This window comes from Leiobunum rupestre, chromosome 5, assembly GCF_980474605.1.
Source record: "Leiobunum rupestre chromosome 5, qqLeiRupe1.1.hap1, whole genome shotgun sequence".
Lineage (NCBI taxonomy): Eukaryota > Metazoa > Arthropoda > Arachnida > Opiliones > Sclerosomatidae > Leiobunum > Leiobunum rupestre.
This window is the reverse complement of record NC_143388.1, coordinates 5,867,596-6,011,774: the sequence shown is the minus strand read 5'-3', so window position 1 is coordinate 6,011,774 and position 144,179 is coordinate 5,867,596.

Below are 144,179 nucleotides of genomic sequence, written 5' to 3'. Positions count from 1 at the left end.
GTTGATATTTTTCGTCGCCACTCTCCGGTACGCCCCTGATCGGTTACGGGCAACCCAAAAAGAAGGGTGAATTAATAAGGGTTATATCTTCCGAGACGATACGAAGGCAAACGGGAGAAGCGAATGAATGAAAAAAAAACGAAGATTAATTGAGGCACGGGAGGCGGATGTCTCAAGACCGCGGCGCCTCGCGAACGTCTAACGTCTAAATCGCCTCATCCGGCTCGTTCCAATCGCGTTTGGAGAGCGGACAACGGTGGAAGGCTTTAGCGCGCGTTACGGATTTGGCCAGGGCGCCAATATCCTCGTTGAATGCGTGGGGGAACCGACAGAAGGTGATTAGCTCTCTCGCTAGGGAGACGCGATTCCAATTCAATAATTAGGCCTCGAATAGATTCGCTTACGCGTAGCAATATGCATACGTATGACGATCGAGAAACGAATTGGTAATGACGCCCTCGTCGGGTGGCTCCTATTTATTTAAGGCTGGCTCTCGCTCTTTGGAATTCAAAGTCTCTACTGTTACTAATACACACTGGAAAACGGAATTATACGTTTCAAGTTAGACAAACTGGGTCTCGCTATTGCATTGTTTTATCGCGGAATGAGATTCTATCAAAAAGTAAGGACAAGACTTTTGAGTGTGACTGAGTTCATGAATTAAACATATATGTTGCTAATGTAAATTGACATCACTTCGTTAATGGTACTTTTTACTTGGTATTCTTGATTTCTAGAGTTCATTCCCCCTTATTCATTTGCAACGAACACTCGAAAATTAACTTTAGATATTGAGTGCTTAGAATAATTTTTATAATTTAAAATGCATTATTAAATTTAAATTTAAGGAAACAGATCTTTAGATGGATTGCGGCTAAACTATCTTGGATTAACTTGTGATTTTACCTCATTTATTACTCAACTTATTGAAACTGGTTCAAGCATTAATGGAAAATTTGGATCTCTGCACTGGGGTTGGGGGAAACCATTATTTTAAACTGGTAAAATCAAACTTATAATAACCGAAAACCAGCAAAAAATTTAAATTTATTTAAATATTTTTAACAATTGATATACATTTTACAATTTTTATAATAGGTTTAAGACTGCAAAAACTCGTTTAAAATCTTTTAAACAAATTGCAGTTTTTTAAAATGCTTGTTAAAAAGCAGTTTTGAGCATTTTAAAACTTACCAACTTTATTATATACGAAGTAACGGGTTTTTCACGTGTATTTGAAACTAGCTGAGGTCGGGATCTCAGCTAGTTGCTTCAGATATTATGAGACGCAAAAATTACTTCTTTATAAGACTACAAATGTAACAATAACAATTAGTTTTATCTTTGAACACCTGAAAATTAAAGCATGGGCAGGTTAACATCAGAAAACCTCGAACGAACCTTTAGCTCCAGGGAATTGAAAGAGCGTGAGCGAAGTGGTGTATGACCCGCGTACCACAAATGTGCCCAATTTGGGCTTTCTAGGGCAAAGGGTACGAACGCCTATAGCGAGACAAACAAACAGACGAACACACACACAGACCTACATTCAGAAATATATTTTAGTTATTTATTTTGGAAGGCAGTGTAAAAAACTAAGAAATCTGCTTTATAATTAAAGTGGGTTAAAGTTTCATTCCCTATCTCGTGAAGACCCAATTCCCCTACGTCATAAGATCGTCTGTTCGGTCGTCTACCCTTTGGTCTGTATTTCACTAGTGCAGAAACGCCACGATACATTGCGTCGACGCAATAAATTCCAGTTAGGCCTAATACTTGGTTTCCACTAGCGGGCGTCATAATGAATTTCTCCTTAGTGGAAAGACGCGCATTTACGCGCGCTAGTGGAAACCAAGGCTAACACTTTCTTTTGCGTCAACGATCGACATTGCGGTGTTTTGTGCTAGTGAAAACCACACTTTTTAACCCAAACAGGGAAGGTTAATACCCTGTCTGGAGCGTAGTAGAATTTCTTAGTAGCACCATGGGAAATTGTAACATTCTACTACCTTCTAGACTGTCACATCACCAGTGAGTAATAGCGAAAGCTTGACCTTCGTCGCTAGGGTTACACTCCCTTTGAGCTTGGGAGAGTGGATGATAAGACGTTATGACGCGGCAGAACTGACCCTTCGCAAGTTATTAAAGGGAACAAAATTTTCACTCATCGACTTATTATAACAATATTTAAAACATTTAAATGGAGTAGTTTACAACAAACATTTTAACAGAATAAAATTAAGAGTTAGTCAAACATTATTTTAACATAATAAAATTAAGGACACATTTTTGATTAACGCTGTAAGTATCTGGGTTGGGAAAAAAACGGCTTATTTTTAAATACAAAAATCCAGTATGGTTAAACGGTTGTAATCGTAGTTTTAAACCAGTTAAACCTACTAATACAAAAATGCTCGAATTGCTTATATCTAGCCCATATTACTTCGAAAATAAAAAACATTTTCCTATTTCAAAATTACCTTTTCCCGCGTGACAGTACCTTTACATACCTGCTTATATACCTGCTTTTATACCTTAACATGGCGGCGTATTTTCACGTGCAAAATGAATAAATAGTATTTAAAATTTTCAATATTTCTAATTCATTTCTCAATATTAAAAAAAAAGGTGGATTTACTCATGGTTTTTTTTTCGCTGGTTCTTGCCAACCTTGGCAATTATCGATATATTCATCACTAATTTCAGTTTCAATGTACGAAAGATCTCGAATAGAGAGAAGGAGAATCTAGGAATAGAACTGATTTATTGCCAAACACCCGCGGAAGGAATTCCCGAAGAAGACTTGATTGATTTCCTCGCGGGTCATATCGAATACTTCCATATTGCCAAGACTATAGTCAACCCGAGGCTCGCTCGACATTGCTCTAACGAAGGTAAGGCGAAAGGGTCAGTTCATTTCGAGCGAGCACTTGACTATATCAACCGCTGGCGATTCCGGTGCACGCGAGCCCCGGTTCAGCCTCGCGCGCGGATTAGCGTCAAAGTTATCTGACAGCGGAAGAATATAGCGTCAGTCCCAAATATATAAAGGATGTTCTTGGAGGAATCTTCTACTTCTTCCTTATCCCACCAGGGGGCTTTGACCCTCTACCTACGCAACGCGCCTCATCAATGACGTCACCACATCGATCATAGAAGGCTTTCGAGAGTTCGTATTTCTCTCGGTTTAAGCGAAGGTGAGCTCGCGCTCAGCCGAAACAAATGTTAAATACACTGGCCGTTCCTTTTTATATTAACGCTCAGTTCTGCAAGTTCAATAGGCGTGGTTGTAAGACCACCATCACCTATATTCAACTTTTACTCCCATGTACTAATGATTTAAATTTAATTGAACTGGAAATAATGAAAGCTAGTAAATCTAAGGAAATCATGTTACATTTTTTCCTGGTAAATCAAATTGAAACTGATAAATATTAACGTAAATCAGTCAACGTTTTGTCCCAAGTTTAAATCAAAATGAAACTGGTAGGTGGCAAATAAGGTTGCATTTGGTCCCAAGAGCAAATCAAATAACAACTGGTAGGTGGTAAATCAGGTTGCATTTGTTCCCAAGAATAAATCAAATAACAACTGGTAGGTGGTAAATCAGGTTGCATTTGTTCCCAAGAGTAAATCCAAAAAAACAGGGTAGGTGGTAAATCAGGATGCATTTGGTCCCAAGAGTAAATAAAATGAAAACTGGTAGTTGGTAAATCAGGATGCATTTGTTCCCAAGAGTAAATAAAATAACAACTGGTAGGTGGTAAATCATGTCGCATTTGGTCCTAAGAGTAAATAAAATGAAAACTGGTAGGTGGTAAATCTGGTTGCATTTGTTCCCAAGAGTAAATCAAATAACAACTGGTAGGTGGTAAATCAGGTTGCATTTGTTCCCAAGAGTAAATCCAATAACAACTGGTAGGTGGTAAATCAGGATGCATTTGTTACCAAGAGTAAATCAAATAACAACTGGTAGGTGGTAAATCAGGTTGCATTTGTTCCCAAGAGTAAATCAAATAACAACTGGTAGGTGGTAAATCAGGTTGCATTTGTTCCCAAGAGTAAATCCAATAACCACTGGTAGGTGATAAATCAGGGCGCATTTGGTCCTAAGAGTAAATAAAATGAAAACTGGTAGGTGGTAAATAAGGAAGCATTTGGTTCCAAGAGCAAATAAAATAACAACTGGTAGGTGGTAAATCAGGTCGCATTTGGTCCTAAGAGTAAATAAAATGAAAACTGGTAGGTGGTAAATCAGGATGCATTTGGTCCTAAGAGTAAATAAAATAACAACTGGTAGGTGGTAAATCAGGTCGCATTTGGTCCTAAGAGTAAATAAAATGAAAACTGATAGGTGGTAAATCAGGTTGCATTTGTTCCTAAGACTAAATAAAATAACAACTGGTAGGTGGTAAATCAGGTCGCATTTGGTCCTAAGAGTAAATAAAATGAAAACTGGTAGGTGGTAAATCAGGATGCATTTGGTCGCAAGAGTAAATCAAATATCAACTGGTAGGTGGTAAATCAGGTCGCATTTGGTCCTAAGAGTTAATAAAATGAAAACTGGTAGGTGGTAAATCAGGATGCATTTGGTCAAGAGTAAATCAAATAACAACTGGTAGGTGGTAAATCAGGTTGCATTTGTTCCCAAGAATAAATGAAATAACAACTGATAGGTGGTAAATCAGGTTGCATTTGTTCCCAAGAGTAAATCAAATAACAACTGGTAGGTGGTAAATCAGGTCGCATTTGGTCCTAAGAGTAAATAAAATGAAAACTAATAGGTGGTAAATCAGGTTGCATTTGTTCCCAAGAGTAAATAAAATAACAACTGGTAGGTGGTAAATCAGGTCGCATTTGGTCCTAAGAGTAAATAAAATGAAAACTGGTAGGTGGTAAATCAGGTTGCATTTGTTCACAAGAGTAAATGAAATAACAACTGATAGGTGGTAAATCAGGTTGCATTTGTTCCCAAGAGTAAATCAAATAACAACTGGTAGGTGGTAAATCAGGTCGCATTTGGTCCTTAGAGTAAATAAAATGAAAACTAATAGGTGGTAAATCAGGTTGCAATTGTTCCCAAGAGTAAATAAAATAACAACTGGTAGGTGGTAAATCAGGTCGCATTTGGTCCTAAGAGTAAAGAAAATGAAAACTGGTAGGTGGTAAATCAGGATGCATTTGGTCCTAAGAGTATATAAAATGAAAACTAATAGGTGGTAAATCAGGTTGCATTAGTTCCCAAGACTAAATAAAATAACAACTGGTAGGTGGTATATCAGGTCGCATTTGGTCCTAAGAGTAAATAAAATAAAAACTAGTAGGTGGTAAATTAGGATGCATTTGTGCCCAAGAGTAAAAAAATAACAACTGGTAGGTGGTAAATCAGGTCGCATTTGGTCCTAAGAGTAAATAAAATGAAAACTAATAGGTGGTAAATAGGTTGCATTTGTTCCCAAGAGTAAATAAAATAACAACTGGTAGGTGGTAAATCAGGTCGCATTGGTCCTAAGAGTATATAAAATGAAAACTAGTAGGTGGTAAATCAGGATGCATTTGGTCGCAAGAGTAAATCAAATAACAACTGGTAGGTGGTAAATCAGGTCGCATTTGGTCCTAAGAGTAAATAAAATGAAAACTTATAGGTGGTAAATAGGTTGCATTTGTTCCCAAGAGTAAATAAAATAACAACTGGTAGGTGGTAAATCAGGTCGCATTTGGTCCTAAGAGTAAATAAAATGAAAACTAATAGGTGGTAAATCAGGTTGCATTTGTTCCTAAGACTAAATAAAATAACAACTGGTAGGTGGTAAATCAGGTCGCATTTGGTCCTAAGAGTAAATAAAATGAAAACTGGTAGGTGGTAAATCAGGATGCATTTGGTCGCAAGAGTAAATCAAATATCAACTGGTAGGTGGTAAATCAGGTCGCATTTGGTCCTAAGAGTTAATAAAATGAAAACTGGTAGGTGGTAAATCAGGATGCATTTGGTCAAGAGTAAATCAAATAACAACTGGTAGGTGGTAAATCAGGTTGCATTTGTTCCCAAGAATAAATGAAATAACAACTGATAGGTGGTAAATCAGGTTGCATTTGTTCCCAAGAGTAAATCAAATAACAACTGGTAGGTGGTAAATCAGGTCGCATTTGGTCCTAAGAGTAAATAAAATGAAAACTAATAGGTGGTAAATCAGGTTGCATTTGTTCCCAAGAGTAAATAAAATAACAACTGGTAGGTGGTAAATCAGGTCGCATTTGGTCCTAAGAGTAAATAAAATGAAAACTGGTAGGTGGTAAATCAGGTTGCATTTGTTCACAAGAGTAAATGAAATAACAACTGATAGGTGGTAAATCAGGTTGCATTTGTTCCCAAGAGTAAATCAAATAACAACTGGTAGGTGGTAAATCAGGTCGCATTTGGTCCTTAGAGTAAATAAAATGAAAACTAATAGGTGGTAAATCAGGTTGCAATTGTTCCCAAGAGTAAATAAAATAACAACTGGTAGGTGGTAAATCAGGTCGCATTTGGTCCTAAGAGTAAAGAAAATGAAAACTGGTAGGTGGTAAATCAGGATGCATTTGGTCCTAAGAGTATATAAAATGAAAACTAATAGGTGGTAAATCAGGTTGCATTAGTTCCCAAGACTAAATAAAATAACAACTGGTAGGTGGTATATCAGGTCGCATTTGGTCCTAAGAGTAAATAAAATAAAAACTAGTAGGTGGTAAATTAGGATGCATTTGTGCCCAAGAGTAAAAAAATAACAACTGGTAGGTGGTAAATCAGGTCGCATTTGGTCCTAAGAGTAAATAAAATGAAAACTAATAGGTGGTAAATAGGTTGCATTTGTTCCCAAGAGTAAATAAAATAACAACTGGTAGGTGGTAAATCAGGTCGCATTGGTCCTAAGAGTATATAAAATGAAAACTAGTAGGTGGTAAATCAGGATGCATTTGGTCGCAAGAGTAAATCAAATAACAACTGGTAGGTGGTAAATCAGGTCGCATTTGGTCCTAAGAGTAAATAAAATGAAAACTTATAGGTGGTAAATAGGTTGCATTTGTTCCCAAGAGTAAATAAAATAACAACTGGTAGGTGGTAAATCAGGTCGCATTTGGTCCTAAGAGTAAATAAAATGAAAACTAATAGGTGGTAAATCAGGTTGCATTTGTTCCTAAGACTAAATAAAATAACAACTGGTAGGTGGTAAATCAGGTCGCATTTGGTCCTAAGAGTAAATAAAATGAAAACTGGTAGGTGGTAAATCAGGATGCATTTGGTCGCAAGAGTAAATCAAATATCAACTGGTAGGTGGTAAATCAGGTCGCATTTGGTCCTAAGAGTAAATAAAATGAAAACTGGTAGGTGGTAAATCAGGATGCATTTGGTCAAGAGTAAATCAAATAACAACTGGTAGGTGGTAAATCAGGTTGCATTTGTTCCCAAGAATAAATGAAATAACAACTGATAGGTGGTAAATCAGGTTGCATTTGTTCCCAAGAGTAAATCAAATAACAACTGGTAGGTGGTAAATCAGGTCGCATTTGGTCCTAAGAGTAAATAAAATGAAAACTAATAGGTGGTAAATCAGGTTGCATTTGGTCGCAAGAGTAAATCAAATATCAACTGGTAGGTGGTAAATCAGGTCGCATTTGGTCCTAAGAGTAAATAAAATGAAAACTGGTAGGTGGTAAATCAGGTTGCATTTGTTCCCAAGAATAAATGAAATAACAACTGATAGGTGGTAAATCAGGTTGCATTTGTTCCCAAGAGTAAATCAAATAACAACTGGTAGGTGGTAAATCAGGTCGCATTTGGTCCTAAGAGTAAATAAAATGAAAACTAATAGGTGGCAAATCAGGTTGCATTTGTTCCAAAGAGTAAATAAAATAACAACTGGTAGGTGGTAAATCAGGTCGCATTTGGTCCTAAGAGTAAATAAAATGAAAACTGGTAGGTGGTAAATCAGGTTGCATTTGTTCCCAAGAGTAAATCAAATAACAACTGGTAGGTGGTAAATCAGGTCGCATTTGGTCCTTAGAGTAAATAAAATGAAAACTAATAGGTGGTAAATCAGGTTGCAATTGTTCCCAAGAGTAAATAAATTAACAACTGGTAGGTGGTAAATCAGGTCGCATTTGGTCCTAAGAGTAAATAAAATGAAAACTAATAGGTGGTAAATCAGGTTGCATTTGGTCGCAAGAGTAAATCAAATATCAACTGGTAGGTGGTAAATCAGGTCGCATTTGGTCCTAAGAGTAAATAAAATGAAAACTGGTAGGTGGTAAATCAGGATGCATTTGTGCCCAAGAGTAAATAAAATAACAACTGGTAGGTGGTAAATCAGGTCGCATTTGGTCCTAAGAGTAAATAAAATGAAAACTAATAGGTGGTAAATAGGTTGCATTTGTTCCCAAGAGTAAATAAAATAACAACTGGTAGGTGGTAAATCAGGTCGCATTTGTTCCTAAGAGTATATAAAATGAAAACTAGTAGGTGGTAAATCAGGATGCATTTGGTCGCAAGAGTAAATCAAATAACAACTGGTAGGTGGTAAATCAGGTCGCATTTGGTCCTAAGAGTAAATAAAATGAAAACTTATAGGTGGTAAATCAGGATGCATTTGGTCGCAAGAGTAAATCAAATATCAACTGGTAGGTGGTAAATCAGGTCGCATTTGGTCCTAAGAGTAAATAAAATGAAAACTGGAAGTTGGTAAACAGGATGCATTTGGTCCTAAGAGTATATAAAATGAAAACTAATAGGTGGTAAATCAGGTTGCATTTGTTCCCAAGACTAAATAAAATAACAACTGGTAGGTGGTATATCAGGTCGCATTTGGTCCTAAGAGTAAATAAAATGAAAAATGGTAGGTGGTAAATCAGTATGCATTTGTGCCCAAGAGTAAATAAAATAACAACTGGTAGGTGGTAAATCAGGTCGCATTTGGTCCTAAGAGTAAATAAAATGAAAACTAATAGGTGGTAAATAGGTTGCATTTGTTCCCAAGAGTAAATAAAATAACAACTGGTAGGTGGTAAATCAGGTCGCATTTGTTCCTAAGAGTATATAAAATGAAAACTAGTAGGTGGTAAATCAGGATGCATTTGGTCGCAAGAGTAAATCAAATAACAACTGGTAGGTGGTAAATCAGGTCGCATTTGGTCCTAAGAGTAAATAAAATGAAAACTTATAGGTGGTAAATCAGGATGCATTTGGTCGCAAGAGTAAATCAAATATCAACTGGTAGGTGGTAAATCAGGTCGCATTTGGTCCTAAGAGTAAATAAAATGAAAACTAATAGGTGGTAAATCAGGTTGCATTTGGTCGCAAGAGTAAATCAAATATCAACTGGTAGGTGGTAAATCAGGTCGCATTTGGTCCTAAGAGTAAATAAAATGAAAACTGGTAGGTGGTAAATCAGGATGCATTTGTGCTCAAGAGTAAATAAAATAACAACTGGTAGGTGGTAAATCAGGTCGCATTTGGTCCTAAGAGTAAATAAAATGAAAACTAATAGGTGGTAAATAGGTTGCATTTGTTCCCAAGAGTAAATAAAATAACAACTGGTAGGTGGTAAATCAGGTCGCATTTGTTCCTAAGAGTATATAAAATGAAAACTAGTAGGTGGTAAATCAGGATGCATTTGGTCGCAAGAGTAAATCAAATAACAACTGGTAGGTGGTAAATCAGGTCGCATTTGGTCCTAAGAGTAAATAAAATGAAAACTTATAGGTGGTAAATCAGGATGCATTTGGTCGCAAGAGTAAATCAAATATCAACTGGTAGGTGGTAAATCAGGTCGCATTTGGTCCTAAGAGTAAATAAAATGAAAACTGGAAGTTGGTAAATCAGGATGCATTTGGTCCTAAGAGTATATAAAATGAAAACTAATAGGTGGTAAATCAGGTTGCATTTGTTCCCAAGACTAAATAAAATAACAACTGGTAGGTGGTATATCAGGTCGCATTTGGTCCTAAGAGTTAATAAAATGAAAACTGGTAGGTGGTAAATCAGGATGCATTTGTGCCCAAGAGTAAATAAAATAACAACTGGTAGGTGGTAAATCAGGTCGCATTTGGTCCTAAGAGTAAATAAAATGAAAACTAATAGGTGGTAAATAGGTTGCATTTGTTCCCAAGAGTAAATAAAATAACAACTGGTAGGTGGTAAATCAGGTCGCATTTGTTCCTAAGAGTATATAAAATGAAAACTAGTAGGTGGTAAATCAGGATGCATTTGGTCGCAAGAGTAAATCAAATAACAACTGGTAGGTGGTAAATCAGGTCGCATTTGGTCCTAAGAGTAAATAAAATGAAAACTTATAGGTGGTAAATCAGGATACATTTGGTCGCAAGAGTAAATCAAATATCAACTGGTAGGTGGTAAATCAGGTCGCATTTGGTCCTAAGAGTAAATAAAATGAAAACTGGAAGTTGGTAAATCAGGATGCATTTGGTCAAGAGTAAATCAAATAACATTTGGTAGGTGGTAAATCAGGTTGCATTTGTTCCCAAGAATAAATGAAATAACAATTGATAGGTGGTAAATCAGGTTGCATTTGTTCCCAAGAGTAAATCAAATAAAAACTGGTAGGTGGTAAATCAGGTCGCATTTGGTCCTAAGAGTAAATAAAATGAAAACTAATAGGTGGTAAATCAGGTTGCATTTGTTCCCAAGAGTAAATAAAATAACAACTGGTAGGTGGTAAATCAGTTTGCATTTGTTCCCAAGAGTAAATAAAATAACAACTGGTAGGTGGTAAATCAGGTCGTATTTGGTCCTAAGAGTAAATAAAATGAAAACTAATAGGTGGTAAATAGGTTGCATTTGTTCCCAAGAGTAAATAAAATAACAACTGGTAGGTGGTAAATCAGGTCGCATTTGTTCCTAAGAGTATATAAAATGAAAACTAGTAGGTGGTAAATCAGGATGCATTTGGTCGCAAGAGTAAATCAAATAACAACTGGTAGGTGGTAAATCAGGTCGCATTTGGTCCTAAGAGTAAATAAAATGAAAACTTATAGGTGGTAAATCAGGATGCATTTGGTCGCAAGAGTAAATCAAATATCAACTGGTAGGTGGTAAATCAGGTCGCATTTGGTCCTAAGAGTAAATAAAATGAAAACTAATAGGTGGTAAATCAGGTTGCATTTGGTCGCAAGAGTAAATCAAATATCAACTGGTAGGTGGTAAATCAGGTCGCATTTGGTCCTAAGAGTAAATAAAATGAAAACTGCTAGGTGGTAAATCAGGATGCATTTGTGCCCAAGAGTAAATAAAATAACAACTGGTAGGTGGTAAATCAGGTCGCATTTGGTCCTAAGAGTAAATAAAATGAAAACTAATAGGTGGTAAATAGGTTGCATTTGTTCCCAAGAGTAAATAAAATAACAACTGGTAGGTGGTAAATCAGGTCGCATTTGTTCCTAAGAGTATATAAAATGAAAACTAGTAGGTGGTAAATCAGGATGCATTTGGTCGCAAGAGTAAATCAAATAACAACTGGTAGGTGGTAAATCAGGTCGCATTTGGTCCTAAGAGTAAATAAAATGAAAACTTATAGGTGGTAAATCAGGATGCATTTGGTCGCAAGAGTAAATCAAATATCAACTGGTAGGTGGTAAATCAGGTCGCATTTGGTCCTAAGAGTAAATAAAATGAAAACTGGAAGTTGGTAAATCAGGATGCATTTGGTCCTAAGAGTATATAAAATGAAAACTAATAGGTGGTAAATCAGGTTGCATTTGTTCCCAAGACTAAATAAAATAACAACAGGTAGGTGGTATATCAGGTCGCATTTGGTCCTAAGAGTAAATAAAATGAAAACTTATAGGTGGTAAATCAGGATGCATTTGGTCGCAAGAGTAAATCAAATATCAACTGGTAGGTGGTAAATCAGGTCGCATTTGGTCCTAAGAGTAAATAAAATGAAAACTTATAGGTGGTAAATCAGGATGCATTTGGTCGCAAGAGTAAATCAAATATCAACTGGTAGGTGGTAAATCAGGTCGCATTTGGTCCTAAGAGTAAATAAAATGAAAACTTATAGGTGGTAAATCAGGATGCATTTGTGCCCAAGAGTAAATAAAATAACAACTGGAAGTTGGTAAATCAGGATGCATTTGGTCAAGAGTAAATCAAATAGCATTTGGTAGGTGGTAAATCAGGTTGCATTTGTTCCCAAGAATAAATAAAATAACAACTGGTAGGTGGTAAATCAGTTTGCATTTGTTCCCAAGAGTAAATAAAATAACAACTGGTAGGTGGTAAATCAGGTCGCATTTGGTCCTAAGAGTAAATAAAATGAAAACTAATAGGTGGTAAATAGGTTGCATTTGTTCCCAAGAGTAAATAAAATAACAACTGGTAGGTGGTAAATCAGGTCGCATTTGTTCCTAAGAGTATATAAAATGAAAACTAGTAGGTGGTAAATCAGGATGCATTTGGTCGCAAGAGTAAATCAAATAACAACTGGTAGGTGGTAAATCAGGTCGCATTTGGTCCTAAGAGTAAATAAAATGAAAACTTATAGGTGGTAAATCAGGATGCATTTGGTCGCAAGAGTAAATCAAATATCAACTGGTAGGTGGTAAATCAGGTCGCATTTGGTCCTAAGAGTAAATAAAATGAAAACTAATAGGTGGTAAATCAGGTTGCATTTGGTCGCAAGAGTAAATCAAATATCAACTGGTAGGTGGTAAATCAGGTCGCATTTGGTCCTAAGAGTAAATAAAATGAAAACTGCTAGGTGGTAAATCAGGATGCATTTGTGCCCAAGAGTAAATAAAATAACAACTGGTAGGTGGTAAATCAGGTCGCATTTGGTCCTAAGAGTAAATAAAATGAAAACTTATAGGTGGTAAATAGGTTGCATTTGTTCCCAAGAGTAAATCAAATATCAACTGGTAGGTGGTAAATCAGGTCGCATTTGGTCCTAAGAGTAAATAAAATGAAAACTGGAAGTTGGTAAATCAGGATGCATTTGGTCCTAAGAGTATATAAAATGAAAACTAATAGGTGGTAAATCAGGTTGCATTTGTTCCCAAGACTAAATAAAATAACAACAGGTAGGTGGTATATCAGGTCGCATTTGGTCCTAAGAGTAAATAAAATGAAAACTGGTAGGTGGTAAATCAGGATGCATTTGTGCCCAAGAGTAAATAAAATAACAACTGGTAGGTGGTAAATCAGGTCGCATTTGGTCCTAAGAGTAAATAAAATGAAAACTAATAGGTGGTAAATAGGTTGCATTTGTTCCCAAGAGTAAATAAAATAACAACTGGTAGGTGGTAAATCAGGTCGCATTTGTTCCTAAGAGTATATAAAATGAAAACTAGTAGGTGGTAAATCAGGATGCATTGGGTCGCAAGAGTAAATCAAATAACAACTGGTAGGTGGTAAATCAGGTCGCATTTGGTCCTAAGAGTAAATAAAATGAAAACTTATAGGTGGTAAATCAGGATGCATTTGGTCGCAAGAGTAAATCAAATATCAACTGGTAGGTGGTAAATCAGGTCGCATTTGGTCCTAAGAGTAAATAAAATGAAAACTGGAAGTTGGTAAATCAGGATGCATTTGGTCAAGAGTAAATCAAATAACATTTGGTAGGTGGTAAATCAGGTTGCATTTGTTCCCAAGAATAAATGAAATAACAATTGATAGGTGGTAAATCAGGTTGCATTTGTTCCCAAGAGTAAATCAAATAAAAACTGGTAGGTGGTAAATCAGGTCGCATTTGGTCCTAAGAGTAAATAAAATGAAAACTAATAGGTGGTAAATCAGGTTGCATTTGTTCCCAAGAGTAAATAAAATAACAACTGGTAGGTGGTAAATCAGGCTGCATTTGTTCCCAAGAGTAAATCAAATAACAACTGGTAGGTGGTAAATCAGGTCGCATTTGTTCCCAAGACTAAATAAAATAACAACTGGTAGGTGGTAAATCAGGTCGCATTTGGTCCTAAGAGTAAAGAAAATGAAAACTGGTAGGTGGTAAATCAGGATGCATTTGGTCGCAAGAGTAAATCAAATATCAACTGGTAGGTGGTAAATCAGGATGCATTTGGTCAAGAGTAAATCAAATAACAACTGGTAGGTGGTAAATCAGGTTGCATTTGTTCCCAAGACTAAATAAAATAACAACTGGTAGGTGGTAAATCAGGTCGCATTTGGTCCTAAGAGTAAAGAAAATGAAAACTGGTAGGTGGTAAATCAGGATGCATTTGGTCGCAAGAGTAAATCAAATATCAACTGGTAGGTGGTAAATCAGGATGCATTTGGTCAAGAGTAAATCAAATAACAACTGGTAGGTGGTAAATCAGGTTGCATTTGTTCCCAAGAGTAAATCAAATAACAACTAGTAGGTGGTAAATCATGGTGCATTTGTTCCCAAGAGTAAATCCAATAACAACTAGTAGGTGATAAATCAGGATGCATTTGTTCCCAAGAGTAAATCAAATAACAACTGGTAGGTGGTAAATCAGGTTGCATTTGTTCCCAAGAGTAAATCAAATAACAACTGGTAGGTGGTATATCAGGTCGCATTTGGTCCTAAGAGTAAATAAAATTAAAACTGGTAGGTGGTAAATAAGGTTGCATTTGGTCCCAAGAGTAATAAAATAACAACTGGTAGGTGGTAAATCAGGTCGCATTTGGTCCTAAGAGTAAATAAAATGAAAACTGGTAGGTGGTAAATCAGGATGCATTTGGTCCTAAGAGTATATAAAATGAAAACTAATAGGTGGTAAATCAGGTTGCATTTGTTCCCAAGACTAAATAAAATAACAACTGGTAGGTGGTATATCAGGTCGCATTTGGTCCTAAGAGTAAATAAAATGAAAACTGGTAGGTGGTAAATCAGGATGCATTTGTGCCCAAGAGTAAATAAAATAACAACTGGTAGGTGGTAAATCAGGTCGCATTTGGTCCTAAGAGTAAATAAAATGAAAACCAATAGGTGGTAAATAGGTTGCATTTGTTCCCAAGAGTAAATAAAATAACAACTGGTAGTTGGTAAATCAGGTCGCATTTGGTCCTAAGAGTATATAAAATGAAAACTAGTAGGTAGTAAATCAGGATGCATTTGGTCGCAAGGGTAAATCAAATAACAACTGGTAGGTGGTAAATCAGGTCGCATTTGGTCCTTAGAGTAAATAAAATGAAAACTAATAGGTGGTAAATAGGTTGCAATTGTTCCCAAGAGTAAATAAAATAACAACTGGTAGGTGGTAAATCAGGTCGCATTTGGTCCTAAGAGTAAATACAATAACAACTGGTAGGTGGTAAATCAGGATGCATTTGGTCCTAAGAGTAAATAAAATAACAACTGGTAGGTGGTAAATCAGGATGCATTTGGTCGCAAGAGTAAATCAAATAACAACTGATAGGTGGTAAATCAGTGTGCATTTGTGCCCAAGAGTAAATAAAATAACAACTGGTAGGTGGTAAATCAGGTCGCATTTGGTCCTAAGAGTAAATAAAATAACAACTGTTAGGTGGTAAATCAGGTCGCATTTGGTCCTAAGAGTAAATAAAATGAAAACTAATAGGTGGTAAATAGGTTGCAATTGTTCCCAAGAGTAAATAAAATAACAACTGGTAGGTGGTAAATCAGGTCGCATTTGGTCCTAAGAGTAAATAAAATAACAACTGGTAGGTGGTAAATCAGGATGCATTTGGTCCTAAGAGTAAATAAAATAACAACTGGTAGGTGGTAAATCAGGATGCATTTGGTCGCAAGAGTAAATCAAATAACAACTGATAGGTGGTAAATCAGGATGCATTTGGTCCTAAGAGTATATAAAATGAAAACTAATAGGTGGTAAATCAGGTTGCATTTGTTCCCAAGACTAAATAAAATAACAACTGGTAGGTGGTATATCAGGTCGCATTTGGTCCTTAGAGTAAATAAAATGAAAACTGGTAGGTGGTAAATCAGGATGCATTTGTGCCCAAGAGTAAATAAAATAACAACTGGTAGGTGGTAAATCAGGTCGCATTTGGTCCTAAGAGTAAATAAAATAACAACTGTTAGGTGGTAAATCAGGTCGCATTTGGTCCTAAGAGTAAATAAAATGAAAACTAATAGGTGGTAAATAGGTTGCAATTGTTCCCAAGAGTAAATAAAATAACAACTGGTAGGTGGTAAATAAGGTCGCATTTGGTCCTAAGAGTAAATAAAATAACAACTGGTAGGTGGTAAATCAGGTTACATTTGTTCCAAAGAGTAAATAAAATAACCACTGGTAGGTGGTAAATCAGGTCGCATTTGGTCCTAAGAGTAAATAAAATGAAAACTGGTAGGTGGTAAATCAGGATGCATTTGGTCCTAAGAGTATATAAAATGAAAACTAATAGGTGGTAAATCAGGTTGCATTTGTTCCCAAGACTAAATAAAATAACAACTGGTAGGTGGTATATCAGGTCGCATTTGGTCCTTAGAGTAAATAAAATGAAAACTGGTAGGTGGTAAATCAGGATGCATTTGTGCCCAAGAGTAAATAAAATAACAACTGGTAGGTGGTTAATCAGGTCGCATTTGGTCCTAAGAGTAAATAAAATGAAAACTAATAGGTGGTAAATAGGTTGCAATTGTTCCCAAGAGTAAATAAAATAACAACTGGTAGGTGGTAAATCAGGATGCATTTGGTCCTAAGAGTAAATAAAATAACAACTGGTAGGTGGTAAATCAGGATGCATTTGGTCGCAAGAGTAAATCAAATAACAACTGATAGGTGGTAAATCACGTTGCATTTGTTCCCAAGAGTAAATAAAATAACAACTGGTAGGTGGTAAATCAGGTCGCATTTGGTCCTAAGAGTAAATAAAATAACAACTAGTAGGTGGTAAATCAGGATGCATTTGGTCCTAAGAGTAAATAAAATAACAACTAGTAGGTGGTAAATCAGGATGCATTTGGTCCTAAGAGTAAATAAAATAACAACTGGTAGGTGGTAAATCAGGATGCATTTGGTCGCAAGAGTAAATCAAATAACAACTGATAGGTGGTAAATCAGGTTGCATTTGTTCCCAAGAGTAAATAAAATAACAACTGGTAGGTGGTAAATCAGGTCGCATTTGGTCCTAAGAGTAAATAAAATAACAACTGTTAGGTGGTAAATCAGGATGCATTTGGTCGCAAGAGTAAATCAAATAACAACTGATAGGTGGTAAATCAGGTTGCATTTGTTCCCAAGAGTAAATAAAATAACAACTGGTAGGTGGTAAATCAGGTTGCATTTGTTCCCAAGAGTAAATAAAATAACAACTGGTAGGTGGTAAATCAGGTCGCATTTGGTCCTAAGAGTAAATAAAATGAAAACTGGTAGGTGGTAAATCAGGATGCATTTGGTCCTAAGAGTATATAAAATGAAAACTAATAGGTGGTAAATCAGGTTGCATTTGTTCCCAAGACTAAATAAAATAACAACTGGTAGGTGGTATATCAGGTCGCATTTGGTCCTAAGAGTAAATAAAATGAAAACTGGTAGGTGGTAAATCAGGATGCATTTGTGCCCAAGAGTAAAAAAAATAACAACTGGTAGGTGGTAAATCATTTCGCATTTGGTCCTAAGAGTAAATAAAATGAAAACTTATAGGTGGTAAATAGGTTGCATTTGTTCCCAAGAGTAAATAAAATAACAACTGGTAGGTGGTAAATCAGGTCGCATTTGGTCCTAAGAGTATATAAAATGAAAACTAGTAAGTGGTAAATAGGTTGCATTTGTTCCCAAGAGTAAATAAAATAACAACTGGTAGGTGGTAAGTCAGGTCGCATTTTGTCCTAAGAGTAAATAAAATGAAAACTAATAGGTGGTAAATAGGTTGCATTTGTTCCCAAGAGTAAATAAAATAACAACTGGTAGGTGGTAAGTCAGGTCGCATTTGGTCCTAAGAGTAAATAAAATAACAACTGGTAGGTGGTAAATCAGGATGCATTTGGTCCTAAGAGTAAATAAAATGACAACTGGTAGGTGGTAAATCAGGATGCATTTGGTCGCAAGAGTAAATCAAATAACAACTGATAGGTGGTAAATCAGGTTGCAATTGTTCCCAAGAGTAAATAAAATAACAACTGGTAGGTGGTAAATCAGGTCGCATTTGGTCCTAAGAGTAAATAAAATAACAAATGGTAGGTGGTAAATCAGGATGCATTTGGTCGCAAGAGTAAATCAAATAACAACTGATAGGTGGTAAATCAGGTTGCATTCGTTCCCAAGAGTAAATAAAATAACAACTGGAAGGTGGTAAATCAGGTCGCATTTGGTCCTAAGAGTAAATAAAATAACAACTAGTAGGTGGTAAATCAGGATGCATTTGGTCCTAAGAGTAAATAAAATAACAACTGGTAGGTGGTAAATCAGGATGCATTTGGTCGCAAGAGTAAATCAAATAACAACTGATAGGTGGTAAATCAGGTTGCATTTGTTCCCAAGAGTAAATAAAATAACAACTGGTAGGTGGTAAATCAGGTCGCATTTGGTCCTAAGAGTAAATAAAATAACAACTAGTAGGTGGTAAATCAGGATGCATTTGGTCCTAAGAGTAAATAAAATAACAACTGGTAGGTGGTAAATCAGGATGCATTTGGTCGCAAGAGTAAATCAAATAACAACTGATAGGTGGTAAATCAGGTTGCATTTGTTCCCAAGAGTAAATAAAATAACAACTGGTAGGTGGTAAATCAGGTCGCATTTGGTCCTAAGAGTAAATAAAATAACAACTGTTAGGTGGTAAATCAGGATGCATTTGGTCGCAAGAGTAAATCAAATAACTACTGATAGGTGGTAAATCAGGTTGCATTTGTTCCCAAGAGTAAATAAAATAACAACTGGTAGGTGGTAAATCAGGTTGCATTTGTTCCCAAGAGTTAATAAAATAACAACTGGTAGGTGGTAAATCATGTCGCATTTGGTCCTAAGAGTAAATAAAATGAAAACTGGTAGGTGGTAAATCAGGATGCATTTGGTCCTAAGAGTATATAAAATGAAAACTAATAGGTGGTAAATCAGGTTGCATTTGTTCCCAAGACTAAATAAAATAACAACTGGTAGGTGGTATATCATGTCGCATTTGGTCCTAAGAGTAAATAAAATGAAAACTGGTAGGTGGTAAATCAGGATGCATTTGTGCCCAAGAGTAAATAAAATAACAACTGGTAGGTGGTAAATCAGGTCACATTTGGTCCTAAGAGTAAATAAAATGAAAACTTATAGGTGGTAAATAGGTTGCATTTGTTCCCAAGGGTAAATAAAATAACAACTGGTAGGTGGTAAATCAGGTCGCATTTGGTCCTAAGAGTATATAAAATGAAAACTAGTAAGTGGTAAATCAGGATGCATTTGGTCGCAAGAGTAAATCAAATAACAACTGGTAGGTGGTAAATCAGGTCGCATTTGGTCCTAAGAGTAAATAAAATGAAAACTAATAGGTGGTAAATAGGTTGCATTTGTTCCCAAGAGTAAATAAAATAACAACTGGTAGGTGGTAAGTCAGGTTGCATTTGTTCCCAAGAGTTAATAAAATAACAACTGGTAGGTGGTAAGTCAGGTCGCATTTGGTCCTAAGAGTAAATAAAATGGAAACTGGTAGGTGGTAAATCAGGATGCATTTGGTCCTAAGAGTATATAAAATGAAAACTAATAGGTGGTAAATCAGGTTGCATTTGTTCCCAAGACTAAATAAAATAACAACTGGTAGGTGGTATATCAGGTCGCATTTGGTCCTAAGAGTAAATAAAATGAAAACTGGTAGGTGGTAAATCAGGATGCATTTGTGCCCAAGAGTAAATAAAATAACAACTGGTAGGTGGTAAATCAGGTCACATTTGGTCCTAAGAGTAAATAAAATGAAAACTTATAGGTGGTAAATAGGTTGCATTTGTTCCCAAGAGTAAATAAAATAACAACTGGTAGGTGGTAAATCAGGTCGCATTTGGTCGCAAGAGTAAATCAAATAACAACTGGTAGGTGGTAAATCAGGTCGCATTTGGTCCTAAGAGTAAATAAAATGAAAACTAATAGGTGGTAAATAGGTTGCATTTGTTCCCAAGAGTAAATAAAATAACAACTGGTAGGTGGTAAGTCAGGTCGCATTTGGTCCTAAGAGTAAATAAAATAACAACTGGTAGGTGGTAAATCAGGATGCATTTGGTCCTAAGAGTAAATAAAATGACAACTGGTAGGTGGTAAATCAGGATGCATTTGGTCGCAAGAGTAAATCAAATAACAACTGATAGGTGGTAAATCAGGTTGCAATTGTTCCCAAGAGTAAATAAAATAACAACTGGTAGGTGGTAAATCAGGTCGCATTTGGTCCTAAGAGTAAATAAAATAACAACTGGTAGGTGGTAAATCAGGATGCATTTGGTCGCAAGAGTAAATCAAATAACAACTGATAGGTGGTAAATCAGGTTGCATTTGTTCCCAAGAGTAAATAAAATAACAACTGGTAGGTGGTAAATCAGGTCGCATTTGGTCCTAAGAGTAAATAAAATAACAACTAGTAGGTGGTAAATCAGGATGCATTTGGTCCTAAGAGTAAATAAAATAACAACTGGTAGGTGGTAAATCAGGATGCATTTGGTCGCAAGAGTAAATCAAATAACAACTGATAGGTGGTAAATCAGGTTGCATTTGTTCCCAAGAGTAAATAAAATAACAACTGGTAGGTGGTAAATCAGGTCGCATTTGGTCCTAAGAGTAAATAAAATAACAACTGGTAGGTGGTAAATCAGGATGCATTTGGTCCTAAGAGTAAATCAAATAACAACTGATAGGTGGTAAATCAGGTTGCAATTGTTCCCAAGAGTAAATAAAATAACAACTGGTAGGTGGTAAATCAGGTCGCATTTGGTCCTAAGAGTAAATAAAATAACAACTGGTAGGTGGTAAATCAGGATGCATTTGGTCGCAAGAGTAAATCAAATAACAACTGATAGGTGGTAAATCAGGTTGCATTTGTTCCCAAGAGTAAATAAAATAACAACTGGTAGGTGGTAAATCAGGTTGCATTTGTTCCCAAGAGTAAATAAAATAACAACTGGTAGGTGGTAAATCAGGTCGCATTTGGTCCTAAGAGTAAATAAAATGAAAACTGGTAGGTGGTAAATCAGGATGCATTTGGTCCTAAGAGTATATAAAATGAAAACTAATAGGTGGTAAATCAGGTTGCATTTGTTCCCAAGACTAAATAAAATAACAACTGGTAGGTGGTATATCAGGTCGCATTTGGTCCTAAGAGTAAATAAAATGAAAACTGGTAGGTGGTAAATCAGGATGCATTTGTGCCCAAGAGTAAATAAAATAACAACTGGTAGGTGGTAAATCATTTCGCATTTGGTCCTAAGAGTAAATAAAATGAAAACTTATAGGTGGTAAATAGGTTGCATTTGTTCCCAAGAGTAAATAAAATAACAACTGGTAGGTGGTAAATCAGGTCGCATTTGGTCCTAAGAGTATATAAAATGAAAACTAGTAAGTGGTAAATAGGTTGCATTTGTTCCCAAGAGTAAATAAAATAACAACTGGTAGGTGGTAAGTCAGGTCGCATTTGGTCCTAAGAGTAAATAAAATGAAAACTAATAGGTGGTAAATAGGTTGCATTTGTTCCCAAGAGTAAATAAAATAACAACTGGTAGGTGGTAAGTCAGGTCGCATTTGGTCCTAAGAGTAAATAAAATAACAACTGGTAGGTGGTAAATCAGGATGCATTTGGTCCTAAGAGTAAATAAAATGACAACTGGTAGGTGGTAAATCAGGATGCATTTGGTCGCAAGAGTAAATCAAATAACAACTGATAGGTGGTAAATCAGGTTGCAATTGTTCCCAAGAGTAAATAAAATAACAACTGGTAGGTGGTAAATCAGGTCGCATTTGGTCCTAAGAGTAAATAAAATAACAAATGGTAGGTGGTAAATCAGGATGCATTTGGTCGCAAGAGTAAATCAAATAACAACTGATAGGTGGTAAATCAGGTTGCATTCGTTCCCAAGAGTAAATAAAATAACAACTGGAAGGTGGTAAGTCAGGTCGCATTTGGTCCTAAGAGTAAATAAAATAACAACTAGTAGGTGGTTAATCAGGATGCATTTGGTCCTAAGAGTAAATAAAATAACAACTGGTAGGTGGTAAATCAGGATGCATTTGGTCGCAAGAGTAAATCAAATAACAACTGATAGGTGGTAAATCAGGTTGCATTTGTTCCCAAGAGTAAATAAAATAACAACTGGTAGGTGGTAAATCAGGTCGCATTTGGTCCTAAGAGTAAATAAAATAACAACTAGTAGGTGGTAAATCAGGATGCATTTGGTCCTAAGAGTAAATAAAATAACAACTGGTAGGTGGTAAATCAGGATGCATTTGGTCGCAAGAGTAAATCAAATAACAACTGATAGGTGGTAAATCAGGTTGCATTTGTTCCCAAGAGTAAATAAAATAACAACTGGTAGGTGGTAAATCAGGTCGCATTTGGTCCTAAGAGTAAATAAAATAACAACTGTTAGGTGGTAAATCAGGATGCATTTGGTCGCAAGAGTAAATCAAATAACTACTGATAGGTGGTAAATCAGGTTGCATTTGTTCCCAAGAGTAAATAAAATAACAACTGGTAGGTGGTAAATCAGGTTGCATTTGTTCCCAAGAGTTAATAAAATAACAACTGGTAGGTGGTAAATCAGGTCGCATTTGGTCCTAAGAGTAAATAAAATGAAAACTGGTAGGTGGTAAATCAGGATGCATTTGGTCCTAAGAGTATATAAAATGAAAACTAATAGGTGGTAAATCAGGTTGCATTTGTTCCCAAGACTAAATAAAATAACAACTGGTAGGTGGTATATCAGGTCGCATTTGGTCCTAAGAGTAAATAAAATGAAAACTGGTAGGTGGTAAATCAGGATGCATTTGTGCCCAAGAGTAAATAAAATAACAACTGGTAGGTGGTAAATCAGGTCACATTTGGTCCTAAGAGTAAATAAAATGAAAACTTATAGGTGGTAAATAGGTTGCATTTGTTCCCAAGGGTAAATAAAATAACAACTGGTAGGTGGTAAATCAGGTCGCATTTGGTCCTAAGAGTATATAAAATGAAAACTAGTAAGTGGTAAATCAGGATGCATTTGGTCGCAAGAGTAAATCAAATAACAACTGGTAGGTGGTAAATCAGGTCGCATTTGGTCCTAAGAGTAAATAAAATGAAAACTAATAGGTGGTAAATAGGTTGCATTTGTTCCCAAGAGTAAATAAAATAACAACTGGTAGGTGGTAAGTCAGGTTGCATTTGTTCCCAAGAGTTAATAAAATAACAACTGGTAGGTGGTAAGTCAGGTCGCATTTGTTCCTAAGAGTAAATAAAATGAAAACTGGTAGGTGGTAAATCAGGATGCATTTGGTCCTAAGAGTATATAAAATGAAAACTAATAGGTGGTAAATCAGGTTGCATTTGTTCCCAAGACTAAATAAAATAACAACTGGTAGGTGGTATATCAGGTCGCATTTGGTCCTAAGAGTAAATAAAATGAAAACTGGTAGGTGGTAAATCAGGATGCATTTGTGCCCAAGAGTAAATAAAATAACAACTGGTAGGTGGTAAATCAGGTCACATTTGGTCCTAAGAGTAAATAAAATGAAAACTTATAGGTGGTAAATAGGTTGCATTTGTTCCCAAGAGTAAATAAAATAACAACTGGTAGGTGGTAAATCAGGTCGCATTTGGTCCTAAGAGTATATAAAATGAAAACTAGTAAGTGGTAAATCAGGATGCATTTGGTCGCAAGAGTAAATCAAATAACAACTGGTAGGTGGTAAATCAGGTCGCATTTGGTCCTAAGAGTAAATAAAATGAAAACTAATAGGTGGTAAATAGGTTGCATTTGTTCCCAAGAGTAAATAAAATAACAACTGGTAGGTGGTAAGTCAGGTCGCATTTGGTCCTAAGAGTAAATAAAATAACAACTGGTAGGTGGTAAATCAGGATGCATTTGGTCCTAAGAGTAAATAAAATGACAACTGGTAGGTGGTAAATCAGGATGCATTTGGTCGCAAGAGTAAATCAAATAACAACTGACAGGTGGTAAATCAGGTTGCAATTGTTCCCAAGAGTAAATAAAATAACAACTGGTAGGTGGTAAATCAGGTCGCATTTGGTCCTAAGAGTAAATAAAATAACAACTGGTAGGTGGTAAATCAGGATGCATTTGGTCGCAAGAGTAAATCAAATAACAACTGATAGGTGGTAAATCAGGTTGCATTTGTTCCCAAGAGTAAATAAAATAACAACTGGTAGGTGGTAAATCAGGTCGCATTTGGTCCTAAGAGTAAATAAAATAACAACTAGTAGGTGGTAAATCAGGATGCATTTGGTCCTAAGAGTAAATAAAATAACAACTGGTAGGTGGTAAATCAGGATGCATTTGGTCGCAAGAGTAAATAAAATGAAAACTGGTAGGTGGTAAATCAGGATGCATTTGTGCCCAAGGGTAAATAAAATAACAACTGGTAGGTGGTAAATCAGGTCGCATTTGGTCCTAAGAGTATATAAAATGAAAACTAGTAAGTGGTAAATCAGGATGCATTTGGTCGCAAGAGTAAATCAAATAACAACTGGTAGGTGGTAAATCAGGTCGCATTTGGTCCTAAGAGTAAATAAAATGAAAACTAATAGGTGGTAAATAGGTTGCATTTGTTCCCAAGAGTAAATAAAATAACAACTGGTAGGTGGTAAGTCAGGTTGCATTTGTTCCCAAGAGTTAATAAAATAACAACTGGTAGGTGGTAAGTCAGGTCGCATTTGTTCCTAAGAGTAAATAAAATGAAAACTGGTAGGTGGTAAATCAGGATGCATTTGGTCCTAAGAGTATATAAAATGAAAACTAATAGGTGGTAAATCAGGTTGCATTTGTTCCCAAGACTAAATAAAATAACAACTGGTAGGTGGTATATCAGGTCGCATTTGGTCCTAAGAGTAAATAAAATGAAAACTGGTAGGTGGTAAATCAGGATGCATTTGTGCCCAAGAGTAAATAAAATAACAACTGGTAGGTGGTAAATCAGGTCACATTTGGTCCTAAGAGTAAATTAAATGAAAACTTATAGGTGGTAAATAGGTTGCATTTGTTCCCAAGAGTAAATAAAATAACAACTGGTAGGTGGTAAATCAGGTCGCATTTGGTCCTAAGAGTATATAAAATGAAAACTAGTAAGTGGTAAATCAGGATGCATTTGGTCGCAAGAGTAAATCAAATAACAACTGGTAGGTGGTAAATCAGGTCGCATTTGGTCCTAAGAGTAAATAAAATGAAAACTAATAGGTGGTAAATAGGTTGCATTTGTTCCCAAGAGTAAATAAAATAACAACTGGTAGGTGGTAAGTCAGGTCGCATTTGGTCCTAAGAGTAAATAAAATAACAACTGGTAGGTGGTAAATCAGGATGCATTTGGTCCTAAGAGTAAATAAAATGACAACTGGTAGGTGGTAAATCAGGATGCATTTGGTCGCAAGAGTAAATCAAATAACAACTGACAGGTGGTAAATCAGGTTGCAATTGTTCCCAAGAGTAAATAAAATAACAACTGGTAGGTGGTAAATCAGGTCGCATTTGGTCCTAAGAGTAAATAAAATAACAACTGGTAGGTGGTAAATCAGGATGCATTTGGTCGCAAGAGTAAATCAAATAACAACTGATAGGTGGTAAATCAGGTTGCATTTGTTCCCAAGAGTAAATAAAATAACAACTGGTAGGTGGTAAATCAGGTCGCATTTGGTCCTAAGAGTAAATAAAATAACAACTAGTAGGTGGTAAATCAGGATGCATTTGGTCCTAAGAGTAAATAAAATAACAACTGGTAGGTGGTAAATCAGGATGCATTTGGTCGCAAGAGTAAATCAAATAACAACTGATAGGTGGTAAATCAGGTTGCATTTGTTCCCAAGAGTAAATAAAATAACAACTGGTAGGTGGTAAATCAGGTCGCATTTGGTCCTAAGAGTAAATAAAATAACAACTGGTAGGTGGTAAATCAGGATGCATTTGGTCGCAAGAGTAAATCAAATAACAACTGATAGGTGGTAAATCAGGTTGCATTTGGTTGCAAGAGTAAATCAAATAACAACTGGTAGGTGGTAAATCAGGTCGCATTTGGTCCTAAGAGTAAATAAAATAACAACTGTTAGGTGGTAAATCAGGATGCATTTGGTCGCAAGAGTAAATCAAATAACTACTGATAGGTGGTAAATCAGGTTGCATTTGTTCCCAAGAGTAAATAAAATAACAACTGGTAGGTGGTAAATCAGGTTGCATTTGTTCCCAAGAGTTAATAAAATAACAACTGGTAGGTGGTAAATCAGGTCGCATTTGGTCCTAAGAGTAAATAAAATGAAAACTGGTAGGTGGTAAATCAGGATGCATTTGGTCCTAAGAGTATATAAAATGAAAACTAATAGGTGGTAAATCAGGTTGCATTTGTTCCCAAGACTAAATAAAATAACAACTGGTAGGTGGTATATCAGGTCGCATTTGGTCCTAAAAGTAAATAAAATGAAAACTGGTAGGTGGTAAATCAGGATGCATTTGTGCCCAAGAGTAAATAAAATAACAACTGGTAGGTGGTAAATCAGGTCACATTTGGTCCTAAGAGTAAATAAAATGAAAACTTATAGGTGGTAAATAGGTTGCATTTGTTCCCAAGGGTAAATAAAATAACAACTGGTAGGTGGTAAATCAGGTCGCATTTGGTCCTAAGAGTATATAAAATGAAAACTAGTAAGTGGTAAATCAGGATGCATTTGGTCGCAAGAGTAAATCAAATAACAACTGGTAGGTGGTAAATCAGGTCGCATTTGGTCCTAAGAGTAAATAAAATGAAAACTAATAGGTGGTAAATAGGTTGCATTTGTTCCCAAGAGTAAATAAAATAACAACTGGTAGGTGGTAAGTCAGGTTGCATTTGTTCCCAAGAGTTAATAAAATAACAACTGGTAGGTGGTAAGTCAGGTCGCATTTGGTCCTAAGAGTAAATAAAATGAAAACTGGTAGGTGGTAAATCAGGATGCATTTGGTCCTAAGAGTATATAAAATGAAAACTAATAGGTGGTAAATCAGGTTGCATTTGTTCCCAAGACTAAATAAAATAACAACTGGTAGGTGGTATATCAGGTCGCATTTGGTCCTAAGAGTAAATAAAATGAAAACTGGTAGGTGGTAAATCAGGATGCATTTGTGCCCAAGAGTAAATAAAATAACAACTGGTAGGTGGTAAATCAGGTCACATTTTGTCCTAAGAGTAAATAAAATGAAAACTTATAGGTGGTAAATAGGTTGCATTTGTTCCCCAGAGTAAATAAAATAACAACTGGTAGGTGGTAAATCAGGTCGCATTTGGTCCTAAGAGTATATAAAATGAAAACTAGTAAGTGGTAAATCAGGATGCATTTGGTCGCAAGAGTAAATCAAATAACAACTGGTAGGTGGTAAATCAGGTCGCATTTGGTCCTAAGAGTAAATAAAATGAAAACTAATAGGTGGTAAATAGGTTGCATTTGTTCCCAAGAGTAAATAAAATAACAACTGGTAGGTGGTAAGTCAGGTCGCATTTGGTCCTAAGAGTAAATAAAATAACAACTGGTAGGTGGTAAATCAGGATGCATTTGGTCCTAAGAGTAAATAAAATGACAACTGGTAGGTGGTAAATCAGGATGCATTTGGTCGCAAGAGTAAATCAAATAACAACTGACAGGTGGTAAATCAGGTTGCAATTGTTCCCAAGAGTAAATAAAATAACAACTGGTAGGTGGTAAATCAGGTCGCATTTGGTCCTAAGAGTAAATAAAATAACAACTGGTAGGTGGTAAATCAGGATGCATTTGGTCGCAAGAGTAAATCAAATAACAACTGATAGGTGGTAAATCAGGTTGCATTTGTTCCCAAGAGTAAATAAAATAACAACTGGTAGGTGGTAAATCAGGTCGCATTTGGTCCTAAGAGTAAATAAAATAACAACTAGTAGGTGGTAAATCAGGATGCATTTGGTCCTAAGAGTAAATAAAATAACAACTGGTAGGTGGTAAATCAGGATGCATTTGGTCGCAAGAGTAAATCAAATAACAACTGATAGGTGGTAAATCAGGTTGCATTTGTTCCCAAGAGTAAATAAAATAACAACTGGTAGGTGGTAAATCAGGTCGCATTTGGTCCTAAGAGTAAATAAAATAACAACTGGTAGGTGGTAAATCAGGATGCATTTGGTCGCAAGAGTAAATCAAATAACAACTGATAGGTGGTAAATCAGGTTGCATTTGGTCGCAAGAGTAAATCAAATAACAACTGATAGGTGGTAAATCAGGTTGCAATTGTTCCCAAGAGTAAATAAAATAACAACTGGTAGGTGGTAAATCAGGTCGCATTTGGTCCTAAGAGTAAATAAAATAACAACTGGTAGGTGGTAAATCAGGATGCATTTGGTCGCAAGAGTAAATCAAATAACAACTGATAGGTGGTAAATCAGGTTGCATTTGTTCCCAAGAGTAAATAAAATAACAACTGGTAGGTGGTAAATCAGGTCGCATTTGGTCCTAAGAGTAAATAAAATAACAACTAGTAGGTGGTAAATCAGGATGCATTTGGTCCTAAGAGAAAATAAAATAACAACTGGTAGGTGGTAAATCAGGATGCATTTGGTCGCAAGAGTAAATCAAATAACAACTGATAGGTGGTAAATCAGGTTGCATTTGTTCCCAAGAGTAAATAAAATAACAACTGGTAGGTGGTAAATCAGGTCGCATTTGGTCCTAAGAGTAAATAAAATAACAACTGTTAGGTGGTAAATCAGGATGCATTTGGTCGCAAGAGTAAATCAAATAACTACTGATAGGTGGTAAATCAGGTTGCATTTGTTCCCAAGAGTAAATAAAATAACAACTGGTAGGTGGTAAATCAGGTTGCATTTGTTCCCAAGAGTTAATAAAATAACAACTGGTAGGTGGTAAATCAGGTCGCATTTGGTCCTAAGAGTAAATAAAATGAAAACTGGTAGGTGGTAAATCAGGATGCATTTGGTCCTAAGAGTATATAAAATGAAAACTAATAGGTGGTAAATCAGGTTGCATTTGTTCCCAAGACTAAATAAAATAACAACTGGTAGGTGGTATATCAGGTCGCATTTGTTCCTAAGAGTAAATAAAATGAAAACTGGTAGGTGGTAAATCAGGATGCATTTGTGCCCAAGAGTAAATAAAATAACAACTGTTAGGTGGTAAATCAGGTCACATTTGGTCCTAAGAGTAAATAAAATGAAAACTTATAGGTGGTAAATAGGTTGCATTTGTTCCCAAGAGTAAATAAAATAACAACTGGTAGGTGGTAAATCAGGTCGCATTTGGTCCTAAGAGTATATAAAATGAAAACTAGTAAGTGGTAAATCAGGATGCATTTGGTCGCAAGAGTAAATCAAATAACAACTGGTAGGTGGTAAATCAGGTCGCATTTGGTCCTAAGAGTAAATAAAATGAAAACTAATAGGTGGTAAATAGGTTGCATTTGTGCCCAAGAGTAAATAAAATAACAACTGGTAGGTGGTAAGTCAGGTCGCATTTGGTCCTAAGAGTAAATAAAATAACAACTGGTAGGTGGTAAATCAGGATGCATTTGGTCCTAAGAGTAAATAAAATGACAACTGGTAGGTGGTAAATCAGGATGCATTTGGTCGCAAGAGTAAATCAAATAACAACTGATAGGTGGTAAATCAGGTTGCAATTGTTCCCAAGAGTAAATAAAATAACAACTGATAGGTGGTAAATCAGGTTGCATTTGTTCCCAAGAGTAAATAAAATAACAACTGGTAGGTGGTAAATCAGGTCGCATTTGGTCCTAAGAGTAAATAAAATAACAACTGGTAGGTGGTAAATCAGGATGCATTTGGTCCTAAGAGTAAATAAAATAACAACTGGTAGGTGGTAAATCATGTCGCATTTGGTCCTAAGAGTAAATAAAATAACAACTGGTAGGTGGTAAATCAGGATGCATTTGGTCCTAAGAGTAAATAAAATAACAACTGGTAGGTGGTAAATCAGGATGCATTTGGTCGCAAGAGTAAATAAAATAACAACTGATAGGTGGTAAATCAGGTTGCATTTGTTCCCAAGAGTAAATAAAATAACAACTGGTAGGTGGTAAATCAGGTCGCATTTGGTCCTAAGAGTAAATAAAATAACAACTGGTAGGTGGTAAATCAGGATGCATTTGGTCCTAAGAGTAAATAAAATAACAACTGGTAGGTGGTAAATCAGGATGCATTTGGTCGCAAGAGTAAATAAAATAACAACTGATAGGTGGTAAATCAGGTTGCATTTGTTCCCAAGAGTAAATAAAATAACAACTGGTAGGTGGTAAATCAGGTCGCATTTGGTCCTAAGAGTAAATAAAATAACAACTGGTAGGTGGTAAATCAGGATGCATTTGGTCCTAAGAGTAAATAAAATAACAACTGGTAGGTGGTAAATCAGGATGCATTTGGTCGCAAGAGTAAATCAAATAACAACTGGTAGGTGGTAAATCAGGTCGCATTTGGTCCTAAGAGTAAATAAAATGAAAACTAATAGGTGGTAAATAGGTTGCATTTGTTCCCAAGAGTAAATAAAATAACAACTGGTAGGTGGTAATCAGGTCGCATTTGGTCCTAAGAGTAAATAAAATAACAACTGGTAGGTGGTAAATCAGGTCGCATTTGGTCCTAAGAGTTAATAAAATAAGAACTGGTAGGTGGTAAATCAGGATGCATTTGGTCGCAAGAGTAAATCAAATAACAACTGATAGGTGGTAAATCAGGTTGCATAAGTTCCCAAGAGTAAATAAAATAACAACTGGTAGGTGGTAAATCAGGTCGCATTTGGTCCTAAGAGTAAATAAAATAACAACTGGTAGGTGGTAAATCAGGATGCATTTGGTCCTAAGAGTAAATAAAATAACAACTGGTAGGTGGTAAATCAGGATGCATTTGGTCGCAAGAGTAAATAAAATAACAACTGATAGGTGGTAAATCAGGTTGCATTTGTTCCCAAGAGTAAATAAAATAACAACTGGTAGGTGGTAAATCAGGTCGCATTTGGTCCTAAGAGTAAATAAAATAACAACTGGTAGGTGGTAAATCAGGATGCATTTGGTCCTAAGAGTAAATAAAATAACAACTGGTAGGTGGTAAATCAGGATGCATTTGGTCCTAAGAGTAAATAAAATAACAACTGGTAGGTGGTAAATCAGGATGCATTTGGTCGCAAGAGTAAATAAAATAACAACTGATAGGTGGTAAATCAGGTTGCATTTGTTCCCAAGAGTAAATAAAATAACAACTGGTAGGTGGTAATCAGGTCGCATTTGGTCCTAAGAGTAAATAAAATAACAACTGGTAGGTGGTAAATCAGGTCGCATTTGGTCCTAAGAGTAAATAAAATAACAACTGGTAGGTGGTAAATCAGGATGCATTTGGTCGCAAGAGTAAATAAAATAACAACTGGTAGGTGGTAAATCAGGATGCATTTGGTCGCAAGAGTAAATAAAATGAAAACTAATAGGTGGTAAATAGGTTGCATTTGTTCCCAAGAGTAAATAAAATAACAACTGGTAGGTGGTAATCAGGTCGCATTTGGTCCTAAGAGTAAATAAAATAACAACTGGTAGGTGGTAAATCAGGTCGCATTTGGTCCTAAGAGTAAATAAAATAACAACTGGTAGGTGGTAAATCAGGATGCATTTGGTCGCAAGAGTAAATCAAATAACAACTGATAGGTGGTAAATCAGGTTGCATTTGTTCCCAAGAGTAAATAAAATAACAACTGGTAGGTGGTAAATCAGGTCGCATTTGGTCCTAAGAGTAAATAAAATAACAACTGGTAGGTGGTAAATCAGGATGCATTTGGTCCTAAGAGTAAATAAAATAACAACTGGTAGGTGGTAAATCAGGATGCATTTGGTCGCAAGAGTAAATAAAATAACAACTGATAGGTGGTAAATCAGGTTGCATTTGTTCCCAAGAGTAAATAAAATAACAACTGGTAGGTGGTAAATCAGGTCGCATTTGGTCCTAAGAGTAAATAAAATAACAACTGGTAGGTGGTAAATCAGGATGCATTTGGTCCTAAGAGTAAATAAAATAACAACTGGTAGGTGGTAAATCAGGATGCATTTGGTCGCAAGAGTAAATCAAATAACAACTGATAGGTGGTAAATCAGGTTGCATAAGTTCCCAAGAGTAAATAAAATAACAACTGGTAGGTGGTAAATCAGGTCGCATTTGGTCCTAAGAGTAAATAAAATAACAACTGGTAGGTGGTAAATCAGGATGCATTTGGTCCTAAGAGTAAATAAAATAACAACTGGTAGGTGGTAAATCAGGATGCATTTGGTCGCAAGAGTAAATAAAATAACAACTGATAGGTGGTAAATCAGGTTGCATTTGTTCCCAAGAGTAAATAAAATAACAACTGGTAGGTGGTAAATCAGGTCGCATTTGGTCCTAAGAGTAAATAAAATAACAACTGGTAGGTGGTAAATCAGGATGCATTTGGTCCTAAGAGTAAATAAAATAACAACTGGTAGGTGGTAAATCAGGATGCATTTGGTCGCAAGAGTAAATCAAATAACAACTGATAGGTGGTAAATCAGGTTGCATAAGTTCCCAAGAGTAAATAAAATAACAACTGGTAGGTGGTAAATCAGGTCGCATTTGGTCCTAAGAGTAAATAAAATAACAACTGGTAGGTGGTAAATCAGGATGCATTTGGTCCTAAGAGTAAATAAAATAACAACTGGTAGGTGGTAAATCAGGATGCATTTGGTCGCAAGAGTAAATAAAATAACAACTGATAGGTGGTAAATCAGGTTGCATTTGTTCCCAAGAGTAAATAAAATAACAACTGGTAGGTGGTAAATCAGGTCGCATTTGGTCCTAAGAGTAAATAAAATGAAAACTGGTAGGTGGTAAATCAGGATGCATTTGGTCCTAAGAGTAAATAAAATAACAACTGGTAGGTGGTAAATCAGGATGCATTTGGTCGCAAGAGTAAATAAAATAACAACTGGTAGGTGGTAAATCAGGATGCATTTGGTCCTAAGAGTAAAAAAAATAACAACTGGTAGGTGGTAAATCAGGATGCATTTGGTCGCAAGAGTAAATAAAATAACAACTGATAGGTGGTAAATCAGGTTGCATTTGTTCCCAAGAGTAAATAAAATAACAACTGGTAGGTGGTAAATCAGGTCGCATTTGGTCCTAAGAGTAAATAAAATAACAACTGGTAGGTGGTAAATCAGGATGCATTTGGTCCTAAGAGTAAATAAAATAACAACTGGTAGGTGGTAAATCAGGTCGCATTTGGTCCTAAGAGTAAATAAAATAACAACTGGTAGGTGGTAAATCAGGATGCATTTGGTCCTAAGAGTAAATAAAATAACAACTGGTAGGTGGTAAATCAGGATGCATTTGGTCGCAAGAGTAAATAAAATAACAACTGGTAGGTGGTAAATCAGGATGCATTTGGTCCTAAGAGTAAAAAAAATAACAACTGGTAGGTGGTAAATCAGGATGCATTTGGTCGCAAGAGTAAATAAAATAACAACTGATAGGTGGTAAATCAGGTTGCATTTGTTCCCAAGAGTAAATAAAATAGCAACTGGTAGGTGGTAAATCAGGTTGAATTTTTCCCAAGAGTAAATAAAATAGCAACTGGTAGGTGGTAAATCAGGTCGCATTTGGTCCTAAGAGTAAATAAAATGAAAACTGGTAGGTGGTAAATCAGGATGCATAAGAGTAATTAAAATAGAAACTAATAAGTTATAAATCAAGTAACATTTGGTCCCCAAAGTATAAAAAGCGTCTTTAAAAAAAAATAGAAACCGGTAAGTAAAACCCGTAATTTCTCCTCCCTTACATATAAAACCGTTTCTATTGTTAACTTGAAAAATCCTTATTTTCTGCAAACTAAAGAAGCGATAGTTTTCAACTTAAGCCAAAGATTTCCCCAAACCAAAAAGCAAACTCCGCACTGTTTCTTTTTCGGCCCTCAACAAAAACCGACTATTTGGAGAGCTCTGGCAACAATGTTTTAACCCGTTGGAGCCTGCTTTTCCATTCTCAAGTTTGTCGACGAAATTGTTTCCGATCAGACTTTTTTGGTCCTTGGCTGGTAAAGTAAACGTGAACGACTTGAACATAAAACGTGTACCGAGTTTGAAAACGGTTTGCCAGATAGGCTCAGAATTCAAATAAGTTTTTTATCTCTCCATCCTCTTTCTTTAGCTCGCTTCTTATTCCGGCCGAAATTTTAGGCTCGTTTTCTCGGCTGAATGACTTCTTAAGCGTTTTAACTTTTTTAAACTTCTGGCCAATACCCACTAGGGGAGGAAAAATTGTAATCCCATTTTTTATCAGGGTCGCGAATTACCTGATAGCTGAATACAAGGCGGCCGCGGTTAAAAATTAAACGTCTACGCGTTTACGTTATTCCCGCCTTAAGCTTCGCTATCGGGTAAGTTTTAACAGCCACCCTATTTCGCCTCCTCAATGGTTGTCATTTTACCGCGGGCTTTCCATAAACGCTGGATCTGTAATCCCACGTCAGTCAAGTGTAAAGCAATTACGAGCCATGTAGCTATAAAAATGGTAATCAGATGGATTTTTTGACAAAACATCGTCGTATAGACGTCTCGTGGAATCGACCTTGTTAGGCGACGTTAGATGTCCTGGATGTAGAGTCAATTCTGATCATTTTTGCTACACTGAACCCACTATAACAAACTGATCATTTTTGAGGTAAACCGCACATCAAACTGATGGCATAAATCTTCTCTACTTTTTCAAAATAAAAAGATTATCTCTTACATTAAGTACATTTAATGTTTCTTGGTTTAAGGAGTATAATTTACTCTACATTATAATAAAAAAAATCTAAGATTTAAAAACAACGTATTATCAAAGCCAAATTCAAATGGGTGGGGTTAACTTAAAACCTAGCCATTGATTAATATCGACTTACAAAGAGAGTACCCAAGGTGTTTATTGCCGATTTTGTTCAAAGTCGGGCGTAATGTTGTAATGAAATTTCCCAAAATGAGACGTTGCACTACCCATTTGATTTGCCATGGCAACCTGAAATGTTTTGACCACTTAAAACAAAAAAATCTCCATTTAAAAACGCATGGGATTTTCTCGGTTTCACAGAGTACTTACCTACGAAATTTTTTGTAAAATTTGAAAATCATGAAATGAGTAATTTGAACCACATGTAGGTTAATTTCATCAAGTTTGGGTAAATCGGAACATTTTTGTATAAATTAAATAATTTCATCTCATATAGGTCTACATTACGCCCAACTTTGAACAAAATCGGCAATAAACACCTCGGGTACTCTCCTTGTTAGTCAGAATTAAATAATTATATAAGGTAAGGTTACGGTCAAATTAAATTAATTTAAATTATGATATAATGCTGTGATCTTTAAAAAATAAACACAGCTATACAAAATTTGTTTTTAGGATATATTTAGTAGAAATCATATTACCAATAACACTGTAATTAGTGCCAGCCTTGCATGCTTGAGTTAAATTAATTATGAGGTAATTGTACTGTGATTTTAAACTAATATATAAAGCAATATAAATCTTGCGCGTTGTAGATTTCCACCCTGTTTTTAACAGCTTCCGCCACGTCCAAAAAACGTTTGTAAAAGGTTTGGAATTCAACTTGTTTTCGTCGGACGCGTAGCGCTTAATCTTTTTAATAAGATCTACATTAAAAAAACGTGATACTTAGATTATATCGAATATAGAACTAATATGTTTTCTTGGGTGGTTGGCCTCTTAAAGCCGGCGTCATTAATATCGAAAATTATCAGTTTCGGCAAGAATTCACTTAGCAATATTACGCTCATGAAAGGGTAGAGAATGAGTTAGTTCTCTTCTTCGGAGTATGGGTTCGTGTGGCGAGTATAATAAAAGGGACTACACCCGAGCCCCAATTTTCGCGTTCGAGTCTTCTTAGCTGGGTACTCTCTCTCTCTCTTTCAGAAGAGCAAAAATTATAGTACATAAAACTAATGGTCGGACCATTTACATTATAATGTTCCAACGTTACGTTTCAATTACGGACAATGGGCTGTAGTACTTCCTCTCGCGAAAGGTCGTCAGCGCCGACGGACGATGGAAAAAGATTATAAAGGACGGAGCTGGTGCCGGCAAGTACATATTTGCCGACTAGTCTCGTTAATTTAACCCGAATGCAACGCCCAAATGAAGCGTAATTGACTTGTTTGAATTTATAGGCTTGCCCTTACTGAGACAGTATGCACCGTACGCGTGAATAATATCACAAATCAGCCAAATATTGACGTACAAGAAACCAAACGTAAAAAAACAATAATGCCAAAATGATGCAAACCATCTTTCCGCTATACAGGGTGTTTCAAACGTTTATTCCCATTCGACCGAAATCCCATTCGACCGAAAGAATTTTAAAATGTAGCCCAATTGGCGGGGTGATTTGGTATTTTATTTATAAGGTATGTACTATCGAAGATCCATGTTTAGGTTAGGTTAGGTTAGGTTAGGTTAGGTTAGGTTAGGTTAGAGTTGGTTAAGTTTACTATTTCAGTTTTGGTTCAGTTACTTTTCTTGACTAGGTGAAGATAAAAATATAATTCATGCTCATTCCAAAAGCCAATTTATATAGCAGCGTTCGGTCGAATGGGACACATAAAAGCGTTCGGTCGAATGGGAGACACATAAAAACCGCACGTTTCGGCGGAATTCGGTCGAATGGGACACCTCAAAAACCGCCTTCGGGACTAAAGCGTTTCAAGAGGTTATGCAAACATTTGAAGGAGTAGTAGAGGGTGAGTTGAGAAGTATGCCTGTTTTTCCCCTATTTTCCTACGATGAGTTAAAAGAGCGCCAGAGAGCTTCAAAGTGTGGCCTACTAACCCCTGGAAGTAGGCTGCAACAAGCGCAAAACCAAGCAGCAGTAAAATGCGAACATTAAGGTTTGCGTTCTTGTAATAGGTGAAAAAGGACTTCGTAAACAAATCGAGGTAACCAGCGTAAAAAAGTAAACTTAAACCATGGACAGTAAATTAAGAGGACAGGTTTTCGATACCCTTCCACAGTGCATTTTATTTCTCAACGCGTATCAATCAGCTTGAGAGACTCCGAGGGAGTCTTGCAAGGTCGTTTGTACCACGTGATCTTAAAATTTCAAAATGGCAATCTAATGCGGTTGATATTGTTACGTAATTTTTTGCGCTTTATATTTTAGTATATTAAATTTTGGTTTTTTAATTCAATAAAAACTATCAACTGATATTTAGTATATCATATTTAATCTATAAAAACGTGAAAAAAAAACCTTTTGGCGTAAAAATGTACTTCGTGTTTATCTTTTTTCTTTTTTCGAACCGTATCGTCCACTCTTAGCGATACTTGTTTTTTTTTTCAAATAACGGCTTTTTACCGATCCTCTAAAATCTACTATCCATGCTTAAACAGTTTTTAAAGTCCCTGCTGCTTGGTTTTGCGCTTGTTGCATCCTACTTCCAGGGACTAGTAGGCCACACTTTGAAGCTCTCTGGCGCTCTTTTCACTCATCGTAGGAAAATGGTGGAAAAACAGGCATACTTCGAAACTCACCCCCTTCAACTCCTTAAACTTTTTGCATAATCTTTTGAAACATCCTGTATAATCCGCGTGATGTCTATAAAACAAAATTATCTTTAAAGTGCTTTATAAAAGCACCCAAAATGATAAAAGTACTTTTTTAACTCGTTTGTTTCAAAGAAAGAGTTCTTAAAGCGGAATTTTCATACGAATGCTTTAGCGTAATTTTTATAACTGTAATATAACTGAGATTTGAAGAAAAATAAAGAGTTAATTTGCTCCAAGTATCAGGGGAAAAGCAAGCTCTCAGCAACCAAAACCTAAGCACAACAAAATTTGTCGTCAGTTTTGAGACATTGAAAACGACATATTAAAAATAGGAGGGTTAAAGTACGTGCAGAAGGAGTGAAAATGACATAGCAACAATACAAACTCCAACCATTATATCACAAACACAAAGCATAATAAATCCACGAACAATAATATCTAAAGAGGAACAATTTAAAATCGAAAGCTCAAATTTCTTCATAGAGTATACTCTTTAAAACTTTAAGTCTATAGGCCTAATTTAATTTATTATGAAATGTAAACAAGAAAACCTCGGCCAATCAGAGTGCTGCAAAGCGAAAGTGGAGTGGCGGAGTGGTTAGCACTTTCACCTCGCGTCAATTGTAGCCGTGTACGATCCCAGTTTGTGACACTGGGTTAAAACTCGCCACAACTCTTTCCGGGTTGAGTTTGTACATTATCATCCCACTGGTTAGAGGGGTTTTCACTCGAGTTCTTCGGTATCCCCTTTCGCTTACAACTTGTAGAAGTTAACGGTATTATTAAGTGTAGAGAGCTGTTGGCTCGCGTGGCAGGAAGGATTAGCTTAATAATAATATTGATAATCAGCCCAAGTCATCAAGCGACTTTTATTGCCTTTAAATTCGAGTGGCCGTTTCAAATTGCAAGCCCTTCAGGCCACGCGAGCCAACAGCGCCCTACACTAACTATCACCGTTAATCTCTACAAGCGTTTATAGAAAGAGGAAACCAAAGTGATTATAGAACTAGTAAACTCTACGCATAAGGAGATGTTCCGAGTTTTCACCCAGTGCCACAAGCTAGATGATTTGAGGCTAGGGTTATGCTTGCATACATAACATTCTAGAAATTGTTTTTTTTTCGAGACAGATGGCGTCAGTAAGATTTATTAAATATCCTTTTTATTGTGAACTGAATTTAGTAGCTAAAACATTATTTACTGGCCTAAAATAAACCGAACTCTAGTTATTTTATGATCGTTTGAAGAGGGTATAAAATGGAGCAGGAGCCAAAAAGAACGGAAGAAACAAAACCAGCCACGAACGAAACTGCCAATGGATCTTTCGGTACAAGATATTCCCATTAGCTATTTACAAAATCTTCCGTTTTCATACAAGATCGACAGAAAGAAAAGAAAAAATAATAGTAAAGAACTATTTTCTTTTTCCAACAAAAACCCATTCTCCTTTCGTTGCGAAAGCTTTAAAGAACGCCTGAAGGTTCGACAAAGCAAATAATGTTTTGTCAAAACAGAGAAAATTGTCTCAATAAAACATATAGAAATTCTTCCCGTTGCATCACGTCGAAAATTTAAGTTTCGCAATTTTTAATACCGTAAATAACTATTTATTTGGGGCAGTATGTGCGCATAAACGGCTAACTAACGAAATGGTGCGGGAATGGGGGAGTGAAATGAAAGAAGCTTTCAAGGAAAATGTGTCATTGGGGTCCGTAAAAACACGTTTTTTCAATTTTCACCTCGCCGCATCACGCACCGCGTTACTATGGCTTCTTTGAGTCTTTCTACGGGTCTAGTTTCGTTATTGATTCGTTCACGCTTTACTTTTAAATACAGGCGTCTACGAATATTTGTTTTCTTTATAAATATTTGTGTTTCTGAAAGGAATAATTCTGCTGACGAAAATGTTTCGAAGATACATTTTTCGTCTACTGGCGCCTGTAGAAGTGTTTCACACGCAGTACACTCTTGTCCAGGGTGAAGTTAATTTACAGATATTTAACTTTAGACGTGTAGGAAAAATTTTCAGAGATTTAACTTTAGACGTGTAGGAAAATTTTTGAGAGATTTAACTTTAGACGTGTAGGAAAAATTTTCAAAGATTTAACTTTAGACCAGACCACCAGACGAAAACGTATAGCGAAAATTTTCAGGAGATTAAATGTAAATTTATTGCGTACAATCTACATCCTACAAGTTTACTCTACACGCTTTCGAGAAGTAGCTTAACCTGTTTATTGATTGAATGATTATGCGTGTTGATTACGCCCTTTATCCATCAAAATTACAATATGGTTACGAAAGTCATTAAATTTAAAATTTAAATTAATTTAATTAAACTACACGTAAAGTGAAATAATTCAAGTCTTAAATATTAATAGCAATAAACTCTTAAAAGTTTCTATAACTGTAAAATAACTAACACTGAAATCCATTTAAAAATGTACAATGTATATTTTCTATTAAATACATTTCAATCCCTTTAATGCTCTTTGGACAAACTTCGAAATTGAACTTTGCTGGGAAATTCCACATTCGGGTAAATTTCCCCCAATTTAAAAACAAAACTCAAACGTCTTTGAATCTTAGTGAAGGCCTTAAAAATCACTAAATGTACTTAGCCCAAAATTAGCTCTTTCATACGATAGTCTAAAGTGTAAAATCCCTTTATCTTCAAATGTCGTCTTAGAATTTCCGGCATTACAAGACATTATTCGAACTTAATTTGAATTTATTTTGTTCTTATATTTCTATAACTTTGTAAAATAAGGCTTTATTTCTAGCAGAATAGGGCGCGTCTTGAAAATTCACTTTGTATATAAAACATAAAAGAGTAAAAATACATTTTAGTATAATATGAAAAGCTACTTCTTTAAATTTCAAATCTATGTTCGATTGTGTTCTTTTAGGGATAGATAGATATTAGGATAATATTTTATTGTTTTTAAATGTCATGACATATTCGAATAAAAAATTAGGTCAAGGCCAGATGAGAAAAATAATTTTTCTCGGGTTGAGAAATAAAGCAGGGTTGCCACACGTCAGGGAAAACAGGGAAATCAGGGAAAAGTCAGGGAATTTAAAAATGGGCCTAAAAAGTCAGGGAAATGTCCGGGAATTTTAAGAATTGGTAAAACTTCAGGGAAAAGTCAGGGAATTCAATTTTATCTGGGCCCTTTTTGATGGTAACTTAACTCTAGATGTATGACAAATTATCATTTATTTTCTTGAATGTTTGGCTAATTTTTTCAACATTGCAATAACCTTTTTACTGAAATGTAAGTCCATCTAAATTTATTATCTTCCGATAAAAGTAAAATATAAAAGAAAAATTTTGGCCATATTAAGTCAGGGAAAATCTCTTAAAATGGTCAGGGAAAACAGGGAATAGTCAGGGAATTTGAATCTGAAAATGTTGTGGCAACCCAGTAAAGTCAAGGATTTCGAAATAAACAAGTCCTATCAGATATGAAAATAAAAAACCTATGAATCGAGAGATGACAGCTGCATTAAAACAGTAGTTCCGCAAGGCGCGTATCGGAAACTCTTAAACGTCTAGTACGAGGGTCTCACTAGGCTGTTTATTGAATCTAAAAGAGACGTTAAGGCGTTTCATCGAACGCCAATAGCGGTTTCGCTGACATAAAAGAAAAGCTACAGGGACACGAAAGAAAATAATGAATGTAGCTCCGTCATATCTGTTGTCACTTAGTCTTCAGTTACCGGCCTCATTACCACTCCGAAAGTGAGCCGAAGCAATGACACTCTTATTACCAGCAGCCAATAGAGTTTCCGTCTTGCACTATTATACACGAGATCTCTCTGGCGGAGTCCATAGCCCCTTAAATTGCCTATTCCTTATTTGCCGCAAAGAAAGACTACCACAACATGCTCGTGACAAAAAAGAGTCGATAACTGGTTAATTATATACTGTGAGTCTGTGACACTAAAATCACTGCCTTTAGAAGGCCGTGGTAACACTAAACAGTTGAAGTTATATAAAACGATTAAGGTTAATGATAAAAATATTGAACGTTTTTTTTAACTATACATGCTACTTAATTAATTTAAAAGTTCAAAAGAATTTACAGGCGTGGACAATGAATTAAAAACTTTCACTGAAAAGGAGAGTACCCGAGGTGTTTATTGCCGATTTTGTTCAAAGTCGGGCGAAATGTAGACCTATATGAGAAATGAAATTTCCCAAAAGGAGACGTTGCACTACCCATATGATTTGGCATGATTTGTGATTATTATTATTATTGTTATTATTATTATTATTGTTATTATTATTATTATTATTATTATTATTATTATTATTAAAAAATCGCAGAAAAATGTCAAGTGGTTAATTTTTAATAAAATAAAGAAATTTTGGGAAATTGAAAAGCGTGCGTTCACCGCGACACCTGGTGAGAAATCGATGAGACAGAAAAACAACATAAAAGCGCGCGCTGCTGAAGACGTGAAAAATTGGTTTTGCACGCGCGGCGCGTTCCAGTTATACGAGACCTAAGTCTAAATTGCGCTATTTTAAAAGTTAGGATAGTTCGCAAATCGCTCACTAAGGTGGTGCTGGCGCTGGCGATACACCTTAAGATGGCGGCGAAAATTCAAACCCAAATACTTTGCGTTTCAACTTTTTAGGCCAAAAACTATTTTTTCAAGACAAAATAAGGTACGTGTAAGTATATTGAACGTCTTGTTGATCTTTTGCAAATAAGGCGATATTTGGAAAAGCTTGGCCGTTCCCCTTTAATACATTTAATTCAGTCTAAACTGCGTAGGAGGGGGTGGCCAGCCCTTCAAGCTACGCGATCCAACAGCTCCCTGAACTAACTATTACCGTTAACCTCAGACGAAGTACTTGTGAAAAAACCCCTTTGAACAAACTTAACGCAAAGAAAACACCACAAGGATCTACAATACAATTTAATCAATTGACCAATTTACAATTTAGGTTTAAACAAGAAAGTATTTATTTATATTGACCGCAAAACGGTTTGTAATCTCATTGTCAATTTGCATCACTAGGTGGTTTTTTTTGCGCCTGTCCCAGGACAAAAAGTGTAAACTTTTTACCCTAAAACGTTTTATTCGCCTGTTCTCGGGGTAAGATTTACCCTGTCCCGAATTTTGTTCGCTTGTTCCAGAGCTCAAACGTTACACTTTTTACTCCTAGCTTATATAGAAAATTCGTCTTCTTAAATTTCGTTTCACGAAATCATAACGGGTTTTGAACATCTTCACATGTGACAAGCTTTTAATAACGAATATCCAATTGTTAAATGCTATTTAATGACTTTAAAAGTTGCTTGATGACTTAGACCTCAGGTGGTGTTTTGGGTATTAGCCTAGCTGATTATTATTATTATTAAATAAATAAGAAAAATGAGCCCTATATTGATAATATCACCACCAGTCGCCATCTTAAAAACAAAACAAATATATAACCTTTAACCTCTAACTACTCCCTTCTTACTCCAACTCGGTTTTTTTCGTCAAGATAGAATTGGAGTAAAATGACGTCATAGGGCTACACTTTTGAACCTGCTCAAAAAACCCAGAACAGGCGAAAAAAAAACCACCTATTATCTGCTAGAATGTCCCGCTCACTAAAAAATTATCAAATGCACATTAATTCTCGCTTAACTATAAATACGTTCTCGGCTAAAATAAAGGAATTATAGGATCTCTAGCAGTCCATCATATTTCAAATTATTTCTATAATGAACCCAAAGAAAGAATTCCACATTTATAAAAACGATATTCTAATCGTCAGTCTGATTTATAGATAAATACGTAAAAGCGTAAGTTTATAATACTAGCTCCTTATAAGTTAGAATTCGCCATAAGCCTAACGTTAACAGCGATTTATCCCATAAAAAAATCAAAACCGATATACGTGACTCCCTGCGGCGACTTTTTGCCCTGTCTTTTTAGCTTCTTCAACTTCCGTTGATAGCGGAAACGGCCATCTCCATGGATACGACAAGACGAACAGAATTGCGCGAAGCTAGTACGTGGAGCTTGTTTTAAATTTTACACGGGCAGCGAGGGGTTTGTTGGCTGGCGAAATCCTTGATTTGGGGGAAAATTTAACGAAACCACTTATGTGTCAACATTTTGGAAGAATATTTTATTAATTTCAACTAGGAGCAACAAACACAGCACCCCGCACAAGGAGTACGCAACCCGTCAAAAGTAGTGTATTTTCTTGTGTACCTTTTTCATTGGTTAGACGCTTTAGCGCCTGCTGCCGTCGGAAGGGGGAAATTCGGAAATTGTCTTCCAACCCGCCCGTAAAACGTTCAGTGTAAAGGTTCGTCCAATGAAATTTGTACACAACACTGCGTTAGCGTGATTAAAGGCTAGCTACTTTCTCCTTCTGTTTGTTGCTCCTAGATTTCAAAATGAACAGGTATTGTCGTGCAATATTCGTAGTTTAAAGCTTATATCTTCGCAACAACTAGCGTTAGGCTTAACGAGCTTCAATCCCGTCGTTCAAACCAAGGACAGTAGATACAGGGACGAGAAAGCAGGGAAACAAAATTCGATTTTAAACGTCTTCATATTCACGGGGAGTTAGATAAAAACAAACCGCGGCCATTGTTAAGATGTGGTTCACCATGGACAGTATTATTATTGTTAGTTTTTACCATTTTATTAAAAATAAAACTACGAGCGTAAATAAAAAAATGCCCATTAGTTTTGAACACTTAAGCCTCGTCAAGAACCGCTAAAATTAAGTGACCACCATTTTTTTTTTGTTTACAACTAACTCTCCTTGCGTTTAGGTCGTTTTAGGTGATATATTCCAACAGAGGCCGCCAATACACTTTCTCGTCCCTGTATCTACTGTCCTTGTTCAAACGAAACCGAATTTCACAAAAATTCAATACAGGGTTACTGATTTCCAAAACTATAATATAATTTTACTGTTTATTATTGTTTTAATTATGTCATAGGTGCCCAGGGGAATCAAAATGTTGAAAGTGCTTAAAGGGATAATCAAATCGGAAAATACAGTACCTTCAAACTATTCAGCTTCCAAAACTACATATTTTTCCAATTTACAGTCATTAGAAAAAATTTAAACTTCAAAAGTCGTCTCTCATTGGGCGTCCGTACAGATTCCGGGATTTTCAAAACACACGGCGATTTCGCGTTGGCGGCGTCTGCTTTTTTCGGCGTAGTTTTTATTTTCTTAAAATTTGAGTTTAAATTTTTTCTAATGACTGTAAATTGGAAAAATATGTAGTTTTGGAAGCTGAATAGTTTGAAGGTACTGTATTTTCCGATTTCATTATCCCTTTAAGGCAGCAAAAGAGATTAATCCACCGCTGCCTATGTACGATTCTAACTTATAGGGAGCTAGTACATTATAAACTTATGGTAAAAGTATATAACCGAGTATTAAATATAAGTGTAGAATAAGCCGCCATTAGTAACGTTAGAGACCACCTAGCACGGTTTGAGAGATCGTTTACAATTAGGCGCAAATTGCTCAGTGGAGATCAATAACCAAGATAGAAAAATAAACAAAGAATGAATAGTAGGGTGGAAATGGTCGAAGGTGCGGCTCACGGAGAGATCGATTCTGGGGACCCATCTCTCTGGTCAACCGTCGGACTGTTGTTTATTTTCCAAAAGGAAATTTGTAACGCGGCCAACCTCTTTCGGCTATTATAAGGCTGCTTTTAGAACTGTTCGTGTTTGAAAGCGTATTGCGGGTCTCGTACAGGGGCCACTACTCCGTCTAGTAGACAACAGCTGTTTGGAAAGCGCACTGGCGCTGACGTAAATCGTTTCGCGGTTTCCCACCAGAGTTATTGCGCTCTAAAACGTACGGATGTTGCCAAGGAAAAATGCATTGATAGTAGGCCTGTTTGGAAAGTTGCGAGCGGGGGATTAAAGAGCGATTTACAATAAAATGGGAAATAACGCTAAGCCGCGACGATTTCGACCATCCCAGACAAATTGGTTTTACCATAAGTAACATAATAACAATAAGTATGACACTTCCTATTGCTTTAATGCTAATTTTCTATCCGAACCTTTTTTCGGCACTGATACTCTCATCAAGCTGTGACTTGGACTCGCGACTTACCGTTTTGGATGACTACTTTTTGATAAAAATATAAGCCTAGTATCGGAGAGTACGTGCTGAAATCGCGAGGGGCTTTGGCTTTGTTTTGAAGCCCGCGTGCGAATCATGCGTGATAAAAAAACGTGAGCTCGTGGCGCCGATAAAAACTTTTTTATTTTTTATCATTTTAGCCTAATATTACGCCTATCTATCGGAAACCAGCCCCTGTAGCACAAAGAGTCGATTTAGGGTCGGGCGTTAGTCGAATAGTCGCTTTTCGGTCCTGGTCCAAATGCCGACTCTAAAAGTCTTAAACCTTTTTGAGATAATTTCGCGAAAGTACGCTTTTGATCCCTTTTAAGGTCGGTATGGTGACCTAATATTATGGACTACTTGCCGACTCAAAAACGACCTTACTTAGTTTAGTATTAATTTATAAGAGTAACGAAATTCAGATAGTAAATAAGAAACAAACTTTCTTATTATGTCCTGTAGCGCATTTAATTCGGGCCGACGTCGGACAAAGCCCTCAAATGGCTAGGCTGGCCGACGGTCGGCCGACCGTTGGTCTTTCAGTCGAAATGCCCTATAGGGAGCATGAGTCTGTGCCGACTAAAAATGTACCTGTTTCTTACTCCAGAACGACGTTGGACCACAGTCGGCCCAATTTCAAACCGTGACTCTATAACGACTATTAATGTGATGGTTAACCGACTCCAAAACTTCGTCGGGCCGACTGCCTAAAATTGCGTATTTCTATTGCGTATCGATTCTGATACCGGAATCAATTTTAGTAGGATTGTCCGCCATCTTGGAAAATAGCCGCCAATGTTTAAAAGATTGTTACTCGAACCCAACCAACACGTAGAATAAAATATGAGTAGTCGCTTTTATTCCACGTGTTTTGACAATCTTTGGTAAGTCTGTTAACCCTTCAACGCCGCGCCTTAATTACAGAGAGTTGATTTAGGCTCGGGCTTTGGTCGTAAAGTCGCTTTTCGGTCCTAGTCCAGATGCCGACTCTAAAAGTCGTAAACGTTTTTGCGATAATTGCAGGTAAGTACGTTTTTTATCCCTTTTAAAGTCGGTATGGTGACCTAATAGATTGGACCACTTACCGACCCAATAAGTCTTATCAATGCAACTATTAATTAGAGTCCGAACGTGGACCTTAAATTGTAATTGATGTCCTGACTTGAAAAAGCCATTGCACATTTATAACACGACTAATGGTCGACTTATATCCAACAGTTTATTTTTAAATTAATCGCGCAAAACTGTGAAAATTAGCGATTTAATAAAACAAATTAAAACAGTTTTTTAAATAATTTCTTTTCTTTACTCTATTTTGTCGAAAAAGATCATATATTCAGCCTGAAAATGTTTGCTTTTTCAAAAATCTCTTAACTCAAGTAGGTCATATTCGTGTAATTAAATATTTTAGGGAAATATATTGTTAATTCAAATCGAGAGTATGTTCTGCGAGCACTACTAAAACATTTTCTGCCTCTTAAACTGCTTGGATTTAATCTGAAATTACGATAAATCGTTGATTCATGTTTACAAACTTATAAAAAGATGATACCAATACAAACACAGCTAAATATTTTTTAGGAAATCAATTTGGTACATTTTTTTGGTCCGAGTCGGAAATACGGTTAAATTGATCGTCGGCCCAACGTCGTTTCGGAGTCGCTAAACTGTCTACTTGAAGTCGGCTCAGAGTTATTTCAGATTCGGCCAGTAGTCATTTAAAAGTCGGTTATATATCCATAATAAGTAAAATTTTCTAGTCGATCGACGGTCGGCCGACCATTATTCTACTAGGACAATATTTGTCGGCCCCATATGCGGCTAGGACATTTCGACTAAAAAAAGGAAGATCGGCCAACTGTCGGCCGACCATGCTGATCGACCTTTTTTCTCGACGTCGGCCCGACCTCAAATTGCTACAGGGGATTACTTTTTTAAGTTGGCATACAGTCAAACGTTAAAGGTAGGCCGACCGTTGGCCGAACCTTTTTCGGGTAGGACATTTCGACTCAAAATAGTACGGTCGGCCGACAGTCGGCCGACCACAGATTTTTAGTAATTCGTCGACGTCGGCCCGACTCTGAAACAATTCTTTTGTGCTGCAGGGGAGATAATAGTCTTAGTCGATAATTCAAAATAACGGTCAAAAACGCCGCCGATCAGTTTAGTAAAATATGTTTGGCGGCGTAATCGTCGGCCATTTTCGGTATGGAGATACAGGCCGGAAGGCAGGCAAGGCTGCCAGATTTCGATAAACCGAAAACGGCCAACTCTCTCAAATGTTTTCGTTTTCAAAACGAAAATTTTGCGGCGCAGCTATCGACTAAGACTATTCAGCTTAGCGGAAGTCTCGCATATTTTAGACGCTAGAGGGCTCTGTGCTGAGAAAACATCTTGATTACGCAAGTAAAGGCTCCTTATTCAAATCTCCTTTGAGTGTGCTTTGATTGTGCTAATTTTGTTTCTGTACCATTTTAGGCCCAATCATCGAACTACTTTTATGTCCTTTAAATTAAGGTGGCCGGGTTAAATTGCGTACTAGAGCAGGCCCTTCATGCCACGCAAGCCAACTGCTCGCTAGACTCACTATTACCGTTAACCTCTACAAATCCCCGCCTTTGAACATTTGCATAGCCTGACACATCTCCTTAAAGAGAATATAACCTGCAAAGCAATCTTTATGGAAGACCCCTTCGATTTCTAGTGTCAAAGGCAAAAGTGGCCATAGCTGCAAACGTTGGTGTTCCACACCGAATACCCGAGGTTATATTAACTTTAACGAATTTCTGGGTTAGGTTATGGTTAGGTTCAAATTAAGTTAACTAACGTTATTTTTTAGCAATAAAATTGTGAACCGTTTCTGATTTGTATTATTTTAACCTTGATAATTTGTTTTTAAATTTTTGTTTTTCCAAGAGGTGCTTAAATTTTTTAGGTCTGATGTAAATTCTTCGTCATTCCACATATGACTATCAGTTATAATTTCGACTATCTGATACACTTATGGATAGTGCTTGGCATTCGATTAATTTGTATCCATGAATAAAATAAGCTCGGCGATATTTAAATAATATTTATTTAAATAACCAATAGTTGAATAAAAATTGTAAAATGTTTAAATAATCGAAAGTGAATAAGCCTATTATTTAAATAAAACAAATAATTATTTAAATAAATACCACTCTTGGTTGCGTAAAAACATAATTAAATAAGGTAAAATGATATTCTTTTTACCAACGTTTTTTAAATAAATCGGAAAATTTGTGGATAGTGAATAAACAATTCCGAGCACTACTTATGGAATGTAATTATTGACAAATGGTGCAACGTGCAATTAGGAAAAATGCAAGGGGTAGGACCTAAACGAACAGGTTCTTGGAGAAACGAGGATTTTTGTCAAAAAAATCCAGTGACCTGCCGAAACCTTTTAAGGTCGCTCACCGAACAAAGGACATCTGGACGAAGAACTTCTAAAGTGTCTTCAAACCTTTAACGGAGCACTCAATACCAGCTGTTGGAAGGTTATTAGCAAGGTGGAAGAACCGACTGCCATTGGTTGGATTTTTCAAATGGATGGTGAGCCTGTCAATATCACCAAGGAGGCAGCACTGGTTTTTAAGCTAAAGTCGTAAGTGTAGCAAGGTATGAGGCTAATCCCACACCTGTAATTGTAAGCTCGGAAATTTCAGGATTAGAAGATTTAACTCTCCTTTTAAGCGAGGACTAGGAAGAGGACACGTCGACAGAGAACATCAAAGTCTTCAGTCTTTTGAACCCTGAAGAGGTTCATGACAAGGTGGTACAACCAGATGGAGCAATAATGGAGGAGACTAGTGGAATTAATCAAACCAGTGGGAATGGTAATACTGGTCAACCTCCAAACTAGGCCCGTCGTTATGGTATGTTCCCATTTATCCCAATTTTACCATCTCCCAAAGTTATCAGTTCTCCCAAAAACATGGTGTCCCATTTGTCCCAATTCCATTTCTCCGAACCGGAGTTCATTTAACCCAAAAATATGTATTCCCATTTTTCCCAACGATCAAGTTTCCCAAAAAAATTGATTCCCATTTCTCCCAACGATCAATATTCCCAAAAATATGGATTCCCCTTTCTCCCAATCATTATTTTCCAAATATATGGTAATTGCGCGGTTTTAGATCTCATCGGTACGAGTCGATATGTCGAAAAAAATACAGCGTAACATTATATTATAGGTTAGGTAAGGTTAGGTTAGGTTAGGTTAGGTATAATTTGGGTTATTTCTTTTGTTAGTAGGCATATCCTAATTGTAGTAATATAAAGAATTACTTGGACTTATTTCATGTAATATATATTTTTATGGTAGGTTCATAATAAAGTTCGTTTAGAGATAACTATTTTGGGACAAATGGGATTGGGAGAAATGGGATTGGGAGAAATTGGAATTGGGAGAACTATTTTGGGCGAAATGGGGGTAAACCGTCGTTATGAGCATTAAGGTGGTTCAGATAAATCTTCCCCACTGTAAGGCATCCTCCACTGCACTCTGTCGTAAGCTTGCTAAGGAGCAAATTGACGTTTCTCTTATTCAAGAACCCTGGTTTTCCAATGTAAAAATCCTTGGTCTTAGTAGTACAGGTACTGTCTATTATGACTTTAAGTCTGATTATCATCATGTCATCTGGGGCATCAGTGACTGCAGTGCCCGTGGAGACAAACTTATGGAATATGTGGTTAGTACCAATCTTTTGTTACTTGTAACAGAAGTGAGGGCATTGATGTTACGTTGTATTATCCTTCGTGCTTGGTCGCCATCAGCCATGGCGGCCCACAATGTTACTTTGGAGAACCGGAACTGCAGTAAACAGGTCATGGGGACTTTGGAGAACCGGAACTGCATTAAACAGGTCATGGGGACTTAGCCCCAAAGTGACCTATTGGCTTGTACACCATGATCATCAGACCATTGCTCTCTTATGCTGCTGTGGTCTGGTGGCCAAGGGTTACTTCAAAAACCGTGCTGTCTGAACTGCGCACCTTACGAAGGCTAGCTTACGTTGGCATAAAGGAGCTATGAGAACAGCCTCCAGCGCTTCTCTAGAAACTCTCCTGAACATTCTTACTCTTCATCTTTTCATAGAGGAAGCTGCGGCTATGGGAGGCTATAGGCTCAACCAGAATGGTTAGTGGAGGGCTAATATTTGGGATAGTAGCCACACCAAGATTAACCGTGAAATCTCCAGTCAGTTAACTGTCTTTGTAATGGGTTCTGATATTATGGCTACTAAATTACATTTTAGTAAACCTTTCAATGCTTTTTTCCCAAGCCGCACGGAGTGGTCTGAGAACAGAACCTTCGGAGCCAAGTTCGGGAATGTATTTTCTTACTAGTAATATCGGCTTCAATGAAAGCTTTGGTGCTTATGCTAGCGTTTTTCAAGGCAGAAATTGCAGCCATTTGCTTCTGTGGAGACTTTGGTCTTGAAAAGAAGCTGAATGGCAAGGTTATCCAAATGTATTCGGAGAGTCAAGTGGCCCTCAAGGCTCTCAATCAGATTTATATTTCGTCTACAGCTGTTTGAATCTTCTCTCGGAGCTATAGTCACCAACAATAAAGTTCAGCTTTATTGGGTTCTATGGGAATGAGAAGGCCAAGAAGGGGGCAGAGAATGGGTTCATTGGCCTTATGACCGTCAACTCTAGATTTGGCATGAGATGGATGGCCAAAGGTAGGCTTAAGAGTTTATCTCGGGCCCTTCTAGTCCAGTGTCGGGTTGGTTGTTGGCTTACTTACAGGCCACTGTCTACTTAACAGACATCTTTACTTTATTGGAATCAATAACGAACCAATCTGTAGGGCTTGTCAGGTTGAAGAGGAAACTTCCTCTCATGAACTTTGTAGGTGCGAATATTACGCAGCCCAAAGGTTCGAGCATCTTGGAATGCATCAGTTGGAAACTTCGGATTTCTTTAGCATACCAGAGAAGCGGATTCTCAGTTTTGTGTCGGATATTGGACTTTTAAGTCTTAAGGTCTGGGGTTGCACAATGGACCTCTGTTCGAAGTGTACAAATTGGCACATCTCCGTAAAACTGTTTGTTCACACGTTCGATTTCCAGTGAATTTTTATGAAAATTGTGCATGCGTAATATAGTCATACAATTAGGAGTTCGTCAGCTCACGCATTTGAGTTACGTTTAAAAAATTCTAACTAAGAATGCATGCATTTATTGAACAAATAGACATTTAAAAGTTAGAAGACTATATTCGCGACCGAAGAGAGTGTAGGTGGCGTAATGGTGCTTGCTTGTCCGAGGTTGCGCCTATGATCTAAATGTTGCGCCTATGATCTAAAGGTTGCGCCTATGATCTAAAGGTTGCGCCTATGATCTAAAGGTTGCGCCTATGATCTAAAGGTTGCGCCTATGATCTAAAGGTTGCGCCTATGATCTAGAGTCTGCTACAGTCAAGATAAGAAGTCATAAGAACGTTTTTCTTAAATAAAGTTATCAAAATATAAGCAAACGATGTAAAAAATTTGTTTAAACACAAGTATCATTATTATTAAAGTCAAATTTACCAATAACGATGAGGAAAAACTAATAGCAACAGCTTTTGGCGCTACATATCTAGTTTTCAATGGCGAACCAAAGGGGGCGATAGTTTTCGGTCGCGAATTGCTTCTAAAAAAAAATAAAAAAATAAATTTATTAGGCCCCAAAAATTAACGATTGTCGATTTTTTTAAAAAAGCTCATGGTTTCAAAAACCGGCTCGATGACGTCACTAATCGCTGCCAAACTGGTCGACAGAGCTCTTCAGCCGAAGCGAGCTAAAACGCTGGGATGCGCAACGTTAACTGTTCACACGACCGGATCCAAACGTTGCAGAAGCGCTCGCAACGAGGAGTCCGACATTCGTACAAATCCGATACACTCTAGATAAACATTATTTTAGAAATCTAGGCGAAAATTAGTTCCAAAATCTCAAAATAAGCCAAAAAAAACAAGAAATCAACACGAAATTTCTAAATCACTTTTATCCCGTACGCAAAATTGGCAAATGTCGGACCCCTTGGCTCGTAACGTTTCAAAGAGTACGTGTGAACGCGACTTATGTAAGCGGTGTAAATGGTACAGTAAGAAAAGTGCCATTGAATTTGGTGCTTTCTAAATCACCAACCAAAAGATCGATTTTTTAATGGGCTCACGTGGAATGAAGGGCTTGCCACCACCCTCCAACCCAGGCACCTGATTTAAAAGTAATAAAGGTCGCTCAATGATTTGGGCCTAGGGTGGTGCCAAGCGTATTAGCCTAGCTGATTATAATTATTATTATTACTAAACCTGTTAGATGATTGTAGAAATATCCACCTATAGATATTTTGGATGTACAAAGATGGCGACCATACTTGAGATTGAACCTATTTCTAATGATGTACGTGGTACGATATACTTAAAAGCTGATGCCAACAATTACTAAACTTTGATCGTAGTCAAACAAAGAAAAGCTCTTTGTTCGATTTAAAATATATACCATTTTTTTCTAAAGCAAACCATGGTAGCAGATAAATAAGGGTATATCTATGTTATATTAATAATATTCCTATATTTTGAAAAATATTCACATGGTTAATCTTAGTTTTATACAAAAATAGCGAACTACTGTCTACTCCTATACAACATTGCTAGCAGTGTTGCAGGTCAGAGTTTCTACAAAATGGCCGCGTCCATACAGTGTTACGAGGTGGAAAATTCCAGGTGGACAATAGTGTGGAAAATCGTGGAAAATTCCAGCCTAGACAAAAGTGAATTTAGTGGCCAAAAGTGACTAATAAATATTTTTACCACAGAAAATGATAAAATACTAATAAAAAATATTTTTACCACAGAAAATTATAAAATAGTAATAAATGCATAGGAATGGTCAGATTAATAATAATAATAATAATCAGCTATGCTAATTCTGATTAACATTATAATAGCCAGTTAATTTTTTGGAATAATTAATTCTAACATTGTAAGTTGAGTGTAAACTAAGTCATTTTTACAAGAAACTTCTTAAAAATGTAATTCCAGTTACTTTTTTAAGTTTTGAAATTTATTTTTTCGTTTTTAGCCACTATTTGTCACTGGCCTGGACTTTTTTTTCTTCAAAAAATTGGCTTTTTAGGAACACTGCATCCACATTGCCACACGTACTAGCTCGGCCCAAAAGTTGCATCGTAGATCCAAGTCCTAGTTAAATCGCAACTCCTAAGGGGGGATGAAAAGGGAGGGGAAAAGATTGCCGTTATAAAGGAAAGAAAGAGTAGAACTCTTTACAACCCTATTTGCTCCCAGACTCCATTCGCCCACTATCCTTCGCTCTGATAATACCATCCTCATTTTCTTTTCCCGACTGCAGCGCGCTCCGGCGGAGGTATCAGCAATATTATCTGTTTTATACCGCTCCGTAAATTTAGTGCCAAATATAGTTGGGGGTAAGGCCTCCGAAAGTGGCAACAGCCGCTATTTCGATTAAGGCCACGGTAACGGTGAAGTTTTCTCGTTTCAGTGAGAGACGGAATTGGGAGATGAGGGTCATCATCTCGGCTAGTGAAATTGGGAAAAAAATCTCAGGGATATCCCGTCATGGAGGTTGGATTCTCGTCGTCGAGGTTTCAGGGGCCCGGGGCCCGCTTAATTAGGTGTAGAGCCTCGGGCTCCCGATAAGGTTCGCGGTAATTCACTCCCTAATTCTCCTTTGTGTTACGCCACCTTTATTTCCTCTCACGCAGTCTCCTCCATTGCAATAAGTTCCTACCCTACTCTCTTTGTTAAATCCAAAAAAAAAGAAGTTGAAGTACCTTTTTCAGGGTGGGTTGATATCCACATTACCACTCCTATTAAAGAAGCCATGTCTATCGGGTACAGACTCGGTTTCATCAATTTCGTTTTTTTAAGATATCGAACGAAATTCTCCTTCTGTCGTTGTTTAGGAATGCTTAGTTTTTCTTCTTTAAACCGAAGCACTTTAAAGCCAAAAACCGATTACTATCTGGGCCAGACTGGGCGGAGCTTATATTTGAAATTAAAATTGAAACAGTAACGCCATCTATTTGGAAATCTTTTTAATTATTTTTTAGACACAATAATGTTTCTTTAAAATAAAATGAAAAAAATAACATTTTGATTTTACGTCACAAGAGGAAATTAGTGCTAGAAACTTCGAAGGTTCTCCCGCGCTCGTAGACAGTGGCGTAAGAGCTACATAAAAATCAAAAAGCTACGTTTCTGTATAAAAAGCCCTATTGAGAATCTAATGCATGTTTCTATAAAATCAAATTAAAAAAATAACATTTTGCTTTGACGTCACATGACGAAATTAGTGCTAGAAACTTCGAAGGTTCTCCGGCGCTCGTGGACAGTGACGTAAGAGGCGGTGACGTAAGAGCTACGTAAAAATAAAAAGTGACGTTTCTTTATAGAAAGGCCTATTGATAATCTAATGTGTGTTTCTATATAATAAAATGGAAAGAAATAACATTTTGCTTTGACGTCACAAGAGGAAATTAGTGCTAGAAATTTCGAAGTTTTTCCGGCACTCGTGGACATTGACGTAACAGCTACATAAAAATCAAAAAGCCACGTTTCTTTATAGAAAGGTCTATTGAGAATGTAATGTATTTTGGGTTGATCATTCTAATAACATTCTCATTTCATATTTGATAAAGAGTTCAAATGTTTGTCTTATTTCAACAAAATTATTTCGTTATACGAAATTTATATAATTTAAAAAAAAAGAATAAAACTGTGTTTATATATATTTCCTTAAAGACTTTAAAAATCTAAATTACATTTTCTTGAATTCTAAATTACGGTGTCTTAAAAATTAGGTAATGGACTTAGATACTAAATCAGGAAAGTAGGCTTAACTCTCATTAAACAACGCCGAAGAGGTAAAAAAGACCAACAAAGTTTGGGGAAACTAAAATATATTTATTTATTTAACTCTCAGATAAACGATAATACGTTCTTACTAATAATTCATTTCTGGTTCATTTTGGTCCCTGATTATTTCAGTATCACCCTGTATAGTTTAGAAGACTTTATTGAAAGAACTTAATTACACGGAAAGCGGATAAATTTCCGTTTTCAATCTGCGCGTGCGCGGCCAGAAGAGTAGTGAAAGCTAAAACTGTCTATTTCGCTACATCCTGCTAGAAACAATAGGGTATAGCTGATTTAGAAAGTCAACATTGATCAAGTCAGCTCGGCAACGCTCGGTGCTACTAAATCTAACCTATATACAAACTGCCGGTCGGAATTTCAAGATAGCGAACGTTACGAAGCAATAGTCTCTAACAAGAGGGACTTTTATTGGGGCAACAACGCTATTAAATTTGAGAAGTCAACCATAATAGTGGGCAAGGAAAATCGAGCAGCTAGATGTTGCGAAGGCCTTCTCCGAAGTTCACTGATAACGAGGCGTCACCATAGTAACCGAGGAACGCCAATTTCGAAGCACGCTAGACGATATTGGCTCGACATATCCCAGGTAGAGGCTTACAGAACCGTAGACGAAATTATTACGCTTGTTAGCTTAAAGAGGTTACTGAACGGGTCTTCGACTATATTTCGCTTACAAGACGATAGCCACGATAATACGACTGTCAACTTAACTCGACATTCCAAGGAAAATCAAATCTTCATAAAGTAAAATATGCCTTCATATAAAACACGTAAATTATATTTGTAAAAAGATGTTGAGCTAAATTCTAAGACGTAATAATAATAATAATAATAATCAGCTAGGTTAATACCTAAGGCACCACCTTAGGCCTAAGTCATCATGCGACTTTTGAACGAGGGGCTAATCACTCTTAGAAAATCTGTACACCGGATTACGCTTAGATTAGCACTGCCAAAGGCAGGGACTTCAAAGATTACGTGTAATCCCATTAGTACAGTCAAAGGTACGGCTCTGCACACCGATTACGCGGAGTGATCAGCCCCTCGCTTTTGAAGCCCTTAATTCAGGTGGCCGGGTTACAATGCGTAGGAGGGTGGTGGCAAGCCCTGCATGCCACGAGATCGAGCCAAAAGCTCCCTACACTAACTATTACCATTAACCTAGACCAGTTTTTATAACAGCCAGGAGCGGATTAATCCCTTTTGCTGTCCTAAGCACTTTAAAACATTTGATTCCCCTGGGCACCTATGACATAATGAAAACAATAATAAACAGTAAAATTATATTATAGTTTTGGAAATGACTAACCCTGTATTGAATTTTTGTCAGTCACTCAAAAAAGCTGATAACTAAATCTCCACTAATCGAACTTCAACCTCGAAGACAGTATTGCTAAGTTGTTAAATTTTAAAAAACCTGCTACTTCATGACTTAGAAAAAAACTTTATTTTATTCGGAGCTTTCGGAGCACGGTATTGCAACACACGATGAAAGTCCGAGAGTAGGGTTAAAGCTCATTGCCCAATGGTATAAATATTTTTGGTTTTGTATTCGTGTTAAGGAATCACTTGTAACAGTCACTCGCTGAAGAAGGACCACGGTCCGAAAGCTCCGAATAAAATAAAGTTTTTTCTAAGTCATGAAGTAGCAGCTTTTTTAAAATTTAACAATTTATAATAAACCATGGCTAAAAGGTTTAATATTTATAGTATTGCCAATGTTTGAGAGTAGAAATTATATATTTTTTCTTAAATTTTGCATATGTAAGTTTGTTGCCTCCAATTCTCTTGTTGCCCTAAGCAATTGCTTATCTCGTTTAATGGTTAATCAAGTCATGATTATATTATATTTGGAATTATTAATAATAATAATAGTTATAATCAGCTAGGCATAACTTTAAACCCAAGTCACCTAGCGACATTTAGTACCTTTAAACAGGTGGCCGGGTTACAATCGTAGGAGGGTTGTGGAAAGCCTTTCATGCCAAGCGAACCATCAGCAATCGACTCTTACTATTACCGTTAACCTGAACTAGTTTTAATAACAAGACGTACGACGGTCAGAATACACACAATCCTTCTAATGTGTTAAGTTTGTTTGAGCTATTCACAGCAACCTGCAACGCCGGTATCACAACCAAAATATATCCACGGTCACACATATATACATATTTACACCTATTTGTTACTTCTAGTCATACTTTGAAAGCATCGAAGATTCCTTCGATCAGTGTCACTCTTATTTTTTACTTCTGATCACACCTATTTGTTACTACTAGTCAGCCGTTGAGTGTCACACTTATTTCTTCTGGTTAATAATAATAATAATAATAATAATAATAATAATAATCAGCTAGGCTAATACCCAAGGCACCACCTTAGGCAAAGATTAGTTCGATCAGTTTCATACTTATTTGTTACTTCTGATCACACTTATTACTTTTGGTCATACGCCGAAGACTAGGTCGATCAGTGTCATACTTAATTGTTACTTCTGGTCATACGTTGAAAGCGCGGCGCACTCTGAACGGCCTTGAAAAACGCCAGAAGGAAACTGGCGCGTAGACCTCTATAAACACGCGGATTTACAATGTTGGAAATTGCGGGGCTCCGTATACGCTGCCCAAAAACCTTACTTAGAATTAAAATTAAGGAACGTATTTGCAACTCTTGGTTATATGTAAACCACAGCTATTCAAAAATTAAAATCTAATACTTCAAAAATATAACTTTCATGAAACTCGGACTTAAATTAAGGAACGTTATGCCGACTTTCAGGCGGAAATATAAGTGCCACACTTATTTGTTACTTTTGGTCATATAAGAACGGCCTCCGATAAGTGGCATACTTATTTGTTACTTCAGGTCACACGTTGTAAGCATCGCGTATTACTCCGATAAGTGTCACACTTATTTGTTACTTCAGGTCACACGTTGTAAGCATCGCGTATTACTCCGATAAGTGTCACACTTATTTGTTACTTTGAGGCATATTAGAACGGCCTCCGATAAGTGTCACACTTATTTGTTACTTTGGGTCATATTAGAACGGCCTTGGAAAATGCCAGAGATAAATTCGCGTAAAGTCTCTATAACCACGCGTATTTCCAATGTTGGAGTTGATGGGGGTACTTATACGCTGTCCAAAAACATTACTAAGAATGAAAATTAAGCAACGAAATTGCAATTCTAGGATATATGGAAACCACAGCTATTCAAAAATATAACTTTCATGAAAATCGGACTTAAATTAAGGAACGTTATGTCGACTTTCAGGCGGAAATATAAAACCACGAACATTGGGGTCCCGTATATAACCCCGAAAACTATACTTAAATTTCATATTTACTGATATAACCGAAGTTGTAGTTCAGATGAATCCTAACCTATCCATTAATTTTTTTTTAACGTTACCGGACTTAATTTTTAACAAAATATCAACCACACAAAGCCAAACTACCGAAAACGGTAAATTGGGCAAATGCCCAACTTCGTGGGCTTCGATTTCAAAACTTTATGAAGGGCTATCAATGGCGATGCATGTACATTCGAACGAGATATCATTGACTCTTCTAGCCCTAACCGTTGAAGAGGTATGCACGAAACGGCGGCATCGGCATCGGCATTGGCTACACTGTACGTGAGACTAATACACACAAATCCTTAGGATTGTGTGTAAAAAGGTGAAACCGAAGAGTTCGTGGAAAACCCTTTTAACCAGTGTGGAACAGAACTTGCAAACTCAACCTGTAATTAATCTTTGATGAATCAATACACATCCAGTTTGAATCTAGTTATATTTTCATAATTGGTTTAACTAAATAGTTGACGACGCGTTTAAATACGATTTAGTAAATTTACTAATTTACTAAATTAAGTAACTTTTTTAAATATTACCAAAATATTACCAATTTAGTACGTGTGAACTTCATAATCCGTTCGAATGCTTCAAACCGATTTCGTAATTATACTAATTTACTAATTTTAGTAACTTTTAAATATTTACTAAAATATTACTAAATTAGTACTCCGGTCGAAAGAAAAAAAACGATTTCATAAATATATTTCTAATTCTAGTATGTTATTAAAATATTACTTAAATATTACTATTTTAGTAGTGTGAGCTTCAGAAACCGGTCGAATACTTAAAACCGACTTCGCTATTATTCTAATTTACTAATTCCAGTAATAAAATATTACTTAGATTTTACTAATTTACTAATTTTAGTAAAATTTAACATATTACTAAAACATAACTAATTTGGTACGTGTGAACTTGGTAATTCGGTTGAACGCTTAAAACCGATTTCGTTATTATACTAAATTACTAATTTTAGTCACTTTTATAAATATTTACCAAAATATTACTAAATTAGTATAAAACCGATTTCGTAAATAAAATTTACAAATTCTAGTATGTTATTAAAATATTACTCAAATATTATTAATTTAGTAACTTGTGTGAGCTTCAGAAATTGGTCGAATACTTAAAACTGAATTCGCTATTATTAGTAATTTACTAATTTTAGGAACTTTTAAAATATCACTTAAACATTATTTAGTACGTGTGAACTTCATAATTCGGTTGAATCCTCTAAGCCAATTTCGTAATTATAATAAATTACTAAATTTAGTAACTTTTTAAAACATTACTAATTTAGTATTTTATTAAATAATATTTTTTTTTAATTTGACTTGAAGATGTCCTTATAAACCACCAATAAAATATTTATTTAAAAACATTTTTTACGTGTCTACCTGTGAGAGCAATATTTTAATGGCCACGAAAACCAGCGGAAATGAGGATGACACTGTTACTCTTAGCGAAGGTTTGACACAACCCTAAACAGCAACTTCTCAAGAAAGAGCGTAAGTTATTTATCGCGTGCTTGGTTATATACTGTGCATATAAAAATTCTGGGAATAAAAAAGTTTATTTATAGAGTCACCTTAATAACAGCTTAGTTTTTTTCTATAATATTTGTGTTTGCTATTTCTTGCAGCTACGGCCTAGTAGGCAAGGCTGCCTCGAACATGCTAGCACGTAATCAGTGAGTCATGAACATCGTTAACAGAAAATGAAATTTGAATAGCTCTTCTTGGAAAATCCAGATTATAACTACAGCCCGAACTTCTTACATAACACAATCGTTAAGAAACGATAATATTTCAAAGAACAGTAACGAAATTATAGTTCATTTCGCAAAAAAACAAGTGAAGGATTCATTTTAACTGAATATAGTATGACGAAACCAATATAGATTTATACAGGGTGTCCATTAGAAAATCGACCAATAGAACAAATATGTCTTTACCATAAATTTTAAAATTTCAGATAATATAGCTCACGGAGGACATAATTTGGAAATAAAAATTCAAATGACCTTCAAGACATGGTACGAGGTCAATTTAATTTCTATTACCCAACAAGGTATTGCATTCTTTTGAGAACCATCATGACCTCATATGACCATAAAAAGGCGACTAACTAAAAACGAGAAGTTAAAGTTAATATGGACTAGCAGACTTAGAATAACGAGAAAAGTTAGAAAATTCCATAATAAAAAGGGGGCAAAAAACCTAAACCTTAACAAATTGAAAGTAATGATAGAACTCACGAAATACTTGGATCAATAGGTCTTCGAGAATAATGAGCTAAAAATGGGGCGAAACCGGTTTTAATTTCTTTTTGACTCGAAGATCTAGTTGGCCATATTTTCGCGTTTTAATTTTATTCTCGAAGACCTATTGGTCCGAGAATTTCGTAAGTGATATCATTACTTTAAATTTGTTAGGGTTTAGGTTTTGGCCCCCTTTTTATAATGAACTTTTCTACTTTTTCGACTAATTCAACTGCAATATAATTATATATAGATGGTTTTTATTAATTATAACTTATCGTCACTGCTTTCACTTGTAGGGAATTTCTCCCTTTGCAGGGAATTTTCAACTTTAAAAATTAGAAAAGGAATTTTTAATTGACAGAAAGGGTAAAAGGGAAAAAGAGGGAATTTCCCATTTTTCTGGAAACAATTGTTGCCACCACTTGCTAAAAAGGATGCTAGACCATCTTGGAAACTTGATGTACAGAAACTTGAAGACGAACGGAGATATCATTCTTTATCATAAGTGGATTATTGGAGATACATTTTTCTATCAGAATCATTAAATAGTTCTAAAAAATATAAAGATTCGAAGAAATTTTTAATTTTTTTTCTTTGCTTACCATTTCAAATGCAATAACGAAAAGACATTTAAGTGCTGTGAAAAATGAAGTCAGACAAACGGAATGCCTTGGAAAACTTTACTTTAAACGGCATACTTCAAACCAAATTAGATATGAAAAAAAAAAGTGCTGTTGCTATTCATGTGATGAAAAGATGTTAAAGATGTTATGTAATGTTAAATCTAATGCTTGCTCTTCTGTTGCACAATGAGACCTTGATAACTCAGGATGGTGCAATTGAATCAAATGCATATTTATAGATTTTGCTAATATGTACCACATGTAATATTACTAAAAATAAATTAGTAAATAATAAACAAATGTTCCTATTTTACTAAATTCTGGTCTATAATAATAAAATAAATTTATTTGAAAATGTTCCTTGACTTAAATATTAGGTGAAAATATTATAATTAACTTAATTATGTTAGAAATCAATAGGGAAATTTTTAGGGAATTTCTTAAATTAAAAAGGGGAAAAAATGAATTTTTTTGATTACCTTATATAGATAAAGGGAATTTAAAATTTCCCAGAGTGGAAGGAAGTTATCGTACATTTCAATATCCATCACCAATATCCCGCTAATTGGTATTCTGTTGCTACGCAACCCGTTTTGAGAATTGTATCTCTCTTTTCTGTTTAGTCACACGCCAGATTCTTTTTATTTTAATACCATTTTAATTTGTTTTTTACTCGAAGATCTAGTTGGTCCTATTTTCGCGTTTTAATTTTATTCTCGAAGACCTATTGGTCTGACAATTTCGTAAGTTTTATCATTACTTTAAATTTGTTATGGTTTAGGTTTTGGCCCGCTTTTTATTCTGGACTTTTCTACATTTTCTACTAATTCAACTCCAAGCTGACAAACCGGAGAGCAAATAAGTAAAAAACTACTAGGCATGACCATTTATGACAAAAACAGATTTGGAATTTTTCATGCTATAAAAGTTAATAAATGTATATTCAGATTGACTCATTTTCATAGTGGAAAATTTAGGTTCAAATATAGGTATTTTTGATAATATTACTTATCAAAGAAAAAAGTGCTTATTTTAATATTTAATATTAATACCAATATTAATGAAATTTAAACTAAGTTTAAATTTTATTATAATCTGAAAATGACTATCTTAAAGGGCAACGCAGGTGGTCATGCAGGGGGGGAACTATGTTTTCTTCAACAAGCCGTAAGTAGGTTTTCCAAGGATGATTTTATACAGTGCGAAAGCCTTATTCTCCTTGGTGTAGCCACGTGGCGCAATTTCGCTCTCATTCGCGAATTTTTCGATTTTCTTCGCCGAGTTAGCTCGCCATCAACGAACCCAGGAATTTAGGCCTAGCTTAATTTATTTATTATGGAGAAAAGAACTGGGTTAGTTTCCGAGAGTTGGACTTTGATATTTTCGATTTAACAATGTTTTGGAATAAAATTATTTGTGAATTGAATATTCTTAATAATGGAAGTTGAAACATTAGGCCTTGGACGCGGTAAATCTCTGCCGCTAGCCTCACATTGGATTAAGAAAATTCAACACCACACACACTCCTATATCCCGTCTCCCTTAACAATTTCCCTATCATTATACCCCGACAGAACATTTATCTTTTTTTATTACATTTATTTTGTAGAAGTTTAGGATCCAATTTGTCAGTAAGCACGGAGACTTCACTTTCCTCGGCCATTTTCGCGACTAAGGAATGCATGGATTTTGCGTAAAAACCGCGAGAGGCGCATTTATACCAAATAAATTCGGCAAATATGGTTCTGCTTTTTTACAGAGGAAAAGGCTATGGCAGATAGCGCATGCACAGTCGTTATTTTTATCTATAAGATAATTTACCCCCCTGCATGGTCACTTGCGTTGCCCTTTAAGTAAATAGATCGAGTATAGTATAAATGGGATTCACTATTCTAAAACACAAATAATTCTGGAAACGGTTATTATGTTGCATATAACGAACCCTGTTTTTACTAACATAGCAAATCTAAAAATATTTTTACACTGTTTTCATAATGTACACACAATTTACACAGTCTCATCAGTGAGCTAGTTTGGAAGAACGAGTGTCAATGATGATCCGTCAATACAACACCGTGAAAGTATTAATTATTAAGATTGATTAATAACCACGTTGTCGGAAAAGGAATCCCTACATCGAATTTCATACAGACAACACTCCAAATTTAACAATCTCCAATAAAAAAAGGTTTAATTATCGCGGTGAACTAACGTAATGTTTGTTCTAAACCTGTACTTTACAAAGCAAGCTCAAAAACGTTAATTTCAGCAGAACTCGTTTCTTAGTTTGCCTTAAATGTGGCGAAAAGCTCACGCGATTTCATTGTTTCTCGCAAAGCCGCGCGTAAGCTAGTTACAAAAGCAGGTGTTAAGTTACGAGCGAAGGAGGACTAGGCGAAATTTCCAGTCGCACCTAGCGACGAAATGAGAACAAATATTTACAGGATGACACTGTCTTTAACGTCTTCCTTTTGAGTCGGGATTTACGGTAAAACCTTGTTGAAAATGATAGAGGCTCAGACGAAGCTTTACTTACTGCTGCAGCATAATCCACGAGCGACATGACAAAACGAGGGTTCGATTTCTCAGCGGATAAGCAAAATCTAACCCGAAAAGGCTTAATAGGAACTCCTAGTCGAGGTTTAATCCTTTATTAACTTTATAACAACGTCTGCTGGATTTAATAAACACTAAATACGCATTATTAATCATTGACTTAATAATCAATTGACTCTGGCGACTTTGTAAATAGTGTAGTGGTAACCGCTTGTAATGTATTATTAATAAGGCTCGCGTAATTGTCCAACAATTTAGTATTAGTCTTCATATAAATTTTAACATTTACATCATAAGGTATAGTCCTGATCAATAGTTTCTGCCCATTTTCTCTTGAAAGAACACCCTCACGAAAATAATATAGGTCAAAATTAATGCCCTTCCACAATTAGGGCGTGAGCAAAGTCGCTAATAGCCAAACCCCTCCAAAATGAGGTCGAGAAAAAATAAGTTAAATATGTCGTGCCTACACTTGTTCGGAAACATAAGCTGGTTTCATTTTTCAAATCGGATTTGTGGTTGTCAAGTTATTGAAGAAATAGTGATGACGGAAAAAATGAAAATTAACCCTAATTTAATTTTTAAGTGAAACAAAGCAAGCGTGAAAGTAGTATTTAAAATAATATCTCCATTTGGGGTGAATCAAAAAATATCATGGTCTCTTGCGAATTTATTTTTTCATGACGTCATTTTGGAGGGGTTTGGCTATTTCCGGTTTTTCTCGCGCCCTAATTGTGGTAGGGCATTAGTTTTCACCTATATTTTTTCGCGGGGTTTTTCTTTCATAAAAGCACTCATTCGGCTCCTAAAATATAAACAAAATGGCTGCCAAGAGAAAACGGCGAAAATTTTCGGATCGGGACTGTACATCACATTATACAGGGTGTTACGTATAAGAGTACCGAAACTTTCTATATGCATTCTATGGATCTCTATGAGTAAACAATGTCTAATAAAAATGGGTCCTAAAGTGCTTCGTTTCAGAGATATGGGCTCCCAAAAAACTACCCCAAAAACCGGACACAGCCTTAAATCTGGCGAACAATATTCTTCCTTGAACCAACTTGTTTTCATTAAACTATCAATTGTTTTTTATCCGTGAGGCGAGAAACTTTAATAACAAGTGGCCAAAGTTCATTAATGTCCTTTTAGAAGTAGAATGCGTTTGAAGAGAAAATCATTTTAATTTTATTGACACGGTTCCAAATAAAATAAAAACATTTTGTCGTTACAAACGATTTTAATTATCAAAACAAAAGATACAAATGTCATAAGATTTCTAAAAGAATGCTTTGAAGTTTGTCTAATTCGTTCTGTGGTTAATATGGCCCGTCCGAGAACGATGATTTGGTTAGAAGTTCAAAGATTCAATCGACTATTTGGTAAAACCAGTCGAAATATTATTGGTATCTCTCTCCAGGTTACATGTCAATCTTAAAAAAACAATGTTTAAACTTTGTGTCGATCTGACACCAGTCTTTTAGGAATCTACTGCTGGTTGAATCTTTTGAGCTTCTAACCCATTTTTCTTGAGCCCGTCCCTGCAATAAGCGTTCCTAGACCAATGCTACAAAACGAATTAGACAATTTTAAAACCATTCCTTTAGAATTTTTATGACATTTGTATCTTTAAATTTAATAATTAAAATCGTATCACTAAATTAAAATGGCTTTGTCTTCAAACTCATTTTACTTCTAAAAGGACATTAATGAACTTTTGCCACTTGTTATTAAAGTTTCTCGCCTCACGGATAAAAAAAAATTGATAGTTTAATGAAAACAATTTGGTTCAAGGAAGAATATTGTTTGCCAGATTTAAGGCTGTGTCCGGTTTTTTGGGGTAGTATTTGTGGGAACCCATATCTCTGAAGCGAAGCACTTTAGGACCCATGCTTATTAGAAATTTTTTACTCATAGAGACCCATAGAATGCCTATAGAAAGTTTCGGTACTCTTATCCGTAACACCCTGTATTTTGAGGTTTAAATGCTTAAGGATATATAGTATTTATTTTCAATATAGATTAATCTGTTAAATAAAGTTACTGACATTATTATAAATTATGGGGCCATAGGTAAATGTTGATGGTAATGGTAATAGTAACTTTAGGGAGTTGTTGGATAGTGTGGCACGAATTGCTTGCCACCACCTCATACGCATTGTAACCTGGCCACCCGATCTAATGCCATTAAAAGTCGCTATCTGACTTTGGCTGATGGTGGGGCCTTAAGTATTATTTTTAATTAAAGGGAGTTGCATACTTTCCAATCGTTACTCTGTGAATTAAGTATCCGAAACCTGCGTTCTTTTTGTCATTAGTTTTTTTGTAACGTACCCTTAGTCATTTCATAGGATAATATTCAGTTATAATGCTATTCACTAATTTTAAAGACTTTTCATGTTGATTTGTGGTAATTTAGACTGTCAAAATGAGTATCTTTAATATTGGAAATTTGGTCACCCCCTTATAAAATTCATTAAAATTTCAAGTATAATTTGATACCAAATATCTTTTAAGAAACCATCTAAAAAACGTTATTATCAGTTTTAAAGAAGGTTTTTAGTAAAATATTTAAATTCAAATATGACTAAGAGTGTAAAACACATTTTAAAATAGTTTATTTAGTGTTTTTCATTTTCATTTAAGAACAGTTTAAAACAATGAATAGCGTTTAAAGAAAAAAACAATGTTTCTTTTGAAAAATAAATAGTTTTTACCAACCCCGCAATTTCGAAGAATTATAACTTGACGTGTGTCTATCTTTTTAGCCCCTAGACTCTGTCTGGAGCAAATACTAGTTCCAAACACAAGTCTATAGTGTATAGTGTTTGAGATCCAGACAAGTAAATGCAAAGAAATGTTCGAATTCGTACTCTTTATTCTGTGGGGATTTTGTATTTCCCATTTGTGTCTCGGAAAAGGCCATTTCTAGCCACAGCGATAAAGATATAAAACAAATATCGTCAAAACCAGAAAAAATAGGACGTACAATTTATCAAGTGTCGTTTGCTTCTCGTAAAATAGGCGTAGAGCAAAAGCTGATGGTAAATAAATGGTCTTATATCCTGGGTAAGCAATACAGTAAAGAAATTAATTAGAAGTTTCATTTTAACCAAGGAATACCTCTGCGTATGGTCCCATACCAAAGTGACTGAGGAAAATCATATCACCTCGGGCAGGAATCGAACCTACGACCTTTGGGTTACCGTCCCAACGCCCCTACCATTGGACATCCAATTTAAAAATGACTCGATCTGGTTCACATTATTGACGGGATACATTTAACCCGTTGTTAACTAAATTATAACAGGTCCTTGATAGCCTGTAGTCATAACAAATGAGAATTTTTTTGATAAATTACGCAGGAATTAATACAATTTAAACCAAGGATATGATTTTTCTCAGTTACTCTGGTATGGAACCATACGCAGAGGTATTCCTTGGTTTAAATAAAACTTCTAATTGTATTAATTCCTGCGTAATATATCAAATAAATTATCATAATTAGTTAATAAATTATTTTACAATTTCATGTCGCGTCATTGTTTTTAAATGCAATTCACGAGCTAAAGATAAATATGTTTTTATATAAGTTACGTCGTTAAGACGAATCTTCCAAGATAGAATCGAAAACAATCTCTAATTGCGTCCATCCTTACGAGATGAGATTAAAGGAACGGCAACGGGCAAAGCCACGAGAAGGGAATGAGAATGTCCGGGACACGCAAACTCTTCAGGAATCCATCTTCTTGACCCGCACCGTGTTATTTCAACGGGACCACTTCAGCACCTTCGTTTATAGGGCCAGGCCCTCCACTTCCGTAAGAGACCGATATCGCAGTGGCGATCCCAACGGTTTAGTCATACAACGAGTGGACCTATACGCGTAGACACACTATAGCTTGGGCGAAGGATGGAAAGACCCAAAGATTAAATATCTCTTCTTCCTGCTGATACGTGCTGACATGAAAAGTCAATTCTATCCAAAGTACGGTTAGCCATAAATCAATTAGGTTTACAGCCAGCGGGAAAGAGTCGTCCCTATTTCAGCGCCAAATCCCCCCGCGCCGCCAGATTATTTGGGGTTTTGTTGAGTGCCGCTAGACTAGACAGTGGGGTTCTAGCATTTGCCTATTGCTGTTTGTAACGCGTATAAAAGGCTTATCGTCGACACTATGTCGCTTTATGAAAACAAAAACGCGTAGATCGATTATTTACTTAACTCTACAAATATTCGCCCGGTTTCCAATATCGTTCTAAAAGTTTAAATTAAAAAGACACCCGTGAAATGACCTCAAATGCCGATACTTTTCGAGGGAAAAGTCGGTAATATGTGTTTTCATATGTGTATATACCGACTATAACTTTCATAAACAAATGGGTTTTGACAGTTTGAAACCAGCCCCGGGATATAGCTATTTCCTCAAAATGATCAAAAAATGTTTATGAAACAAGTTCAAAAGTGCTACATATATATATCCACAAATATTATTGTATTCTGAAATTTACTCGAGGGAATTTGAAAGAATAATTTTTCCTTGGGGCGGTAGATTTTTGGGGAACATTTAGATCAAATGCTTACAAACGTAATTTACGGCATCATTAAGTTTTCCTTAAAGGGGAACGGTCAAGCTTTAACCACTAAGATAGCCCTAAAGCCCATTAAAAACTAAAATTTATGGCGAAAACCGCATAAAAAAATATTGAGTGGTTAATTTTTAATAAAATAAAGAAATTTCGGGAAACCGAAAAGCACGCGTCCGCCGCGACACCTGGTGAGAAGTCGGTGAGACAGAAAAACAACGTAAAAGCCGAAGACGCGAAAAATATGTTTGGTACGCGTGGCGCGTTCCAGTTATAAGAGACCTAAGCCTAAATTGCGCGATTTTAAAAGTTAGGATAGTTCGCAAATCACTCATACGGGGTTAGGGGCGCTGGTGGCAGCCCCTAAGATGGCGGCGAAAATTCCAAACACCCGGCGTTATTTTTCGTTTCAGCTTTTTGGACCAAAAGCTATTTATTCAAGACAAAAAAGGTACGTGTTAGTATATTGAACGTCTTGTTAATCTTTTGATACGGAAATAAGGCCATATTTGGAAAAGCTTGGCCGTTCCCCTTTAAGAAATATTTGACTCTCTCTTATATAATAATATGAAACCAATTATCTCAATCAGGAAATGCGTAACCTCTTCAAGAAAATATTGGTCAATGATATGAGTGTTTAAGACATCATAAGATCATAGGTTATCTTAAAACATGTCCTTGCACCTGGAAAAATCAAGCAAATAAAACAAAGGCTTTAATTGCGGCCTTAAATTCTTAGTCAGCAGCACAAAAAGCACTCGGTAAATTTGTTAACTTTCTCAATAAAATTCCGTAGCTTCGTTTATAAAAACTTAAAATAAAATGAAGAAGTAGTTCTTTTTTTTAAACCTTTTCCTATTTTTAAATTTATAATTAAAATAAAATTATCAATTCTATGTTTGAAATTGAATTAATTTAAAATATAAACCCATCGAAAGAACTGAAATAAGTTAGTGATGTATGTGCTGGAGAATCAATATAATCATAAGTAGAATTGTTAATTTTTTGGAAAAATTAAACGCGGAAATATTTTTGGAAAATAAACCAAATTAAAACACATTTATTTTCGATAGTTTTTTATAGACTAGTCTAGTTTTACTTTTGTATTCGACAATTCCATAGTTTTTATAGTCTACAGGTTTAATTTTACTTTTGGATTCGACAAAATGAGGCGAAAATGCCGATAAATTATAATTTTTGAACAATATTAGGCTAATCATGTAATGAGAACCTTGTTTTTTTCTTTTTTCGGAAAAATACGGAAACGTTTTCGGAATTAAGGCCACGGAAAATTTTCCCACTTACAACTCTAATCATAAGTATCGGAAATAAGGTAAGTATGACAGTTATCAAAAATTATCACCGAACTAATTTTAAGATTTTTTACGCATACAAGGTTCAGTTCAGCACAAAACAAATATACCGAAGGTGAAATACACTAATACCAAATATAATATAAAACTCCGTACCTTACCCCCTTCCTGCACGTGACCTCATCCTCCATTGGCGAAGGGTCCAACATTTGCAAATTTTGCGTTCGGGATTTTAAATCTCGAAGTGATTTCCGAAATCAGAAAATGATTTTGAGATTTCAGAGCGCGATTTTCGTGTTGATTTCTGTTGATTTAGGCTGATTTTGAGATATTGGAGCTAACTTTCGCCCATATTTCAGGATTATGAAGGTGATTTCAAGATTACTAAAATTATTTTCCTCCAGAGTGTACGGGATTTGCATGAATGTTGGACCCCTCGTTCATCGGTCACTGTATTGTACTATCACGACCAACTTTGTTGACACAGTGTCGCACGAATAGCCTGTCATCAAAGTTGGCCGTTGGTTACCATCGTAACGATGGAGCTATTTTTTTTCGAAGTTCCGGCAAGAAGTAACAATTTAGGGTACTAGATCCGGCAAGAAGAGATAATTTAGGGTACTAGATCCGGCAAGAAGAGATAATTTAGGGTACTAGATCCGGCAACAAGAGATAATTTAGGGTACTAGATCCGGCAACAAGAGATAATTTAGGGTACTAGATCCGACAAGAAGAGATAATTTAGGGTACTAGATCCGGCAAGAAGAGATAATTTAGGGTACTAGATCCGGCATGAAGAGATAATTTAGGGTACTAGATCCGGCAAGAAGAGATTATTAGGGTACTAGATCCGGCAAGAAGAGATAATTTAGGGTACTAGATCCGGCAAGAAGAGATAATTTAGGGTACTAGATCCGGCAAGAAGTGATAATTTAGGGTACTAGTTCCAGCAAGAAGTGATAATTTAGGGTACTAGATCCGGCAAGAAGTGATAATTTAGGGTACTAGTTCCGGCAAGAAGTGATAATTTAGGGTACTAGTTTTATATTATCATTGCTAATACCAATTGTGATAATATACTACTCAGTCCGGTTGTATTGAAAAGTCAGTGTCGAAAACAACCTTCGGTAAGAAAATTAGGATTAAAACAATTATAAATATAAAAATTATTTTTATCATGTCACTTAAATTAAAATTAATAATTAATTAATAAATGTAAAAAATATTGTAATGTTAGATAATACTATAAAATGAAATATACGCGTATCTTTGGAAATTCTAAAACACCGTAAAGAAAAAACTATACTAAATAGAGAAAATGGACCTGGTGCGGAACTTTGGTTTAAAAAATTGTTTGACGCGCCCACTGTGCAACCATGTGACGAAGTTGAAAACGAAGCTTCCACGGTTACTCCAGAATTTAATTGCATATATGTATATGTTTTTAATTTTGTTTTTATTGCGTAAATAAAGTTGTCCATTTTAAAATTGTGGTTAATTAAATTAAACTTTAAAATCGTACAATGCTAAAATTTCTATAAAAATAAACCTAATTTAGCATTGTATTATTTTTATATTTGTCTTTGCAATAACTTAATTTTATTAAACAATACCGTTTTATAAAGAATATTTATATACATATCAAAAACAGTTGTGGAGGTTAGCAGTAATATTTAATTAAGGGAGCTATTGTTACGCGTGACATGAAGGGCTTACACTCGCCCCGCTGCTTTAAACGACATTAAAATTCGCTAGCTGAATTTTATTAGCCTAGAGGATTATTATTACTACAATAAGGTAATTTTAAAACTTTATACATTTCCTGGAAAACATTTTATTTTTGTCTGCTATAAACCTATTTTCATATTTGAATATTTGAGATATATAAACATTTTCCATGTAGATAAAACTAACAAGGAGACTACCCGAGGTGTAACACACCGATTTTGTTTAAACTCGGGTGTTTGGTAGACCTTCATATAACTTGAAAAACCCCGAAGGGAAATGTCTCCATAGGCAACCGTTTTGCCATGGCAACCAAAAATTATTTTGACAACACAAAAAGGAAATTTTCCCATTGAATATAACATGGGAATCTGACCAATTTTAAGGGTACCCTCTGTAAAAATTTTAATCAATTTCGAACTTTTTCATTATTTTTTATTTATATTTTAAATTTTTAGCATTTTGAAATTTTTTAACATTTTAAAATCTATCAGATTCCCATGTTATTTTCCATAGGAAAAATTCCATTTTGTGTGGTCCAAAACTATTTTGGTTGCCATGGCAAAACGGTTGCCTATGAAGACATTTCCCTTTGGGGTTTTTCAAGTTACATGAAGGTCTACCAACCCCCAAGTTTGAACAAAATCGGTGTGTTACACCTCGGGTAGTCTCATTGTAAGTGAACTTAATCAAGATAAATGGAGTTTTTTGAGACCGGTATATAACCTTACCGATATCCATTATAAATATTTTTATCTAAGATTTAAATTAGTGTTGTAAGTGGGAAACTTTACCGTATTTTTCCGAAAAAAAAAGGTTTCATTCCATGATTAGTCTAATATATTATTTGCAAATTTAAATAAAGCGGCATTTTCGCCTAATTTTTTCGAATCTAAAAGTAAAACTAAACCTCTAGACTAGTTTAAACTGATTAACAATGTAACACTATTAATGTTTTGTAGTACGTTTACTGTTATTAGACATTTTATATCGATAAAAAGATAAAAACATTAAAAACCCTTAAAAAGTAATTTATGTTTCAATTTTTTATTTTTCCGATTTGCGGAAAATTTTCTGGAAATTTTTCTACAATTTATTTTTCCGGAAAATTAACAACTCTATTTTAAATATTCCAACAAATTATATCTGTTCTATTTTTCATCGCCATATCCACGGATAATGGTTAACCGAATGCCGACCTTTAAAAACCCGAAAGTAAAAATGACAAGGATTTTTTCACCCAAATCACGTCACCAAAGCCTAATGAGAGTCATTGGCGTCACGACTAGGGCGATGATAAATGGCTTACTATAAAAATCCTTTAAGAATAAAAGTAAACAAAAGTAGAATTGGGGAGGTTTTGTGGAATATACGAGGAAAAAAGCATAATCAAATTTTTCACTTACATCGTGCTCTTTTCGTTAATAAGCCGTTTAATTAGGTAGAGAAACATGATTCGAATTTTGACCCCTCCAGCGCGAGCCGGAATGCTAACAAATTATCATGAAAACCACGTTAAGACCAAAATAGCGGAGGTACAGGCTTAGTTTCAGCCCGGCCTCCAATTTGACTACGGTTACGTGTTTCGGGGCGCTCAAATTGTATTTTCCCAGCTTTATTCCCAGCTTTATACGTAATTGATTAGCGAATTTAGCCCGCTAGCTAGAATTTTGTTTACGGCGAGGGGGGGGGGTCGTTTCGGGCCTAAAATGAGGGGCCGTAATCTCCTCTCGACCTCTTTACCATCAAAAATAAAACGTGAATAAATAGCGGAAGAAACGGGGTTCCTTTTTTGGCAGCCTCGTAGGCGATACTTACCGAAATTTCCCGATTGCAGATGCTTCGTTTCTTCTGGAGCTGGAAGATACGACCCATTTGATCGAAAGGATTTTAACCCCCCATTATCATACTCCGTTGGTCCACCAGAGTTTTATTCGCACCGCAGATAAGGAGGGTCACTGAATCGAGATTTACTTTGAGAGTAGAGGAATTACAATAACGTAGTGCCTATTCTTCAACTCCCTCTGAAATTTAAAGGGTAAGAAGAAATTTAAAATTCATCACATTTGCGGAATTAGCTTCGGTCCCTCCTCTCCGGGTAGGGGCTCTAAACTTCTATTGTAATAAGCTTAAGGTGATCCACCTCTTAAGAGGATAAACATTTCCACCCCCCGTTGCTCAACCTGCCCAACGAGAGAGAGAGAACGGAGGAATACGCGATAATTTCGCCTAGTTTGCAGCGCCATTCGCAGTTAGTGGAAAATCTTGAAAATAAAATCCGGACTGGCTGAGAAGAGCGCGTATTTATCCCTTTAAATTTCGCTAATAATATATTCATTAAGTATACTTAATAAAGTTAATATTTAAAATTCTTAATTGAAATTGCAAGCTACATGTAGGTCACATTATACCACGCACTATGGCTTGTGATTTTGAATTGTTAAACATCATACGTGAAATTTTAGAGTTGTAGTTAAACATTTCACACAGTATCGATAAACTGTAAAATTTATATGAAGGATGGTTTCCTACGTAAGATACTTTTCGTCATATAGTGAAAATGACTTTACACATGCAAAAACTGATCCTTTTTAGAGTTTGCCTGTACATCAATTACGTAATAAGATAATACACCAATAATACAATTATTAATTTTAGAGTACCACGAGTTGACCGATGTTACGTGGAGTACATAGAGATTACGTGGAGCACGCTGAGATTACACGAAGAGTGTACTGAGGATACGCTGCGATTACACTGAAAGTACGCCAAGACTACGCTTAGATTTCGCGATGAGAGAACTAAGAGATTGAACAATGAATAAACTGTGAGTACGCCGAGCATACTCCGAAATTACGTGAAGAAATCGTTAAGAGTAGGCGGAGATTTCACGAAGAGTACACCAAGTGTCGTGAACAGCGAAATAAAAGACGCGAACTTTTCCGACATAAAAACCGGTAAACCTTTATCCTCTTATTTCAAAACAGAACTGGCCGTTAATTTATTTTTACACGCGCAAAAAATAACACCTTTTTTAACAGCAACCAAAAACTCACTTTCACGCGCGCGTGCGCTATATAAACATTTGAAAACGAATATAGGTACATGTACTATACAAAATTACGATGTGTACAACCGAACATTCCGCCTGCCTTGAAATAACGAATTTCAAATGAGATAGTAAAAGTCCGAAAAGTTACATTTGCATACATAAATAACCCTTAGTAAACAGTTTGAATACAATTAAAATCAGTCTAGTGGTAACTGGCATAATTTAACTACGGGTCTTTTCAGTGATTTGTCAGAGGTTCTGACAGTTACGACGCGAACTTGATTGTCTTGTCCTGGATGAAGTTCAGTGATTCTTGCCATTCTCCACTTGGTTGGAGGTAAATCTTTATCTTTGAGCAAGACCAAGTCGCCGACTCGTAGATTCGGTTTTGGTGTAGTCCACTTTGGACGTTGTAGAAGGCGAGAGAGGAATTCATTTCGCCAACGGTTCCAAAAGTGCTGCAGTACTTGTTGGACCAATTGCCAACGTGACAGGCGGTTGACGTTTTCAGAAGTGAGATCGGGTTCGGGTATTGCGGTGAGTGCATCTCCGATTAGGAAATGTCCAGGTGTCAACGCATTGAAGTCGTTTGGATCCGAGCTTAACGCCGTTAAAGGACGTGAATTTAAGCAAGCTTCGATTTGGCAAAGAAGCGTTTGCATTTCTTCAAAGTTTAGAACCATGGTGCCAAGAACTCGTTTCAGATGATACTTGACGGACTTCACCCCGGCTTCCCAGAGGCCTCCAAAATGTGGCGCTGCAGGCGGGTTGAAGTGCCAATTAATTCCTTCGTCTGCGAGCCATCGTGACACTTGATCGTTGTTGTTTGTAGAGACTATGAATTTGATGAATGTTTTCATCTCTCGATCGGCTCCTGTAAAGTTGGTTCCACAGTCGCTGTAAATGTCGGCGCATTTTCCTCGTCGAGCAACAAAGCGTTTCAATGCTGCCAGAAATGCTTCGGTGGTCATGTCACTGACAAGTTCAAGATGAATTGATCTTGTGATAAAGCAAGCGAAGACGGCAATGTATCCCTTAAACCTGAGGTGACTTCGTCCCTTCATTAGTTTAAGGGTAAATGGTCCTGCGTAGTCGACTCCACACTTCAAAAATGGCCGAGCAGGATTTACTCTCGCTGGTGGTAAATCGCCCATAAGTTGCTTTACAGTGACTGCCTGCTGTCGTACACATGAAACACATCTTCTGATATGGAAACGTATGGCATCACGAAGACCGACGATCCAATAACGTTTCTGTAAGACAGAAGTTAGTAGTTGAGCACCTCCGTGAAAATGTTTTTCGTGCTCGTGTTGTATTAGAAGTTCTGTTAATTTGCTCTGTCTCGGTAACAGTGCCGGATGCCTTTGTTCGTATGGTAAGTTGGAGTGGCAAAGTCTGCCACCAACTCTTAGAATCCCATCTTGATCGATGTACGGACGCATCGAAAGGATTTTACTTTTCCGTGGAATTCTTTGTTTTGTTTAAGGCAAGCTATCTCTTCGTTAAAACTGTTGCTTTGGACGACCCGAATCCAATGGGATAGCGCCTTTTCGTTCTCTTCCTTCGATAAAGGTCCAGTAATCCTCAATTCTGTCGCATTTCGCGAATTGAAGACAAAACGTAGAATGTAGGCGGTGATATGAATGAGTTTTTTAAGCGCTGAAAATTTGGAAAGGAGCGTGAAATCCATTTGATGATGTGTTACTAACGAAATAATTCGTCTTTCCTCGGATAAACATTCATTTGGCTCTGAGAGTTCATGTAGTTCTTGCGTTGTTGCGGCGAAAATAAGGCACTGCGGTCCATGCCACCAGAGACCATGATTTCCCAGTTCGCTAGCGGATATTCCTCGAGAAGCGCAATCTGCAGGGTTGCTATCTCCTGAAATGTGATGCCATTGCGCTCTCGGTAGTTTCTCGTGGATTTCTGACACTCGATTGGCTACGAACGTTTTCCAACGTTGCGGTGGAGCTTTCAACCAAGCTAGGACGATTGTTGAGTCCGACCAGCAATGAACATCAGCTATATCCAATCTCAATGACTCCCTGATCAGTTGAATCAGAGAAGCCAAAAGTAATGCACCAGATAATTCCAGTCTCGGAAGTGTGATTTGTTTGAGCGGAGCGACTCTTGTTTTCGCAGCGATCAGTTGTATTTTGATTTGTCCGTTGTTATTCACCGTCTTCAGGTATACGGCAGCTGCGTTCGCTTTCTCCGATGCGTCACAAAATCCATGCAGGCTAATGTCTGTAGCATTAGCTTGCGAAATGTGCCGTTGAACCGTAATGTTTTCAATTTCTGGTAAATCGGTTCGAAACGACCTCCATTTAGCTTCAAGTGGTTGGGGAAGTTGCTCATCCCAATTCAATTTTAGCTGCCACATTTCCTGTAACATCAGTTTCGCTCGAACGGTTACTGGTGCCAACAGTCCCAGAGGATCGAATATCCTTGCTGTATCCGAAAGAATCGTACGTTTAGTGATTGAACTTCTTGACGCTGGAGAAGTAACCATAAACGAGAAATTATCAGCCGAAGGAGTCCAATATAGGCCGAAAGTCTTGACTGATTCGTCGTTCTCGATGCATAGTGGCTTTTGTAAATCCTTCATGTTGGCTGGTAGTGTATCCAATAATGCAGCTTCATTCGACGCCCATTTCCTTATTTCAAATCCTGCTTGAGATGTAGCTTGAATGATTTCTGACTGAAGTCTTAAAACGTTCTCAATCGTTTCGTCTCCTGTCATTAGATCGTCCATGTAGAAGTCATTTTGTAAAGCCGAAGATGCCAACGGAAGTGTCTCTTTCACGTCATGGCCGAGTTGCTTCAAGACTTTAGTTGCTAGGTATGGCGCTGATGCGGTTCCATATGTAACCGTTAGCAAACGGTATTCGAGCAAGGGTTCGTGTGAGTTGTTTCGCCAAACAATTCTTTGAAGATCGGAGTCGTCTGGATGTACTCTAATTTGACGAAACATTTTGGCAAGGTCTGCTTTCATTACAATGCGATGTTGACGAAAGCGAATAAGGAGGTTGACCAAATCATCTTGAAGTTTTGGCCCCACTAGCAGATGATCGTTTAGGGAAACTCCAGTTGTAGATTTGGCAGAGGCGTCGAACACCACACGAACTCTCGTGGTGGTACTGTCTTCTTTGAATACCGCATGATGAGGCACGTAGTAAGATGGATTGGTTTCGATTTTTATTTCATTCGAGGGAATGAGTTCCATATGTCCAAGGGCAATGTATTCCCCCATGAACTTGCGGTACTCCTCATAGAGATTCGGGTTAACACGTAGACGTCGTTCTAAGTGAGAGAATCGACGGATTGCCATTTGTTTAGAATCTCCAAGTTTTGGTGCATCGTTTATCTTTGGTAATCGTACAGTGAATCTTCCTGTAGAGTCACGTGTATGTGATTCTTCAAAGTTCTTTTCACATTGAATTTCTGTTGGAGATAGTATTCTTCGAGGCTGGATGTCTTCTAGCTCCCAAAGATGTTTCAAATCTGCTTCCAATGTACAATGGTGGACCTTTATTTTCGAACTTCTTCCGGACATCAGCAATGGACCGGAAACTGCCCATCCGAAAAGAGTATTAAAGGCACCTGGAAGACCTTCTTTCCCCTTGCAAATGCCATCTTGTAAGAGCTCTAGATACACGTCAGCACCTAGTAAAATATCCACTTGTCCAGGGCTATGAAAAGTTGGATCAGCAAGTGTTAAGCCTTTCAAGTGTAGACAATTTCCAGGATCGAACGGACTGTTAGGTAAATAATCCGTGACCTTTTTCAGGACGATTGCCTCGACGATGACCTCCGACGTGTTAATGATATTTGACTGAATATTCACCATGACACTGCCTTTAGAGGTGTTCATTCCGGTTGCTCCAATTCCGTCAACTGAGACGTTGAAACGTGTTCGCTTCAATCTTAGTTTCCTCGTGAATTGTTCCGTGATGAAACTGGCTTGAGAACCCAAGTCCAGAAGCGCTCGGGCTGGATAAAGTTGCTCGTCAAGTCCCTTGACTTGGACCATTGCGGTTGCCAAGATAACTTGGGTTGATCCAATTATTTCACGAGATGGGCATGAAACTACACCGGAGGTTGCCTTCGTCTTCGTTAATTCCTTCTCTTGATGTAGAAGTGTGTTATGTCGTGCGTTGCATTTCCTACAATGACCAGATTTGCAGTCATTGCTTTGATGACTGGTTCGTAAGCAATTGAAACACATGGCACTCCTCTTGACCATGTTCCAACGCTCGTCCGAAGATGCATTCAGAAAATTGGTACATTTGTATACAGAGTGTGTTTCGTTGCAAAAGTGACACGTCTCGCTCAGAGCACCATGATGAGCCTTTGTACTCGGTCTCTGATGTAATGGAGGCTTCGACTTGATTGCAGTAGTTGTAGGCGGAGCTGCTGCTAAGGCTCTGGCCCGTTGTTCAAGAAATGTAACGAGATCCTCGAAAGTTGGTCTTTCGGTCCCCCTCAGGGAAAGTTCCCATTGTCGGCGAGATTCTGAATCCAGTTTTTCCTTTACAAGATGAAGTAGTATGGAGTCCCAATGTTGTACTGGTTCTTTGAGAACCTTGAGCGCCCTTATGCATTCGGCGGTGGTATCGATGAGCGTTCGTAAAGCGGATGAAGATTCTTGGATGACGTTAGTTTGACTGAAGAGACGTTTTACGTGTGCATCGATGATTTCCCGGGTATTGTTGAACCGATTGTTTAAGATATCCCAAGCTTCCAGATAATTAGCGTCAGTTACCGGAATAGATTGAACTAGGAGCGCTGCTTCGTTTCGTAATGATGACTTCAAATACTGAAACTTCTGAGCTCCGGTGAGCGATTCGTTGTTGTGTACGGTGGCCGTGAAGAGATCATGAAATGGAAGCCAATCGACGTAACCACCGCTGAATGATGGAAGTTCCAGCTACGGTAAACGTACATCACTAGCTGGTCTGACTTGTCTCACTGGAATGTTTGCTGCTCTTTCATTCGATTCAGTGACGAGTAGGATTGTCAGATCTTCGAGTCGAGCGATTAGGGGGTTGTATTCATCTTCGTGATCCGCGAAATCGTCGTCGTCGGGATCGATATTTGCAACTACGGCATCGTGAACCTCATCCAAGTCTTTCGATAGTTTTTCCACCTTGTCTACATACAGCTTCAAGGCGACGTCAGATAGATTCGTTGCTGTTTGACCCACCGCATTTTCAATCCTGGTGATCTGTCCCTTGATAGCTGCTCTTCTTCTCACCAGAACATCCATGATGACTTATGTTGATTCGTTTACGATCGGGATATGATCGATGGTTTAAACGGTTTCCAACGGAGAATCCACGCAAATTTTCACTGTATCTCACGGAAAGATAGCCGATTCGATGATTAGTTGAGGAACATAATCAAGTTGACGAATGTATCCGGCTCGACGGACCAAAAAATGTCGTGAACAGCGAAATAAAAGACGCGAACTTTTCCGACATAAAAACCGGTAAACCTTTTTCCTCTTATTTCAAAACAGAACTGGCCGTTAATTTATTTTTACACGCGCAAAAAATAACACCTTTTTTAACAGCAACCAAAAACTCACTTTCACGCGCGCGTGCGCTATATAAACATTTGAAAACGAATATAGGTACATGTACTATACAAAATTACGATGTGTACAACCGAACACCAAGAGTACGTGGATTACGCAGAGAGTACACCGAGACTACGCTTAAAATTCGCGATGAGAGAACTACGAGATTACACGAAGAATAAGGTGTGAGTAAGACAAGAATACTCTGAGATTACGCGAAGAAAACGCTAAGAGTAAGCGGAGATTTCACGAAGAGTACCCCAAGATTACACGAAGAGTACACCAACATTACGTGAAAAGTAAACCAAGATTACGTGAAAAATACTCCGAAATAAAGAGAAGAAAAAGCTTAGAGTATGCTAAGAGTACTATGATGAGTAGCATGAAAGTACTTCGAAATTACGCGAAGAGTACGATGAGACTACTCCGAGATTACGCAAAGACAACACATATTTAGTAGTGGTTAAGGGAAGCACGGACACGTTTACACCAATTAGGGGGAGTGATTAGACCCTTGCCTTCTAAAATATTTCGGAAAACAACTTTCTGCGCGTAAAAGTTACTAACAGTTTCACTGCACTAAAATATACATAACAAAGTCATACTTTATTTGTGAGATATATGACCAATAAGCGACGTCTATGCTACGAAACGCTAACGTATTTCCGAATTACGTCCGAATCAAACGCGAAAGGTCTACAATATAATTTACATGTATTAGAAACAGGAACACTCCGTTAAATATTGAAGAGCGTTGAATTTCAAATTCAAATGTATTGGGTAGCGTTTCGGTATAATAAGGCGGAGGTTCAGGGGAGGGTGGTACCCCTATAGAGAAACGGGAGTTTATGGGAACAGTCCCGGGAAATCGAATGCGCTTCCAGCCCAGTGACTTTCCGCGATTCGGGACCATCGGGACACGCTACAATAAAGTTGCGAGGTTGGCCCGTGAGGCGGACTCAAACGGGCCTTTCGAAGCACCCTCCGGCAAAGACCGTATTTATATATATATATATATATATATATATATATATATATATATAAATAGAAATCCTTTTAAGGGTCTTTCCTCTTTTGTTTTCAAGAACACACAGGCCTATTCGCGGGAATTAGAGATAGCTCCGAAATCCGCTTTATTTACGCGCGCCGAGTTCCTCCTTTTTGCCCAAATACCGAGCGAAACAATCGACGCGTATATAGGTAATTGATTTTTACGGTTTCGCCGCGAGTAACTCGACACTGGTAGTCAAAGGCGTAGTTGTAGGTTAAGTCAACGCGGCGTAACGCTTATACTAAACTATCGAAATGGTCGTCGAAGTTTGTCGCGAGCTGGTAATTTCAAAGAGTTGAAGCACTCGTCATTTAATTTCATCGTTCCATACTTTTTTGCTTCTCTTTTTGCTTCAATTTTGGTTTGGCTCGAGGAAAGGAGTTTTAAAGCAACGTTTCGAGCCGCGTCATCATTTACGGTAGTTATCTTCCGCCAAAAGTCTAGACCCATTTAGTGCAAACACTTTATCTTCTTCTTTTGCGGCTTCTTCCGCCGTTGCTGTCGCGTAACGAGGTTATCTGAGGCTGAGAGCGAAAGAGGAGGGCTTCGAGTTCACAATTACCCTTCTTATATTTTAGAGATTGAACCCAAATCCCCAGTTTTCGGAGGGTTATTTCTATACGGGCTATTTTACTCCTTACGCTTGCTAGTTTCGATCTGTTGGACTTGGATTTTCCTCATGTGTTGACGGAGAAACTAGGGCATAAACATAAACGCGATTCTTTAAAAGAAGTGCCTAAAGTCAGCGAGAATTTTCGCAAGAACTTTATTTTAATAGTGGAGCTAGAAAGTAGGAATTCTAACCAATCTTGTAAGAATTCTAGCCAAATTGACGTGCTCCTTATTTTGAGGTTATGCGGTGATTTGGCATTTATTTACAAGAGGTGTACGTAAATCCGACAAGAATTTTCACAAGAACTTTATTTTATTATCGGAGCTAGAAAGTAGGAATTCTAACCAATCTTGTAAGATTTCTAGCCAAATTGACGTGCTCCTGATTTTGAGGTTATGCGGTGATTTGGCATTTATTTACAAGAGGTGTACGTAAATCCGACAAGAATTTTCACAAGAACTTTATTTTATTATCGGAGCTAGAAAGTAGGAATTCTAACCAATCTTGTAAGATTTCTAGCCAAATTGACGTGCTCCTTATTTTGAGGTTATGCGGTGATTTGGCATTTATTTACAAGAGGTGTACGTAAATCCGACAAGAATTTTCACAAGAACTTTATTTTATTATCGGAGCTAGAAAGTAGGAATTCTAACCAATCTTGTAAGATTTCTAGCCAAATTGAAGTGCTCCTGATTTTGAGGTTATGCGGTGATTTGGCATTTATTTACAAGAGGTGTACGTAAATCCGACAAGAATTTTCACAAGAACTTTATTTTATTATCGGAGCTAGAAAGTAGGAATTCTAACCAATCTTGTAAGATTTCTAGCCAAATTGACGTGCTCCTGATTTTGAGGTTATGCGGTGATTTGGCATTTATTTACAAGAGGTGTACGTAAATCCGACAAGAATTTTCACAAGAACTTTATTTTATTATCGGAGCTAGAAAGTAGGAATTCTAACCAATCTTGTAAGATTTCTAGCCAAATTGACGTGCTCCTTATTTTGAGGTTATGCGGTGATTTGGCATTTATTTACAAGAGGTGTACGTAAATCCGACAAGAATTTTCACAAGAACTTTATTTTATTATCGGAGCTAGAAAGTAGGAATTCTAACCAATCTTGTAAGATTTCTAGCCAAATTGACGTGCTCCTTATTTTGAGGTTATGCGGTGATTTGGCATTTATTTACAAGAGGTGTACGTAAATCCGACAAGAATTTTCACAAGAACTTTATTTTATTATCGGAGCTAGAAAGTAGGAATTCTAACCAATCTTGTAAGATTTCTAGCCAAATTGACGTGCTCCTTATTTTGAGGTTATGCGGTGATTTGGCATTTATTTACAAGAGGTGTACGTAAATCCGACAAGAATTTTCACAAGAACTTTATTTTATTATCGGAGCTAGAAAGTAGGAATTCTAACCAATCTTGTAAGATTTCTAGCCAAATTGACGTGCTCCTGATTTTGAGGTTATGCGGTGATTTGGCATTTATTTACAAGAGGTGTACGTAAATCCGACAAGAATTTTCACAAGAACTTTATTTTATTATCGGAGCTAGAAAGTAGGAATTCTAACCAATCTTGTAAGATTTCTAGCCAAATTGACGTGCTCCTTATTTTGAGGTTATGCGGTGATTTGGCATTTATTTACAAGAGGTGTACGTAAATCCGACAAGAATTTTCACAAGAACTTTATTTTATTATCGGAGCTAGAAAGTAGGAATTCTAACCAATCTTGTAAGATTTCTAGCCAAATTGACGTGCTCCTTATTTTGAGGTTATGCGGTGATTTGGCATTTATTTACAAGAGGTGTACGTAAATCCGACAAGAATTTTCACAAGAACTTTATTTTATTATCGGAGCTAGAAAGTAGGAATTCTAATCAATCTTGTAAGATTTCTAGCCAAATTGACGTGCTCCTTATTTTGAGGTTATGCGGTGATTTGGAATTTATTTACAAGAGGTGTACGTAAATCCGACAAGAATTTTCACAAGAACTTTATTTTATTATCGGAGCTAGAAAGTAGGAATTCTAACCAATCTTGTAAGATTTCTAGCCAAATTGACGTGCTCCTGATTTTGAGGTTATGCGGTGATTTGGCATTTATTTACAAGAGGTGTACGTAAATCCGACAAGAATTTTCACAAGAACTTTATTTTATTATCGGAGCTAGAAAGTAGGAATTCTAACCAATCTTGTAAGATTTCTAGCCAAATTGACGTGCTCCTTATTTTGAGGTTATGCGGTGATTTGGCATTTATTTACAAGAGGTGTACGTAAATCCGACAAGAATTTTCACAAGAACTTTATTTTATTATCGGAGCTAGAAAGTAGGAATTCTAACCAATCTTGTAAGATTTCTAGCCAAATTGACGTGCTCCTGATTTTGAGGTTATGCGGTGATTTGGCATTTATTTACAAGAGGTGTACGTAAATCCGACAAGAATTTTCACAAGAACTTTATTTTATTATCGGAGCTAGAAAGTAGGAATTCTAACCAATCTTGTAAGATTTCTAGCCAAATTGACGTGCTCCTGATTTTGAGGTTATGCGGTGATTTGGCATTTATTTACAAGAGGTGTACGTAAATCCGACAAGAATTTTCACAAGAACTTTATTTTATTATCGGAGCTAGAAAGTAGGAATTCTAACCAATCTTGTAAGATTTCTAGCCAAATTGACGTGCTCCTTATTTTGAGGTTATGCGGTGATTTGGCATTTATTTACAAGAGGTGTACGTAAATCCGACAAGAATTTTCACAAGAACTTTATTTTATTATCGGAGCTAGAAAGTAGGAATTCTAACCAATCTTGTAAGATTTCTAGCCAAATTGACGTGCTCCTGATTTTGAGGTTATGCGGTGATTTGGCATTTATTTACAAGAGGTGTACGTAAATCCGACAAGAATTTTCACAAGAACTTTATTTTATTATCGGAGCTAGAAAGTAGGAATTCTAACCAATCTTGTAAGATTTCTAGCCAAATTGAAGTGCTCCTGATTTTGAGGTTATGCGGTGATTTGGCATTTATTTACAAGAGGTGTACGTAAATCCGACGAGAATTTTCACAAGAACTTTATTTTATTATCGGAGCTAGAAAGTAGGAATTCTAACCAATCTTGTAAGATTTCTAGCCAAATTGACGTGCTCCTTATTTTGAGGTTATGCGGTGATTTGGCATTTATTTACAAGAGGTGTACGTAAATCCGACAAGAATTTTCACAAGAACTTTATTTTATTATCGGAGCTAGAAAGTAGGAATTCTAACCAATCTTGTAAGATTTCTAGCCAAATTGACGTGCTCCTTATTTTGAGGTTATGCGGTGATTTGGCATTTATTTACAAGAGGTGTACGTAAATCCGACAAGAATTTTCACAAGAACTTTATTTTATTATCGGAGCTAGAAAGTAGGAATTCTAACCAATCTTGTAAGATTTCTAGCCAAATTGACGTGCTCCTGATTTTGAGGTTATGCGGTGATTTGGCATTTATTTACAAGAGGTGTACGTAAATCCGACAAGAATTTTCACAAGAACTTTATTTTATTATCGGAGCTAGAAAGTAGGAATTCTAACCAATCTTGTAAGATTTCTAGCCAAATTGACGTGCTCCTTATTTTGAGGTTATGCCGTGATTTGGCATTTATTTACAAGAGGTGTACGTAAATCCGACAAGAATTTTCACAAGAACTTTATTTTATTATCGGAGCTAGAAAGTAGGAATTCTAACCAATCTTGTAAGATTTCTAGCCAAATTGACGTGCTCCTTATTTTGAGGTTATGCGGTGATTTGGCATTTATTTACCAGAGGTGTACGTAAATCCGACAAGAATTTTCACAAGAACTTTATTTTATTATCGGAGCTAGAAAGTAGGAATTCTAACCAATCTTGTAAGATTTCTAGCCAAATTGACGTGCTCCTGATTTTGAGGTTATGCGGTGATTTGGCATTTATTTACAAGAGGTGTACGTAAATCCGACAAGAATTTTCACAAGAACTTTATTTTATTATCGGAGCTAGAAAGTAGGAATTCTAACCAATCTTGTAAGATTTCTAGCCAAATTGACGTGCTCCTTATTTTGAGGTTATGCGGTGATTTGGCATTTATTTACAAGAGGTGTACGTAAATCCGACAAGAATTTTCACAAGAACTTTATTTTATTATCGGAGCTAGAAAGTAGGAATTCTAACCAATCTTGTAAGATTTCTAGCCAAATTGACGTGCTCCTGATTTTGAGGTTATGCGGTGATTTGGCTTTTATTTACAAGAGGTGTACGTAAATCCGACAAGAATTTTCACAAGAACTTTATTTTATTATCGGAGCTAGAAAGTAGGAATTCTAACCAATCTTGTAAGATTTCTAGCCAAATTGACGTGCTCCTTATTTTGAGGTTATGCGGTGATTTGGCATTTATTTAGAAGAGGTGTACGTAAATCCGACAAGAATTTTCACAAGAACTTTATTTTATTATCGGAGCTAGAAAGTAGGAATTCTAACCAATCTTGTAAGATTTCTAGCCAAATTGACGTGCTCCTGATTTTGAGGTTATGCGGTGATTTGGCATTTATTTACAAGAGGTGTACGTAAATCCGACAAGAATTTTCACAAGAACTTTATTTTATTATCGGAGCTAGAAAGTAGGAATTCTAACCAATCTTGTAAGATTTCTAGCCAAATTGACGTGCTCCTGATTTTGAGGTTATGCGGTGATTTGGCATTTATTTACAAGAGGTGTACGTAAATCCGACAAGAATTTTCACAAGAACTTTATTTTATTATCGGAGCTAGAAAGTAGGAATTCTAACCAATCTTGTAAGATTTCTAGCCAAATTGACGTGCTCCTTATTTTGAGGTTATGCGGTGATTTGGCATTTATTTACCAGAGGTGTACGTAAATCCGACAAGAATTTTCACAAGAACTTTATTTTATTATCGGAGCTAGAAAGTAGGAATTCTAACCAATCTTGTAAGATTTCTAGCCAAATTGACGTGCTCCTGATTTTGAGGTTATGCGGTGATTTGGCATTTATTTACAAGAGGTGTACGTAAATCCGACAAGAATTTTCACAAGAACTTTATTTTATTATCGGAGCTAGAAAGTAGGAATTCTAACCAATCTTGTAAGATTTCTAGCCAAATTGACGTGCTCCTGATTTTGAGGTTATGCGGTGATTTGGCATTTATTTACAAGAGGTGTACGTAAATCCGACAAGAATTTTCACAAGAACTTTATTTTATTATCGGAGCTAGAAAGTAGGAATTCTAACCAATCTTGTAAGATTTCTAGCCAAATTGACGTGCTCCTGATTTTGAGGTTATGCGGTGATTTGGCATTTATTTACAAGAGGTGTACGTAAATCCGACAAGAATTTTCACAAGAACTTTATTTTATTATCGGAGCTAGAAAGTAGGAATTCTAACCAATCTTGTAAGATTTCTAGCCAAATTGACGTGCTCCTTATTTTGAGGTTATGCGGTGATTTGGCATTTATTTACAAGAGGTGTACGTAAATCCGACAAGAATTTTCACAAGAACTTTATTTTATTATCGGAGCTAGAAAGTAGGAATTCTAACCAATCTTGTAAGATTTCTAGCCAAATTGACGTGCTCCTTATTTTGAGGTTATGCGGTGATTTGGCATTTATTTACAAGAGGTGTACGTAAATCCGACAAGAATTTTCACAAGAACTTTATTTTATTATCGGAGCTAGAAAGTAGGAATTCTAACCAATCTTGTAAGATTTCTAGCCAAATTGACGTGCTCCTGATTTTGAGGTTATGCGGTGATTTGGCATTTATTTACAAGAGGTGTACGTAAATCCGACAAGAATTTTCACAAGAACTTTATTTTATTATCGGAGCTAGAAAGTAGGAATTCTAACCAATCTTGTAAGATTTCTAGCCAAATTGACGTGCTCCTTATTTTGAGGTTATGCGGTGATTTGGCATTTATTTACAAGAGGTGTACGTAAATCCGACAAGAATTTTCACAAGAACTTTATTTTATTATCGGAGCTAGAAAGTAGGAATTCTAACCAATCTTGTAAGATTTCTAGCCAAATTGACGTGCTCCTTATTTTGAGGTTATGCGGTGATTTGGCATTTATTTACAAGAGGTGTACGTAAATCCGACAAGAATTTTCACAAGAACTTTATTTTATTATCGGAGCTAGAAAGTAGGAATTCTAACCAATCTTGTAAGATTTCTAGCCAAATTGACGTGCTCCTTATTTTGAGGTTATGCGGTGATTTGGAATTTATTTACAAGAGGTGTACGTAAATCCGACAAGAATTTTCACAAGAACTTTATTTTATTATCGGAGCTAGAAAGTAGGAATTCTAACCAATCTTGTAAGATTTCTAGCCAAATTGACGTGCTCCTGATTTTGAGGTTATGCGGTGATTTGGCATTTATTTACAAGAGGTGTACGTTAATCCGACAAGAATTTTCACAAGAACTTTATTTTATTATCGGAGCTAGAAAGTAGGAATTCTAACCAATCTTGTAAGATTTCTAGCCAAATTGACGTGCTCCTTATTTTGAGGTTATGCGGTGATTTGGCATTTATTTACAAGAGGTGTACGTAAATCCGACAAGAATTTTCACAAGAACTTTATTTTATTATCGGAGCTAGAAAGTAGGAATTCTAACCAATCTTGTAAGATTTCTAGCCAAATTGACGTGCTCCTGATTTTGAGGTTATGCGGTGATTTGGCATTTATTTACAAGAGGTGTACGTAAATCCGACAAGAATTTTCACAAGAACTTTATTTTATTATCGGAGCTAGAAAGTAGGAATTCTAACCAATCTTGTAAGATTTCTAGCCAAATTGACGTGCTCCTGATTTTGAGGTTATGCGGTGATTTGGCATTTATTTACAAGAGGTGTACGTAAATCCGACAAGAATTTTCACAAGAACTTTATTTTATTATCGGAGCTAGAAAGTAGGAATTCTAACCAATCTTGTAAGATTTCTAGCCAAATTGACGTGCTCCTTATTTTGAGGTTATGCGGTGATTTGGCATTTATTTACAAGAGGTGTACGTAAATCCGACAAGAATTTTCACAAGAACTTTATTTTATTATCGGAGCTAGAAAGTAGGAATTCTAACCAATCTTGTAAGATTTCTAGCCAAATTGACGTGCTCCTGATTTTGAGGTTATGCGGTGATTTGGCATTTATTTACAAGAGGTGTACGTAAATCCGACAAGAATTTTCACAAGAACTTTATTTTATTATCGGAGCTAGAAAGTAGGAATTCTAACCAATCTTGTAAGATTTCTAGCCAAATTGACGTGCTCCTGATTTTGAGGTTATGCGGTGATTTGGCATTTATTTACAAGAGGTGTACGTAAATCCAACGAGAATTTTCACAAGAACTTTATTTTATTATCGGAGCTAGAAAGTAGGAATTCTAACCAATCTTGTAAGATTTCTAGCCAAATTGACGTGCTCCTTATTTTGAGGTTATGCGGTGATTTGGCATTTATTTACAAGAGGTGTACGTAAATCCGACAAGAATTTTCACAAGAACTTTATTTTATTATCGGAGCTAGAAAGTAGGAATTCTAACCAATCTTGTAAGATTTCTAGCCAAATTGACGTGCTCCTGATTTTGAGGTTATGCGGTGATTTGGCATTTATTTACAAGAGGTGTACGTAAATCCGACAAGAATTTTCACAAGAACTTTATTTTATTATCGGAGCTAGAAAGTAGGAATTCTAACCAATCTTGTAAGATTTCTAGCCAAATTGACGTGCTCCTTATTTTGAGGTTATGCGGTGATTTGGCATTTATTTACAAGAGGTGTACGTAAATCCGACAAGAATTTTCACAAGAACTTTATTTTATTATCGGAGCTAGAAAGTAGGAATTCTAACCAATCTTGTAAGATTTCTAGCCAAATTGACGTGCTCCTGATTTTGAGGTTATGCGGTGATTTGGCATTTATTTACAAGAGGTGTACGTAAATCCGACAAGAATTTTCACAAGAACTTTATTTTATTATCGGAGCTAGAAAGTAGGAATTCTAACCAATCTTGTAAGATTTCTAGCCAAATTGACGTGCTCCTTATTTTGAGGTTATGCCGTGATTTGGCATTTATTTACAAGAGGTGTACGTAAATCCGACAAGAATTTTCACAAGAACTTTATTTTATTATCGGAGCTAGAAAGTAGGAATTCTAACCAATCTTGTAAGATTTCTAGCCAAATTGACGTGCTCCTTATTTTGAGGTTATGCGGTGATTTGGCATTTATTTACAAGAGGTGTACGTAAATCCGACAAGAATTTTCACAAGAACTTTATTTTATTATCGGAGCTAGAAAGTAGGAATTCTAACCAATCTTGTAAGATTTCTAGCCAAATTGACGTGCTCCTGATTTTGAGGTTATGCGGTGATTTGGCATTTATTTACAAGAGGTGTACGTAAATCCGACAAGAATTTTCACAAGAACTTTATTTTATTATCGGAGCTAGAAAGTAGGAATTCTAACCAATCTTGTAAGATTTCTAGCCAAATTGACGTGCTCCTTATTTTGAGGTTATGCGGTGATTTGGCATTTATTTACAAGAGGTGTACGTAAATCCGACAAGAATTTTCACAAGAACTTTATTTTATTATCGGAGCTAGAAAGTAGGAATTCTAACCAATCTTGTAAGATTTCTAGCCAAATTGACGTGCTCCTGATTTTGAGGTTATGCGGTGATTTGGCATTTATTTACAAGAGGTGTACGTAAATCCGACAAGAATTTTCACAAGAACTTTATTTTATTATCGGAGCTAGAAAGTAGGAATTCTAACCAATCTTGTAAGATTTCTAGCCAAATTGACGTGCTCCTTATTTTGAGGTTATGCGGTGATTTGGCATTTATTTAGAAGAGGTGTACGTAAATCCGACAAGAATTTTCACAAGAACTTTATTTTATTATCGGAGCTAGAAAGTAGGAATTCTAACCAATCTTGTAAGATTTCTAGCCAAATTGACGTGCTCCTGATTTTGAGGTTATGCGGTGATTTGGCATTTATTTACAAGAGGTGTACGTAAATCCGACAAGAATTTTCACAAGAACTTTATTTTATTATCGGAGCTAGAAAGTAGGAATTCTAACCAATCTTGTAAGATTTCTAGCCAAATTGACGTGCTCCTTATTTTGAGGTTATGCGGTGATTTGGCATTTATTTACAAGAGGTGTACGTAAATCCGACAAGAATTTTCACAAGAACTTTATTTTATTATCGGAGCTAGAAAGTAGGAATTCTAACCAATCTTGTAAGATTTCTAGCCAAATTGACGTGCTCCTGATTTTGAGGTTATGCGGTGATTTGGCATTTATTTACAAGAGGTGTACGTAAATCCGACAAGAATTTTCACAAGAACTTTATTTTATTATCGGAGCTAGAAAGTAGGAATTCTAACCAATCTTGTAAGATTTCTAGCCAAATTGACGTGCTCCTGATTTTGAGGTTATGCGGTGATTTGGCATTTATTTACAAGAGGTGTACGTAAATCCGACAAGAATTTTCACAAGAACTTTATTTTATTATCGGAGCTAGAAAGTAGGAATTCTAACCAATCTTGTAAGATTTCTAGCCAAATTGACGTGCTCCTTATTTTGAGGTTATGCGGTGATTTGGCATTTATTTACAAGAGGTGTACGTAAATCCGACAAGAATTTTCACAAGAACTTTATTTTATTATCGGAGCTAGAAAGAAGGAATTCTAACCAATCTTGTAAGATTTCTAGGCAAATTGACGTGCTCCTTATTTTGAGGTTATGCGGTGATTTGGCATTTATTTACAAGAGGTGTACGTAAATCCGACAAGAATTTTCACAAGAACTTTATTTTATTATCGGAACTAGAAAGTAGGAATTCTAACCAATCTTGTAAGATTTCTAGCCAAATTGACGTGCTCCTTATTTTGAGGTTATGCGGTGATTTGGCATTTATTTACAAGAGGTGTACGTAAATCCGACAAGAATTTTCACAAGAACTTTATTTTATTATCGGAGCTAGAAAGTAGGAATTCTAACCAATCTTGTAAGATTTCTAGCCAAATTGACGTGCTCCTGATTTTGAGGTTATGCGGTGATTTGGCATTTATTTACAAGAGGTGTACGTAAATCCGACAAGAATTTTCACAAGAACTTTATTTTATTATCGGAGCTAGAAAGTAGGAATTCTAACCAATCTTGTAAGATTTCTAGCCAAATTGACGTGCTCCTGATTTTGAGGTTATGCGGTGATTTGGCATTTATTTACAAGAGGTGTACGTAAATCCGACAAGAATTTTCACAAGAACTTTATTTTATTATCGGAGCTAGAAAGTAGGAATTCTAACCAATCTTGTAAGATTTCTAGCCAAATTGACGTGCTCCTTATTTTGAGGTTATGCGGTGATTTGGCATTTATTTACAAGAGGTGTACGTAAATCCGACAAGAATTTTCACAAGAACTTTATTTTATTATCGGAGCTAGAAAGTAGGAATTCTAACCAATCTTGTAAGATTTCTAGCCAAATTGACGTGCTCCTTATTTTGAGGTTATGCGGTGATTTGGCATTTATTTACAAGAGGTGTACGTAAATCCGACAAGAATTTTCACAAGAACTTTATTTTATTATCGGAGCTAGAAAGTAGGAATTCTAACCAATCTTGTAAGATTTCTAGCCAAATTGACGTGCTCCTTATTTTGAGGTTATGCGGTAATTTTGCATTTATTTACAAGAGGTGTACGTAAATCCGACAAGAATTTTCACAAGAACTTTATTTTATTATCGGAGCTAGAAAGTAGGAATTCTAACCAATCTTGTAAGATTTCTAGCCAAATTGACGTGCTCCTTATTTTGAGGTTATGCGGTAATTTTGCATTTATTTACAAGAGGTGTTCGTAAATCCAACAAGAATTTTCGCAAGAACTTTATTTTAATATCGGAGTTTGAAAGTAGGAATTCTTACCAATCTTGTAAGATTTCTAGCCAAATTGACGTGCTCCTTATTTTGAGGTTATGCGGTAATTTTGCATTTATTTACAAGAGGTGTTCGTAAATCCAACAAGAATTTTCGCAAGAACTTTATTTTAATATCGGAGTTTGAAAGTAGGAATTCTTACCAATCTTGTAAGATTTCTAGCCAAATTGACGTGCTCCTTATTTTGAGGTTATGCGGTAATTTTGCATTTATTTACAAGAGGTGTTCGTAAATCCAACAAGAATTTTCGCAAGAACTTTATTTTAATATCGGAGTTTGAAAGTAGGAATTCTTACCAATCTTGTAAGATTTCTTGGCACATTGATGCGAACACGTTTATCCACCTAACGGTTATTTAAATCTCAAAACAAAAAGTGGAAAACTACGCAAGAACCCTTTGTTCGATTACCTCTTAGCATTGAAAGCTGTTTCGCAAACTAAAATACTTGAATAATGTAAACCATTAACAAATCCAAGTACCTGCTAACCAGTGAAACTCTTTGGACGAGAATGAAGTCGCATCGGAACAAGGGAAAAGAGAGAATGTTACATTGTGCTCTTGCTCGTGATGGAGTTCGAGGTGAAGGCGGTTGAACAAAGAAGGAAATTCCTCTCTGGAAAGAAGAAAAAACCTTAATTTCTTATAATTAAATTTGCACACTGATAAAATGAATGGAAGCGTGTTTTTCGCAATTTACCAATTGCAGCTGTGTGCTGTTCAGCAATTAGAAGAGGAGTACATCCAGAGCGCTCATTCGTGCACGGATTTAGACTAGATTTTTTCGCAATTTTTTTTCCTTCTAGTCCCGCAAAAAATATATAAAATCCCTTTTTATATTGGACTCGCGAGAGACAAGATCCAGTTGTCTACTCGCGCGAAGCTGGCCGAATGGTAAAGTCTACGTTTTCTTTGGCGCTATGGCAGTGAAGAGTCATCTACCGTCCTAGTTGAGATTGTTTTAATGTAGGCCCAAGGAAATGGACTAGTAAATTGAGAAGTTCAGCAGATACTGCGGCCCAAATGATCCCCAATTTTATCTTTTTCTAACTCTATTATCCGGTAGTCTGCGGAAGCAAATATCAAGGATTTTTTATTTCAAATATAAGAGCTAATGCTCGACCTATTACCGATGTACGATTCCATCAAATGCCCTGAATTAAACGCCATTCCTTGACGTCTATACTTTCAAAATTGCTCTGTTTGCTCATCTTAATTTGTATATTTTACTGGATGGCCGAAGTACCGGGTTATTTCCTTAATAAGGCCTAGTTTTTCAAAAATCTTCAGTCGTTTTAACTGCTTCTTGTTTTAAAAAGTTTTGATCAGAAATTTGTTATAATATTCTTAAGTCCTTTTCAAACGAATAACCATTTTTGCCGAAGTTTGTTCATAAGCGCAGTATTAAGTGCATTTTCTTGCAATTACTGGCATTTCTTAAAATCAAATCAGCCTGCAGCTACAGAGAAACGCGTTATCATAAGTTGGCAAGATTAATATTTTAACTTAGTTTTTATTTATCAAAAGCTTTACTGCGCGCAACGCGTATGGAAATTGAGCATTCATTCACACGGAGCAAGTTAGTCTTCGACTCGAGCTGGTAAAAAGGTTGTATTCTGCGAATAAGGTAAAATGAACGCTGACCGTCGCATTTAACATATTGGAAGAAAGGTAAGACACACCAAAAGCTATAAATGTCCATAAAAAAAGGGGCAAAATAAGCTAAACTCTAAACAAATTTAAAGAAATTTCAAAATAATAGTAACAACCATATAACAGCGGCTCTGGCCTTCGAGACCAGAGACTTGCGATTTCTGTGGAGACTGAAAACACTAGTCGGGATGGTGACTGGACACCTGGAGACTAGTGGCCTCTATTCGCGAAAGAAACTAGAGACCTAGAGACTGGTGGCCTCTAGTTGGGATTGTGACTGGAGACCTGGAGATCGGAGGGCTCTAGTTGCGATGTTTATTGGAGACGCGGAGATTGGAGGCTTCTAGTTACGATGTTGATTGGAGACCTGGATATCGGAGTCCACTAGTCGCGATAGTGATTGGAGATGTTGAGATCGGAGGCCTCTTGTTAGGATGGAGCCTGGAGACCTGGAGATCAGAGGCCTCTAGTTGCTATGTTGATTGGAGACGCGGAGATCGGAGCCCTCTAGTTACGATGTTGATTGGAGACCTGGATATCGGAGGTCAGTAGTTGCGATGGTGATTGGAGATGTGGAGATCGGAGGCCTCTAGTTAGGATGGTGACTGGAGACCTGGAGATCAGAGGCCTCTACTCGAGATGTTGATTGGCGATGTGGAGACTGGTGGCCTCTATTTGCGATAGAAACTAGAGACCTGGAGACTGATGGCCTCTAGTCGGGATTGTGACTGGAGACCTGGAGATCGGAAGCCTCTAGTTGCGATGTTGATTGGAGACGCGGAGATCGGAGGTTTCTAGTTACGATGTTGATTGGAGACCTGGATATCGGAGTCCACTAGTCGCGATAGTGATTGGAGATGTGGAAATCGGAGGCCTCTAGTTAGGATGGTGCCTGGAGACCTGGAGATCGGAGGCCTCTAAGCGAGATGGTGATTTGAAATGTTTAGACCGATGGCCTCTATTCGCGATAGAAACTAGAGACCTGGAGACTGGAGGACCAGAGACTGAAGACCAAAAGTGTTGCCAACCATACTTTGGTGGCTGCGGCCTTCAGTTTCAGTCTCCGAGAAGGGAGACCCGCTAACCCGCTATTTATATGAAGACCAGAGGCTTCTAGTTGGGATGGAGACTAAAGACCTGGAGACTGGAGGCCTTTATTCGCGATGAAGACGGGAGGACCGGAGACTGGAGATTAAACGTGTTGCCGACCTATGATAGAACTATATCATCAAAATGCTCGACTTCATTACCTGTTAGATCTCCGAAATTAAATCTTAAATACTAAATGTGTTATTTTCCCAGATATCAGATATCTCAAACTAACGGAAACTTATCGGTAATCGCTTAAGAAAGGGAAGGAAAAACAGGGAAATGCAAGAAAAATAAATACTGCTCTCGGGATCTCAAGTATTTTCCGCGAACCCGTAGGAATCCAGAAAGTAATATCAGCGTCATCATCAAATATGCCGTGATTAATAAAAATCCCGGGAAAAGGCCTCCTTCCCAGCAACATATATCCTAAAAATAAAACTATTCCAATATTATTCATCTCTTCGGAGTATAATCAATCAAAGAAAAGACAATAAGTTTTCTTCCCATTTATTTTTTGGCGCGTTTCCTCGGCCCATCTAAAGGGCATTGCGGGACGAAACCTAAATCGAATCGATCTACATTAAAGACCTATATGACCGTGTATATATATATATAAATATATATATTCGGACCAAAAACCAGGAAGAAACAACAAAAGTGGGTCAGTCATTATCGACGTCTTCGGCCCAAAACAGTTTTTCCATTTAGAAAAGAAAGAAGGATAGCTCTTCTCGAGAAACTATAGAGACAAAGTTAATCCTGGTGGTGCATTTTAAATCGGTTTAGCGAAGGGGAGTGCTCAATCAATGAAAAGCTTTTTAGCAATTCAAAAGCTTTTAACGCCCAACTCAAACACCGCGAGGCGCCAGTCCTCTTACTCGATTCTACTTCTGGAACAAAAGATCGCGCCACCATCGCCCTGTTCATTTATAAATCATTGATGAGCCTACAAGCGGAGCGCTTTTTCCGGGAACCGAATTCCGGGCCCGAATGACAAACAGGGTACCTAAGGGTTGGCCCGCCACCTTAAACTATCGCGTGCCTTTTGCCCTTGATTATATACTTGCGGGGCCCTTTTTGGCCGAATGTCTTTTACGATCTCACCGTTGTTGTGACCGGCCAAGTGAATGCTATTAATGAAAGCCAATTCTCTGTGCCATACATTTTTAATTCACCACGAATAAGGCATCGAGTTAGGAGTACCTTTTTGGCGACCAGGCCACGCTGGCGAGTGAATGGATGCTTATACCATGTAGATGTTTTACCCGTCTGGTGGGGATAGTTAAAGGTCACTTTGATTATATATCTTTCGAGGGGTACTTTGACTAAGAGTATCGGGCTTCACGGTCAACAAGTCAAATTAACTTTTCATTGTTTTACTAGGAATTGAAAATACTGAATTAATAATCAGGTACGGTACCAACAAAGATCGAGTATTCACGAGTCAAGTATGCGGAAATGTAAACGTTATTTACTTTGCCAAAATATTTATTAAAAGGTAACTGTAAAATGCGCGTATTAATCTACTTAACTGAAGAACCGTTGTTTCCAATTTCGAACCCTAAAAATCAAATTGTTTTGAGTGTGTCAAGAGGTTTAACTTTAATATTAAATGAGCCATTGAAAACAATCAAAAATTTAAGTTAAATCATCTAGTGTTGTTAATTTTCCGGAAAAATAAAATGCGGAAAAATTTCCAGAAAATTTTTAGAATTGCGGAAAACTTTCCGCAAATCGGAAAATTAAAAAATTGAAACATAAATTACTTTTTAAGGGTTTTTAATGTTTTTAACTTTTTATCGATATAAAATGTCTAATATCAGTAAACATACTACAAAACATTAATAGTGTTACATTGTTAATCAGTTTAAACTAGTCTAGAGGTTAAGTTTTACATTTAGATTCGAAAAAATAAGGCGAAAAAGCCGCTTTATTTAAATTTGCAAAAAATATATTATTAGACTATCCATGGAATGAAACCTTTTTAATTGTTTTTGGAAAAATACGGAAAATTTTCCGGAAAAAAGGCCTCGGTCATTTTCCAGAAAATTTTCCGAGCGGGAAATTTTCCGACTTAGAACACTAAATCATCTTGTAAATGAGATTAACAAAATTTAGATTTTACTTGAAGCAAACTTTATTTGCATCAAAAAGAATTAAGGGTTGTATTCAAATCTGTACATTTACCATATACAAGTATCTGAAAAAGAGCCCGACAATTGTTTCCGGATACCCTCTGATTAGTTGCGTCATTATAAAAATTATTCTTATAAACTAAAAACAACCAAGTATTTCATGTATTTAGGCATTTGTTACATAATTACTCATAAGTATTTCCCTGTATATTATTTTCAAGGAAACAATTTCAATGATATATTTTTCCAATATATTAAGTTCATCAGGAGCTGTAAGTGACGTAAATATCCCGTGAACAAGTTATAATTTATGGTATTTTTACGAACCTTAAGCATACGATGTAGATTATTTCCACCTTTTCATCAGTTCTCTTTAACTTAATTATCTTTAATATTAATATGCTTAATAGGATATCATAGCACGAGATTTAAATTATTTGGCAATGAAAATCGCTATTTATAGTGCAACTTAAATAACTTATATTTAGGAAACAGATATCTGAAACCAGGATTAAAAGTTGTCGTGTAGCGACGATTAAATATATTTACTTAATGAAGTGAATATTTAAAATAATTAATGGAAATTTCAAGCCGAATGCCATTATACCACGTACTACGGCTTGGAATTTTAAAAATTTCGATATTATAAGTGAAATTGTCACCTTAAAGATATAAATCAAAATAGGATTATATTAAATTAAACAGTTAAGGTAGTATCTATAAACCGTAAAATTTTAATTATAAACTATATTTGTAATTAGATTGAATTTTATCTTGTTCTATAATAAACAATAGCTAAAACTTCCTTACACACTATAATCCAAGTACAGTCCATTATCACTGAACAATATTTTATTATTTTTGTGAAAGCCCTCATGTCGATATCGACATAAAGAATCGGTAGAATATAGCGCGTAAAAAAGGCGGGCGTTGTTGAGGACGCGGGTCCTCCATTTTGGCAATAATAAAGAGATTTCGGCAAGGATAACTTGGAATACGGACGGACAAGGAGCAATAAAAGACCATTATAACTCCAAGTTGGGGCACCCGAAAAGGCTCGCTCACGCCCCGACGTGCACCGTCATTTTTTTCTCACTAGATGGAAGCCGAATCACTAAGTGGCGTCTAAGCGGGGAAGACAGATTCACGGGCGCTGAAATTTCAAGGGCCGTTAAGCCAGCTCCGGGGAGAGATAAAAATTTAACGCGGCTATCGGCCGTAGCAGGGAGCCACACGCGGTTCCCCCGACCTTCTTTATTATGCCTAATAAATGGGCCCTTCGCCTAGCGCCTCTTGTTAGCTCTTTAAATTTTTAATTTTATACCAAATTCGCCCATTCGGCACTTTCCAGCGGCAGTTTATGGGCCAACGCGGGGGTGAAACGCTTACCACGCTTCCTGGTGCGCGTGGAGTTGGCGAGGTCGAACTTATTTCCGTACGTTTGCTCAGGGAGCCAGCGGTTTATCGTGAAGGCACAACGGTTGGGAGGTAAGGGGCGCTAACTGAAGTGGAATTGCCATTAGATACAGTTCAAGTACCTGTTACTTTAACCCCTGCCCCTTCTTTGTTTTGCCTTTTTGGGGGATTCTTTATAGCTGATTTGCATATTCGACTCCGATCAGGGATGTCAATCTTCCACGATTTTTAATTTAACGCTCACGTGTGGAAAATCAGAAACGCTTGAGTCGACGCAAACAGTAATTAAGTTAAGCGTTACGCAAAATCATCTCTTTAATTATTAACCTTTTGTAATTTAAAGAATATATGTTATACATTATCCAAATAACAACCCTGGTGAAACAAATTTGATGCGAAAATTATATTAAAAATCGGGAAATTGGGCAGATACAAATTTGTTTTTAATCTACATTTTCAAATATGATATATTTGATCCAGTTAGGATGTATAAAATTCAAATTTATTACGATTTGTACGAACAGGGTATTCAATTGTCGACAGAAAAGTCAGGGAAATATCAGAAAAATTCTCATTATTTATTAAAAATCAGGGTTTGGAAAGTTAGCCTTATGCATTACAAATTTGCATCAATAAAATTTCCTTACTAAATAATTGCCTTTATTACTTGCCTCATATATAATAATATGGAACCAATTTAGAATAAATGTCAATTATGAAATTAGTGAAAAGAAAAGTTAAGTTCTCAATGATATGGAGAGTTACACTAGGGAGTGGTTAGCACTTCCGCGTCGCAGCAAGAAGAACCGGTTTAGATCCTAGGAGCAACAAACACAGCACCCCACACAAGGCGAACGCAACCCGTCAAAAGTCGTGCATTTTTCATTGGCTAGACGCTTTAGCACCTGCTGCCGTCGGAAGGGGAAAATTCGGAAATTGTCTCCCCCCCCCCTGTAAAACGTTCAGTGAAAAGGCTCGTCCAATTAAATTTGTACACAACACTGCGTTAGCGTGTTTAAAGGCTAGTTGCGTTCTCCTTGTGTTTGTTGTTTCTATGTTTTATAGACTTTCTTTGTTTTAAACGGTTTTTAATTTAAAATATTAAAAATTAATTTGGCGTAAAATCAATTTCTTTGTTTTAAACTGTTTTTAAACAATAAATATTTTTTCCATACCAGTTTCTTTTTATTTGAAACTATAAAAAACCAACTGTTTTTTGTTTTGGGGTAAAACTATTTTTTTTTGTCTTAAACTGATTTTAATAGGTGATTCTGAAATATAATATCACTTTGTGAAAACTCGGAACAAACCCATGAGTTTGTAAGCTCTTTCTGCAATGGTTAAAGAAATTTTTCCACGAGTTCTTCGGTTTTCCCTTTCCATAAAAATTGGTTAATAGTTAATGTTTGGATCTGTTGGTTCGCGTTGAATTGATAAATTTTAACCACCCTCTTACGCATTGTAACTGTAAACAGTGGCTTAAAACGCCGTTCGATGACTAAGGTGGTGCCTTGGTTATTAGCTTATCTGAATATATTTTTAAATCATTATCTTAGTTGTTATTGAGGTTATCTCGACAAATCATAGAAGTATCAGTGAAGAAACTTGAAAATACCATTGAAATCGCTTAGCCGCTCATATGAACCAATTGGAAATGATTTGATTCAAATAATCATATAATCTAGGCTAGGCTAATACGCAAGTTCCAAGGCACCACCCTAGGCCCAAGTCATCTACGATTGTATTTCACCTGTATGTCTTGCTTACAGTTGGACCCAAATTTGGGTATTGGATAAAACAAATTTACTAAGAGATTAACAAACCAATTATTTCCTGACAAAAACCCCTTAATTTAAAATTCGAATCTGTGCTGTGAAATATTTTTTGTAAAAGTTAATCGTGACAAAACTATATGAAATCTTTTAAAAAATATACAATTTTGTTTAGTATCAGTAACGATCTTAGTACAATTTCAAAGATATTTCTACTAAATATTCTTACAGTAAGAGTGGGAAGTGTTGACACAAGCAAAAAGTCACCATAATAACCTAATTAAATTATACGAATTTAGAATTTTTTGAAATGCTTCGTGGGAAAAAAAATCAAACATTTACATTTCTGATACTTTTGTATGAAGGCTCATAATGATATTCACAAAAAATGAAAGAATTCCCCCTAACCGACTGTTTTGCGTCGATAAATTTACACTTATTCACCACGACTCGCGTATTCCCATCGCGCCAGAGAACTGCCAACGTGAGTCAACATTTAGTAGCAAAATGCCTAAAGGCAAAAATAGAAAAATGAAAAGCGCGGAATCCAGTGATTCACTGTAAAAACTTAAATGACTAAGGCCTATTTAATCACATTTATCCTCGACAAGCTATCGGCGCATCAGGCGCGGTTCTCAGGGCGCCATATCAAAATCCATAGTCACGGAGGGAGGAGGACAGGGCGGACTGAAACGAAGCTCCATAGGTGGGTACACATCAGTTGTCTAGGGAGGCTCCTACCCGTTTCTACGGCAACGCGTCCAAAGAAAACGAAGGATGAGGACAGAGAGTTCCAGCCTAATTACTTTCTCCAGTGTCCAAGAACGCCAAGACTTCTTCGGTCAATATTGGTTCTCAGTCCAAAGGGAAATTTAATCTATCATAGATTCTCTCTATACCGATGAGCTACGCGGTTTAGTCAACCGCTATACTTGACACTAAGCTAATAGGAGAGCCCGCCATCGACTGCCAGTTTCTTAACGCTGTCAGCTTACCCTAGGACCACCGTGCCGTTAACCCGGAGGGGGGCTTCTCCACCCCCCCCTCCGCCACTACACTCTCCAATGGTGAAAAGAACAGGAGAAATTCAGAGCTTAAAACTAGCCCCTGGCGCCTCTCGAAATAAGGCCGATCCGAATGCCGAACACATTCTGCGCCCGCACCCTAAAAGCTATAGTTTCCACTTTAAAATGAGCTTGAAAGTCGCCCCGTTGTCCAACTTCGCCTTTCATCCGCCAACAAGCTTTTAAAGGAATAAATTGATTTACAGAATATAAAAATCCTTTCAGGAAAAGCGCGGGGAGCGAGATGTTCTCGCGAAGGTTCAAGGTTAACTGGAAAACTTGTCGACGAATTACCCGACTAACCTTTCATCGATTTTTTCAATTGACACGTGTTAATAGCAATTAATTTAAAACTTAAAACGATTAATTTTAATATATTGAATTAGATAAATGATACGTACATGAATTTCATTAAAGTAGTTTTATATTGCCACCCAAATATTTACATAATGTATTTATTGGTTTTATATTGAAATAAAAACAGTTTAAGCCAAAGAAAATTGTTTGACGCAAAATAAAACTATGTTTTGTTGTCTTTTAGTTTGAATTAAAATAGTTTAAAACCAAGAAAATTGTTTTAAGCAAAATTCAAACAATAAATATCATTTTAAACAAAATTAAACTTTTTAGTTTAATTAAATACAGTATTAAAAAACTTAAATGCAAAATAAAATTGTATTTCATGTTTTTTTAATTTAAATGCAAAATAGTTTTAAAATAGGCGAAACTATAAAGTTAATTTGGTCTTGCCCAACCTGTTAAAATTGGTAAGAATAACCACGTTAAATCGCTACTCTACTTCATTAGGACGCTCGTGCATTTTCGCATTACTCCCTAAAAGAAAAAATGTGCACGCGATGAAACTAATATAATCACCGTATTTTTAAAACGAGTTAATGACGTCAATTGGTCACGTGAGTCCCATTTTTTCATTCCACATCGGCTTTATAGTTTCATCTATTAAATAAAAAAATGTATTTATTTTTATAGTTTCAATTAAATTTATTGTATTTTGAATTTCAATAGGTGATTCTAAAAAAGATCGGTGGTCACATGTTTTGGTTACTTTCTGTTGTATGGTTATAGTATTTGAGAGCGCGCTTCTTTTTGAATTTTCAACGCGCGTGCAAAATCGCGCGAGCCACAGTCTACTAATATATCAAGAGCGCGCGCCCAACAAATCAACTCTTTTGTACATGTATTTGTCGACATTATATTTCAGAGTCACCTATTAAAATCAGTTTAAGACAAAAAAAATTATTTTACCCCAAAACAAAAAACATTTGGTTTTTTATAGTTTAAAATAAAAAAATGGTATGAAAAAAATATTTATTGTTTAAAAACAGTTTAAAACAAAGAAATTGATTTTACGCCAAATTATTTTTTTTTTAATATTTTAAATTTAAAACCGTTTAAAACAAAGAAAGTATATAAAACATAGGAACAACAAACACAAGGAGAAGCAGCTAGCCTTTAAACACGCTAACGCAGTGTTGTGTACAAATTTCATTGGACGAGCCTTTTCACTGAACGTTTTACGGAAAGGGGGAAGACAATTTCCGAATTTTCCCCTCCTGACGGCAGCAGGCGCTGAAGTGTCTAACCTATGAAAAATCCACGACTTTTGACGGGTTGCGTTCTCCTTGTGTGGGGTGCTGTGTTTGTTGGGTTGCGTTGTCCTTGTGTGGGGTGCTGTGTTTGTTGGGTTGCGTTCTCCTTGTGTGGGGTGCTGTGTTTGTTGGGTTGCGTTCTCCTTGTGTGGGGCGCTGTGTTTGTTGGGTTGCGTTCTCCTTGTGTGGGGTGCTGTGTTTGTTGGGTTGCGTTCTCCTTGTGTGGGGTGCTGTGTTTGTTGGGTTGCGTTCTCCTTGTGTGGGGTGCTGTGTTTGTTGGGTTGCGTTCTCCTTGTGTGGGGTGCTGTGTTTGTTGCTCCTAGCTTTTCACTTACAATCTGCCTCATTAACAGCTCTCTCTCGGAGCAACGTGCAGTTCAAAAAACACGCACCACAATAACATTAATGTTTGTTTGTTGCTCCCAAATAAAACAAGCATGGTTTAACTATATTTCTAATATGGTGCCGTTAGAAATAGCTGATTAGGGCATATGTACATTGTACAATGATGCGAATGTATGGATGCTGTCTCTAATTCGTCGTCTTTCTGGCTAAACTGAATAAAGGGCGCTTCTGTAATAATTGGGCGGGGACGGAGTGCGGTAAATGGGAAAGGAAATGGAAATTGTCTTAGCCGAGAACTAATGACGATTGGAAATCCATCGCGCCCTGTAGCTCCTCTTCCGAATGGAAATTCCCCCGAGGCCCCAAACGAATAATTGGGAAGCAAATTTGTTTCTTCCGAGTGCTTCGAAATTCATTTTTTTTTAATAAGAAGGGGTTTTTCCTCGCTGGAACTCTTTTCCCGGGCACAATGGCCCAGTAATTTCTCTCAAAATAATGCGTATTCGCTTCTTTTGTTATTTTTCCGGGATTTTTTTCTCGTCACAAGCTACTTTTCTATACTTCTTGGGAAAAAATGGAAAAATGGCTTCTTATAAAAGTAACGGTAATTTGAGAAAAAGGATGACCGTGACATAGAATGTATATTTCGTCCTAGTTTTTTTTGTCTACTTTATTTTAAATTCCTTGGAGGAGCATTCTTCATTATGATTTTTTGTAATAGGATTTAAAATTAGTCGAGTGCTAAAAACTATTAGCTAACGCATTTGGGAAGAGCCCAATCTATTCATCAGAAGATTTAATTTCAATTTCTTCACAAAAACCTTCGGGGGTTTTTTTTGGTTTTTCTTTTTATATTGAAATATTTCGAATGGCGAATAAAAAGTGGTGACGGAAATTGTGAATAATTTTTTATGATTCAAATTGGGTAAATTGGTTTTAACTGTTTTAAGGCAGAATGTTGTTTTTCCAAATAATTTGAAAACCACAAAGTTTAAATTGATAGCGTGATTAAGTAATATTGTCAGTGCGTGGTTTAAATTTTGGTCACAACCGAGTTTTAAATTGAATATATGAAAGCTATCTGCTCGTTCAAAAATCAAAATTACATCTGCACAACACCTGAATGTTTCTGCTATTTCTTCACATATTTAGTTGACAAATATTATCGCAGATGGCGCTATATTTACTAACAAGGAGACTACCCGAGGTGGTTATCACCGATTTTGTTGAAACTCGGGGGTTAGGTAGACCTTATGGTAGCATGAGAATTGCCAAAGGGAAAAGTTGCAATGGGCTTTTGTTTCCCTATGGCAACCGAAAAGGTTTTGACCTCTCCAATTAAAAAAACATGATATTTTCTCGGTTTCCCAAATTTTGTTAAAATTTAACCAAAATTGATCAATTTTACCCAAAATCCTTGATCAATTTTACCCAAAATAGGTCAAATTCATCTTTTTGGGTAAGTTTTGAAAATTTAATTTTTTCAATTTTTTTAAGTAATTAAGTACCCTGTGAAACCGAGAAAATCCCATGCTTTTTTAAATGGAGATTTTTTTGGTTTTGAGAGATCAAAAACCTTTTCGGTTGCCATGGGAAAACTAAAGCCCATTGCAACTTTTCCCTTTGGCAATTTTCATACTACCATATGGTCTACCTAACCCCTGAGTTTCAACGAAATCGGTGATAACCACCTAGGGTAGTCTCCTTGTAAGCTCGAATCATATTACAGGGGTGCCTGGCGTAATTATTTATCTTGTAAATAATTATATCCCGATTTCAACCTTGAAAATGTTGATTTATAATTTCAAATTATTTATCTCTAAAATATGTGAACACAATAACACTAGTAAACGGGTCGATTTCAACCTTAGAAATAGTGATATTGACCTTGAAAACGGCGTTAAAACAAAATTCCTATAAAGAAAGAATAAAACAAAAACCTATTCCAAAACAAAAATTATTTTTCTAAATTCACCGAAAAATGCACTTTCATTTAAACTCCTAACACTATTTTATGTTTTTCAATGATTTTCCCTTGTTTGTAAATTCTGAATTTCAACAGAGTTTCACGTTCAAAGTACAGGCTCGCAATTAAAATAAAAATCTTAAACATACACGGAAAAACCCAGACATGGGGAAAAAGCAGAAAAAAATGTTTCTAAATTAGCTAACTATTCCCAAAACACGTGACTTAACTTAATATGGCATATTTCTCGTTGCAAAGCAAACGGGAAAAGGATATTTTTTCTGTGTCTGGACAAATTTGGGTATTTTAAGCTACTCGACACGTAACCACGAAAGGCAAAATTGCACCAACAACGGCTCCAGGAATTTTGCATAATTTCATTGCTCGAAACTGCTCCCAGAAATGAACACGTTCTCCGTTTTCTGGCCAGAAATAACGACGCTGGATTTTTCGAAAACTCCTATAATTTGTTGAAAATCAGTCCAGGTTTCGTTCACACTAGACTGCTGACAGGTTGTGGCGGTTTGTTGATATCAACGAGATCGTAGTTAATCGAGCCAAAATTGGACTCGAAATTGGAAATTTAATACGTAATTATCCGCAGAGTGCATGCGTTTTTGAACGTTAGATATTATTAATGACGAAAGCGATTAAAACTGAATGATAGTCAGACTAGCGGATTCTCTAGTCGGTCGTTATTGCCATGATTTAAAATTAGCTCAATCCCTTTATTGCTTCCGTAATTTGTTATATTGTTATTGCTTCGATAATTTCTAATATTGCTTCGTAAAGAGAAGTTTTCAGTAATATATTGATTATTGTTTGCATCAAGGTGTTGGTCAATAGCGACTAGAATCACCAAGAAATCAAAGGTAATGAAAAGTTTTGAATTAGCGACGTTGGAAAGTTTGGATTTAAAACAAGAATAAAAGGCTTAGCTCCATGTTCACAAAATAAATAATTACGGTATAAATTAATATAAATAATTATTTAAAAATATCAATCTGAAAATAATGTGATGTACAAATGTTTGCCAATAGATGCATTTTATGTAATGTAGCTTGTAATGTTTAAAATAAAACCCAAATATTCAAAACCACTGTAATGGAAACTAAACAAAATGTTGTAAACACTAATGGTAAGTTACTTGGTATTTTTGCTGACAAGATTTTAATAATTTTTGTGCATTTTAAATTTGTTTCAAAACCAATTCTGGTCTGCATTTTCTCAAAAAATAGGACGGACTTTTGCATGTTTCCGACACTTCTATTTAACAGTGAATCCTCCACGGACCATCGAACTACGTTGGCTCGTTTCATGGTCACTTCGTAAACACGATAATTAGGATAACACTTCAAAAGCGTCTGCCGATTTCTGACGAAATAAATCATATTAAAATGAGGAAATCTATAAAACTGACCACATATGTACGAACATTTCCAAAAAGTCGAGATTGGGTAATGAGAGTGTTTGGATGGGGTCCGTGAACGTGCGGGTGATATATTTCCAGTGCTGAAGTGGATTCGTCGTCTCCGGCAAAATTATCCGAAGAACTAGGCACGGACCACATATATCGCTGACAGAGCCCTCTATACATCAAAAGGCAAAAGTTTTCCGTGGAGTTTTGTCGGAGTTCAAATGAGTAGAATGAAAGATAGGAAAAGAGGGAGACCAGCTCGCGGAAAGAAAATGAAGAGCAAACGTCGAGGTAGTCAGGCGTTCCTTATCTTTCCGAAGTGAGCGCTCTATTCTCTCCTCCGGCGCTCATAAAAGAGAGCGAGAGAATCGCTTGAGTGTCTTCAACGTTTTAGGTATTACGTGGCGAAAGAGGAAGGAAGTAGGGAGACCAAAAGAACCCGCGCGCTTGTCATTATTCATAATGGAAGTCAGATTTTCTGCTCTCGCTAATTTAAAACGACGGAAAATTAGCGACCACCGACCAAAGACAGGAAAAACGGTGGCCTATACTGATGGAACTGGGTCAACTTCACCTTACCTGGACATCCTGGTCTTTCTTACGAGAAAGCGGTACCGGATTTTCATTTGGAAAATGAAAGTCAATTGCAATTCTAAATCTTTCTGTCGAGGACTTTCCTCGGATGGATATTAAACTTTAATAAACTATTAGTGAAATAAAAGGAACAGTTGACATAATAAATAATCCAAAAAAGCTTCAAGGTTATTTGAAGTTAAATTCGTGTTGTACTTAGGTGGGTTTGGAAGTGGTTGGTACTTTCGAATCGCGGTTAAGAAGAGTCTTGTTTGGTTCCAGCTTGTGGCCCTGGCTGATTATTCAGAACCACTCCTTCTGCATTGAGATTGCAAGTCCTCTCGCTGCTGGTGAGATGAGTTTTCCTCCGAGCTCTTAGGTTTTCCCTTTCCCTAAGAACTTGCTGAGGTTAACGGTAATAGAAAGTCTAGGGAGCTGTTGGCATGAAGGGCTTGCCACAACCCTCCTAAACAATTTAACCCGGCCACCAGTATCTAGTTGACTGATGCCTGTGTTTATTATGTTTACTAAACATTTCAATTTATATTTAGATCCAGTTTAGAAAATCATTTTCTTTAGTAGCCCTTAGTGTTAACAAGAATATATTTGAATAACGTCGTAAGTTAATAACATGAAATTGAATTATAAGAAAAATAAGCTAGGCTAATAACCAAGGTACTACCTTTAGGCCTGAGTCATCGAGTGACTTATAATGCCATTAAATCAGGTTGCAAACCCTTCATGCCATGTGAGACAACATCTCCCTACACTAACTATTACCGTTAACCTCAACAAGTTTTTATGGAAAGGGAAAACCTTCTAACCCATCGATTAGAAATAAATTATTTCAAAACGGTAATGACATCGTTATTGAGATATGTCAATAAGGTGCACTAGAAATGCACCAAGCAAAAGTCCCCCATACAAACATATATTCAATTGATCAATAACTTAAGTTACAGTTTAACTTATTACGATAAAATAACTTTCAACAAATAAAATATTTATCCAATAACTTCTATTCGTGTATCATTTCATCATGTTGAATTTTGTAGTTACTCAAGATCTTCGCACCCACGCGGCAAAATGTGTGGAACTTCGAAGGGCAACGCTTTCCAAATCGGGATTTGTACGGCAGCTGGTTTTATATGGGAACGTGGGAGGAATCAAGGACACGCGCAGGCAGGTAGGTGGTAGTGAAAGTGATGAGACTTTGGAAAGGATTCTTGCGCCGGTATCGAGGCACATTGATCAAAACGTAAGTCAATAACGTCAATAATGCGATTGAGAGGGCAGCCCACTTCTCGCTCGCTTCCTTCGGAACGCAAATATGCGAGGCCAAGCACGGAAGACCTCTTTGATGGATCTCGTCGGGGCAAATAAAACGGCCAAGACTCTCATCGGAAAAGCAGCCTAAATGTCATAGATTATACCTAGTCTCAGTATCCAACGAAACTAATCTAGATCCAATCAACGGCGGATGACTTACATTGTTATTAGTTACCGTATACTTATTGGATCGCGAACTATACTCGTTTTGCCTGTCATATGAAGATTTACATCAATAATCGCGGTTTCATTACAGAAATAAAAAAGTGGACAGACTGGTGCAATACCATACGCTAACCAAAAATGTATTTATTTTTACTTCAGGAGAACGACACTGTTAAGACGATCCGTGGGCGTCATGGTCTGGTTTACCCCGTCATGAGTGGGAACAGGTAAAACGTGAATCGCTTGGGTTTCAAGGCGCAGGAAGACGTCAGATATAGGGAACCAATAAGATACCAGGCTTATTTGGTTTTCGTTTATCAGGTAGGAGCGTACCAGTGTGCTGAGGTGGAAAGTGTCAGGTGGACAGTAGTGTGGAACATAGTGAAAAATTGCGGCTTGGACAAAAGTGACTTTAGTGGCCAATAATAATTTTCACCACAGAAAATTGCAAAATTATAATAAAAAATACTTTAACACAGAAATGACAGATTGGGGCTACTTAAGGCTAATATATTTGGATCAGATTCTGATTAACATTAGAATAGTCTCTTAATTTTTTGAAATAATTAATTCTAACATTGTAAGTTCAGTGTAAACTAAGACATTCTTACAATAAACTTCTTAAAAATTTAATTCGAATTACTTTTTTAAGCTTTGAAATGCAAAAAGGTGGCTTTTTAGGAACACTGGAGCTGTACTTGCATGAGGCGGATTTTGTTAAATTATGTGAATAATAATAATCAGCTAGGCTAATACTCAAGGCCAATTCGCGGGACCTAGCAAACTGTGTACGCATTTCGCTACCTTATTTCCAAAACCAGGTAACTCGAAAAATTCGGTTTGTATAAAAATTGATTTAAATTACGGTGTACGCGTTTCGCTACCTTATTTCCAAAACCAGGTAACTCGAAAAATTCGTTTTCGATAAAATTCCTCTTGGGTTTATTAAGAACAAGATGATTGAAAATTTGTTCAAATTTAAATTTAATATTTAAAATATATTTATTACATCGGGGGGATTGTGTGTATTTATATGTCCGGGACATCATGTTATCTCTGGTCATAACAAACGATTCTGGTTTTCAACGTTTTGAACACTTTTATGTTAGTCATCTTTACAAGATCTGAGGCTATTAAAATTTTATTAAAATGTTAAAAACGCAAAAATCCGTTGTGGCAGTTTTAAAAATTTAATGTATAATGTATTTAGATTCGCACTATTTTCTCTTCCAAAACATCTTTTGAAAAATCAGTGGGAAATTGCTAGGGTACACGTTTCAAATGAATAGCTTTAGGGAGACGCAGGCCCGTAGCCATGCAGAAGTTTTCAATTTATTTCCTAAGACACTGGCGTTTGATATTGGAACACGTTGCTTAAATAAATACAAATTAAATTGATATTAAGGGTAAATCGAAAAGCTGCTAATATTGTTAAGCAAGGTACGCGAAAGTTCGGAAATTAAATAATATAGTTTCAACTTAACTAAAGATAATACGCGATAAGGATATTATTTATTGAATTTGTTTACTAACTTTGATATTTTGGTAGGGGCACAATTGTATTTTTAATTAAGTTGGTTACTTCTCCTCTAAAAGATACACGATAAACTTTTGATAAAATGTAATTGATCATTTCACATCGAAAAGAAGCATCTGAAAACAATGTAACAGTTATCCCCATGTTTCCACGACCCACTCTTTTTCGAATTTTGTGGGAGGGGCTAAATTGAGCAATATGTCATAAACGCCATATGTGGGTCAAAAATACTACTATATTTACAAACAACCAAAAGAATTATACTATAAATTAATATAGTATTTTATATTTTAATTAATTATTAATTTTAGCACATAATTAAATAAATAATTAGCAAAAGAAACCTGTGTATGTGGTATTAAAAGAATGAAAAAACTACTTTAGTTACACAGTAAATAAGTATTGTTATTATTATTAAATATTATAATATGTAATTCAAATTAATAATTTTTAATATTGAGTATGTATTATGGATATCTATATATTTATCATATTACCAAAATTATTACTTCGATTAAAGTTTAACATTGAAATTATTTAATAAATATATTACTATTTAATAAGTACTTAAATTGATACGAGATAATAAAATATTTATATCGTTCTTGGTAGTAATGAAATTAACTACTTACTGAACCCTTATTAATTTAAAGTTTTATAACTATTTTAGTAACGACGCTACCTTCAAAATTTTCACTTAGTTTAATTAACTTTAATAAACAGGAAGGCGTAACAAAAGAAGAGTGCAACTGTTTCGTCTGAGCGAACAATACCTTCAGAAGTTCAGAATACACGTAGGTTCAGTCTCTGCATAGAGAGAGTCGAGAAAAGTATAGTTGGTCTAATCTCAATAGGTAGCCAAGGCTAGAAGCTTTTTTTGGAAGCACTTTAGGCAAAGGCTGACGTACCTTTGAATAGCCGCATAAACTGGGTTTTAAAAATGAAGCCCTCCCAACACTTTCGCCTCAAATCTGGCTTCGCATAAAAGGGGTCTTTATTCGGATTTCCCTTCTCCACTTTTTATATATATATATATATATATATACATACATGTTGGCATCCTTTTTTAGGGGCGCAATTCCGAACAGTGAAAGAGGTGGGCTTCCCTACGCTCAGTAATTGAAGAAGAGGAGGAAAGCCGACATTACGGGAGATGGGGCCAGAATGTGCCGGCGAGGCTACGGAAATATGATGGATCTAACGTAGTTCAAAGGTTGTATTTCATCATCGCCATCTAGCGAGCTGCAACGTCAACAAAGGGGTCTACCGGTCCATCGCGGCCTCCCCAAAAACAAAAGACTGACCGAAACCTCCGACAGGGGCGCTTTTAACACGTACCTTACACGGCCTACGCTAACAACTAGTTAGTCCGAGAAACGAGCCCTCCTTCGTTTCACCCCTCTTATCAAGGAGGCCATAGCACTGTCACCTTTGTGTCTTACTCCGGGGCTCTGAACGTTCTTTGTTTTCTTCTATACGGATAATTTATGCCCGAGGCCAAAAAAATACAATTTTATAAAAATTAAAAGCCACTCTACACCACCTGTTTTCGCTTTTCTTCTTGAACAGGGCCAAAATTATTCGGGATTAGATTTTACAGAAGATTAATTAATTCACGCGCTTTTAAATTTGGATGCGTGTATTTCAGGGCCTCACTCAAATCTTAAAAATTTTTGTAGGAAAAATTGATTATATTTCTAAAAATATAGGATTTTATAGGACAATTTTTTCAAAATTAAAGGATTTTATAGGACTATTTTTTTCAAAACTAAAGGATTTTATAGGTTTTTTTTCAAAATTAAAGGATTTTATAGGACTATTTTTAAAAATTATAGAATTTTATAGGACTATTTAAAAAAAAATGTAGGATTGTATAGGACTATTTTGTCAAAATTGTAGGATTTTATAGGTTTATTTTCCTAAATTAATGGATTTCATATGTTTATTTTCCTAAATTAATGGATTTTATAGGTTTATTTTCCTAAATTAATGGATTTTATAGGTTTATTTTCCTAAATTATAGGAATTCATAGAACTTTTTTTTTAAAATTATAGGATTTTTTTAATTATATAGGAATTTATAGAACTATTTTGTCAAAATTATAGGATTTTATAGGACTATTTTTCTAAATTATAGGAATTCATATGACTATTTTTTTTAAATTATAGGATTTTACCCAGCAAACACAAACACGTCCTATGTACATCCGATAGACGTCACACTCGGATCTTGCCTTCGTCCGTAGGACATCCCAAAATTCGGGGTTGATGTCGGTTGGACGTTAAAGGACGTCCAAATGTCCGGTTTGTCTATAGCCATAGTACGTCCCGGGGACGAGTTTTCGGACATCCAACGGCGATTACGGCGGTCGTCCCCTGGATGTCTTTCTATAAAACCTAGAGATGTCGACATCTCTATGTTTGTGTAGAACGCATAATGTACTTTATAGTGACCGATTCCAAACTATCGAGTCAAAGAATGTAGTCTAAATTCTTTGATCGAGTAATGGCGTCGTACAAAAGGAACTACAAACTGGGCTACCAGATATTTTAAAAGGACTTTAGCTCGGCCAACTTAGATCAGCTTTCTCGCAGTAATTGGCTGTGATTGTAGAAATAATTCATCAAATGAAAATAATGGAAATAAAAATTAAGAACAGAAAAAATTAATTAAATAATTAAGTAGTTTTGATTTAACACGTAATTTCATTAATTCACGTTAAATAAACTCGTAAATTTAAATAATAATATTCTTAATAAAATTAATATTTTGTGGTTCATTAATCATTATCAGCTCAAATACAAATACAGGTGAAAAAAATTAAAATTAATTGCTGATAAACGCACCTCTAGATAGCATTGATGGGCGAAACATTTCGGACGAATAGTGGAGATCCATGCGACGTCGATTGGGCTGAATATCGGATGTCACGAAATTGGTTCTACGAGGACTAAAATGGGACGTCCGTTATTCGTCCCGTAGGACAAATTTTGGACGGGACCAAGCTGGGCTCTAAGGACCATGCTGGGACGTCCCAGGGACGATTTGTGTTTGCTGGGTATAGGACTATTTTTAAAAATTATATGATTTTATAGGACTAAATATGCTATTTCATTTACTAACTTTATGCATTAAAAAACAAAATCTATATTTAGTGAAATAAATCTTTTATTTTCACTTAAATTATATAAACCATTTTATCCCAAACATATACAAGCAGCTAATCAATAAAAAGAGTACAGACTAAAATGACTTTGTATAGGAATTTATCCTATAGCTACATCTAGCAATTTAACTCACATTTGGGTGCTGGGATTTAAAATGGGCCAAATAGCAAAATTATAGGATTTTAAAGAACTTTTCGGGGTTTTGCTAAAAATATAGGCTTTTATAAGACATTTTGGAAAATATAGGATTTCAGAGGAATTATAGGACCTCTGGGGGCCCTGGTATTTTCAAATAAGCCTATATCGAAATTTCGTACACTTAATTTATTCTAACGCAAATAATAAAGTAGGTTTAAATTGAGTAGCTAATGCATTAATTAAATTTTTATTTCTATAACAAAACGTTTTGTTGATATTAATCAAATGGAAAATTTACTAGCAAGTACAGTTAGATTGATAATTATTGAATTATAATTTCATATGATTCTTTATCTTTGTATAATTTATAGAAACGAGTGTCGTTTTTTTGTGGTAACGAGGCAATGCACTACTAAAGTATTTCTCTATGGATGTAAAAAAATTACTAATAATAATAATAATAATAATAGAAACCTTTAGCGACCCTATTTTCGGCAATCCTCTTATCGTTTTATTATAGATTTAATCGACGCTCCAGCACAAAGGTTTAAAAAAATTGAAGACATTTTCGCGAACAGACTAAGAAACACTCTAAATAAACGCCGAAGAATCGCATCACCAACATTAGACTCTGAAAACCGCCTCTTAAATTTAAATACAACCGCTCATAAAGCAACAAACCTAAAGGCAACTTCAAAAAAACAAATTTCTCTAATTTGCTCCACCCACATCAACATTGTTGATAAAATCTCTAACATTGTAAAGTGCGCGTACATCACAGGTATACAATGGAATATCTGCTGGTCATCTACGTTCAACCCCCAAGAAAATAACTTAATATATAGACAGTTCTTTGGCAAAATTTTAACTCCTAACATGGCGAATCACGCCTTTCCAAATTTGATAAAATCTTGTCCCCTTTGCAACTCGACCACGGCAGATTTTATACACGTATACTTTACCTGTCCAACCACTATAAACATTTTAAACTACTTAGAAAAAATCATTCGTTCCTTTGACCTTAACTTCCAAATAAATGAAAAAAATTACTGGATTCTTCACCAAAAAAAGATCAATTCTTCTTTGTTAAATGTTTAATTACAATTGCAGCTAAATTACCTCTCTGTAATAACATTCTCCAAAATCTCATACAATTACAATAGAAGTGAATAAAATGTTAAGTATTAAAAATAAAAACCATTTGAATTTACAGTATTATTTTTAATCATATTGGGATCTGCGGCAATAGCTCGAAATGTTATTAATCAACTCGAAAACTCATACCGAACCATCAGGGTGGCAAAGATAGGAAAATTGGGGTCCAATACAAAATAGAAAAATATGCCCTTTTAACGCATAATTTTGTGGGCCTCTATGTAATATTTTCCAGCGATAATGACAATCGAACGGCTTGACCTAAAATTAATTTAATTCATTAGCATTTCCTTATTTTGCAGTATATAATAAAACAGATCACCTTTAAAACGATTCACAAAACGTAGAGTCCTCTCTTTTCATTTAGTTACATTGGATTTGTAATAAGTCTACATGGTAAATTATTGTGAAACGATAACTCCAACGTTCTTTTCTCACCATTTACTCGAATTGTAATATTTTTAAAGGCAGTATTACTACAAAAAGGAAATTTATGCCACCTCTGCGCCTACAATCCGCCATATTAATCGTTTGTTTTGACCAACAAAGTACGCAGACAAACCAAGCTGCAGGGGTAGCGACTGTGGCGCCGCCTATACCCGTTTTGCTAGCGAATATATATTTTTAAATCTCGCCTCCCCTCTCTAACAAACTGTATACAAATTCCTGGTCACAACTATTTTAAGTAGTTTAGTGCTAATTAAAAATTGTAAGAAATTATCATTTCTGTACATTTGTACACTAACTGTACCGCCTCAACATGAAATTGAAGACGTCATAAATAATAATAAAAAAATAATATAAATAATTATAATAATAATAAAAATAATAAAAATTTAAATAAATAATAATAAAAATAATAAAAATCTAAATAAATAATAATAAAAATATTAAAAATAATAAACATCTAAATAAATTATAATACAAATAAAGTTTATAGGGATACAAAAATTTAAAAATTTTGAAAAATGTTTAACAGTTGAAAGTCATTAATGATATATTACTATAAATGAAATTTGGTTATTATGAATTAATTTAAAAATAAACAAGGAATAACGGCGATTTTGATATTTATACATTCGTAATATACACGAAAAGGTTTGAGATACATTTCGCTTTTTAAATAGGAGTAGTTTTAAGCTAAATGTCATGTCGTATTTTAATTCTGCGACTAACAATAGAAAAAAGACAGAAATTTTTATTTACGTTCTTGAGGCACACTGCAATCTTAAAAAAATAAATACGTCATGTTGTTTAAAAATTAATCTAAGTAAGTGGCTTACTATTTTAACATTAAACAACGCCGAAGAGGTAAAAAAGACCAACAAAGTTTGGAGAAATTAAAAAAACATTTGTTGTTGAAATACAAAAAATACACAAACAGTTCTAAAAAATTAAAAAAATAAAAAGTTTCAAACTTTATACAGTTAAAGTCTTAAAGACAAAATTATAACTTTTACTATAATTATACTTGCGCTAAACGTACTACTAATGACATTTTAATCAAGATATCTGTCATTAACCATGAAAACTCCACTTAGCATGCCAAACCATCACCTTTGTCCCCAAATGCGCTGCTTACCCATACAAATTTTCATTTATCAATTAACTCATTGTTCATGACCTCATTAAAAATCATTACCAGTATGAGCAATAAGAGAGTAATATTAAAAGTTACAATATGTGCATGAATGAAAATTATTTTGTCACATTAAGATTAAATATTAATATAAATCATCATCCTATATGTGCAACAAATCAAATTAAACTATCCGCAGGGATTTCTGGTGATATTAATCTCCGGAGAAAGCAAACTGAAAATCCACTCCATTTTAATCCAAAAATCTGTTTTTCTCCAAAATTACAGTTTATTCATACATAGAGAAAATAATATATGCAAAGAAACCTTTCGTATCGCGAAGAGTGTGTGGATTGTGGAGAGTGGAGCTTCGTTCTAAAAAGCTCCGAGATATTGATATGCAAATTCTCAACGATGAGGAGAGAGTAAATTTTGTTTAAGCGAGCTTGAGAGGAAATCCCACTTAATTCGTTTATGCAAAAAGCGATTACGCTTTGAGCTAAGCTTCAAATTTGGGGAAGAGTTCCTTTTCAGAGTAGCTCCGAAGAGGAAAGTGAAAAGCTCGGTTGGGAGAGATTTACTCGACACACTAGTTTTAATGAGCAAATAAAACAAATTTCACGATTAGTTTTAAATGGAAAGCTTTTAAATTTTAAAAATAACGTTTTTCATAAAAGGATGATATTTTTTTTTAAACCTAATAAAGTTTGTCTGAAATCACGAGTATAGAAAGGTGTTAAAACAAATTTGAAAATTTTAAAAACGTTTGAAGTGCAATTCAGAATTTGTTGAAAAGCACTTTCTTATTTATCCAAAAAAACAGGAACAATTTCTAAAATTATAAAATTATGTTTTCGACCATTGGGAAAAACGTTGAAAACTGAGATATGGTGTTCATTTAAAAATTAAGTTAAAAAATAAACTGCCAAGTTTTTAAAACCAAAAAAGTCAGAAATTAGTTTCCATTATTTCTTAACGTTAATTTCATAAACGAGTTATAGACATAAATCCAATTAATTAAATACAAATTAGTTTAAAACCAGGATTGTCAACCTAGTTTTGTTAAAATAATTTAAATAACTCACTTATTCAAATGTTATATATTATTTGCGGATCAAAATACGTTTAATACTTGGTTTTGCGCTTGTTGCAGCCTACTTCCAGTGGCTAGTAGGCCACACTTTGAAGCTCTCTGGCGCTCTTTTAACTCATTGTTGGAAAATGGGAAAAAACAACCATACTTCTCAACTCACCCCTACAACTCCTTAACATTTTTTGCATACACTTTTGTTACACCCTGTATTATGGAACCGTTTGAAATAATCCAAATAAAATGTATACGTATCAGCTAGGTTAATACCCAAGGCACCACCTTAGGCCTAAGTAATCGAGCGACCGTTTAAATTTGCAGGGCTTGCCGCCACCCTCCTACGCATTGTAACCCGGCCACCTGAATTAAAGGCATTAAAGGCCTAAGGTGGTGCTGATTATTATTTTTATTATTAATTTCGATAATTTCTTTACAGTATGGCAAATATATGTCGAAGACGCGCTTTTATATAAGACACTGTGCTGAATGAAAATAATTTTATACCAGAAATGTTGAAACTGGTAACTTTGTCACCTATAGATGTAGTAAAGACAAAAATCAAAATTATATAACCAATTTGGGACCAAAATTGTATAATATGCTTGATAATGACTTAAAACATATTTAAAAATAAGATGGTAAAGTGGATAAATGTGATAATTGTTTACAAAACTGGATTTCTAGGCGGATGTTTTTCTATTTTCGTTTGCTGTCTTTCTTTGTAACTTTATGGTATTTATAAATTATAATTATTATGTATTTTGTATATTAGGCTCACTCTAAAGGTATTATCTATATTCAATCTCTGGCTTTTTAATCATGAACTATATGTTTTACTGTTGAATATAAAATAATCACAGGCTATCCCAGCCACCCATAAGCAACAATTGCTTAAGTGGCACCTGGATTAGATGTAATAAAAAAATAATACAAAAGAATGACTTTCTGACTTGCGATTTCAAAATAACAAAAAAGTAAATTAATAAATTTGATCGTAACTAGTTATAAAGAAAATGGAATTTATCATGTTGTACAGAGGTTCAAAGGAAATGGTACTTATCTTGTACCTAGTTGCAAAAGAAATGCAACTTTTCTTGTACCGAGTTTCAAAGTAAATAGAGCTTATATTGTACCTAAAGGAAATGGTATTTATCTCGTACCTAGTTGCCAAGGAAATTGTATTTATCTCATACCTAGTTTCCTAGGAAATTTAATTTATCGCGTACCTTTTGCCAAGGAAATGGTATTTATCCCGTACCTAGTTTCCAAGGAAATGGTATTTATCTCGTACCTAGTTGCCAAGGAAATGGTATTTATCTCGTACCTAGTTTCCAAGGAAATGGTATTTATCTCGTACCTAGTTTCCAAGGAAATGGTACTTATCTTGTACCTAGTTGCAAAAGAAATGCAACTTTTCTTGTACCGAGTTTCAAAGTAAATAGAGCTTATATTGTACCTAAAGGAAATGGTATTTATCTCGTACCTAGTTGCCAAGGAAATGATATTTATCTCGTACCTAGTTTCCAAGGAAATGGTATTTATCTCGTACCTAGTTGCCAAGGAAATGGTATTTATCTCATGCCTAGTTGACAAGGAAATGATATTTATCTCGTACCTAGTTGCCAAGGAAATGGTATTTATCTCGTACCTAGTTGCCAAGGAAATGGTATTTATGTCGTACCTAGTTGCCAAGGAAATTATATTTATCTCGTATCTAGTTTCCAAGGAAATGGCATTCATATCGTACCTAGTTGCCAAGGAAAAGGTATTTATGCCGTACCTAGTTGCCAAGGAAATGGAATTTATCTCGTGCCTAATTGACAAGGAAATGGTTTTTATCTCGTACCTAGTTGACCAGGAAATGGTATTTATCTCGTACCTAGTTGCCAAGGAAATGGTATTTATATCGTACCTAGTTGCAAATGAAATGCTACTTTCCTTGTACCGAGTTTCAAAGTAAATAGAGCTTATATTGTACCTAAAGGAAATGGTATTTATGTTGTACATAGTTGCCAAGGAAATGGTATTTATGTCGTACCTAGTTGCCAAGGAAATGGTATTTATCTCGTACCTAGTTTCCAAGGAAATGGTATTTATCTTGTACCTAGTTGCAAATGAAATGCTACTTTCCTTGTACCGAGTTTCAAAGTAAATAGAGCTTATATTGTACCTAAAGGAAATGGTATTTATGTTGTACCTAGTTGCCAAGGAAATGGTATTTATGTCGTACCTAGTTGCCAAGGAAAAGGTATTTATGCCGTACCTAGTTGCCAAGGAAATGGAATTTATCTCGTGCCTAGTTGACAAGGAAATGGTTTTTATCTCGTGCCTAGTTGACAAGGAAATGGTTTTTATCTCGTGCCTAGTTGACAAGGAAATGGTTTTTATCTCGTACCTAGTAGCCAAGGAAATGGTATTTATATCGTACCTAGTTGCCAAGGAAATGGAATTTATCTCGTACCTAGTTGCCAAGGAAATGGTATTTATGTCGTACCTAGTTGCCAAGGAAATGGAATTTATCTTGTACCTAGTTGCAAATGTAATGCAACTTTTCTTGTACCGAGTTTCAAAGTAAATAGAGCTTATATTGTACCTAAAGGAAATGATATTTATCTCGTACCTAGTTGCCAAGGAAATGATATTTATCTCGTACCTTGTTTCCAAGGAAATGGTATTTATCTCGTACCTAGTTGCCAAGGAAATGGTATTTATGTCGTACCCAGTTGCCAAGGAAATGGTATTTATATCGTACCTAGTTGCCAAGGAAATTGTATTTATCTCATACCTAGTTTCCTAGGAAATTTAATTTATCGCGTACCTTTTGCCAAGGAAATGGTATTTATCCCGTACCTAGTTGCCAAGGAAATGGTATTTATCTCGTACCTAGTTGCCAAGGAAATGGTATTTATCCCTAACCTAGTTGCCAAGGAAATGTTATTTATCTCGTACCTAGTTGCCAAGGAAATGGTATTTATCTCGTGCCTAGTTGACAAGTAAATGGTATTTATCTCGTACCTAGTTGACATGGAAATGGCATTTATCTCGTGCCTAGTTGCCAAGGAAAATGTATTTATCTCGTACCTAGTTGACAAGGAAATGGTATTTATATCGCACCTATTTGCAAAGGAAACGGTTAATATGTCGTTACTAGTTTAAAAGGAAATTATACTGATCTTTTTGTACATTGGTGCATAGAAAAAGCTATTTCACTTATACGTAGTTGCAAATAAATTGATATTTATCTTGCTGTAGGTAAGCGCAAATAAAATGGTATGTAACGTGTTCTACGTAGGGGCAAAAAAAGTATATATCGTATTGTAACTAGGTGACAAGGAAATATACTACCTTCTAACATTCAACTCCCATGAAGAACATAGTTGCCGATCACAGTTTGCTAAAAATGGCAGCTCCCACATTTTGGCTCGAAACACAGTCTAAGCCTTAAACGGAATACGTGAAAGAACCCCAACTGGCTTCCCTTCCTTTTACGCCCAAAAATAACGAGTCAGAAAACAGGGTCCAATCAAGGAAATCAATTCTTGTCCAATTTAACCTTTTTAAGAAAGGAAGGACGAAAGCGGCAACGATCAAGTTTCGAGAAGAGCATCATTCAAGGGCCCCGAATTTTCCAGATACAAGTTGGTTTAGGAGGAGGGGTAGCAAAAGGGGGATGTGCCAGTGAAAAACTGAGATTGAACTGAGGGGAAACGAAGCCAAGAGGACAAATAAACCCCATTTTTCCCTTTAGAGTATATAGCAGGAATAAAAACATATATACACCTTTTTTTTACGTGGATGGCAGACTGAAAAAAAAGGAAGAACGGGAAAGCTCTTTGTAGGAAGTGTCCATTTTCACGTGGTCAGCTTTTTCCGGAAGATGGGGCTGCGAAACGTATCCACTTTCGCGCTCTTATTGGTAAGGCCCGAAGAGAGTGTTATAGCTACGACGTGCCTCTTCGATTTCGGAAATATCGCTGGCTGCTGGGCGCGGGGAAAAAATCTGTATACAGGCCCGGGCAAGTTCGACTGAAATTTACTGCTAATGATCTGAACTTTTTTTTTCTCTCACTAGGCGCGCCATTCGGCTCTTCTTCGAGAGAGGAATTTCCAGAATAAGAACGGGGAAGGGTATTGACAAAATATACAAGCGAGATGGAAGATTCTACTTCTCCAGGGACCATTTTGTTTCCTTTTCCCACCAAAGAGGATTTGTAATCTAAAAAATTGAGACAGGCTTGCCAATTTGTTCCAAGCGTAACTGTATTATTGTAGTTGCTTTTTACCCTCGCAGCTCTGTTTGTATCTTATAGAAATACAAATATATATAGTTATTGAGTTATGAGGGTTGTTTAGGCACTTAAGTCATTTCGTTTTCATAGAATGTGGTAAATTAGAGAAATGTAAATGTCCTTCATAAACAAACACCCTAAGCTTGTGATTATTTCATATCAAGAATGTATTTATTTACATCAAAAATGCAGATAATATATGGCAACAGCTATCCCGTTCATAATTTCCGGAAGATATTCACGAACCCGGTGACGCCTGCATATTAATTGTTGACGACTTTGTTGAGACCGTGGACCAAGAATCTAAGGGGACTCACTATTCCCGATATATTTAAATAAGAAGGCTTACTGACATTGTGAGTTACACCAGCCACTTTGAAACGCCTCAATAATTTTGTTCAACTATCACTACGAGAGGTTTAGTCGGAGCTTGGGCGACGTGTAAGGAAGTTAGGTTAGGCGTAGTTCATTAATTTTTTAAGTTTAGATATGAAATGGATTCCCTTGAATTTGAAAAAAAAAACCTCAGCCTTACGCTGCTTACTGGTTATTTACTTAACATAATAGCAAAAGTAACATAAGACCCAAATGTGTGTCAGCTGTACCTTCGCGCCTATTAAAATCACACTATAGACTACATAACCTACTAGTTGGAATAGAACTAGCAACTTTATATTTAGTCTATAGTCTGGTGCGATTTTCTCTCTTCGATTAATTCACCCGTAGACATACGTTCTAAAACATCTCACTCGGTGGCGCTGGAGTACCTCGATTTTGATGACGTATTTTCCGACCCCCCTTCGTTTCCCTTTTTTACTTTGCGCCAAAATCTCATTAACTACTATCCCGTTCTGACACACTTTTGACTCGTTTTGAGTCTTATACTACTTTTGATAATAGTTTAATCTGGGAAAAAATCAGTTTCAAAATCACGCAATCAGCCTTAAAAACCGGAAATCAACACGGAAATTTTGCTTTTAAATCTCAAAATCCCGTACGCAAAATTTTCAAATGTCGTAACCCTCGTTTAAGTTACCATTCAGTGTTGTAGCATACTTTATTAATTGTGTGCTAGCACTTACAGACAGTATCCTGCCTCTTGTCTTGAGAGAAAACTTTTAATTTCCGCGATAGGTTTATCAGCGAAGACCTCATTATTTCATACGAAGCTAATTAGCTAATTAGCCAAAATTCGTTTCGCAATAATAAAAAGACCCGGAAATGAGGTAAAGTGAAGTCGACTTTTCTAGATTATTAAAAATCTGCCGCTATGAAACTGCACTTGAAAGTGTTTTTTTATTCTAGACAACGGTAAAAAAATTTAAATGGATGAATTGTAAAGTTTACTAAGAATGACATACTTTTGTCAGTATGTTACTTATGATAGTGCTAAAGCCTAAATGTAGTCGAAACAAACTGTCCCTAAAACTAGCGTTTGTAGTAGAAATGTAGTCAAAATAATATCAAAAGGTTAATTAATTACGGAAAACTCATGATATTGTTATTTACTTAGAGATTTCCTAAAAATCCATTTACATATACAAGAATAAAAATGGTGTTGCTAAAATGGCATCGAACGTTCCGTACACAACGTTTCGGATATCTCAAGATCCTTTGTCAAGTGTTTAGTAACAGAGTCAAACATGCTTATTTATTAGTTCTGTCAGAATACACTTGGAATATCTAAGGAAGATTTTTGCGGCCGTGATGAAGCTCGTAGAAATGGGCGGGAAAACTCACGATAAAAACTCTCGCGCCTCCCTACCCTCATTCGTCGAAAACTCGTCATTAAGCCTAATCATGATTATTATATTATTAGCTTACCTGATTATCTCTTTTATAACCATACAAATACCTGAAATTAGGTATCACTACACTTCTTTCGCGAAGAACATTATATTTACTTTAAAATATTAAGTACGATAACCAATTGAGGTTTTTAAATCCATTGTTTTATAAGCCTATTTTTGCGCGGGAAGATCGCCTATTTGTTACCATGACGACGCATTATTTTCGCGTCAAACCTCTACCCAATGAATTTGAAATATCATGGTAGGTCTTACACTCGACGTAGTTAAGCCCCGCCTTTTTCTCGACGCGCTTTCATATCACCGTCCCAATGGAACCTTAGACATTCCAAGTGTATACCTCTACAGTTTCCTGGCTCTGTACATTAGATATAATGACGTCATGTTTCTAGTTTTTTATTAATATAAGAGATAAGTGTTATTCAAATAGACCTAAACTTTCGTTGGAGAGATGATAATACAGTTTTCAATGTCTTTATCTTTATTTAAATTTCCGAATTTTTGAATTAGACTTTTTTTGCGATTTGACGTTTAAAGTTGTGTTGTTCAGTATTCAGATTTTTTTAATTAAAATCAATGATATGGTCGGCTTTAATTGTATGATAAGCTAAACTTTTATGAAGATCTTGGTTTTTTACCGATCGTGTTCTTTTATTCGAGTGGTTGCTGGTCCCTTAGACGGCCCTTAATGGGCAACGGTGTGCAATATCTGGTGGCTTTACCCATAAGGGTGGTGGAGCACTGGGAGATGTTAGCTCTGATCTCCACCTCCGACTTCGGCTTAGACTAACGGAGAATGATCTCCGGTGCCAGCTGTGCCGGGTGACGCGGGTCGCTGTAGGCTTGTCGTTCCTCTTTAGGAGCCTTTTCTGAAGGGCTTGGGTGTCGGCCGGAGGTGCTATAGCATCCAGGCTCTATCCCACAGATGTGCGCTTAGCTGGTCGACCCATTGCTGCGCCTTTTGTCGAGATGAGTGGCTTGCGTCGAGGTTGCGACCGTCAGTATTAGGGTTCTGCTACCCACGACTGTTTTAGTAACCTTTCCGGGCTTGTGGACGCTGGCGTAGGGCATAATGATGAGACTACCGGCGTACTAGGTTTTTAATGAGCAATATGCTCTGCTTGGAGCACCGGTTAACCAATATCTGACAACATGGTGTCATAGTCTTTCCAGCGTAAGTTTCAGGGTACGCACCACAGGGGATTTGAGTAATCAAAACAAACTGTCCTTAAAAATAGCGTTTGCAGAATAAGAACTGTCATACTTTAGTCAGTATATGTTACTTATGACATTTCTTAATATCGTCAAATATCTCAAGCTAGAGTGTACATAGTGGAAAGCAATAAATAAATAAATGTATTTTCAACGTTACTTACGCAAAGGACGAGATTAAAAATTTTATCGAAATATTTTTCTAAACTGTCGTGAGCACTAGAGTTTGATAATCAAACAAATTGTATATATGAACGAGCTAAAACGAGCCCAACGGCGAAACCGGAAAAAAGTTAAAATAATATCCTTTTTTAAGTCGAAAAGGGAGGGAAGGAAGAAGGAGGTATGGAAAATGATCCAACCAGCTATTTAACTTTATCTGACCCTCGCTCTTTTAGGACTTTTAACAACAAGAAATAAAAGTAGGCAAACCGATCAAGCCTGGAACGTACCTTCCAAAATAAAATGAAAAATAAACCAGAAGGATATTTCAGGCAGAATAGAGTTTCGACGAAGAAAAATACACCGAAACTTAGTGGCGCGCGCGTTTAAATTAAATTTTTACTATCGTCCGCTCTTCGTTCATCGATCTGGTGGCAAACATTTTAAGCTATTTTCTCCAACAGCCTTTCGCGGCGAGGTGCCGAAAAAATTTCTTTTTATATATTTCCTTTTAGATTGGACAAACTCTTTTTTTCGGTGGCGGGACCCAGTGCCTTTCACTTACTTTGACACATTTAATTTCCTGGTTAGGGTCGAATCACAAAGCCCCCTCACATCCCCCCGCACCCACCCTTCTGGCACGGCAGATTGCAACCGGGTTGCCAGTTATAAAGTTGAAAAACCGCCCAACAAAAAATAAAAACGCCCAATGTGAGAAAAAATTTAATTAATTTTTGTAATTAATTTGATGTACAGGTTTTTACTTGTATGAAACACATTGATTTATTTGTGTTTCAAACTTTCATTTGCATGAAACAATTTTTAACTTGTATGAAACACCCGTTTTCATTGGCATGACCTACCATTTTTCATTTGCATGAAACATTTTTTATAGCATGAAACAAATGTCACGTCAACTCCATTTTCTACTGGCACAAAACATAATCTTTTACTTTCATGAAAATCAATTTTGCACTTGCCTGGAACACCTTGATGCATTGGCACCATTTTTCACTTACATGGAAGACAATTTTCTTTTCGAATATAACTCTTTCCACAATCGTCTATAGAGTAATATCGGCGTGACGTATGTCGACGTCACCCATGCTTTTTCCTATAGATAAAAAACTGCCCTCAAAATGGCGGCCATAGCCCAAAGCTACAGAGCGATACTACTCTATACAAATAAATCCACGCAGTCTTAGACAGCTAAATTTCAACTTCGCAATAATTCCATACAGTAAATTTCAATAGTCATTTAGTAGTCATCGTAGGCACATCATTATAGAGGTTAAGTGAAGTCGTTGTTTAACGCGTGGTGTTTAACCTTTCTGTGGCTGTAACCAAAGATAAACGTGAAATACCCTGTATCTAACTTCCTCGTATAAATCACATTGAATGAAACAGTTCACGTATAATCCGTTACGGCATTTAACGGCTATTTCCAGCCCAAAAAATGCGATTCACGCACGGAAAGGCCGCCATAAATTGACTTTTAAAGTACTCTTTCTTCCCACCCCCCTTTTCTCGCCGACCATGGTCTAATCTTTGCTTCGTTTTATCGAGTATTTTAGTCGGTAAGTGTCTACGCTTACACGCTCTTTCTTCTCCGACTACGAGCTTGGCTACAGCGATGTTACTTTCTCTCTCTCTCTCTCTCTTCTAACGTCAAATTTTCTGATAAGAAAGTGAACTTCAGGAAACCGGGTCCCAGAAACAGGAAGTTGGGAATCTGATATATTTTTTAAAATGTGATTTTCAAAATGTTTGGTAGCTATATTTGGTAAGGTCATGACCCAACGTTTTGAAGAATTTCGTATTGCCGTGCAGATACACCAGAGTGTAGACCGCAATCGATTTAGAAATCTGAGCCCTAAATGACAGAGAAAGTACATTAGAACGAAAGTAGAGTAATGAAAAGTTATCGAAATTGGCCACCGAATTTTACATAAATATTGTCTGCATTTCGTACTTCTAATGGGAATGAAACTAAAACATTTGTTGAAATATAAATAAATAATAATAAATAAACAAATAAATAATAATCAGCTATAGGCTAATACCCAAGGCACCACCTTAGGCCCAAGTCATCTAGCGACATATAATGCCTTTAAACAGGTGGCCGGGTTACAATGCGTAGGAGGGTGGTAGCAAGCCCTTCATGCCACGCGAGCCAACAGCTCCCTACACTAACTATTGCCGTTAACCTCGACAAGTTTTTCTGGGAAGGGGAAATCAGATGCAAAAGGATATAATTCAACGGCGATGAAAATTTTGAACCAATCCAGTCTGTATGTCTTTAAATCATGAGCCCAGGGCCATGTTTAACCCTTAAGCCAGCCCCGCATGACTCAGACCTTTTGAGAAGGAACCGTTAAACATTTTACGCAATTAACCTTTTCAGTTTACATAGAGCATCACGTAGCGGACAATATGAGAAGCTCATACATAACCATCTTAATTTTTGCTTGCTAAGCAGACCCTATGTATTTTATAGTAGTATGCTTATGCACATTCTCGAGTTGTCTATAGGTGACTCTTTGTAATCGAAAAAAGCGAATATAATAGCTAAGTCGAGTAGGCTCAATTGTTTACATTGGTGCCGGACTATTTTTAAATTGAAGACGTTTCTACCCATAAAATATTATTTTATACAATATCAAATAAATCAAGATCTATTCAGATATATTTAGCTGACCGTATGACTGACCACTGGCCAAGCCAGTACCAGAGGACTAAAATTAAATTATAATTAACCAATTAGTAATAATTAAAGATGTATCATTTTCCAAAACCTGTGTAATAACTTTGACCCTAAATAACGTGCTACAAAATAAATACCGAATGAATTTCTTTAACATATTTCTTTACCGTACGAAAAATAACCTACGAATATTAGGAAAAGAAAAGATTTATACAACGAAAATCAGAATGGAGAAATGATTTTTTCAGAAAAATATTTTCAAGACGGGAAAAACGATGCCCGCAAGCAGAAATCCATTATACAAAGAATAGAGTAGTTCCAGTAGCACCACATAGCGGCAGTCCTTATCATTTTATTTCCCTTTTAAGAAATAAGAGTGCGCATTTTTAAAAAGAAGAGATCTTTTCTAATTTTGCGTTTCGGGTTATTGATTATGTTTACGCTTTCCGTCGAGGGAAAAAATGCGCTCAGTCACGGAAATAACGCATTGACCAAGCACTTTAGACCAAATGTTTCCCTTCCTATGGATGCAACGAAAAAAATTTGAAGAAATTAAGTGACTATATTTCACATTGTGCTTATAAACATAACGCTATTTGTAAATGTTAATTTGTAAAATATTTATATTTTGAGGGTGAGTAGAATTATCTAGTCTTTCAAAGTATGTAGCGATACGTAATAAAAATGTAACTTTAATCATGGACGCCATTACACACTAGAACAAAACGATTTGTAGGGACTACAGCGCTTTCCTAAACAGCATTTGTTTAATCAGTATTACGATTGCCTTTACCAAGAATTTGACCAAAACGTGTTTTTTTCTGTTTCTTGTAAGTTTGAAATGATTAAATTGATAAAATAAAAATCTTATTCTTTGGTCAGTGAAAAGTGTTATGCTTATAACTTAATTTAGAAATGTCTTCACAAAAGCTATTTTAGGTAGTACCAACCTATTTTAGCTTACAACATTATGTATGAGTGAAAATATTTTCGATGGAACAAATTTTATTTGTAGGGTTGAGAGTACAATTTCTCATTGAAACGTTTTGTCTGACGCATATCGGTGAAATAAAAAGATTATTGTAAAACTACGAAATATTTTTCAATTTTTTATTTTCTTGCCAATAAATATACCCGGATAATTTCTGAACTCTAGATTAAATAGTTTTTGAATAAATGCCCTGGCCTATCGCCCTAAGACACCCTGTATATTGCTACAGCTAAAGTACGTAGTTGTACACTTAACATATTTTTGAAATATTTTTTCCATATCAAAGAAATGTTTATTTCAAAGTGTATTTTAGCACGCCCTAATTGTTTGAACGCGACAATCAATATTTCATTTCAAAGAAACAATAGTAAAAAATTATGTTGTACATTTAAAAGAAACAATAGAAAAAATTATATTATAAATTTCAAAGAAACAAAAGTAAAAAAATATACTATACATTTCAAAGAAACAAAAGTAAAAAATTATATTATACATTTCAAAGAAATAATAGTAAAATATTATATTATACATTTCAAAGAAATAATAGTAAAAAATATATTATACATTTCAAAGCAACAATAGTAAAAAGTTATATTGTACATTTCAAAGAAACAATAGTAAAAAATTATATTATACATTTCAAAGAAACAAAAGTAAAAAATTATACTATACATTTCAAAGAAACAAAAGTAAAAAGTGATATTACACATTTCAAAGAGACAATAGAAAACATATATTATACATTTCAAAGAAACAATAGTAAAAAAATATATTATACATTTCAAAGCAACAATAGTAAAAAATTATATTATACATTCAAAGAAACAATAGTAAAAAATTATATTATACGTTTCAAAGAAACAATAGTAAAAATTATATTTAACATTTCAAAGAAACAAAAGTAAAAAGTGATATTACACATTTCAAAGAAACAATAGTAAAATATATATTATACATTTCAAAGAAACAATAGTAAAAATTATATTATACATTTCAAAGAAACAAAAGCAAAAATATATTATACATTTAAAATAATAAAAAACTTAGATTAAACATATTAAACAAAACAACTAAGAATTTGAAATGAAACATTTTAAACAAAAGATACTAAGAATTTGAAATGAAACACTTTAAACAAAAACACGAAGAATTTGAAATGAAACATTTTAAACAAAAACACGAAGAATTTGAAATGAAACATTTTAAACAAAAACACGAAGAATTTGAAATGAAACATTTTAAACAAAAACACGAAGAATTTGAAATGAAACATTTTAAACAAAAACACGAAGAATTTGAAATGAAACATTTTAAACAAAAACACGAAGAATTTGAAATGAAACATTTTAAACAAAAACACGAAGAATTTGAAATGAAACATTTTAAACAAAAACACGAAGAATTTGAAATGAAACATTTTAAACAAAAACACGAAGAATTTGAAATGAAACATTTTAAACAAAAACACGAAGAATTTGAAATGAAACATTTTAAACAAAAACACGAAGAATTTGAAATGAAACATTTTAAACAAAAACACGAAGAATTAGAGATTAAACGCTTCAAACACCAAATACTAAACATTTTATGATAAAAATTCTAAACAAAAAGTTATAAGAATTATAGGTTACAAATTTCAAACAAAAATACAAAAATTTGGCGATTTTACACTGCAAAGAAAAAATACAAAAATAGATTGTACATTTCAAAAAAATAGTGAAAATTTCAGATTATCTGAAATAACAAAATAAGCGAAACATGATTGTTTTTTAAAATAATTAAAACCTTCAGCCCCATATATAATAGTGTTTTTAACCGTAAATACACAGAATACGTATATACGTAGCGGACGTATATGCCTAATGATGGCTGTTAGGGATCATCTATCCTAATTTGCATCGTAGCTTCCTTTTTCGCCCCCCCTCCCTCTTAACAGCTTTTCCATGTTTTTTCCCTGAATTTTCTATTGAGAGACAGCCGACAAAATCACCTCTGCCTCCCCAGTTACCCGCGTAGCCTAGAAAAATACAAAGAAACGCCGAAGAGATCCTAGCGCCATCTAAGCACCGATAAAGACACTACTAGAATTTACTTCTCGCTGATAATCAATGCCCTTTGAAGAATTTCTTCAAATTATTCAAAATCGTTCTCTTCAAATAAATAAGTTAAACGAAGATGAACGATAGGGATATTTTCAGATTAAATAAAAATTAGGATTTTTTTTAAAGAAACTGTAATTTAATGGAAATTTAATTCTAGCTGACACAATTTTTTTTTGTAAAACCGAAATTCTTGCATAGGATCAAGCATTGATAATTACAAAAATATTTTAACAAAAAATTGAAAATTATCGAACTATTCTAGTTAAAATAGAAAAATATGTTTGTAAGTTTTTATGTTAAGTGTAAAACTATGCTTTTAAAATTTAACCATAAGTTAATAAAATAAATATAAGAATGACTTAGAAAGATTAGATCGAATGATCAAAGTGACTTAATATTACAAATTTACGTTTCGGGGGGCGGCTGTGCCCCCTGTGCCCCCCTGACTACGCCACTGAAAACAATAAGATAGTAACTTTATAGTTTAAGTGAAAAATGTTACTACTGATTTACAAACTGCATTTTTCTAAAATAAAACATTAATTTTTACTGATGAGTGTTGCAGTTTTCAGTAAGCATTGACTGATTCTGGCACTTTGGCCACGAAGTTATTTAATTATTATTTTAATTATTTATTTAATTGGGTCGTCTCAACAAAAAATTACAAATTGCAACCATCAAAATGTAATTCTTTTTATATTTAAAATTTTGGTTGACCTGATTAAAAAATAACATTGGTTGAAGTACTTTACGAAAGCTTGAACCAAATAAAAACTTATTTAAAATTGATGATACACCCATTTTAAAAGGAATATAATATTATTAATTTCTTATAAGCAAAAGCTCATCCAACATCGATCGGTCATTTCCCCAGTGATATCAGTAAGCTCTTCCTTTGAAATTCGCAGCAATAAAAGTACCTCAAACTAGAGAAAATAATGAAAATAGGGCTAAAATGTAAAGTTGGCTGTTTGGTCTTCGTTTCGTTCACGCTCTGCCAATTTATTTCAATAAACTACCTCTATTTCGGCATGTAACGAGAAACCGCTAGACCAAATGCTTATATATATATATATATATACATACATATGTATATCTCTCTTTTCTAACAAGCTTAAGGGCAAGGGGAGGCAATGAAATCCTCCAACGAACGAGTTTTGCAGAAAATTGGAAAAGTCAGAAAAGAAGTTTATCAGAAATAAAATGTTCGTCGCGAGAAAGGCCTGCCGAGAATCTAAAATTACCAAGTTTAACGAATCCATCGTTTACAAAAGAAAAGACGAAGTTTCGTCCTAAGAAACGGAATTGCGCTGATAAGCGAAATTTTTCTTATTCCGCGCACATTTTTCTGGATTTTATACCGAAAATCTACTCTACGAATTTTTAAAAACTAGCTGATGAATTTTTGAAAATTTCCAAAATAGAGGTGAAATATGATTAGAACTGGGTCTAGCCATTTTTTTAGCCTGCTGAATCTCTCGCTAGAAAATTAAGTTACGTTGATTACGGGAAAAATATTGTAGTGTAATTTTTTTATCTCGAGCGTATTTCGCTTTGAAGCGCTACGATTTAAGAAAGCTACCGAGTGATTTAAAGTTGTTGGGCACTTCAGTTCCGGAATATTTGAAGGGTAGTCGCCAGGTAATTCGACTGGGAAGTTTTTCAGGCACGCCAAGAATGTGTAATAATAACAGGATGGGAGATGAGAAAGCCTTCTCCGCTTCTACGTGACTATTGCTTTATTTCGGCCTTTTTTGGCAGTTCCTTCGAAGGTGGGCAGTTCGCACAGTCGGCGAGTAATAATACTACGAGGTCACGTTCTTTCATTCGCGAGTAAGGTTTGATATATCGAAGAACGATGAAAAATATCTCATAAATTCTCGGAACACGCGACAGAATGCACTAAACGTTCAAATTCTACGTCCAATAAAACTTAAGGGACTGAAAATTTCGGTTATCAGTTAATTTACTGCAAAACGACGTCAAAGAATTAAGAAATTGCTTACGCGTATAATTGTTGAATAAATTTCTTATTTATAACATTTAGCTTACATATAACCACCTAGCGGCCAACGTGAAAAGTTCATAAACTGCTGGATTTTCGTCAGCTAAACACACGTTTGTCATTTATAAAACACAAAGCGTCTACTTAGCAGACGAAAATTCACTAGCTTAGAACACTGTTTTCCAAACTGCTAATAGCCCATAGGGCTTATATTTGTAGCACGTAAAACGTATGATGTTTATTTAGGCTTTATTTTAATGCTATTTATTTCTTGTAGCTAGACGGCGAGCGCATACTATCTTGGGTATAAATTATCTTCCGTTTTCGTGGAAGCTTATGCTTTTATGCTTTTTTAGTATAGTCTCAAATTGTATTCCATATTCATTAGTTCTGTTGCACAATTTTATTTCAAAAATTAATTCGGGGGTTGTTTCGTTATAAATTCAAAAAGCAAACTGAAAAGGTTAATTACGAAGAACTTTTTTACTTTTATCTTAATTTGCTTGTTTTTAGTATTCCAAACCGACTTAAAAAATATAACCTCAAACGATTTCACGAGATCTTCATGGAAAATCTCAAGAAATTGAAGGATAACCGCTAAGCAGCGCCGAAAACGTCCAAACTCATGAGAATTAGCGTGCAATATTGGAAACCTAGGCCTTTGGAGTCTACGGAAATGCAATAGGTTTTATTTTCTTCAAGGTTTCTGAAGTTAAGTTTCTAACTAATTTACATTTTTTATTACTGCTCAAGATAGGTTGTGATACGGTTAATTTTTGCCGTGTTTGGTTTATGAAAAAGTTTATTATCATTTACATCGGTAATGGGAATGGGAATACCGCGGAAATGGACGGCGATCAGATGGATATCTTATTTTCAGTTAGGAAATGAATGGAAAAAGTAATTTCTTTAATAGTCAGTAATGAATTTTCCCTCTGGTAGTAATACTTTGAATCGGGAATAATAATTTTGCGTATGATTAGGAATGGATTTTCCCTTTGGTCGTAATACTTTGAATCGGGAATAATAATTTTGAGTATGATTAGGAATGGATTTTCCCTTTGGTCGTAATACTTTGAATCGGGAATAATAATTTTGAGTATGATTAGGAATGGATTTTCCCTTTGGTCGTAATACTTTGAATCGGAAATAATAATTTTAGGTATGATTAGGAATGGATCTTCCCTCTGGTCGTAATACTTTGAATCGGGAATAATAATTTTGGGTATGATTAGGAATGGATCTTCCCTCTGGTCGTAATACTTTGAATCGGAAATAATAATTTTGGGTATGATTAGGAATGGATCTTCCCTCTGGTCGTAATACTTTGAATCGGAAATAATAATTTTGGGTATGATTAGGAATGGATCTTCCCTCTGGTCGTATTACTTTGAATCGGGAATGGAAATTTCTAGATAGATCGCGAATGGATTTTACCTATTATAGTAATACTTTGAATCGCGAAAGGTAATTTTGGGTATGGTTGGGAATGTATTTTCCCTCTGGCCGTAATACTTCGAAATTTGAATCGGCTTCAAGTGTAACACTCTAGTTCAGTATTCAAAACACCCTTAACAATATACTAAAGCAGATTATTTATTCCGTTATTTACTCAATTGCTTCCATTCTCTATTTTTTTGTCCCTGTGGCTTTTCGACTGGATAAAATGGCACAAGTTGGTCTCGAAAATTAATTGAACCTCTAATTTTAAATGTAAAAATCAAATGTGGGGAGCCGAGTTTTGAGAGTCTTATAACTATGAGTAAAACGTTCGATAGTGGATCGACGAGTTTCATGTTTTTGCTACGAGGAGTCCTGTAAAATGAGTTTTAGACTGAAAACTGGTAGTAGCCTCCTATTTAAAATGTGGTTCAAGCAACTCCAGGCGTAAACTGGGGGGAAAATTCCAATCATAGTATATCCCTGTGTAAAATTACTTTTCATCACCAATGCTACTACGACACCCCGTTTTCAGTGCACTCAGTGGCAAATGCCTGTAATCGGTGTACATTCCCATAGCCTTGACAGTACTATGAAACATCACAAAATCTCAAAAAACATATAAAACCTTAAAGGAACTATAAAAGATTTTAGCTTAAATTAATCTATCCCATAATCCAAACAAAACAATATGCCTGAAATTGGTGTGAGAGCTTGTGGCTTTAACTTTACTAAGGTATCACGTAGCTGATTACAGATTGAGCATAAGTGAATGCTGTACTAAGTTGCATATTCCTGTAGTCGATGTAAAAGCCTGTAGCTTTGGCCGTAGTAAAGTGATTAGTGATTGATTACAGATTCAGCGTAAGTAAAGGGTGTACTAACAATTGTAAGTTGTACATTCCTATAAGCCTGTAGCTTTGGCAGTACTGAAGCGCTAACGAAACTATTTAGAAATTAAGCATTACTAAAGGCACTAATCATGTTCACAGTAGTAAAGTAATGACGTAATTGATTACAGATTGAGCATTAGAAAATCTTGTATTAGTTTGATATGCCTGTAATTGGCCGAGGGGTCGGACATTCAAAGAAATCCCGTACACTTTCAAAGAAATTCGACAAGTAAATTGGAATCCAAAATCTAGCCTGGAATTCTCGGGCAGAAATCCAGAAATCCGACGGGAAATCGAGAACTCCTTCAAGAAATCCCAAAATCCGACAAGAAATCGATAAATTGCAAAATCGTGAAATCCCGAAATCCAACGTTAAAAACTTGTTGGGGTTAAAGATAATCGTTAGTGTACTGTTAGCTCGCGTGACATGAAGGGCATTCTAACCTAGCCAGCCACCTGAATTAATGTCTTTAAAAGTCACGGGGTGACCTAGGCCTAAGGTGGTGCCAAAGGTATTAGCCAAGCTGATCTTGAAATCCAGCGTGAAATCCCGTACACATTTTTGGTGAAAGTTCGACCCCTCGGCTTTGGAGTTTGGCAGTACTAAAGTGATTACGTATCTGATAACGGATTTACTATTACTAAAGACTTTTCTCAGTTTCAATAGCCTGTAATCAGTGTACATATTCTTGAAAAGTACTACCCCAATTTTTAAACCATATTATACTTCCTTTAAGGTTAAAAAGGTATTGAATTTCTCCCAAAAGCGAGCGACATTTTTTCCCCATTTTTAATCCAAAAATAACATGGATCTATTGTAAAAGGAATTACGTTTGCTCACGAATTGTCTCATAAGATGAGCTTCATCCATAGGGGGGGAGGGGGGTAAAAGCTGCGGTCACGGCTTACAGAGGTTAAGCCTAAAACAAAGCGTAACGAGCCATCTTTATGGCAAAGGGTCAAATTTTATATATTGTTTACGAGGTACGCTGCTCCGAAATATCCCCCGTTATGTCATAGCCGGACGAGCATTAGCAGATAGGTACACACATAACCCTGGTATATAGACAGATATATGGAAGGATGAGTTTAGAGAACCACCGCGTGGTGGCCCCACCTTCTTCCATTCCTGGATCCCTCTCCTCTCCCTTGTTCACGTTATACTCGTCACTGAGCAGTGATCGATGTTCCATTTCTTTGCGAGCAACATATTGAGAGAAAAAAAGAAATATGGAAGCAGCGTGCTTCAATCTCCTGCAAAGAAAAATACGTCTTGTTCGGACTACGATCGAATGAAAGAACACCTATTTACAATATGTTCATAGAAGTTAACTTATATAATATTACATATAGCTTCATCAATAGTTCTTTATTTTTTCATTTTCATTTTTTTCGTAATCTTCGTGGTAATTTAAAAAATGTTTTAGAAGAAATTTAGGATTCCAAATTGATTTTGAAAATCTTAATCTGATTTCCATATTTAAAAAAACAGTTCCAAATTTTAGAGTATTATGTAGCTGCGAATTTTCAATGGTAAAAATCCCATTTTCAATAAAACCTGTTGTGTTTAGATTTTTGGATAAAATTTCGTAAAGATTTTTTGTTTTTCAGATTATAAGTTCTTAGAAAGATTTCGTAATTTTTACGAATTTTTGACTCCTCGGTGTTAATAATCTAATAAAATTAGATAAAACCAGAAGTATCTAATATATCACTTACACTCACATTTTCAGGTTAACGGTAATAGTTAGTGTAGGGAGCTATTGGCTCGCGTGGCATGAAGGGCTTGCCACCACCCTCCTACGCATTGTAACTCGCCCAGCTGAATTAATGGCTTTAGAAGTCGCTTGATGACTTAGGCCTAAGGTGGTGCCTTGTGTATAAGCCTAGCTGATAAATATTTAAACAAAAATCCATTTCTTTACCTTGCTAACATTAAATCTTAAATCGGCAAATTTTTATTTCTTTACAAGATATAGTATAAATTTACATTTTAAATAGTTACATTGAATAATACACAAGATGTCTTTTAAGTATACACGGCCGCAGTTTGTCGTACAATTAGCACCAATCGACACCTCTGTCTCGAGCCTTCGAAGGTGCATTTTTAACTGCCTAGTTGAATCCTGCTCACTTAAGAGTTTTATGAGAAACTGGTGTTAATAATAACTATTTAGAAATATTTCGCATTGTTATAAAAAAGTTATTTCTGGTAGATATAGTAATCCGAACTGGCTTCGCCTAATTTGAACATAAGGTCCAAGTACCAGTCCTTCGGGTTGATGTCCGTACGCACCATTTGCAATACGAGGGATCCCGACTTTCCGCGACCTTAGTCGCCAGGTGCAACGTCACTTCTTGGCTTCGGCGATTCCCGGCAGAAGGCGTCTGGACGAGTTGGACGTCGCGAAACTGCGACTGACGACTAGCGTACGGAAACAAGTTACTCCGATTCTCCGAGGCACGCCTGTAGATACTTTCCTGTCGAACACGTTTTTTCTCTCTGCGAAACGAGCGAAGGAATGGATTTCTAGCGCGCACTTTCTCTCGAGGCGCCTAAATGTCGGATCATTTACCCACAGACCGAAATCTTCGGCCGGATGCCATACACTTATGAAAATCTGTTCCGTTCAATGGGATACGGTGCGCCTTTCAGATATTGGCTCATCCGCGTTAAGACGACGAAAGAAGAAAGAGATACTTTCGGACACTTCGATCGAAGCTTCGGAAGAGGTACATTCTATCTATACGGCCCCGTCGGGATTTACAGGCTACCACTAGGACCGTCCAAATAAGGAAAATAACACGAATATACCCCCGAGTTACAATCGCAATTTTCCTCTTTATGACGAAGGATCTTTTCGCATTATATGATCACGTATGCCAGAGTTCCTAAGTGGTAATATTGTGTGGTACATAAAATTCAATAAGTGGTAAATGATGTTAGAGTATAAAATGCAAAAAGAGGTGAGTCACGTTATCGTATAAAATGTGAAAAAGGACAATAATGGTTAATAACGTTAGGATATTAAATCGAAAAAGTGTTGAATTTGGTAAATAATAAATTGTCATAAATTAGTTACGGCGAGATTTTGATTTCTTTCTACTTTTTTGTTCTGCTTGTGAATGATTTTCTTAATTTCACACTCGTAAAATGATTTATTTTTTATTTTTACCATTGTTTAAAAAATTAACATAATTTACCAATATTTACCATCGTTTAATAAAATACCGGTATTAACTAATATTAAGATAACTTAACCGAAATACCGTCACTTACTAATACTAACATAACTTAACCAAAATACCGTCACTTACTAATATTTACCATTATTAACCAAAATACCGTTATTTACCATTATGTACCAAAATTACTTTATTTACCATTATATACCAAAATTACTTTATTTACCATTACGAAAAAACACCGCAAATTACCAATATTTACCATAACGTAGAGAAATACCGTCATTTAACATTATTTACCATTATGTACCAAAATAACATCATTTAACATTAATTACCCTTATGTACCAAAATACCATCATTTAACATTAATTACCATTATGTACAGAAAAACCGTCATTTTAAATGAATTACCATTATGCACCAAATTTACGTCATTTAACATTATTTACCATTATGTAAAGAAATACCATCATTTAACAATAATTACCATTATGTACAGAAATGCCGTCATTTAACATTAATTACCATTCCGTACCAAAATACCATAATTTAAAATTAATTACCATTATGTACAAAAAACCGTCATTTAACATTAATTACCATTATGTACCAAAATTCCGTCTTTAAAATTAATTACCATTACGTACAGAAAACCCGTCATTTAATATTAATTACCATTATGTACAGAAATACCGTTATTTAACATTAATTACCATTATGTACCAAAATTCCGTCTTTAACATTAATTACCATTATGTACAGAAAAACCGTCATTTAACATTAATTACCATTATGTACAGAAATACCGTTATTTAACATTAATTACCATTATGTACCAAAATTCCGTCTTTAACATTAATTACCATTATGTACAGAAATACCATCATTTAACATTAATTACTATTATGTACCCAAAACCGTCATTTAACATTAATTACCATTATGTACAAGAAAACCTAATTTAACATTATTTACCATAATGTACCAAAATATCGCCAATTAACATTAATTACCATAATACAGGGTGTTTCAAAAGGTTATACAAATATTTTAAGAATTTGTAGGGGGTGAGTTGAGAAGTATGGCTGTTTTTTCCCCATTTTCCTACGATGACTTAAAAGAGCGCCAGAGAGCTTCAAAGTGTGGCCTTCTAGCCCCTGGAAGTAGGCTGCGACAAGCCCAAACCGTTATGTCCTATTATTTACCAAAATACCATTGTGTATTAGTAATATGCTCAGTATTTTAAAAAAGTGGTATTATCTTCACTCACCGAGATATAATGTTAATATATATCAGATAAGCAACAGAGTGAACAAAGAAAACGTTTTTGTTCATTTTAATGATGTTTTGTCGAAATTTCAACAAATCCAAACTAATATAACTTTTGAAATGTAAATTTTATTTTCTGCACTAGTTATTTGAAATATTGTGATATTTTATTTAATAGCGCGTAACCCATTAGCCGCCGTTTTGTAAAATGGCCGTCATTTCATTATATATTAGTCAGAGTTAATCTTTAAAAATTATCAACTAGGTGAGATATATTGGAATAGTTAAACTAAGTAAATAATCTTAAAAACTAATTCAATAAATTCGAAAACTAAATAAATCAATAAATCTGAAAACTAAATCAATTAATCCGAAAACTAAATCAATTAATCCGAAAACTAAATCAATTATAACAAAAACAGTCCTCCGAACTGAAAAAAGAAACTGTTTAGAGCTCTTACCAGTTAAATTCTTAAAGGTGCAAATATAACTTTTAATCTAATTTTATATCTTCATTTATTTAGTAATGCAGTCAACCATACATTTGAAAGACTGAATGTATGGTTGACTACATTACTAAATAAATGAAGGTATAAAATTAGAATAAAAGTAATATTTGCACCTTTAAGGCTTTAACTGATAAGAGCTCTAAACAGTTTTTTCAGTTCGGAGAACTGTTTTTGTTATAATATATGACCATTTATTAAAACTCGAAAATTAATTTTATATTCATTCAAACATAGTTGTCAATCTTAACACGTGACTTCAATACGAAATAGTATTTATGGATCACCCAACAACAAACTATCACTTACATACGTTCTTTATGAACGACCCCCAAAACGAACTTCCGGTAGCGCGTGCGCAGCATTGCGCACCAATGAGAAATTTGAGAGAAAATGAATGCCTCTAAACCGTAATTTCGTGGTATCAAAAACTTATATTTTATCGGCGTTATTGATTAAATTATAAATCGTGAAACACGCTTTAATTTAAATCTGTTTACAGAATTAAAATACGGGAAGTGGTTGAGGTTACAGCGCGTCCCAAAAAACGGCTAAAAGTCTCTCAAGCTGAGTTGACGTCTTCCACGACAAAACCGGTAAATTGCCAATATACGCGCAGCAGAGGTGGAAATGGGGAAAAAAAGGTGAGCTCTAAATATAGTCCGCGGACTATAATAAATCCGAAAACTAAATCAGTAAATCTGAAAACCAAATAAATAAATAAATCTGAAATCTAAATCTATATATCTGAAAACTAAAAACATCAATAATTCGATTAAAAACAAGAAAATTCTACTAAAATCAAGCAATGAAAAGAGATCTAGAAATCCGAAAACCAAATCTGAAAAATATCGAAACTCCTACCTTTAAAATATCAAAGATATTTATAAATTGTTTTGTATATAGGGGGCACCATTTTTAAAATTTTAGCCGGTTGCTACGTTTTTTTCAGACCGACTTTGTTAAATTATATTTTTAGTTAGTGCTGATCATTTTGAACAATGTGTTCGGTTGCATTAAGAAATTTTAATTTTAAAGGAGTTTTCTAGACAATTACCCACAACCTGCATACACACTATTGTGATAATTTAATTTAGTACCAATTCAAGATTCGGAATACAATCGCCATCTGTCTCCAAATACCTGAACTTCGACCTTGGGAAGCTCTACGATCTGTGTCCATTGTCTTCTATAGAACGATGGATTCAATCTGCGCCCTTTTATGGCACCACGCGTTTGTTATAAAGCGTGCTCATATGGTTTTCTTTGAGTTAAAATTACTCTTTGGTTGTTATTGCTTAGTGGCTTAGTTCTGGTACTAGCCAGAACCTTTGGTCCGCGTTATAATCGCACCTACAAAGTACATGCCAGCCGTATGCTCCAACAAAGGCATTATCCCTTTAAATATAAATCAGACTGTTATCCTATTCGAATTTGAATCTAAATTCCAACATGCAATTCGTGTGTGACGGTATAATAAATTATAAATTAAAACTATAAATATAAATAATAAATTAAAATATTGATTTAATATTAGGCTATGGAAGGACTTTAAGCACGGATTATTTTTCATCCTTTCATGAAGCGATTTTAAGCGCTCAAAAATATTCCGATTATCAATCTTATTTAAAACCAGGACTCGCGATCTTTGGTGACGTTAAATATCAGTTAACCCCCGGAAACATTAGTAAACAAAACTTTCGCATATATTAATATGCACTAAATAATTCAAAGCTTATTGGAAAAGAATATCCCTTAACCGGACATAATGAATCACTAACTGTCCTAAACTGCATTTGTATTTAAAAATTTGTAGAGGTTAAAGGTAATAGTTAGTGTAGGAAGCTGTTGGCTCGCGTGTCATGAAGGGCTTTCCACCTCCCTCCTACGCATTGTAACCCGGCCACCTGAATTAAGGGCTTCAAAAGTCGCTTGATGACTTAGGCCTAAGGTGGTGCCCTGGGTATTAGCCTAGCTGATTATTATTATTAACCTCACGATAGTTCGGAATTGACCCTTTGGATTTCGAAAGCATTTACCATATTTGTACATACCTCAAGTAAACCCGGCCACCTGTTTATAGGCATTAAACTTTGTTCGGTGACTTGGGCCTCGCTGATTATTTTTATTTTTTATTATTATTTAACAAAATCGGGTAATCAAAAACCTAATAGTAGGTATTAGCCTAGCTGATTATGTTTAACGAAATTAAACTTTATTTTCAAGATTGACCTATTTTGAACTTTTTGTATATTTTAACATATTGGTCTCCAAATTCAATACAAATAGACAGAAATGATCCTAAAAATATAAGTGAATTTATTACTACTAGAATAATTGAAGTAAATTTGAAAAATGCTTGCAACATATAGTTAAAGAAGCTAGATCGGCCAATGTTGGTGAATGATTGAGGTAAACCCACATTGTCATTTATCAGCACAAAACCAAAAGAGTATGTATATGTTTTTATGCAGCGTCACTGAATAATTTAAAATGCACAAATACCGTCAAACATTCTAAAATTCTCGAAAAACCTGCCAAATATAAAAAAAATGAAAAACTTTCCAAAACAATCCGTCATACTTTCCAAAATGCCGAAAAACATTCCAAAAAATCACCGAAATTTCCAAAACAAAACGTCAAAGATTCCAAAAAATCGCCTAATTTAAAAAAAAAGTGAAATATTCCATATAAACCAAAAAAAACCTTATTTACTACAAAAATGAATCTTTTTCAAACTTAAAGTTTTTAAATCAGGGAATATGATAAAATCAAAGGAAATAATTTTTATGGATTTGAGGATGTAAAACTTATAAACATTCAGAGTGCCCTATATGTTTATTAGTTTTACTGATATCGACGGATTTCCGAGGATAGCCAGAGTTCCTACACAGTACACGCTAAAAAAGTTTGGGTTAAATATTCTGGGTCAAATTTATTTTTACCCAATTTGAGTTAATTTTAACCGA